The 123,983-nt window shown below is 36.4% G+C and overlaps 17 protein-coding genes across 30 annotated transcripts; 7 read left to right on the top strand and 10 right to left on the bottom strand.

Annotated features, from left to right (window-relative positions):
- The first annotated feature begins 4,083 nt into the window (after positions 1 to 4,083).
- On the top strand, positions 4,084 to 24,510 carry LOC110785767 (ADP-ribosylation factor GTPase-activating protein AGD3). Of its 6 annotated transcripts, XR_008923053.1 has the most exons (23): positions 4,084 to 4,615; positions 5,283 to 5,359; positions 7,359 to 7,459; positions 7,772 to 7,842; positions 7,928 to 7,990; positions 9,786 to 9,830; positions 12,082 to 12,147; positions 12,256 to 12,303; positions 12,408 to 12,503; positions 12,788 to 12,865; positions 13,290 to 13,331; positions 13,602 to 13,817; positions 13,928 to 14,059; positions 14,158 to 14,382; positions 14,510 to 14,596; positions 14,684 to 15,019; positions 16,339 to 16,484; positions 16,567 to 16,660; positions 16,823 to 17,313; positions 17,839 to 17,920; positions 18,782 to 18,827; positions 21,169 to 21,204; positions 24,223 to 24,510. XR_008923053.1 is itself a non-coding variant. In XM_056831045.1 (22 exons), the coding sequence occupies exons 1-21, from the start codon at positions 4,571 to 4,573 to the stop codon at positions 18,809 to 18,811; spliced, it is 2,571 nt and encodes an 856-aa protein (XP_056687023.1). In that variant the 5' UTR covers positions 4,084 to 4,570; the 3' UTR covers positions 18,812 to 18,827; positions 24,223 to 24,510. The 6 variants fall into 6 exon arrangements, 5 of the variants coding, with proteins under 5 accessions (XP_056687023.1, XP_056687026.1, XP_056687021.1 ...); XM_056831045.1 differs by lacking the exon at positions 21,169 to 21,204; XM_056831048.1 differs by lacking the exons at positions 18,782 to 18,827; positions 21,169 to 21,204; positions 24,223 to 24,510 and adding an exon at positions 18,466 to 18,775.
- Positions 19,962 to 22,566, bottom strand: LOC110785768 (cysteine-rich receptor-like protein kinase 8). Its single transcript, XM_021990282.2, has 7 exons — positions 21,627 to 22,566; positions 21,424 to 21,516; positions 21,121 to 21,186; positions 20,810 to 21,033; positions 20,581 to 20,707; positions 20,371 to 20,430; positions 19,962 to 20,244 (listed from the first exon to the last, which is right to left on the bottom strand). The coding sequence occupies exons 1-7, from the start codon at positions 22,426 to 22,428 to the stop codon at positions 20,051 to 20,053; spliced, it is 1,566 nt and encodes a 521-aa protein (XP_021845974.2). The 5' UTR covers positions 22,429 to 22,566; the 3' UTR covers positions 19,962 to 20,050.
- On the bottom strand, positions 23,496 to 25,694 carry LOC110785769 (glutamate receptor 2.5). Its single transcript, XM_021990283.2, has 4 exons — positions 25,131 to 25,694; positions 24,751 to 25,057; positions 24,239 to 24,642; positions 23,496 to 24,118 (listed from the first exon to the last, which is right to left on the bottom strand). The coding sequence occupies exons 1-4, from the start codon at positions 25,566 to 25,568 to the stop codon at positions 23,798 to 23,800; spliced, it is 1,470 nt and encodes a 489-aa protein (XP_021845975.2). The 5' UTR covers positions 25,569 to 25,694; the 3' UTR covers positions 23,496 to 23,797.
- A 7,626-nt stretch (positions 25,695 to 33,320) lies between these two features.
- On the bottom strand, positions 33,321 to 35,526 carry LOC110785766 (inactive leucine-rich repeat receptor-like protein kinase CORYNE). 2 transcript variants are annotated; one of them, XM_021990278.2, is made up of 3 exons: positions 35,288 to 35,526; positions 34,359 to 35,125; positions 33,321 to 33,742 (listed from the first exon to the last, which is right to left on the bottom strand). In XM_021990278.2, exons 2-3 carry the CDS (start codon positions 35,114 to 35,116, stop codon positions 33,433 to 33,435), a joined length of 1,068 nt encoding a protein of 355 aa, XP_021845970.1. In that variant the 5' UTR covers positions 35,117 to 35,125; positions 35,288 to 35,526; the 3' UTR covers positions 33,321 to 33,432. The 2 variants fall into 2 exon arrangements, with proteins under 2 accessions (XP_021845970.1, XP_021845969.1); XM_021990277.2 differs by having other exon boundaries at positions 34,359 to 35,526.
- An 879-nt stretch (positions 35,527 to 36,405) lies between these two features.
- LOC110785762 (aspartokinase 1, chloroplastic) lies at positions 36,406 to 40,522 on the bottom strand. 2 transcript variants are annotated; one of them, XM_021990272.2, is made up of 12 exons: positions 39,897 to 40,522; positions 39,688 to 39,811; positions 39,437 to 39,591; positions 38,679 to 38,828; positions 38,487 to 38,582; positions 38,236 to 38,352; positions 37,831 to 37,950; positions 37,654 to 37,746; positions 37,430 to 37,552; positions 37,155 to 37,271; positions 36,997 to 37,059; positions 36,406 to 36,918 (listed from the first exon to the last, which is right to left on the bottom strand). In XM_021990272.2, the coding sequence occupies exons 1-12, from the start codon at positions 40,284 to 40,286 to the stop codon at positions 36,763 to 36,765; spliced, it is 1,704 nt and encodes a 567-aa protein (XP_021845964.1). In that variant the 5' UTR covers positions 40,287 to 40,522; the 3' UTR covers positions 36,406 to 36,762. The 2 variants fall into 2 exon arrangements, with proteins under 2 accessions (XP_021845964.1, XP_021845965.1); XM_021990273.2 differs by having other exon boundaries at positions 37,436 to 37,552.
- Positions 40,523 to 42,242: 1,720 nt separating this feature from the next.
- Positions 42,243 to 45,109, top strand: LOC110785765 (protein NEOXANTHIN-DEFICIENT 1). 4 transcript variants are annotated; one of them, XM_021990276.2, is made up of 11 exons: positions 42,272 to 42,432; positions 42,683 to 42,764; positions 42,884 to 42,967; positions 43,063 to 43,126; positions 43,300 to 43,346; positions 43,611 to 43,665; positions 43,760 to 43,798; positions 43,980 to 44,139; positions 44,516 to 44,579; positions 44,663 to 44,719; positions 44,859 to 45,109. In XM_021990276.2, exons 2-11 carry the CDS (start codon positions 42,697 to 42,699, stop codon positions 45,067 to 45,069), a joined length of 849 nt encoding a protein of 282 aa, XP_021845968.1. In that variant the 5' UTR covers positions 42,272 to 42,432; positions 42,683 to 42,696; the 3' UTR covers positions 45,070 to 45,109. The 4 variants fall into 4 exon arrangements, with proteins under 4 accessions (XP_056687008.1, XP_056687006.1, XP_021845968.1 ...); XM_021990275.2 differs by having other exon boundaries at positions 42,273 to 42,432; positions 42,569 to 42,764; XM_056831030.1 differs by lacking the exon at positions 44,663 to 44,719 and having other exon boundaries at positions 42,243 to 42,432; positions 42,569 to 42,764.
- Positions 45,110 to 45,213: 104 nt separating this feature from the next.
- Positions 45,214 to 49,385, bottom strand: LOC110785763 (serine carboxypeptidase-like 45). 2 transcript variants are annotated; one of them, XM_021990274.2, is made up of 9 exons: positions 47,784 to 49,385; positions 47,603 to 47,698; positions 46,986 to 47,078; positions 46,604 to 46,686; positions 46,195 to 46,476; positions 45,953 to 46,077; positions 45,778 to 45,870; positions 45,579 to 45,696; positions 45,214 to 45,465 (listed from the first exon to the last, which is right to left on the bottom strand). In XM_021990274.2, exons 1-9 carry the CDS (start codon positions 48,163 to 48,165, stop codon positions 45,316 to 45,318), a joined length of 1,422 nt encoding a protein of 473 aa, XP_021845966.2. In that variant the 5' UTR covers positions 48,166 to 49,385; the 3' UTR covers positions 45,214 to 45,315. The 2 variants fall into 2 exon arrangements, with proteins under 2 accessions (XP_021845966.2, XP_056687001.1); XM_056831023.1 differs by lacking the exon at positions 47,603 to 47,698.
- A 154-nt stretch (positions 49,386 to 49,539) lies between these two features.
- On the bottom strand, positions 49,540 to 60,329 carry LOC110785761 (coiled-coil domain-containing protein SCD2). The gene is made up of 17 exons (XM_021990271.2): positions 59,629 to 60,329; positions 59,292 to 59,506; positions 58,435 to 58,510; positions 58,298 to 58,339; positions 58,147 to 58,209; positions 55,981 to 56,030; positions 55,853 to 55,880; positions 55,293 to 55,367; positions 55,069 to 55,179; positions 54,931 to 54,991; positions 53,785 to 53,901; positions 53,522 to 53,643; positions 53,341 to 53,410; positions 52,139 to 52,180; positions 51,412 to 51,452; positions 50,551 to 50,677; positions 49,540 to 50,066 (listed from the first exon to the last, which is right to left on the bottom strand). The coding sequence occupies exons 1-17, from the start codon at positions 60,037 to 60,039 to the stop codon at positions 49,984 to 49,986; spliced, it is 1,734 nt and encodes a 577-aa protein (XP_021845963.1). The 5' UTR covers positions 60,040 to 60,329; the 3' UTR covers positions 49,540 to 49,983.
- A 9,269-nt stretch (positions 60,330 to 69,598) lies between these two features.
- On the bottom strand, positions 69,599 to 76,235 carry LOC110785760 (RNA polymerase II C-terminal domain phosphatase-like 3). Its single transcript, XM_021990270.2, has 12 exons — positions 75,169 to 76,235; positions 74,938 to 75,070; positions 74,759 to 74,814; positions 74,576 to 74,636; positions 73,130 to 74,482; positions 72,086 to 72,721; positions 71,834 to 71,980; positions 71,470 to 71,738; positions 71,251 to 71,362; positions 70,697 to 70,954; positions 70,481 to 70,527; positions 69,599 to 70,361 (listed from the first exon to the last, which is right to left on the bottom strand). Exons 1-12 carry the CDS (start codon positions 75,810 to 75,812, stop codon positions 70,298 to 70,300), a joined length of 3,780 nt encoding a protein of 1,259 aa, XP_021845962.2. The 5' UTR covers positions 75,813 to 76,235; the 3' UTR covers positions 69,599 to 70,297.
- Positions 76,236 to 79,151: 2,916 nt separating this feature from the next.
- LOC110785759 (uncharacterized) lies at positions 79,152 to 83,765 on the bottom strand. The gene is made up of 14 exons (XM_021990269.2): positions 83,539 to 83,765; positions 83,381 to 83,450; positions 83,181 to 83,309; positions 82,888 to 82,985; positions 82,675 to 82,758; positions 82,411 to 82,544; positions 82,152 to 82,224; positions 82,015 to 82,060; positions 81,745 to 81,854; positions 81,563 to 81,670; positions 81,393 to 81,452; positions 80,719 to 80,780; positions 79,618 to 79,939; positions 79,152 to 79,481 (listed from the first exon to the last, which is right to left on the bottom strand). Exons 1-14 carry the CDS (start codon positions 83,641 to 83,643, stop codon positions 79,251 to 79,253), a joined length of 1,632 nt encoding a protein of 543 aa, XP_021845961.1. The 5' UTR covers positions 83,644 to 83,765; the 3' UTR covers positions 79,152 to 79,250.
- A 2,608-nt stretch (positions 83,766 to 86,373) lies between these two features.
- LOC130462546 (uncharacterized) lies at positions 86,374 to 90,675 on the top strand. Its single transcript, XM_056831001.1, has 5 exons — positions 86,374 to 86,572; positions 86,648 to 89,991; positions 90,091 to 90,364; positions 90,462 to 90,558; positions 90,637 to 90,675. The coding sequence occupies exon 2, from the start codon at positions 86,818 to 86,820 to the stop codon at positions 89,563 to 89,565; it is 2,748 nt and encodes a 915-aa protein (XP_056686979.1). The 5' UTR covers positions 86,374 to 86,572; positions 86,648 to 86,817; the 3' UTR covers positions 89,566 to 89,991; positions 90,091 to 90,364; positions 90,462 to 90,558; positions 90,637 to 90,675.
- LOC130465686 (uncharacterized) lies at positions 90,085 to 90,709 on the top strand. The gene is made up of 3 exons (XM_056834553.1): positions 90,085 to 90,364; positions 90,462 to 90,558; positions 90,637 to 90,709. Exons 1-3 carry the CDS (start codon positions 90,085 to 90,087, stop codon positions 90,707 to 90,709), a joined length of 450 nt encoding a protein of 149 aa, XP_056690531.1.
- LOC130462547 (uncharacterized) lies at positions 90,375 to 93,083 on the top strand. The gene is made up of 8 exons (XM_056831006.1): positions 90,375 to 90,761; positions 90,918 to 90,999; positions 91,082 to 91,202; positions 91,733 to 91,878; positions 91,950 to 92,070; positions 92,157 to 92,330; positions 92,416 to 92,705; positions 92,801 to 93,083. Exons 1-8 carry the CDS (start codon positions 90,752 to 90,754, stop codon positions 92,844 to 92,846), a joined length of 990 nt encoding a protein of 329 aa, XP_056686984.1. The 5' UTR covers positions 90,375 to 90,751; the 3' UTR covers positions 92,847 to 93,083.
- A 281-nt stretch (positions 93,084 to 93,364) lies between these two features.
- Positions 93,365 to 96,513, top strand: LOC110785688 (transcription factor bHLH75-like). 2 transcript variants are annotated; one of them, XM_056830995.1, is made up of 6 exons: positions 93,368 to 94,837; positions 94,958 to 95,176; positions 95,305 to 95,370; positions 95,454 to 95,522; positions 95,656 to 95,739; positions 95,838 to 96,513. In XM_056830995.1, the coding sequence occupies exons 1-6, from the start codon at positions 94,553 to 94,555 to the stop codon at positions 95,976 to 95,978; spliced, it is 864 nt and encodes a 287-aa protein (XP_056686973.1). In that variant the 5' UTR covers positions 93,368 to 94,552; the 3' UTR covers positions 95,979 to 96,513. The 2 variants fall into 2 exon arrangements, with proteins under 2 accessions (XP_056686976.1, XP_056686973.1); XM_056830998.1 differs by lacking the exon at positions 95,305 to 95,370 and having other exon boundaries at positions 93,365 to 94,837.
- Positions 96,514 to 96,593: 80 nt separating this feature from the next.
- On the bottom strand, positions 96,594 to 97,585 carry LOC110785687 (uncharacterized). Its single transcript, XM_021990171.2, has 4 exons — positions 97,374 to 97,585; positions 97,161 to 97,207; positions 96,996 to 97,072; positions 96,594 to 96,896 (listed from the first exon to the last, which is right to left on the bottom strand). The coding sequence occupies exons 1-4, from the start codon at positions 97,508 to 97,510 to the stop codon at positions 96,594 to 96,596; spliced, it is 564 nt and encodes a 187-aa protein (XP_021845863.1). The 5' UTR covers positions 97,511 to 97,585.
- Positions 97,586 to 100,066: 2,481 nt separating this feature from the next.
- Positions 100,067 to 103,631, top strand: LOC110785758 (uncharacterized). Of its 2 annotated transcripts, none has more exons than XM_021990266.2 (2): positions 100,067 to 101,240; positions 102,939 to 103,631. In XM_021990266.2, the coding sequence occupies exon 1, from the start codon at positions 100,168 to 100,170 to the stop codon at positions 101,158 to 101,160; it is 993 nt and encodes a 330-aa protein (XP_021845958.1). In that variant the 5' UTR covers positions 100,067 to 100,167; the 3' UTR covers positions 101,161 to 101,240; positions 102,939 to 103,631. The 2 variants fall into 2 exon arrangements, with proteins under 2 accessions (XP_021845958.1, XP_021845960.1); XM_021990268.2 differs by having other exon boundaries at positions 102,935 to 103,631.
- A 1,525-nt stretch (positions 103,632 to 105,156) lies between these two features.
- On the bottom strand, positions 105,157 to 117,389 carry LOC110785757 (protein LAX PANICLE 2). Its single transcript, XM_021990265.2, has 4 exons — positions 115,630 to 117,389; positions 115,449 to 115,499; positions 115,178 to 115,250; positions 105,157 to 105,695 (listed from the first exon to the last, which is right to left on the bottom strand). The coding sequence occupies exons 1-4, from the start codon at positions 116,790 to 116,792 to the stop codon at positions 105,450 to 105,452; spliced, it is 1,533 nt and encodes a 510-aa protein (XP_021845957.2). The 5' UTR covers positions 116,793 to 117,389; the 3' UTR covers positions 105,157 to 105,449.
- Positions 117,390 to 123,983: the final 6,594 nt, after the last annotated feature.

Raw genomic sequence — 123,983 nt, 5'->3', positions numbered from 1 at the left:
GTCTCCGTCACCATCCCAAAACCCTAACAAAATTCATCTTTCTCCTCTGGTCTATCTGGAAAGAAATAAATAATGTTATTTTCTCCCAAAATGAATTCTCATTCTTGAGATGCTACTTCAACGCCAAACATCTCTTCAAAGAATGGGATTATAGACTCCATCTGGACTTTATTCAATCCTCCTCTTATCCCACCAATCAACATTCGTCACCCTCCGTTCTTCCAACCATCTCCCCAACCATCATGGTGAGGTGATTTCCTCCTTCATTCTCCAGGAACCTTCAAACTCAACTTCGACGGTTCATGCAAAGGAGCTTCAGCAGCAACAAGAATAATCATTCGAGATTCTTTTGGGCAAATTAGGAGCGCGACAGCTTTTAACCTTGTCTCAACTCAAATTTTTATGGCGGAGGCTTTGGCATTGCACAAAGGAACCGAAGAAGCTAGCTATCAGACTCAACATCAACAACATTCAAATCGAAGGAGACAACCTTCTTGTTATCAATACTGTTAAAGGTGTTTGGAAAACACCATGGAAACTTCAGAACATTATAGAAGACATCAAAAATCTCATGTTGAATTTTTCCTCTGTCAATATCAATCACATCTACAGAGAAGCAAACAGATCGAGCAACAGACTAGATTGCTAACGTCGGCCACCTTGTTCATGATTGTATGTATATTCAGAATAATAATAGTCGGGCTCTAAATACGATTGTATCTGATGATTACTTAGGCGTAACCCTCGAGCGGAGGGGATCCTAAGTTTCCTCTTTTCTTACCTTGTAAAAAAAAAATATTGTTGTGTACGTTCAACTGCTAGCTACTTCTACTGTAGCATTTAAGTACTCGGTCTGTTTTGTGTCTTGGTATTTTGATTATTCTTGAGTGGCATGTCCACAATAATATTTGTGCAGACCCAAAGTTAATGATTTTCTTTAACCCTTTTTACATGCATATGGACCTTTATTGTTCATATAGTGACTGTAATAAATTAAACGGATTTTTCATGAAATACCCTCGAGTTTTTAAGAAATTCACCAAATGCCCCTCGACTTTCGAAAATTCATAAAATACCCCTATTTCAATACTTAATGTACCAAATACCAGTATGACGTCATTAACCCAATTAATCCACCCATTTACCCATTTACCCATTTTTCCCAATTAAACTCTTAATTAGCCCTTTTTTTCTTTTTCTTTTTCTTTTTCTTTTTCTTTTTCTCTCCCCCCCATTTCTTTTTCCAGTTTCTTCTATGGTTATCTTGGTGGTTGAAGGGGGAAGGGGGCAGGAGAGAGAAAACATGGGTTCAACAAGAACGAAGAAGAGAAAGAAGGTGGTTAGGGTCGCCGACGACTGATTTTCTTTGGTACCAGTATGCATAATAATACTTTGTACTTCGTATGAATGAGGGAATGATGATTTCAATTGTTCAAATTTAGTCGAACAATTTGGTCTATGGCAGCAATCGGTTGCGATGAAGCTTTGTTTGTGTTGTTAATTTAAGTTGTTCTTTGATGCTATTAATGAGAGATGGGGATATAATCTTTATTCGGTTGTTACGGTGGTTCTGGTGAAGAGAAATATCCATGAAGCTCAATTGCTCAAGTTACTTACAAATTGGGGATTTTCAAATCGATTAAATATCTGATCTAATTTGTTTATTCAACTCTCACCAAAACCAAATTAGATAAAGATCCTTAGTCGGTTGAGATGTTGTCGACTTCAAATCATTGTCTTCAAATCCTTTAAACAAACTAGGGAAATTCCTTCCCAAATGCTTTCAACTCGAGGAGAGAGAGAAAAACAGGTGAAGAGGACGGGGCAGCGAGAAACATGGAGCAGCGACGTCAGGTGAAGGAAATAAGTTGTTTTCTAAACAGGTGAAGAGGACGGGGTGGTGGAGGGCGGCGTTGGCAGGGGGCTCGCAGCGGTGGTGGTGGTAACTGGTAAGGAAGGGAGAGGAAGGAGTTAATAGAAGAAGGAAGGGGAGAGAGAAAAGAAAAAGAAATTGGTTGATTATAGGGTTTAGTGGCCGGGTTAATGGATGGGTTAATTAGGTTTGTTAATAGGTGGGATAATTAGACGTTAATTGGTTGATTATAGGGTTTATGACGTCCTTATGGATATTTGGTGTATTAAGTTTGACATAAGGGTATTTGGTACATTAAGTATCGAAATAGGGGTATTTTATGAATTTCTGAAAGTCGAGGGGCATTTGGTAAATTTCTTAAAAATTCGGGGGTATTTTATGAAAAGTCCGTAAATTAAATACCAAAATTCTTTGATATAGTAACCATTTTTTGTATCATATAACCCTATGTTTTTTAAAGTGAATTCTTAATTGAAATAACATTATTCTAACACAACATGAACCAACGACACAATTTTTTTTATTTTTTATTTCATAGTAATCCTAATAAACATGCCAAAATAAAATAGGAACAAGTTGTTGACCTTCTTTTAGACATGGTCCACAATAAATTTAGTGTGAATCAAGTCCATTTAAGAATTGTTAGTGCCACTCCTCTCTCTCTCTCCTTTTTCTCTCTTCCCTCTCATCTTTTAGGGTTTCCGTTTTTTTGGCCGTTTAGGCCGGAAGTAGTCTAATTTCTTCGGAAATTAGACTATTTCCGACCCTTCTTCTTGCTTTCATTGTTTTTTCTTCATGTTTTGTCTTGTTTTGGTTTCTTTTCCGTTGATTTGTTCCAAATTTATTTTTTGGTTGTTCCCAATTTATTTGTGTTTTTCCTAGAGTGTGTTAGGTTCTTGATTCTCATCCATGGATGAGAATTTTTTTTAGGGCATTAATAATTGGGAAGGAGATTTGGGTTCATGAAGGTTTAGGGTTTATCATCAACTCGTCGATCAGAACAATTAGTGCATAGATTACGAAGGGCTTTGGAAAGATGCGAAATCATCGAAAATCACTGCTTGCGTCAAGTTAGAAGCGGTGGAGTACGAGATGTGTTATAGGATGCAGAACAATAATTGTTTTGATTGTAACAGTTATATATTTTCTTTGAATCGGTGGTATGCAGGTCTATTTTATCATTTTAAATGTTGTATGACTGATTATTAATAATGTTGTTTTCCCCGTCGTCAAAAAAGAAAAAGAATTATTTTGATATTTTATATGTTTAACTTGATCGATCTTATGGTGGAGAATTGAATGATGTTCTGTTGTCGATCTTGATTTCACGTGTTTTGTAGATACATTTTTGGAGGATGGATTTATATGGTTACCGTACAACCGATTTGATGAACCGGTTGTATCTTTGCTCACAACTTCACAAATACAAACATCTAGAAGTAAGCAATTGAGACTTTGTTTGGCAACATTAACTGACATTGAGCTGAAACTGATAAGGTAATTGAAATTGACAAGTTAACACCTGAAATTAATAAGGGCCTGAAAATGATAAGACACTGATTTACCTCAACTCTTTGGTAAAACTAGTTTTATAAGTACCTGGAATTTCAAGTAATTGTTTAATTGATTTTCTATATAATAACGACATACCACATCTAAATATTTATTTGTAATGAATTCCGTCACAGCCCGTCGTGAAAGGGGGTTGGGTCTTCATAATTGACTACCACATCATATATATCGATCATAACTGATTACCTCATCACATATATCGATCACGTCAGTAATTAGATACCCTGCCGTAGAATAGTTTTATATAAATGCGATGCGTACGAAAGTAAATAATAAAACAAAATTATATACGTTTTTATGTTTAACAAACTCAACAACTATGCAAGAAAAAACAATAGACTAATTTCACATGCATACGAAAGTAAATAATAAAGCAAAATAATGTACGAGTACGTTATTATATTTAACAAACTCAACAAATATGCAAGAAAAATGATTTAATGTCATCCTAAAGGCAATTAAAAGGAAAATAATATATAAATCCCGTGTGTGTTAAAACGGATACATAATTACATACTCGTAACTCGTAAGTGGTAACAGAAAAATGGGGTAGTATTATAAATTATATGGGGTTAAAATAAAACAAAAATATGAATGTCTCTTTCAATCTGTCTCCCTCTTTTTCTTTATAGACTTCCTTCCTTCCTGGCCAGGCTTGGCTTTCTCTTTATAATTTTTCTAAAATTTCTTTTTCCCTCTCTCACAACAATTTACAGCTTCAAATGCCACCAGTCTTCCCCCTTTCTACTTAAAAGCGTAATCATTTCCCAGCACTAGCAAATTGCAATTAACGACTATATTAAACAAAAAAGAAAAACAGCGAGTCTAGAAATTGTAGAAATTGTACTTCGGAATTGTAGTAGCAGTAGATGATATCACTGTCGCACGGCACTCCCCTGCATCTGTTGTTTTTCAGACATACTCTTTCTCTTTCTCTTTCTCTTTCTCTTTCTAGGGTTTTCTAGGGTTTCTTCATTTTTCTACATAATTGCTTTTTCAATTGTTTCATTTTGCGGATACCTTGATTTAGGGGGTTTCAGCTAATGTAAGATCTGCTTCATAATTTACGGGAGAAACTTTCATGATTCAGTGAACCGATTATCATTTCATTATTTCTCTTCAAACATGCATTTCGGAAAGCTTGATGACTCTCCTATGTTCCGCCAGCAGGTTCGTCTCTCTCTCTCTCTTTCTCTCTCAATATAATGCTATAATATTTATGTATTACGTACCCGAGCTTGATTTTCAATTCAATTTGTTCCTCAAAACGTTTTTAATTTTGTCCTGTATTTTCGTTGCAAGTTGTATGGAATGTTGATAGATAGTGAATGGAAACATATTACAGAAAGAGCTAATTTTATTTGATGTGAAGTTGTGAACATATCTTGGGTTGCAATTGTATCCTAACCTATCATATTTGGTTCCATTCACTACTACCGTCTCTGAGGCTTGTGCAGGCCTCATCACATTTTAACACGTTGAGGTTCTTCAGGTCTGTTTTCTCTTGTTGCAATTTGTGAATGGGAGGTGCCGGAGAAGGGCTGCAATTGCCTGGAGAAGGGGAAGGGGTGAATAATTGTTTTAGCAACCAATTAGAATGTGAAATGTTGTCCATTTTACCTGCAAGGCCAACCACTTTGGACTTAAACACTACTCCTTATAGCTTTAATTTTTTCAGAAAAAAATTCTGGACATTGGATTATTATGGGAAGACAAGTATATCTTGTTAAATTATCTTAATTTTTTCCCAACACTTGAACACGTACCCGTGTCCAACACAATTATCCAAGTTCGAGTGACATAGTGACTCCTGTGTTTTCTTCTGTTGGTGATGCAGCTGCAATGCTTGGAGGAGAGTGCTGAATCATTAAGAGAAAGATGCCAAAAGTTCTACAAAGGATCTCGAAAATACACGTATGAATAGTCTTATTATTTCAGTGATTGTAATTGCTCTTTTTGATGAATCATTGGTCTTTTCCCCTCCTGTTTTCTCCCCCTCTACTGTTGGTAATAAGCTTGAATTATATCTCTGAGATAATCTGTTAGGCAAAATTGCCATTTTCAGATTATATTTCTTTGTTAACCATTCCTAATTGGTAAATGGTATCTCATTGTAAATTGAGGAATATCTGTAGGATTCAGTAATCAGTACAACCAAAGTAGTTCATCTTGATCGAATCGATGATGATTTATTAGAGGAAGTACTTAGCCTCTTCCTTGGGAAAAGCATATTGACCACGTACATTGTGATTTTTACGAGTTTATTCCCTTGTTATGGTTTTCATTTATGTATATTGTAAATATAAAGTACCTATGATTTTCTACTTTGTAATCCTAATTTAATCTGAATGTTTTAATTCTCTTGTCCATTGTCACTGCTATGCTAACTATGTACATGTGTACTAAGATTTTCTGTTACGAGTATTCATAATATTGAATCCAGAGAAGAAATATTATACATTACATAATGTTTAGGTTGTCTCATCTCTCCTTTGACTATTTCTATAATCGGGTGTTTAAAACTATATTTTTAAGTATCATTTGATTTCTTTTCACAAAATAATAGAATCGCAGAGATGAAGTAGAACCTTTCAAAATTTCCACTTAATGTCGTGATGGCTGCAATAAGCCATGTAACATCTACAGATCTACCATATCCGCAATAGCCAGATGGGTTAGTAATGCAAGAAGGATGGAAATCTATATTACAGTCCCTTTGCTTGGGGGCTGAAGTATTAAACTTTTCCCCTCAGCATGTTGTTCCTTCTAAGCATTGAGAGTTTAGAAATGTTATAATCAAATCCCCGACATTGCCTTAGATATTTCATACTTCTTATTGAAGGACTGTTAGTTAATTTTTCCTTAGGGAGTTTCGAAAAGTTTACATCAAATACAAGTACTGAGCTTCTCAACAATGCCGAGTGGATTTCAAAATGCTTCATGCTTTTGATATGTCTGAAACAGATGTGTTGTAGAGCATTTCAAAAGCACCCATGAAAATGCTTGGAAAGCATGAAAATGGAGAATCACTTAACTGAAACTGTTTCCTCTTCTCTCTAACTTCCCATCAAACTCATATCTCCTTCGTCCATTGATAGCCAAGGTTGTTGTATCTTGGCAACCTCTCTCACAGAAGCTCTTCTCCCAAGCTGCTGTAATTTACTGACTTTTTGAGATCTGATTTGTATAAACAAACTCTAGAAATTGAGGGATCAAATCTTTAAGAGATAATGAAACCATAGGATTTTTGCCTGACTGACGTGGCTTCATTGCTGTCTAGTAATAGTTGGTCATACTGGGCAGTGAAGAATACAACGGGTCATAGGGGGTGTTGTAGTTTGAAGATGGTAAAACGGTCCCAATAGCAGGGGTTATTGGACTACAAAATTTTGTTCTTATTTTATCAGATTCTCTTGTTTTGTAGTATTGCCGTTTATGAGACCCCAAACTCATAGGTATATTTACTTGAACTTGTTTCCCTTCAAGCATGCAATTCTATTTAGTGCAGGTAAATGACTCCTGTATGTGTCTTAGAGGTTTTTTTTTGTGTGAAAAATATGCATTCCTGTGGTGTTTAAGAGCCAAATCCATCTTCTAGTGTTCATGGTTTTGCATTTATCTTTTAATTGAATTGAATAGATAAAGAAGATGTAAATCAGTCCAATCATTGTTTATCATTTATCCAACATCCTTGAATAATGTGAGTAAAAGTTTATAGGGTAAGGAACTAAGGACTGTGAATTGGTTGTCTAAATTCCTATTAATGCTTAATTGCTCTCCTGTAGACTATTGAATGAAAAATTGGAGTCTCACTTTCTGTTATTTGCTGGGTGTAAGTGGTGTTCTGCTCTTGTTTCTTTGCAATTGCAAAGTTACTTAAGTAAAGCTTATGTTTGTTATCTATATTTTACAGTGAAGGGCTTGGTGAGGCGTATGATGGTGACATTGCTTTTGCTAGTGCTTTAGAAACATTTGGAGGAGGTCACAATGATCCGATCAGTGTTGCTTTCGGTGGTATGTCAAAACTTTATGCTGCAGCTACATTGTTATTTCAAGTACTTTCTACAAATTATAGTTTCCATTCACTTATACATTGGCACATTCTTTTATAGTGTAACTATGTGCACTTTAACTATTTACATCTATGTCGCCCCAATTAGGTGGATTACATTACAATCACTTTTTTATCTCACTTTTTCTCATGAAAAGAACCCATGAGTTAGATTCTTAGTCATGTTTCCTTGTTTATCATGCTGTCTTGTGTCTCTGTGCCAGTGATAATGTGTGTTTCACAAATTGTTAACTGGGAACAACAATTGTATTCAGGTCCTGTAATGACAAAATTTACTATTGCATTAAGAGAGATTGGGACTTATAAGGAAGTACTCCGTTCTCAGGTAAATGTTGCAGCTTTCAAACGTGTCTCTCAACTTTTTGCTGTTTAAGGTCGTTTTGTTAATATGTTTGATCCTGCTTTTTCAGGCTGAGCACATGCTTAATGACCGGCTGTTACAATTTGTCAATATTGATTTGCATGATGTGAAGGTATGATGTCATTCCTTTTTAAATATTAATATATTATTCAGATTATTAGCTGTATATACCGTTGTGCTACTGCTGAGTTGATGCTCGGATGAAAGTATGGTGTCATCAACTAATGTATAAACTTGAAATTCGATAATATGTACATATTTTTTCGTAATATTGTTTTTATATATGTAATGTCTTGTGACTGGTCATGCCTTGGCGCGATGGTCAAGTGTCTACTTGCTATACGCTAGGTCACGGATTTGATCCCTGAAAACAACCTCATTATGTAACTAAGGGTAAGGCAACATACTTTTGGACCTTTTCCAAGACCTGTGCTAAATAGCAGGAGCCTTTGCACTAGGTACAACCGTCAGTGTGATCTTGTGACTGGTACCACATACGTTTATGTTTCCCAAAATAGTCAAAATAAATGGCTGTTATGAATTAAGATTTATGTTTGTGAGACCCTTGGAGTTAAGTGAATAGCTTGGTGGAAAGTCGGAAATTAGAATTCCCTTATGGGTAGCGGGACTGTAGACCACCTGATTTAATTTCCTTGAAAAAGATGCGAGTTTTCTTGGGAGCCTCTTTTAGGAAATCAACAGAGAATCTGAAAGGGAGCGTCCCCAATGGCCATTGGCCAAGCAATAGCTGGCTCAAAATTACCTTTGAGAGGGATTTTCTTGAAGGTTATAGCTCATGCTTGTTATGAACGTTTTTGGGGATTGGTGGAAAATCTCGATGAAGATTGGCGGTAAATATCATCTGGTGACCTAATGGTAGTGTCTACTGTCTACCGATGATGCCCAATCAAGTCTGATATGTCTTATCTGTCTACATAAATGCTACAAGTAATGTCTTGGAACTGCCTTTTAGTACCATAGGAAATTCTTGGACAATATTGTAGGGGAGCTTCGCTAATTCTGGACTACAATGAGCCATACTTCCCATTAGTTATGAGTCACATTTCTGAACCCTTGGTTGAAGTGTAAAATCTTGTTGGAAGGTAACGGGGATCTTATGGTTTAATCAACGGCCAAGTGAACCGTACGCGAGTTGTCTTTAGTGAAGATCATAAGTGATGGCTAGGAAAAATCTTTGAACATATGGGAGATCTTGGATAGAAGAAAGATTCCAAGACTTCTAAGTTCTAACTCACCATAAAAGTTTCCCTTATCTTGGGTTGTTTCAAGGGTTATTCAGGTTCCAAATCGTTTATCGAACCATAGATGATTCCAGAGTCAAGTTTTTTTTGGAGAAGCTTGTTTCAAGTCTACAGATCAAGCCTGTTAAACCTATATTTTGCACTGTCAGAAGTTCTTCTAAACAATTAGGGGGAAATCTCTTTGTAGTCTTGGACACAGTCAACAGCCAGTGACTTCTGTAATTCAGGTTCTCGTTGTGTTTACTGTTTAGAAATGCGGATTTGTACAAGTAGATGCTAGGTTTAGGGAAGCCTGAAGCTTAACGCAGGCTTAATGCTCAAGATTTTGGGGTGCTTTGTCACCGGTTAATTTAATAACTGTGGCAATTCTTGGAGAGTGGTTAAGCTTCTTGTTTTATATTCCTTATGCTATCCGTCACAGATTCTGCGGTTCAGAAATTAACGTGATTTTGATGAGAATTAGTTTTGGAAGTAAATGTATGGTTCAGGAGAAACTCAAAATAATTTTCCCATCTGAGATTATCCACTATGATCATTGTTCTACCACTTGGCTCGCTGAAATAAATTGGGTATTTGTTTAGGGCCTTTAGACAGTACTTAGGTTCCGCCTTCTGTTTCTAATTTTGTTTCTTTTTATTATTGTAGGAAGCGCGCAGACGTTTTGACAAGGCGTGTCTTGTGTATGATCAGGTTGTATTCTGAGCTTCAAATGTTAGCTGCATGGATTTTAATTCTGTACTTGTTCTTATTTTTTTCACATGCTTTTTGTGAGATGACTGAGAGTCTGAAATCACCCAGGTCTCCAGGCCTAATTTTTTTTCTGGAATAGTGATACAATAAGAAAGTAAGTAGATGAAATTTGACAATGGTGTTTTTAGAAAAGCCGAAAATTACATCCTATGCCGCGGTAACTCGTCATTCTGCACTGCAGTAAAATCAACAATTTCTCGAGGTTAATTGTTGATGTACTAACTATTAACATAAAATTAAAGTAAAAATCCATTTTAAATGTTCTTTTATAAGATTGAGCTTTGATCCATTTGGTAACCTGGACATGAGTTTCTTGAAATTCTCCCTCTACCTCTTCTCTGTTGTTGAGGGTTGGCATTGTCTACACTCTACACCCACTCAATTCTCAAGTTACAAACAAATCATTTCTCGTCTAAATTTCTTGAATCAGTTTTCCTCACCGGATACATGATGATAATGATAAATCATGGATGTAGTTTCATTGATTTGAGTCATGCTTTCGTTAACATTGATGATACGATTTTTTCAACTTGAATATTTTAGTTTTAATGATAAAACAAACTTCAAAAGATGATTACCAATGGGCCATTAAATGAAGCTTATTAAAGTAAATCAAACTGGTTCCTATTTTTAAGTTCTAATAAATTGAACTTTTATGTGAGAAGATGATTAACATGGTTTTTTTTATAATTTTTTTATCATTTAAAGTTAAAAGGCTGAGTCTTCATCATTGTTTACTTTTGAATCAATATAATTATGTTTAGTTTTTTTTGTTTCTTTCCTTTTAACCAGACTTGTATTACATTAATCTGACCTGAAACCCGACTTTATCCTTGGTAGAACAATTGAAAAATATGTATAAAACCCAACCGACCCGTTTTGACCCAAAATTTCATCGTATTTATAAGGCAAATTTGCCAAATACAACCTAATAAAGTTCTCTATTTGCCAATTACAACCTTAAATTTCTATTTTTGTCAATTACAACCTTAAACTTATACATCCATTTTAAATTACAACCCAAAATTATTTTCCGGCAAAAACCACCGGAAGATGATGTCATAATGTTTTTTTAAAAAATAGTTACATATTTTCTGTAAAAAAATTAAATCAATAAAAAAGAATTAAAACAAAATAAAATAAAATAATCAAAAAAATAATTTTTTATACAGATATTATGTACTTCATAATTTTTTAAATAACGTTATGACATCATTTTCCGGTGATTTTTGCCGGAAAATGGTTTCGGGTTGTAATTTAAAATAGATATACAAGTTTAAGGTTGTAATTGGCAAAATTAGAAATTTGAGGTTGTAATTGACAAATAGAGAACTTTATTAGGTTGTATTTGGCAAATTTGCCTATTTATAATGTACTACCTTTGGGAAATTTACTATTGATCGATTGTGGTGTTGGTCAGACTTACACCATTTTATGGTTTGGATTTTTCTATAAATAAGTATGTTTATTATGGTTTGTTATTTTGCACCTATATGTCATACTCCCTCTTTCAGGATGGCTTATCCATATCTTTTGGGTACTTGATTTGGGAGAAATTCTATGGTGGGGTTTTGTTGAGAAACATATGAACATTAAATTAATGTAGTCGCTAATTTTAATTTCTCTTTTGATGCGTACAGAGAATGAAATTAGTTTTAGGAGAGAATAAATTACGATTAGAAAGGTAAGAGAAACATCATAATAATAAACCTACCATTACCAATCAGTTTGACAGGTGTACTTTTGACGGATGTAATTGGTTCACAGTTTTCAATTTCTTAGTATAAACTTGGTTCTCATTAGAACTTGATGATGGGGCAAATGTCTTACTTGCTGTTATTTGCCTGAGCAGAATGAGCACTAAATTTCTATTTTTCCCACACATTTGGTAGGTTGTATTTGTTAAGCATGTACAGTTCTTTTAATTGGTAGTTTCTATTTGGCAGTGGTCATGTAGGGGGTGGTATGGTCTTTGCTTCAGACAAGCCATTCTAACTTGGTTAATAATTTGTTAATGCAATAGACATTATGGATATTTATTTCATCTAGTTGCAGTTTGCATTATGAGATGTTACATTTGGGGACTAGACTATTTTCAGCACTTATGGATGGTTGAAGCTGAAAGGGACAGTTGTTATGTAATCAGTTAACCCGGAACAATAATAATTTGACCAAGATATGATTGACACAGGCTCGTGAGAAGTTCTTGTCACTTAGGAAGGGAACAAAAGGTGATGTTGCTACGATCTTAGAGGAGGTATGGTTTTTATCTAAAGTTAGCCGACAATATTTTCTAGTACTATGCATTATGGTCATTTTGTTGTAGTCATCTTACACTGTAGAATTTGATGTTTCCTGAAAGTAGGAGCTGCATCAGGCAAGATCTACGTTTGAGCAAGCTCGCTTTAATCTGGTACAGATCTCCTGTAGTCCATTTTTGTCCATGATTGGTTGATGTTTCTTATTACTTTATGTGTACAAGTTCAGTTTCTATAATCTGGATTTTACTGGACCCAGGTGACTACTCTTTCTAACATTGAAGCAAAAAAGAGATTTGAGTTCCTTGAAGCCGTCAGTGGGACCATGGATGCACATCTGCGTTACTTCAAGCAGGTGTTTAATATAATACCATTTTTTTCAGATTCACGAACACTTGTTTGGTTTTTCTTGGTATATACATGTTGTGACTTGTGAACCTTCTTTGACTACTTCTACATATATGTGGTGGAAACTGGGACGTTTTATGAAGTTGCACTTTAGGTTAGTTGGGAGAAATCTGTCCATTTCTAAGGGAATCAAAGTTTCACTATAATTTGGTTTTTCGAATATAGTAGACTAAATAAAAATGTGTCATATTACTTATTAATGATAAAGTAGCTGTTGGTCTTTGGGTACAGATAAAGGCTGGGGATACGAAGGACTATAGAGAAGAAACTGCTCTGGATAAATGCAATGTTGGCAATCCTTTGGAGCATGTGGGTAGAGAGGAATGGCTGTATATTTAAGGGTGTTGTTATTTCCTGTGTCTGGTATTAAGTCACTTTTCTTACGTCCCTGTGGACGAAATCGTGGCTGGGGATTTTATTAATCATTCTATATGGAGATGTAATGGAAATGGGCAAACTTTTAAATAGTTTTTTTTTTTTTGGCGGTTCCTTGTTAGTTGTGACTTGTGAGGGCACCTTATCCTCGAGCTGTAAAGTTCTGTTTCCTATTCTGCTATTTTAATAAAATAATATTTTATATATAAAAAAGCTTTTAAAAGGTGGGATTGATTTAAAAAGTATTGGAATGAGATTTGAAGAATGCAAAATGGAAAGATATACGGGCAAGGTAGTAAAAGTGTAAATAATAGGCTATGAATTGTTTTTTACTTACTGTCAAATGTGTCTTTTATAGGGCTATGAGCTGTTGCATCAGATGGAGCCGTATATAAACCAGGTTTGTTTAATTTTATATCCCTCTAAGGTTATGTGGAAATATATAGCTATTACCCCTCCCCTTATCTGCATTCTGTTTATTGTCTTTATAATAGTCTCACGACATCAGTGAAACCAAAACATCTTCTGTAGTGGTCATTCTGTTCTCTGAATAATGTCAAAGCTTGCCTAGTATCAAAATATTATAATCGCACTTTGTGTTTAGTTGGTATCTTATGGTTGGTTATGCGTGCTATTCTTATCTTATTTATTGTGTAAGCCTCTGTTATAGGTCCTGACATATGCTCAGCAATCCAGAGAAAGGTCCAATTATGAGCAGGCAGCTCTTAATGAAAGAATGCAAGAGTACAAGAGACAAATTGATCGAGAGACTAGATGGTGTTCTAACGGATCTAATGGATCTCCAAATGGCGATGGTATACAAGCTATTGGTAGAAGTTCACATAAAACAATAGATGCAGTTATGCAATCTGCCGCAAAAGGAAAGGTATAAAGGATATATCTTACATTTTATATGGACTTTGTTCTCTTTAAGGTCTTGACTATCTCTTAACACTTGTTTTTCTTTGCTCCATTGAACATTTTCCACCTTTTCAGGTTCAAACCATAAGGCAGGGTTATCTCTCGAAACGTTCATCTAACTTGAGAGGGGATTGGAAGAGAAGGTTTTTTGTCCTTGATAGCCGAGGAATGCTTTACTACTACAGGAAAGAGTGCAGTAAACCATCTGTAAGTAATCTGGATGGACTATGTTTCAGCAAAAAGGACATAAAATTCTTTTAATGCACCTCCCCTCTACTGACAGTTTTCGTGGAACTTGTAAACAGAGCTCCGGGCCCCGTAGTTCTGGTCAGAGGAATAGTTCTGAACTTGGTTCTGGATTGCTTAGTCGCTGGCTTTCTTCACATTATCATGGTGGGGTGCATGATGAGAAATCTGTTGCCCATCATACTGTAAATCTGCTAACTGCAACAATAAAAGTTGATGCTGATCAGTCAGATCTACGGTTTTGCTTCAGGATTATCTCACCAACCAAAAACTACACATTACAGGTCCATAGTGTTTAGTGAACATCTGTTTAGATGTCTTATGCTCAGATCAAGATCATTTGTTAGGGAAAACTGATGTAGGTGAGTTTTTATAATGCTAATTCCCATCGTTAACTGCTTCCAAATGCAGGCAGAAAGTGCATCGGATCAAATGGATTGGATTGAGAAAATAACAGGGGTCATTGCTTCGTTGTTAAGCTCTCAAACCCCTGAAAGGGTGAGCCTGATTTGAAATGTCTGCACCAACTTGTTTCTTTTTTCAGTGTCTGTCTACCTGCTAATGGTTCATTCATTCATGTTTCAGTGTCTGTCTGCTAATCCAATGGGAGGTCTTCATCGATCTGCCAGTGAGAGTAGCTCCGTCGAAAGTTCTGATTTTGATCACGCTACAAATGAAGAAAACATATCTGAGAGATGCCTCACTGCTATGCATCATGACCGCCCATTGAGAAGTTCACTACAACAGCGATCATTCATGAGGTCTGAAAAGCCAATTGATCTGCTGAGGAAGGTTGGTGGTAATGACAAATGTGCAGATTGTGGAGCCCCAGAACCTGATTGGGCTTCCTTAAATCTGGGATTACTTGTTTGCATCGAATGTTCAGGTGTTCATCGCAATCTTGGTGTTCACATTTCAAAGGTGAAATTTAGTTTAGTACCAAATATATTGATTCATTTTTGTGAGTTATTTAAGCTACCCTTCATTCTCCTTATTTTCTTGATTTTCACTTATCACTTTGAAATAAATTTGCGTGTTTCAGTGATGATACTTAGCTGCATAAGCTGGTTTAGAACACTCCCTTTTATTTCTGTTCTTTCCCCCATCCCTTGTGAGTTTTAGAAAACCACCATGTCCACCAGTTAACTTCTTTTTGCTGGTTAGAGGTAGGACTTTGTATCTAGAGCTTCACAGACTCTGTCAATGGCAGGGCCCAATGGCCCATAGTGGCAAATTGTTGTTTACTGGTCTAGAACCAAACTTCTATGTGTTTTCAAGTTCACCATCATTTCTGCAGGAAGGTTAAGTTTTGGAGTGTAATCTATGGTCTCTAATTGATAGTTGTAGTTCTTGTTTACTGTGGGCATGTATGATTACAGAATTGTATTAACAACATGAATTAGTTGTTAGGCCCTCTTCAGCTCACCATTATTTTGAACTGATTAGTCATTAAACTGATATACTGATTAAAACTTATTTCTACTGCTACCTTCGTTTCTGAAAGTTGTTTACACTTTAGAGCTTGTGTCCAAAGTATAATATACATCAAAACATTATCATGTGAGATGTTGATATCCTCGCCTCAATATGTATATTCAAAACATCAACTTTTAATAATTTTATCTCATACGTAATTGGCATATTAAAGGTCAAATAGTGCATTGGAGTCCGTGCAAATAGTGTGTAAAGAACTTTTAGGAAAGGAGGTAGTAAATAAGTAACAATTGAACTGATTTTTTCTTATTGAAACCGATTTTAAATGATTGACTAGTGTTTTTTGTTATAGGATGGTACTGATTTCAGCTAATATCTGGTTGAAAAATTCTTGTATGCTTTTAAGTCATTTGGTCCAGACTCCAACACGAGCATGATTACGTTGGGCTGGGTTTCGTTTCTTATTGTGTTTGGAAATGAAAACTGATCCTTGTGATTGTTCTTGGGTTGACTTATGCACAGTACAATGATACAGTTGCTACAAATGAACTAATCCGATACTTGATGAAGGCATTGACACTATTGCAAGTTTTGGTGGCAGCCAAATGAATAACCTTATTTCTGTTCCCGTATTCTTGCTCTGAAAAGAGGGTGGAGGTGTTAGGTAGATGGTAGTTGTTTGCTTATTTTTTCTATAGAAGGGATTGCAGTTATTCTAAAATAGTGATTGCTCATGACCATTCAACCAACTTTGTCATATTTTTGCTTCCTTCACCTGCTTCTACGGATCCTTTTTTTTTTTATAGGTTAGATCACTTACACTCGACGTTAAAGTGTGGGAGCCCTCGGTCATATCATTATTTCAGTCTCTGGGAAATTCATTTTCTAATTCATTGTGGGAAGAACTTTTGCGGTCAAAAGGTGCTTTTCATGTTGATCTTTCGGCTTCAAGGTAAGATCTCCCTGCTTTCTGCTAAACTATGTGTCATATAGTCATCATATACTCATTGACTTTAACTGCTTTGGTTCCGAAGCTCGCTGAAGGCTGATAAGTCGCAGCAGCTTTTCATCAGCAAACCTAGTGCTGCTGATTCAATCGCAATAAAGGAAAAGTTCATTCATGCAAAGGTCTCTATATCTTCCCTTATTTTCATTTCTTAAAATTTTGTTACTATACTGGATATGGAGACAGTATCATGTGATTATGCATAAAAAGGAGCACATGTACTATATATTTCTGTTACGCGAATTCAAGTAAAGAAGTAACTATCTTTGTTACTGATCAAACAGTATGCAGATAAGCTGTTTGTTCGGAAGCCAAAGGACACGCAACATCTTCGGTTATTAGCACAACAAATTTGGGAAGGTGTGCGTAACAATGACAAGAAAGCAGTATATCGGTATATTGTGAACTTTGAAGCAGATGTTAACGCTGTGTATGAGTTAACATCCACAAGCTCTTCTTTAACCCTTGCAAAAGTAATGCGGTTACCAGAGCAGACAAATCATGGACCAAACTCTAGTCAATGGACTGGGGAATTGTCATGCAAATCCTCTGAGAGCTCATCTAGTGTATCTGCCGAAAATGAATTGCTGAGCATGGAGGATCTAGACGGATGTTCCTTGCTTCACCTTGCTTGTGAATATGCTGACATAGGCATGTTGGAGCTCCTTCTGCAGTACGGCGCAAATGTAAATGCATCAGACTCTAGAGGTCAGACACCACTTCATCGATGTGTTCTGAAAAGGAAGGCTGTAGCTGCAAGATTGCTTCTGACAAGGTGATCTTTGAAAAGCAAATCTGCATTAGTTGTTAACTTGTTATCCTGTCTTGTATCCAGTGACAAAAATAAAGTTGTCGTGGTTTCCAGCTTAAGCAAGTTATTTTCCCCTACCTTATGGGGGTTCAATGAAATTCATTTTTGAAACCAGTGTCTAGAATATCTTCCCGGCCGTGAACATTTATAAATTCAGATTCACCTTGTAGGCTTCCTGAACTTTCTTTACTATCTTTCCAGCTAGCAAAATCTCATAATTGCCAAGATAAACAACATGGGTGTAGTTTCTAGGTTTCACGTAGGCATGTTACTGCACTTTTTCTTCATGCAGCTCGGATGCTGAAAAAGGTTCATTTGCATTTCCTAAATATCTCTTTCTGACTTTCTGTTGTAATTTTTGAGGACATCTGGTAAATGTTGCCTTTTGTTTAATTCATGCAGTCTATCAGAGATAATTTTTCTTCATGATATTAACATTCCTAGTTCCTACTGATGCATGCTTAATTGTTGAATACTTTTGTATATCAGGGGTGCAGATCCGCAGGCTGTGGATGGAGAAAGTAGAACCCCTCTTGATATTGCCAGGGAAACTAAATTCGATGATCCTGAGGTACTTTCCTTGTTGTCTTACTCCAGAGGATAAAAGTCAAATGAAGCGTTTTGGTTTTTTTTTTTTTAGAGGGGGGGGGGGGGGGGGGGGGGGGTGTACTATATTTTGGAGCTGGTGTTTCTGTATTTAAGAGTAGGCTGTGTAGAGTTGTATTTTCTTTTCCTTTTGTATATTTTCATGTTGTTCCTGATTGGAGAATGTCGGAAGCAGTTTGAATGCGGAACAAATGCCGGGGATCTTTAAATATGTTGTGCTAGTCCTAGATCATTTGAAGCACTTGGATTTAGGTGGTTGTGTGTGTGTACATTTGTTGTCCTCCTTTATTTCTTGTATTGAGGATACCAATTCTTTTCTAGAGTTATAGCTTAACTGGCTGTTGTGCTTCTGTGTATCTAGTAAAAAGAACAAAAAAAATTAAAAATAAATAAATTGAAACCAGTAATGAAAATTGAGCATTTTGCAGTACTAATGTATTGATTCGTTGCCAATAATTTCCGGCATGTGCCAACAACTTTGATTTGCTAATGACCATTTGTACTATGCAGGGTGAGTAGTCTTCAGCCTTTTGGTGGCTGACTGGCTGCACTCACATTGTTAATTGTTACTCCTTATGTTATAATTCAATGTTCTGTTCTGGGAGTTGCGATATTTACCAGAACAATGCCAAGATATTGTTAGAGAAAAATACTTCAGCTTAGAACAATGCCAAGATATTGTTAGAGAAAAATACTTCAGCTTTGATATCTTGAGAAGCGTTGTGCTATTAGTATCTCAAAATTCATTTGCCATTTCCTGATACCTAATTGTTAGGCAGAATTACGGGAAGAATCAAGAATTGATGTTAACTTGATGAAATTGCAGTTTTTTCATGTTGAATTCAAGGCAGATTAGAGGCTATTGTTGTCAGGTAATACTTCATCCATTATTTTATTTAAGTGTTGCAACCATTTGACTTGCATTATAAATACTTCACTTTAACCACTTTTGGTGATGTAATTAATGGAAAACACAATCTTGTGGGATTTTAGATTTATCTCAATTTATTGTTACTGAATACCAAATAAAGAAAGAAAGAAAAAGAATCATAAATGATTAACGATATTAATGATCAAAATTATGCTTAAAAGTAAAAGTCAAATTGTTGTCACAAAAATAATAGAGGGGATACATCTAAGTACAGTAGTATGGAGTATAACTTAGTGTTTGTTTGGTTGGCATGAAACTAATTCCATCTTGGTCAAAACTTTGGATAGTATAGCCTGCCTACTTGATTAGTTGTCAACTTGTCACATTTAGCCCAACCCTTTACACACATCTGACATCTGTGACTTAATAACAAAAAAAAATTGTTGGTCAATGCATTTTCGTTGATTACTAAAACAAATATTTATCAAACTGATTCCTCAAAATTAAGCTTACCTGAAATCCTTTTCAAAATTTAAGATGGCGTAAAACAATAGGTTGTTTCATTTTTTTTGTTTTTGTTTTATTTCACTTGGAGTAGAAACTATTCAAAACAAAATAAGAATCAAGAATACAAAAGATACAGGCTTGATTAATTTTGAATTATGGAATAGGATAAGAAAATAAGAAAAGTATGAGCCGGCTAGCGTGGTGTGGGAGACATTGTACTAGTCGAAATAGCCGCGCTCATCAATTCCAGGGAGTCTTTAGCTGAACTAGAACTCTCAGTGTTCATCATAATCAAACACTCTTTGAGTCCTGTGACAATTTGAGTCATTGTTGGCCTATCTGCAATTTCTAACTGAATACATCTCACAGCGAGCTCTACTGTTTTCCAAACAGTTAGATAGTTGTCATCTACACCTTGTCTTAAGCTTTGGTCTAGTATGCTGGCTATATCCCCTCTTTCAAGTACACTCCTAACCCATTGACCCAAGTTCATCACTCTGTTTACTATTGCTGTTTTACCTGTGATTAGTTCCAACAGAACAACCCCAAAGCTGTAAACATCGCCTTTTTCATTCACGTTTCCTGTTAAATTATACCTGTAATCATTGTGGATCAGCCTACTTAATTACAAGTGTGATGTATTATTACTATTATTGTGGTTGAAGAGTGTTAGAACAATTTAGGGTAGTACTATAAGAAATGACTGCAACGATTCACTTACTGAGGATCAAGATATCCTAGTGTTCCGACAACCCTTGTTTGTAAATTTGAAACATACTCGGCTGGAAAGATTTTGGAAAACCCGAAATCTGCTACCTTTGCTCGAAAATCTTTGTTTAGCAGTATATTAGCGGGTTTCACATCTCTATGGACTATAGGCGGGCTGCAACCATTATGCAAGTAATCCAGTCCTACAATATGGAGTTATGCACCAAATTTTAAGAAATTGAGCTATCAAGTATTCCCTCAAAAAGAAAAGAAAAGAACATTTATTATTAATGACCACTACTAAATACTAATAGTATCACATCTCTGACCTTGAGCCGTGTCGATTGCGATCTCAACTCTCTTTTTCCAGCTTATAGCATCTGAATGTTCTGCTCACCATAACCCCCCAAAACTGAATTGGATTAATGTTATGTTGAAAGGAAAAGAACATTTGGTATCCTACCTTCCAGTCAAGTGCAACAGCTAGAAGGAAAAAAAAAAATAGAAAGAAAAAAGTGCAACAGTATGCAAGTTGTCACCTGACAGAAGAGCTTTCAAGTCTCCCATGGCCATGAACTCGTAAATAAGTGCCAAGTTGGTTTCTTCTTCACAATATCCAACTAGAGAAACCAAGTTCTTATGAGAAATTCGACCAAGCACTTCAATCTGTGCCAAAAACATTTCTCGTGGCTTTAGCTCATCTTATAGATAATCATAAGATATACTCCAGTATAGTATAGTACTCTGTATGATATTAAAATTACAAACCTCGGTGCTAAACTGCTTAGGGGCTTCATTCTTTGAGAACACCTTGACTGCAACTTCCTTGCTGCCGTCTATCAAGCATCCATGATAGACGACTGCGAAGCCACCTTCTCCTATTTTTTTCTCAAATCCACCTGTCATGTCCTCCACCTCTGAATAGGTAAACTGTGCCAATCCATGCTGCCTCCCTCTTTCATTTGCTTCTAGATCTTCTTCTATTGATGGATCTGTAATCATTTGTTTTCTGTTACGACTTGGAGCTTTAATTACATTGGTGCTTAAGTTTAGATGAGTTAAATATAATGAAACTTAACCATATTCATTATACTTGCGGATGAGAAGATGGTCTTGCACTTTTTCAGGTGGTGGACGTGGATCCCCTAAACAGAGAGAAAAAGGTAACAAGTAGATATTAGTAGTATATAATACTTCGTATATAGATAGATTACGCTTTGAAGATAATATATGGGTAGTCATTCTTAGGCGTATTGATGTTAATTAGTGTGTGAGAACTGAGAAGCCAAAGGTTGGGGACTTGGTCTTGGGAGAAGTATTAGCAAAATGAAAGAAAAATACAGGCAATTAAGAAAATGATGGATTTGAACTTTGAAGTATACCTTTTGAAGGCCGACACTTCCAAAACCAAAAGCCACCGAGGAGTGATAAAATAAAAACCACAGATAGGACAGCAATAAGGACCTTATAGCGCACTGCATGTCTCAGAATATTAAGAGAAACGACATTAATTGCTATTTGCTATTTGCTATTTGCTATTTGCTATTGATAGAGATATATGTATATAATGGTTGTTTGCACTTACCTGGTAGTGGTAGGGTTGATGAAGAGGGTGGAGGGGTTGAAGGAGGTAAACCATACAACTCAAACCCAACAAAACAAGTTGGAAGAAATTCCATAGTAGTGGTCCAAAGATCCATTTGCCTTAGAGCCGCCGTAAGACATCTCTGACAAGATGCACCAGTAATAACAGGAGCACACTGAGCAATCCCTCTTAAAGACTGAAATGGTGAGAGAGTAACTCGTTCTGTGGAAAAACCTCTAGGTCTAAGGCTAGCGTTATTAGCAACCCGATCTATGAGATTTCTCATGCTACTGTCAAACGTTGTCCTATACTGATTGAGATAGTCACCCAGAACAAGAGTGTTGTTAAATCTTGGAAAACTAAGTCTAAGATCCTGATCATCAAGGGAGAAGATGGTGTGATTGGCATAACGTAAGGTGCATTCATCGTACCAAACTATCCCTTGTTTCATCAATTTACAAACATCTTGTATTCTGGTTGTAGCACTTTCCACACAATCATGACAGGCTTCTAGACCAACATCAGCCCTGCAGTAGTACAGAGCATAGACTTGGTCAATACCTTCTCCCATGTTGAAGTTTGAGAAGGACATACGCGAGGCATTGGCACCCAGGTGGGTGATAAGAGTGGAATTCAGATTATCTTCAAACGTGCTTCCCGTACTGTAAGAGTAGCCATTCACAGGACAGTTGTGGCCTACAAAGTATGGCTCAGCACCTGGTAAATCATCTAACACTAGCAGTAGCAAGCTCAGGATCACCATCATCTTCTCTAGGAAAATTCCCAGATAATAACACTCCATCCTTCACAGATAACTATCACATTAAACTTCACTTTTAATGTCTACTCTCACAAAGAGCAAGCTCTCAATACCCAACTTCAAAGTTGACTTACTAATAAACTTGCTGTTGAACCACTTATTACTTTATAAGTCAAGCTTATTTCAAAGAATTGGACATTATCGTGATCCCCTATACTTATGTTTAACAGGTTTACCGTTCAATTAGATTAGACGGTTGACATAACACAATTATGGGTATTGGCTAACTTGAGAAGATAAAGACTTTTTTTCTTTATTTGGTCCATTAACCAATCCTATGTTACTCCTAATCATGTAATTTACATGACAGAATTAATATTTTAGTCAGAAAGGAAGGAATCTTTTTATAATTAATACGTGCTAATCCCTATCATTTGATTTAGTCAGAAGAGAACAACTCAGGATTACTGGTGTTGCATTCAACAAGAATTAACATCAATTATATTTTAGACAATGGTGTTCTCAATACAGCTATATATGAAGCTATTACTTTAAACACAATTATGTAAACGCTGATTTGTACTAGTTAAGGCATATTTTCTTGTATTCATTTTTGTTTAATTTCTGACTAGTTTAGCTGCTTGATGACGGGGTTTGGGGTTGGTGGAACTCCTAGGAGATATTGGACAGTGGGGAACTTTTTTTTTGAAGGAAACATTAGGCGGACAGCAGGAACAAGGTTGTCCAAACATCTTCTTATACATAGTATATATTAGATAAACTAATTGTTGATTTTGTGAATTAGCTTGAAGGTAATTAAGTTTATAAATAAATAAAATTGTTAGAAAGTACCTGATTGTTGAGCGAATTTGTGAACTAGATATAGCTAATGTTAGTTTAGGGGGATAAAGGAGGGGGGGGGGGGGGGGGGGGGGGGTCAAGGTAATGTGTGATCAAGATGGGGGAAGAGGAAGAAAGGACTAGGAAGTAGGAAGTCCATCATAGACTTGAAAGATTATCTGTATTAGTCATTTATCCTTAGCTGAAGTTTGAAAAGGTTCATAACTCATACTTGTATGGGATAGCAGAAGCTTAAGAAATGACATATATTGTTGCACAACTCGAACAGTTTTCAGTTTTACATTTGTTGTAATATATTGATACTTCCTTTGAGTACTGATACAATTGTTAAATGAGTACTGGACACCATACGTACACATCATAGTATTATTGTAACATACAACCGTACCTCTTTAGGCTATCACAATAGAATCACTCTCCCATCACACAAAATGCACACACTTATGCATGAACACAAAACACAAATCTAAGGACACTCTACATATAGTCTATATATATAGAAATCTTTTTAGTAAGGATTCCAACACAATCGATGTGCTCATATTCAGATCTAGTTCTTCCTTTCTTGGTAATTTGGCAGTAGGTAACATGGAAAGGCAACTCTCCTTCTAGTAGTGTCACATGTGGTTCCTAAGTAGACCATATACAATATGATCACCAAAATTACAACACCTATTGCCCCAGCAAACAAAATCCACAGAGTATCGAAGTCCAATAGATTTGTATCAAGGTTACTATTATCTGGTTCATTTTCACATGCGTCTAGACCACCGATTGTTCTCTGTTGAATTGTTGACAATTGACCGTTGTCCAACAATTTCAATATCCCACTTGAAATTTCCTGTACCAAGCTAGATCCTTTCTGGAAAGCCTATATCATTACAACATGTTCAAATTATTAGCATAAAGAATTTATATTTGATTTTTGATTTTTGATTTTTGATTTTTGATTTTTGATTTTATATTGAGAAATAGTTATTAGTGTACATACAAAGCCAAATCCCTCTGCATGGAGATCGAAGGAAGGGACAAGATTATAGCCCTTATTGCAGTTCTTAGAGAGGAAAACTTTGAGATATGGGGTTTCATCAATAACAGCAGCAACGGTTCCCTTAGACAACATGTCAACCATATCCTGTTCTGTATCATAAGTATGTATTTGACTTTCTGAAAACCCTCTTTGAATGAGCAAACGAGGGACAAAGGATCCTTTTTGATTCCCCACATTTTCTTTTCTTCTAATGAGTTCATCTATTGTTCTGATTGGGCCTCTTTTCCGTTGCGCTGTCAGTAATGAAGTCAAGCTTGCAGCATAACAGGATGTCAAGAACAACAATACTAGAAAGCACATTACAATCACAAGCCTTGTATGTGTTATTGCTCTCAGTGTTTCCCCTGCAATAAATTAAAATTAATTGGAAAGAGTATCAGAACTCAGAAGGTAAATAATAGTCCAGTATGAAAAAGAAAGAGATGATAATATGATATGAGAGTACTACTTACTCCGCCAGAAATCATCGTTATTTGCACGTTGTCCTGGTAGGTTACCTAATGGTGTCTGTGATTGTCTAGTTTTATCATTTCTAAATTCCACAAACCAAAAGATGAGGGCACTAATAAAACAAAAGGCAAGAGCAGCAGAAACCAAACCCTTGATCAGAGGCATCAATTTGATCCCGGTGTTTTTGTTGGACTTGGGGTTTGTAGAAACCATCATTGTTATTCCAGTGTCTGAATAAGGAAGTGTAAAATCAACCCACTGTGACCTATCATATCTGATTGTCGTATCTCCCACTGCCCCATCATATTCCTGCTTATTGCAAACGACATCACATTACATGACATTAACTTGTTGAATTTTGGTTTAAAGTTAACGTACGAACCTGATTAGAGACTGCTTTAAGCATGTCATCAAAGCTTCCGTTAAAGGTTCCATCGGCCTTAGCAAAAGGATAAAGTTTATATTCAAAGCGGTCGCTTAAAGCTGTATTCACGACAGCCTGAAAGACTTCAACTGAAAAACCACCAATGCGCTGTTCCTGAGTGATAGGATCATTGGTGATGCTCACTAACTCTGTATAGGTACTCACTGGAACTGCAATCCTTAGTGTCCTGCCTCGGGTGGTGGTTGTTGTTGTTGTTGTTGTTGTTGTTGTTGCTGTTTGGTTTGCTGGTGGCGGTGCCTCAGACTCAGTTGTAGTCGTTTGATTTGCCGGTGGCGGTGTATTCTGACCCTTTGACACGGAAGCATTCCAATTAACTAGGATTAGTATCAGTATCAGTATCAGGGATGATATATTATTAATGGAGGAAGCTCTCATCTTTGCAGAATTTATTTTTGAATTCAACTTTTTTGATTACTACTTCTCACTACTCAGTTTGCATATATAGACGTATAAATTGGATTTGTCATTTTTTAATTTCTTTCCAGCAAAGACGACTTCTTCTTCTGAAACATAACATTGTTGCCTATGATAATAACATGGGACTGTACATTGTGAAAAATGAAGCTTCAAGAATATAATAATTTGATTATTCTCCCACGACTTTGCATCACCTGTTTTCCTTTTCATTGACTTTCAAGTGATCCTAACTGTATAACTAGAATACTCAGTTATCCAACCCGTTAATCAATTATCATTATAATACGCACTTTTCTAAGTTGATCACCTATTAATAATCAAGTTGGTTTCATCTCTTCATCTTAATTATTCTTTTTCAATTCCCTTAATCGCGTACACGTTATCATCATTCCATCCCTTCATAATTAAGCAGATAATACCAAGTCTTGCCCTCCAATAAACAGTATAGAATTTTAAATTAGTGAATGACATAATAATAAAGTAATAAACTCATCATCCGATAACAACTTCTGTTCTTCGCAGTGAATAATTTGTTACTAGAAAGAATACAAGATATTATTTGAAGTTACATTGTGAGAGTGAGACATCTCTACTAGCTACAAGTATTAGCTAACAACATAGGAATAAATAGCCACCACTTTCTTTTTCTTATAAAAATGTAACCCCCTCCATTTTTTTCACCCATTTCTCACCTCTCACCCTGATATATGCATTATTTATAGTGTTTTTATCCCCGTCCCTTAATACTATTTTGCGTTAAATGAGTTCTTAGAAGCCATTCGCACGGTGCCCATCGGGCGCTGGGCTCGTCAGGTTCTTCAAGGGGGAACAACTGCCCGTGGGGCATGAATTATGATTTTGGCACGCGCCCGATCGGGCGTCTGCACTGCTGCACACAAGGAACAATTTAATTTCGCCCGACGGCCGGACGCCTGCCCGTCGGGCAGGTTTCGAGCTGGATGTCCGATCGGGCGACGACAACCCCTGGTCGGGTTTTTAGATTTATGTCTCCAGTTTTCTTTTAATTTGGGGCAAGACAATAAATATAAGCCCTTAGTTATTTGTAAATCTTATTTCCTAGTATTAGAACTTTTACTTAGTTTTTATTCTCTCAAACTTTGTTAAACACTTATTTCAATTTTAATTCAAGTTTCAATATTTTGATTATTTCCTCGTTCTTCAATTAGGTATTAATTCATTTCGAATCTTTATTATTCAATTTTAATTCATTCTTTATTTTATTGCTTGCTTTAATCATGGTTTCATTAATCATGTTTATTTTGTTTAATTCAAATATGTGTGAGTAGTTTATTTTATAGGGTTTAGCGGATCCATGAATGCATGATTGGGATCGCATTTGGACACTTGATTATTGATTCATTGATTGTGATTTCTATAGCTTATTTTAATTGTCGTCAATTATGTCCGGCCGGACTATTTTGATTGAATTTGATTAATCTTGGATTATGCGCCGAGAGGAATAAATCTGATATTTTTTATCTCTGGCTATTAGATTGGGATTATTTCTGGTACATTGCGAGAGCTTGCTAGTTATATTCTCCTAAGGCATTCGTAAGATTCGAGAGATGCATGTTTTCCTAGTTATGGTTATCGATTGATTGTTATTGTCCGTTGTCCAATACTAGTCTGCATGTGTGGTGAATCGTTGCCCTAAATTCTTTTATTATTGATATTTTTCCTAGTTCATTATTGTCGTAGTTATAGTCTCATAAACCAACCTTTTTATACCAATAGTCTAGATCTGTCGTTTAATAGTCAAAGAACATTTTTTCCCTGTGGATACGATCCCTACATCCGTTGCTATGTTTTTAGTTGGTGAACGTTAGGTTTATCTTTGATAGGAGTGCGATTTAGCCTGTCACCCCCTCCTCTTCCCCTTCAACAGGTTGTTCCCTCTCTCCTCCGGCAGCCATAAATTCCGGCTAATTTGTTTTACAATCCCGTTGGCAAACCCCTTCACTCCTTTGGCTACTACCATTTCTCGCTGGAAAACGTAAGGAAAGAGAGACATAGATGGGCGTTGTCGGAGAAGAAGTCGCATTGTCAGAGGAAAGCTATAATACCCATATTTTTATTATTTTATAAATATAGTATAAATATATTTATAACTTAATTAAGCATGTTAAAAACATTTATATGATTATTAAATCCTATAAATTATAGAAGAGATTTTAAATGCATTTAATGGTTACAATTTTTTTTAAAATGTATTTTAGAAAAGAAAATGTTTAAATATTTCCTTCCGTGGAAATAATTTTATAAATGGACTGATGGAGAGTCCATAAAGGGAAAAAGATGGCAATTATCATTAAGGGGGCGTTGGTTCGCAAACTGGTATGGGACTAAAATCATGAATAATATCAAGGTGGTATGAGTTTGAAAAATGATTCTTAATACCATGTGTTTGGTTCAATTAGGAGATGGGTTATTTTTCCTTTTGTTTGATACCTGAAGTAAAGGTATGAGTTATACCCACCTCCCTCTAAGTTTCTAAACCCCATACCCCGATGGTTTGAGGTATGAGTTTAAACCTCTTAAAACTTCCAACCAAACACATGGTATGTACAGTGGCGGAGCCAGATTTTTTTTTTTTGGGTGTCGGCAGTGACGTTCCTAAGATTTTTAGAGTATTGTGTCGGGTGATCCTCCACAACACACAATATATTAATAAAAAAACTGTATCGTCCTTAAATTAATCAATATTCATATTATAATCGTACAAAATTATTACAATTATTCTCTACGGTTTTCTTATGTGTGGTGAAAACTGAAAAGAATAACTTAATTAATTAAAGAGTATTTAAATTCAAAACTCTAAGAGACCAGTTATTTCTAAAGACTGCTCTCTTAAGATAATCCACTGCAGTTATTCAAACTTCTAAGAGAACGATTGTTTCTAAAGACGGTTCTCTTACTGATCTCTTACGTATGGGGCGGGTGTTTTTAAGTATAACCTAAGAGATCGGTTATCTATAAAACCTGGTCTCTTAGATCTCAGCTATAAGTTTTTTTTCCCAGTTTTATTTGGGGGGTCGGTGGACCCCATGCACCTATCTAGCTCCGCTCCGCCACTGGGTATGTGCGTGGTTAAGAGTAGAATAAAACACAATGTTACTAAAATACTCTTATGACCTGTTTGGAAACAATGATTTCATTTCAAATGATGGAATTGGGCTAAATAATCTGTTTGGGAAACTAAAGTATTTGGATTTGGATTTGTATTTGTGCCAAATCCAAGGCTTTACAAAATAAGGCCATTGTAAAGAATTTGAAATACAAACTAAATGGCTGTCATTTGAAATTCTTTTTTTACTCTTCTTCTCCTTCCTATTGACCTAATTATTCCAACAGAAGAAAAAAAAATTCGTTCATTTTTTCTTTTCCCTTTCTCTCTCCTCAGCCACCATTGATGACTATCTTCCATCATCTCTCCCCAAGAGGTTTAATTAAGGTGGATCAAATAAAGGTCTATGAATCCCTTTAATGGCCTTTTTTACGGGTGATGATGAATGAGATGGGATTTTCCTGATAAATTTGTTGGTTGAGTTATCAGTTATGCAATGTGTTTCTACTGCTTCATATTCTATTCTTGTAAATGGGTACCCCCACTCCCCTATTCTTGCGAAGTAGGGATTGAGACAAGGTGATCCTATGTCTTCTTTCTCCTTTGCTTTGGGAATGGAGTATTTATCAAGGTGCCTGCAAAACTCATCCTAATTTCAACTTCCACCCAAGATGTGAGAAGCTAGGGATCACCCATTTGATGTTTGGAGATGATCTCCTCATTTTTACTAGAGCAGATAATAGATGGCTTATGATGCTTTTACCAAATTTTCTGAAGCTTCTAGTTTGGTTGCTAATCTCGATAAAAATAGTGCACAGATGGCTGGAGCCATTGATGAGGAAAAAACATGCATTAGAAGCAGTCTGAAAATGGCAAAGGGATCCTTCCCTTTCAAGTATCTAGGTGCCCCTCTAACAACTAGGAAGTTATCTTATTCTGATTGCAAGCCTTTTGTTGATAAAACTGTTGATAGGGTGAGAAGTTGGTTTGCTAAACACTTGTCTTACGCAGGTAGGATACAACTTGTAAAGTCAGTTTGTTTGGCATCCAACTATATTGGTGTCAAATTTTTGTGATGCCGAAAAAGGTAAAAGGAGATTCAAAAGGTCTGTAGGGTTTTCTTATGGACCGGTAAGGATGCAGCTTCTAGGAGAGCTCCCGTTTCTTGGGCAATTATGCATCCCTAGAAGTTGTGGTGGGTGGAATTTGAACGACTTTACCTCTGGAACAAAGCAGTTATAGTCAGGCATTATTGGCTTTGTCTATGAAGCAAGATAGCTTGTGGGTAAGGTGGGTGCATGCTTACTATGTGAAGAAATAGCAGACGGGGCGTCTCAGTTTGTCAGTAATAGCAGGTTCATTATAGCAATGGGCCGAGACTGTGCAACACTTATTCTTATGATTTTTCACATCAAGTCTGAGAAAATATTTTACAGAAGATGGGTGCCAGTAGGCGAATTCTGGGTTTTGATGGGGAAGTTGAATAGGCAGCCAAGAGATGTAGAGGCAAAAAAGTTACAGCTTATGGCTTCAGAGAAACCAACATGTTCCTCTGATAAACTAGCTAGATACCATTAGCTGTGTAACTCAAAGGATTTTGTTTAACATTGCATGTAGGTGTACGAAGATATGCATGAAAATGTTGCTAGTTAGTTGTTTACCGGTGGGGGCCTTTTCTCAACCTTCCTAGAAGGTGGGGAAAGTTCCTTTTTCTTCCAGATATGGCTTTGCTGTTTTGTAGTCTTGTTGTACTATTTTACTTTGGTAAGAAATAAATCTGGGTTTAAGTTAATATACAAAACCAATTTAAAAGCAGAATAATGTACCTTTATAACCTTAAACTCTACCTTACATGCATCACCTCCAACTATATCAAAATCATTCTCTCTCTAAAAACAAAACTCTCTGCCTTCTCTCTTCAAAAAACCACAAACCCTAGCCTCCTTGGGTTGTTAATTGCTTCTTTATGTCATTGTCGGTCATTTTAGCTTTGGAAATAATTTCATAATTATTACAAAAAAAACCTTTTACCCTTCATTATCCAACATCAACATTACAAAAGTATTTTATAATGTCATTTCCAAACTAATCTGATAACATTGGCATGGAGGACCAACTAGTCTTTCCTTGATCAGGCGTAATTACGTGATGAAAATTTTTACTGGATAAATTTACCCTCTGGTAAAGTTTCTGAGTGCTGAGCATCTTGATATAAGTAGAAACATATGGTTCTATATGGTTCTAGAAATAAATTTCATGTTGTGCTTCTTAATACAATACATTTTTCAACAATTTAGGTTATTAATACTTGGTTAAGATTGTAAAAAAAAGTCTTGCACGCACTAGGTATACATCAAATCTATTATATATATCCTCTGAATAAGATTTTGTGTAATCCCAAATTATTGCAAATTAAACAAGTTTTGGTGGTTTCACAATTAATTATTGGATCTTTCTACCAAAACTTTTGTTTTATGAATGGTTAATCTGAAAAATGAATAATAAATTTTAAGAATAGAATGAAAAAAGGAGATTATAAGCTCGTTGTGCAAATACAGTGGAAATTACGCGTGTCTTTTTAAAGGTTATTTCTTACAAAATTAGTATTTAATACAGAGTAGGTAGTTTTAACATATTTTCCATAAGAAAGGTAACATTAAAATTGATCATGAATAAGACAGTTTTTTTCTCGTAGTAGTAATGTACCGTGACATACTTCGAATCTAATACTTCCTCTGTTCTTTTTTAAATGACACAATTATTTAGGCACGTTTGCCAATGCATGATTTCAAACGTTAATATCTCCAATTATATATACGAAAAATTATAAAAATTTGATATTTAAAACATATTTACTGAGACGAATCCAACAAAACCCTACACGACTATATTTTTTCTTAAATACAAACCACAAAAGGAAGTCAAAGGAACTTATGTGAATAGTGACCAAAATCCAATGTGTTATGTAAATAAGAACGGAGGAAGTAGTACAGAGGCATGTAACATTTAATCCGTGGAATCGTTGGTACTCTAAAACCGCGGGGTGTTTTATGGAAAATGCAGTTGACATTCCACGTCTATTGCTTCCGAAATTAGGCATCTTCATTCCCAAGTAAAATCTCAAACATCTACACGTTTTTTTTTTGGTATTTTGCACGCATTTTAACGACTAATTAATGTGCATTGAGATTCTTCTATATTTTTTTTAATTAAATAAGACAAATTACGTTTATTTATAATGTTTTCCCTTTACAAAATTCTGATATTGGAAAAATGAGAAAAAATTAATGTCCCAATGAAAAAGTGTGAGAGATTAAATGACTGAATGAATTTAATTGGTTAAAATAATATTCGGACAAAAAATTTAATAGAATATTAAAGCATTTATGTGATAATATAAAAGGAAATGTAAACAATATTTTGGGACATCCAAAAAGGAAAACGTAAAAAATAAAAAGAGACGGAGGGAGTAGTATTTAAAAACTAAAATCATAAACCAATAAGTGACCCATGTCCTTCTTTTTACTCATCTCCTCTCCTCCCTGTGTCCTACGTGTCCCAATAAGTGACACTTTCCTAATGTCTAGCATTACAGTTTTTTTTTTTGGACATTGTGTCTAGCATTACAATGACAATCCGTGGACTATGGACCATGGTGCACATAGAACATGGTGCACCATGTGCACCAAAAGAACACATGTGCATAAACAAAAGAACATGACACTACGACAAAAGAACATGCAATATAATGTTTTACTTTTTTGTTATAAAAAATCACAATTTATTAAAAATATAAAAAAATATATGTCGATGTTCTTTTTACGTAACTAGATGTTTTTTTAATTATATACTAATGTTCTTAAGGTGCATCATGCTCTATGTGCACCATGGTCCACCTTCTAAATTGTGTTACAATGAAGACCCTTTCACCTTCGTATTCTCCCTTCTTCCTTTAAGGAATTTGGTTTCATGATATCAAGTACTTAATTAAACCTCTAGATAAAAATCAAATTTATTTCAACCTATAATTAACATCAACCGTCTTTTTCCCTTTAATTCAATTCCATAATCTTCTCCTATTCTTTTGTAACCCCCGTGTACAAATTTAATCCCCTCCCAAAGTAATAAGTTCTTTAATCATATTAATATAAATCAAAAGCTAACAAAGTCAAACATTTTACAAATAATTAGTGGGAAATCAAGATTTTTCTTCCATAATCACTCGTTGACATCTACCCTTAGCTCTTAATGCAATTCTAACTCTATTTAATAGTTTCATCATAGTTTAATGGTCTTCTCTAAAAACAAATTATTTCTTTTACTATATTCCTTGGTAACAAACTCGAAAATCCTTATGGGCTATTTAGTTGATATAACCGGTGAGTAATCTTAAAATGCATGTTTTGTTTCGATTTCGTTATCTATTTTCCTAATCTTAATGTGCATGGTCATTTGCAATAGCAGCAATTCAATGGGTCAAATATTTTTTTTGCTAATATTTTGAATTCTCAATTCTCAATTATTGATTGTGTTTTTTGCGCTTTTTTCACATATATACACGATTATCGATTGAATTTTGTTTTTTTATACTTATTTTTAGCTAATTTATTCGAAAGAAGTTTAGGTGGGATTCCAACAAAATTGGACTTTCATAAACAACAAAGGATGTACTACATATATCTTACTTTTGGTTCCAACACGATACAAACACGTTCCAATAGACTATTCACATCACTTTCAAAAACTGTGAAGACGAGAAAGCATTGGGACAAGTTCATCACTGGAAGGACGATCTTCAGGGAGATCTGACATGCAAACAACTGCAATTCTAACTGCCATAAGCATCTCTTCTTCCTCAACCTCTTGCCCAAGTATACTTTTATCCAAGGCCTGCTGAGCTTCTCCTGCTTGCTGCAAATGCTGCAGCCACCTGCCTAAACTTCCCCCACTAGACGCTTCGCCCAAAAGAGGATCTAAAGGGTCTAGACCAGTCAAAAGTACCCCAAGTATGACTCCAAAGCTGAAGACATCACTCTTATCTGTATATCTGTACCAACAGAAAGCAATCCTCAGGAAAAGAAAACTAATTTGTATCAACTTTTTCAGCACCTTTGTTCACAGTCTAACCAAAGAGATTATTTCCAGTAAAATGATAAACAACAGGTGAAGGAATAAGCCAGCTCTTTTGTTTCAGGGGTCTTACATTTCCTTAGCCCACCCAGACACACCCTTCTCTACAAACCCATATTGAGCTAACAGGGATTGATCAAGGACAAACCAATCACGAACAACTATTTAACAATAGTTCGTGTGAATTTCACTATTAATAAGGCCTAACTAAGTCAAGAAGAATATACTTTAACCCTTAATCAGTCAAGACAAAATAAAATATGAGCTTTGTGCATATAATGTACGTTGTCAACATCTGAATGAGCAGATGGAACAACGTGTATTTCAACCAAGGAAAGGCATTATAGGAAAGGTAGAGTCAATGAATTAAAAATGTTCCTGGAGCATTAATCTGATAATGACACAACTCTAGATATCTTTCTCGGAGTCTATCATGATAAATGGTTGATCCATGCTACCTTGCATTTCAATACAAGTGCCATAAAGGATATCACAAATAATATGAAATAGAGTGAAAGAGATATCAGTTTCACCTGCCGTTTTGAGAGGACTCAGGAGCTCTATAGCCATTTGGTGAACTATACAATTTAGGCATAAGATTGGCTAGCCCACAATCTGCAAGCTTGGGTTCGAACTCCACATCTAACATCACATTAGTAGGCTTAAGATTGTAATGCAATATGTATGGATTGCATTCAAAATGAAGGAACTTGAGTGCCTTAATAATCCCCACAGCAATCCGAAGCCTAACATCCCAACCCATTTGCAAATGATTGAGACGGACTTTATTCATAGCATCTTCAAGACTCCCAGTGGGCATATAATCGTAAACTAAGCTGAAACGATCAGATTCGCGGACGTAAGCCCTCAAGCTCATCAAATGCCTATGTCTTACTCCAGCAAGAACCTGAAGCTCTTGCTGTAATTTCCTCTTTAAGCCCTTGTTGTGAGTTTCTGGGGAGCCAATTTCAAAGGGCTCAAGACTCTTTACAGCGATATTTAGGCCATTGTCAAGCGCAGTTCTATAGTAAGCTCCATTAGGGCTAGAACCTAAGAGGTGATTTTCATTATCAAGAGCTAAACGAAGTGTTTTGGGGTCGATTTTAGGGGAGAAAACAACAGGGCCTTTGAGGATTGGAGCTCTGTTGATAAATACGACAAATCCTCTAATGATAGCAGTAACAAGAATAGCAGCAAAAAACCCAGAAATTAGACCAGAGAAAATGCTAAGCGCAACCCTTTTCACTTCAATTTTCAAATCAGGGGCAGGCGGTGAGGATTCCGACTCCATTAACGTGTGCTTAGTCATAAATCCATGGCAGGGTACAACAATTAGTGAAATCAAGAGCAGCAAATTAAGATAATTCAATTTATCCATTGACAAAATTGAAAACCCTAGAATATAACTCAATCTCAAAATTACTCAGAATAAACAAACGGAAAGAGCTCAGGATGGGCAAACCTGTGAGACGATTGTGAAGAGAGAAGTGAAACTCGGAAATTGGAAGAGCAAAACCAGAAAAAGGGAAGTGCAGAGCTTTCAATTATGAATGTCGTGGCTTTTGAGCTTTCTGGGTAGAACACTAGAACCTACACGCAGGAAATCGGGAATGGAGAGAGAATACTACAATTTGATACTCCCACACCACACTACCACAGGTCCACAGTCCCTCATCAAAAAGTATCTAGTGTCTTAGTGTGTCAGTGTGTGTACACGCTTTTGTTCGAGTTCTCGGACTCGCTCTCTAGGACGGTAGGAGTTAAGGTGGTGTCCCTTAATATTCGCACCGCTTTTTTTTTTGGGCCGTCTCTTAATACTTGCACCGCTTCTAATAGAAATTTATATCAATATTATATTATTTCTCACACTTACCTACTAACTCCACCTACACCCTTATTTCCTAGAAAAAATCATTTAAAAATTCACACCCCTACTCACCACTCCCCACCTCTTACACATTTTCCACTAACTATATTAAAAAAAAATACCCCACTATCAACTAACACCCATTAAATTAATAAGTCAATTCAAATGTCTTAAACTCCGCACCGATCAAACCGGTGCGAGTATTAAGGGACGGAGGGAGTATGTTGCATTCGTGTTTTGCTTCGCTTTGATTTTAGACAGTTGATTGAGTATGTCAAAAATTATGCAAAGATTAAGCCTGATTTTTTAGCCGAATTGAATAAAGTTGAACTGAACAAATGAAATTGAAAATTAAGTACAAAAGAAGCGAGCCTAAATGAAAAATTTATACAGAATACGAAGTATAATTAAGTCAGGTTCGGGTTTCCTTGTTTTGGGTCATGACTCGTGTCTGATTTCTCTTAGAGCAATATCAGCAATTCTCGATATTTGAAAATTTGAATCTCAATTTGTAGCTCCACAAATGACAAAGCCACATGGTTATGCACTTATGCTGCTGTTTATTGCATTAGATGGACTCCACATACGCCGCGCGCTCAGTCAACCAATAGACAACCACAAATAAACTTGTGGAAATTCTAACTAGACGGTTGTGGATAGTCGTCAAATGAGCTAACCACGGTGAAATTGTTAGGAAATTTTGATCCTTGATCTGGCATAGTAAAATATAACTAAAATTCAATATTACTTCCTTAATCCTTAGTGTTACAATTTGCCGGTATATGCAAAAATATTTAATACTCCAGAGTCCAGACCTAAACCAACAAGAATAACAGTATACCAAGTATGGGAGTAGAATCGTAGATGGCCACAAAAGAATACGGAGTACTCCGTACTTCCTTTGGGCTGTAACAGCAATCGAGCACAGCTCAAGTTAGTATTACATGTTTCCCCTGAGATCATAAACAACAGGTCCGGTCCTACAACTGCAGCTCAAGGACTCCATAAATTCTCATGGAACCACGGCTGTGTAAGCCAAAGAAAATATATTAAGCCCACCATACTCTATCTCAGTTATCTAAGCGAACTGCTGACCCATTTCCAGTTGTTGCACTTGCAGCACTGAGATGCATTTGAGGAACATCTTCACTCTCGAAAAATGCATAATGTAGTGCCTTTACACATTTTTCTGCTTCATCATCATTTACTATCAAAGATATGTTCACCTGAAAAGCACCAGATTAAGTGCCAACCAGAAAGAAAGCAATAAGGATTTAATGTTGAAAGACAAGACACTAACTAACCTTCGAAGCCCCTTGTGAGATCATCTGGACATTGACGTTGTTAGTTCGAAGTACATGAAAAGCCTGCAAACAACCATAACCACATAATTAAGATTTAGGATAAGGAGAGGGCGGTTACAAAATACAAATTGATGTTACAAGTGTAAAGGACCACACACCTTCTCCAGAATCAAAGAAGAATATTGCACATTCCCAATCAGAGATATAATTGATCTGTTCTGCAGCAAATTCACAACTGCAATATTTTCCAGCTCCTCTACTACACGGTCTAGTTCCTGTCATATCAGATTATAGAGTTAGCTCCATCACCCTTTCTACCATAACCCTATTAACTTCTAAAAGACAACCACAAACAAAGCAAAATAAAAATTGCATACTCATACTTTCAAATTTTCAATGAGAAACAAATCAAACAATGTGTATAACTCCATACTCTTGCCTGCTGAATAAGTTCTCTGCTCCAAAGCTTTGATGGGTCCAATGTCAGTGATATACTCACTTCACTAGTGGCAACAACATCCACAGAAATACCCAAATCCTCAAATATTGAAAACACCTGCATGTACACGAACAAATTACCCACATTGAAAAGGAATCCCCAAGGAGACAGATAACACAAGTGAAGAAGTCAGTAGTACAAAAGATATGTAGCCTGACCTTTGCAAGGAATCCAAACTGACCGAGCATGCGAGTACTAACTATATCCAACATGGTAACATTCCTTTTTAACACTATGCTAGTCAGTAAAACCTGTATTTGATCGAGGAGGAAGTTGTCAGTCAGTGTAAAACATGCAAGAATTGCAGCCATCAAATAACCTTGTTTAATACTCACCTCACTCATGTCACGTGTCCTGTTGATTAGTGTCCCAGGAGCTTTAGGGTTGTACGAATTTTTCACTCTAACAGGAACATCACCCTCCCTAGCAGGTCTCATTGATTGTGGATGCAAAACCTACACATAAACAAATAATATCCAACTAAAATTCTACCAGCAGTAGCCTTGCATCAAAGCTTCTTAGGTTGTAATCTACGAAGCCACGTCATTACCAAAATGTTGACACACGGGCACGAGGGATAGTGCAACTTAACTACTAGGAAAAAAGAAGCGGGGACTATATTCATATGATTTCTTGCTTAACTTCCTAAGTTTGTGTACTTATGTCTCATGTCTTTAGCAATTCACTATCCCTAAGCAACCGGGGATCATTTACAGTACATGAAACTAGTTAGTGCATACCTGTGCCCCAAAATAAGCAAGCTCAGCTGCCTCGTCAAATGTCAAGTATGGTACAGGTTGAGCTCGAGGATATATCGTTGGGTCACAGGTTAAAACACCATCAACATCTTTCCACACCTGAGAAAATTCAAACAAAAGAAGAAAACTTTAATATGGAATGAAACAGCATTTCACAGCACTTATTGTGCTTCATGATATGTATATGACTTGTACATATCAATTATTAATCAATGAATCTAAGACAATTCAACCTGTATTTCTCTTAAGCCCAGTGCTTTGCCAATCGTTGTAGCGGTTAAATCGCTGCCACCCCTGCCCAGTGTAGTAATAGCACAAGACTTGCAACCCTTTAAACAGAAATACGCACTAACATAAGAAAACCACACAGAAGATCCAATTTCTAAGAAAAGAGTCCCAAACATCATCAGTAAAAAAGTAAAAACCTTTCCAAGGAAACCCGTGACAATGGGAATCGCAGGATCAGCAGCCCAATCATCATAAAATCTCTTGGATAAAGCTGGATAGGTTGCTTCCAATATATCCGCATTGGTGAAGTCATCCGTTGTAATAAACCCAATATCAAATGCATCATACTGCAAAATTCTAATCAGTAACCCAGTTAGCAAAAATTACGGCCAAGCAACACAGTAAACAGTTCTGTACCCAAAAGGAATCACAGTGCATAAGTGATTCCACGAGTCCCCAATTTTTTCTCCTTTTTTCTGATGATAACCTAGATACACCATACATGGGCTATCAATCGAAAGGAACAGGTGTCAAGTCAACAGTTGCGATTTACAAATTCTAATGTAGAAATTCATTTTCTTGCAGGTTGGTATGTAAGAGGCAAATTATGTTCAATGTGAAATCTTGTACTACAAAAATAGCAAGGCCTGCACTAGCAGACTTGGTCTTAGGCATGAAAACAGACAACAATATACTAAAAGATAGCAACTTGAAAACTTAATTGTCATGCTCACTAATTGAGGTGACGATTTCGTCCAACTGCAGTATAAGGTTGTCTAAACTAATGACATAAGCAGATGCAATTATCTACAACCTTTTACTACCAACAAGCAGCTACTAGTCTATTACCATGCACCAAAAGTCTGATTAAAAGCTTTTTCATTAGAAATGGTGGACCAACAAACATACAAAATGCAAGTAAAAAGACAATGTTGATTAAGAAAGTGAAACATACTTGGCGTGCTTTAGCACCGATTTTGTTCATATAAGCGGCGAAGATTCGGGTAGACATAGACTCTCCGAAGGAAACAAGGTAATCCTTGGTACGTAGGGTGAGCTCCTTCATCATTGCAATACCTTTAAGAAGCTGCTCTAATTCATCTAAATGCGCTATTGAAATAACAAAAACAAAAATTACAGATTGTCTTACATTGCCATTTTTGAATATACAGAGAAATTCAATGGGAAATCAGTAATTAAACTTACAAGATATAACAGAAATGTCAATGCCAAGCTCGGCCACTGTCCTGAAATGAAGATCCTTGATAACACTGAGCTCCGGGATGTCGCTGGCCTTAGAAGCCCCACAACTAACAGCCTTTTCTCCGGCCTATGGAAAATCAAATTACAGTAATTCGTTAATTATTTAATTTATCAAAGGGAAAAGAAATAGGTAAAAGAAAAAGAGAGAATACATTGAGGAGATTATTGGTGGTTTTCCCCATGGCAGACAGGACAATAACGGGATTTTCTTCAGGGAAGCTGAGAATAAGATCAGCAACTTCCCTCATCCTCTCCGCTGAGGCTACCGATGATCCACCGAACTTCATCACCACCGTGAATTTCTGTTCATCGATATTAGCGATTGCTTCTGCATTTTGTTGATGTCTCTCCTCCACCTTCAAACAATTAACAGTAAATGATCTCTTCTTGTTCGCAATCGCCATTGAAGAGTCCTTGAATCGAGTCTCCTGAGAACAACAAAAGGAGGTTCCCAATTTGAAGTTCCCTAAGAAAGGTAAAGATGGGAGTAATCTGGGATTCACACCCGCCTTAACGCCATGGAAATGCATCGAAGACGCCATTTTGAATACAAGTCGGCGAATAAAATGGAGCAGAGTTGAGAGATGAGGGAGAAGAGTAGGAAGCCTCAAACTCAAAATCACTCAGTCTCTCTCTCTGTATGTTTAAGCTCTCTCTGGTTTTCTGGGTAAGTATTAAAAATGGCGTTGGGACCAGAGAGAGCAGTCAAAACAACTGCGGAAGACAAGGGCCAAGTATGAGGAGAAACGAAATGAGATACTACGGTACTAGTGTACTACTCCCCTCCCCGTAGTAGGGTTTTGTGTTTTTCCGTATCTCCCCGCCTCTTTCGGGTCACACCCGGACTTTTCCCTCCCTTGTTTTCACCGTATCATTTTTATTAATTTCTATAATTCCCCCATTTATAAAATACACATTTAATTTCATATTTTTGCACTGTTTACGTATACTTTGCTTTTAAATTTCGAGAGAGCAAACTTAATTTATTTATCCTTTTACATGACAAGAGAAAAAATAATTTAAATAAAAAAATCATAACTGAAAAATTAGGATATGAGCTATCTTTCACCGCCAACAAATGTGTCGTTTGATTGCCTTTCTGACAAATCGGTAACAATGAATGCCGCAAATTAATCAAATTTTGATAAATTTGTACTTGAGTCCTTAATGAGCACACTTATCTTCCATCATCATCGCACTTTTGATCTTTCTCAAAGTGTTGAATCTCCAACCAATAAGATGGAACCCCTTGGATGAAGCGTCTTATTACAAGATCCAATACACATAGTGATGTTAATTAGATGACCAACATTTGCTATCCAATTTGCTGCTCAATTAGCTACTTGGTAGACTTGCTTGATATTCCAATTGTCGAAATAGTTGAGAATAACCCGTATATCTTGAATGATAAAATGGAGCTTCCACGGGATTTTCCAAGTTTCTTTTATTGCGTAGATGACCATCAAGTTGTCTCCTCAGTGTTTAGATGTTTGATATTGAGGAATCAAGCCGAAAGCTTCGATTGAAGAGATTCGACCTTGCACCATTTTCCCCTTTTTTTTTGGCTTCTTGAAGTCCTTTGTGAAGAGCACAGGCTTCTGCCATGAAAGCTTGGGTAATGTCTAGATTGTAAGGGCACTATGGTTGTCGCGAATAATGACCCAACTGTTACTGATGAAATTTTGCAAGATATGTCAAAGTTGAGCTTGAAGGCACCCTAAGGAGGGGTACCAACAAACTAAAATAGGAGTGTGGGTAGCAGTTGTGTGAGGGTGTGAAGTGAAATTAGGTAGTATACGGAGTACTTGTATTTGGTAAAATTAGGTATTGGATGTTTTGAGCTACTTTTATAACCTGAAACTTAAAGCCACTTTTCATTTTGTTTTAAAAAGGCGTTTAACAACAAACATAAATTTCGTTTATTTAACTAAATAGAAAAGGCAATAGTAGACGGAGTATATAAAAAGGATTATTTACCAAGTAAGGTCATTATACGTTTCAACATTATGCGTGATGCATGACAAATCCTTAGACCTACCTAAGTAAGAGTACTCGTAACTTGTAAAAAAGATATTGGATTGAATTACAAAAAATAAATACGTGCTTGACATCAGTTAAACTAACTCGCTTAAAACCATGATACTCCGTATAAATTGAGTATTAGTCCCTACTTCTTGTGATATTGTAAGTATCTTCCACCCTTTCAGTTGGGTAATTAGTACTGGAAGAGGTAATTAGTACCGAACTAATTGTATAGTAACAATAATATTAAGAAGTGGTTTTTGTTTTGGTTTTTTTTTTTTTTTTTGAATAAAAGAAAGATAAAGCTAAAAGGGTGAAAAAGAAAAATGGTTAAAAAAAAGGCGGCAAATAAAAAAGCTGGGGTGGATCTGGCATTATTTCTGGAGTAGAAATAAAATGAGCTTAACATGAGATTTGAAGATATAAACCAAAACAAAGAAAAGCAAAGTCTATCCACATTAAAGTTTAAAACTTTAAACAAGAAGCAGCGAACCAATGAGTTGTCCAGTAATATTACGGGATATCAATAATTTATTTAATAATTCAATTAAACTAAAACCCAATCTCCATCCACCACCTCATGTGACATGTCAATTGGCTTCTTCTTCGCTCTCTTTCTCTCTCTAATCTCCATCCTCATTTTCTCACTCACTCATCAAATGCAAGGTAACCATTTCATTCATTCCTTCCTTCCTTTCTCTGTTTCTGTTTTTCCGAAATTAAATTCAATTGTTAATTCCTGTAGCATTCCATTTGACCATTTACTCTTTAATAATTTAAATCCCTACTTTAAATTTCTCAGATTCAGCACCGCAATATCCCTACTGTAGTTTCTGGTTGAGTTTGCATAAGTTTCTGTTGATAATACATACTGTGGACTAATACTACTACTACTGCTCACTGAAATCTGAATAAGGTGGACCAAGTTAAATGGAAGCTGCTGTTGAAACTAAAACTTGTAGTGGTTATGGCAAACCCCCTTGGAGTTTCAAAGGCAGGCCAGTTTCCAATTCTAACTACGGACTAATACTTTCTTTATTTTCTCAGTTCTCACTCAAAAATCAAAATCCCTACTTTCTTCAACTTAATTTCATCACTCTTATCTTCGCTTTTGCAGGGCCCTATATCAATTCCATCTTGTCAAGTCTGATCTCGCTCGATCTCTCATTCCCAAAGAGTTCACTTTAGTTGAAGCTTTTGGGTACTCCTATCTATTTCCTTTTTCCTTTTCTTTCTCTGCTAATCTTTCTTGCACAACCTTTACTAATCATCTTATGTATGCTTTGGAATGTTCAGATACACACTTGGTGGCTTCTTTCTTGCTAACTATGATCACACCCCTGCTGGAGTCTTCGACGAGGTGTCTACATTTCTACTCCCTTTTTTCTTTTTCTTTTTCCTTTCCCTCCATTATATATTGTCTTAGTTTAAGAAATTCACTGCTCTAAATGTAACAGATTAATACCCCTGTACTGTATCAAAGTGCACTCTTTGATTTATTCATCTTTTTTTTCTACTTGTGGTTTGTTCCAGTTAGTGGTGATTGCGGGAATTGTTTGGAATCCACCGACATCTTGCGCGTATGTTCCTTTTTATACCTATCTTTTCTTAATTAATACTCCGTACTTAACTAACTACACAACTGATGTTTTAGTTAGTTAGTTAACTGTTGCAAACCAAAAGAAAGATGTGAGGGGCTCCTTTAATTAACTAGTGTCTTAATCACCTCTTTCAGAATTTAGAACTTGAGTCTGAATCAGAATAGTTGGCAGCCATGAATACTTACAATGAAATGCTACATGGGACAGATCTTTATGTATATTTTTTGGATATTGAACAAACAGATGGGCGTCCAAGGTTCTTGTGAACAGCAACGAGGCATGCATTCATGGAAGAAGGGTAAGCATAATTTCTTGCTCATGTCATGCCTAGTTTATTTGAGTTTTCTGTTTTGGTGACTGTTGGTACTACAATGTAATGTTCCACCTTGTAGGAAGTGGGGCTTCCAAGCGATGTTGCTAGGTTTACAAAGGTGGGTTCAGCTATAACTTTAGTATGTTAAATGTTTCTTCTTTTTGGATGGCAGTAGTTAAATGTTAAATGTTAAATGTTAAATGTTAAATGTGTATTTCTGATGATTATGGTATCTGGGTTTGTGTACTGGTATTATAAATGAATGCCATCTTATATAGCTTCCTTGCTGTCCAGAGCAGAGACTCGCAGCAAATGCAAGGGCAGAGGAAAGCAGAGGTAATCGGTTCCTGAACATGATTGGTTTAGGTCCTGCAAAGCCTAGTTCAAGGTTTCATTTGGATACTCAAGTGACTCAAATAACTAGCCCGGTGAATTTCAGTATCAATCTCCTGAGTTCCGGTGAGTTTGTTAAATCCATTATTCATGTTGTCAGTAGAGTTTCTATTGACAAAGTTCCTGATCGATGATTTGTCATGCACCAATTGGACATTTCTTTGATACTAATCTTGCAAGCTATCTGGAGTTAACTAGGCTATTTGTATTTAGGCCTAAATTTTCAGTTAAACATAGTTATGTGCCAAGCATTGTCCATGGATGCAACTATATCATGTTCATTATGACTTTGCTGCAACAATTAATATCTGTGTTTGGGGGTATGACATTTCAAAGGCTAAAACACCTAGATTATTAATTTTCTGATTATTAATTTTCTGATTACTGTGAGAATATTATTGTTTTGATTGTTCACCTTGTGTTGGTGTTTTGGTCTGTTTAGTGCCTGAGAAGAATTCCAAAGGATGGCTGGGTCCGGTCATCAATATGTCACTTCCAAGCTTTAGGTATATCATCTAGATTTCCTTTTCATGTCCGCCTTTCTATTTACGAGTTCTATGTCTAAAGGTTTCATCTACTGATTCTGTAGTGGAAGAACTGAATATAATCCCAACCTTCTGAAATACTCTTGCCAAATTGAGTGCAGGTTTGTATCTTTCTATTTTAGATTTTGAGTATTGTACATTTTACTATATTGTTATGTATTTATTAACCATAGAGCTGAGGGTGCATGTTTATTTGTTTATATATTTTCTGGTTTCCTAAGACTGACTCTTTATGTACAGGGTGCGCGTAGTACAACCACTTGAGATATCTAGGCTATCTCCTACAGATGCAGAAGACCAGAGTTCAGATTCTACACAGCAAGATATGGAAGACACCACAGAAAAAAGAAGACGTTTGAGTCTTTCTGTGATGTTATCAAAGCCGATACTGGCTTTGGAATTCAATTGTTTGAACATGAATGTTGAACATCCCCTTATCATTTCTCAATGAAATTATTCATTTGTTTTAAAAAAAATTATTTTAAAGGTCAGCCGTCACCATATCTTGTAACTATGCCTTTTCTTGGTTTATCAGGTAGGTTTAGCAATAGAATTCTCAAAAGAAGCTGGCAAACACAACTTTGATTCGAGAGAATGAAGATAAAATTGGCCTTTTGCCTTTAACTTGAAATATTCTACTTACAGTTACATTTACTCATTTAGGGTTTTCCTATCCTTACTGATTCGATCAAGTAGATCAGAATATTTCAGGGAGAGGCTTACCCTCCAAAAAGGATTTAAACAAAACAAGGGATCTTTGAGGCTGAGAAAATGGAGCTTCATGAGATGCTCCCCTTATTGTGGCAAATGATAGGACATCTCCGTGCACTTCCGTCCAACCCCCAACCTGTAAAATTAAGACAGTTTGCCTAAATTTAGTAGTTAGCCTCTTCTTGTACAGTACGTAGTATAATTGAAGATTCCCAGTTAATAATTTGTTCATTCTAAAGATAAGCTGACCTGCATCCCCACAAACCAGACTCTGTAAGGTACGCTTGTGTTTAGTTTTAGCTCATTAGCCAGCCTTTTAACTAGTGTTCTACTTCCAGTCAGAGGAACCACTGAATCTTGATCCCCACTGTCATTGCAAAGATAAAGGTACCATTTTTATCACGGTAACTGAAATAACAGACATATTAATATCACAATATAAATATACCTGTATACCAGTACAGGAATTCCTGCTTTTATGAGATTTCCAATAATATGTATTGTTGGTTTCTCCAGGTCAAGCATTTCGTAATCCAGGGTTCTGTTGTGGAGCATATATCAATATTACACACCAAGACACAAAAATTAAGTTTAGCAAACTAAAGGTGATGAGAAAGTAGTACTTGCTACAAACAGTCCATGAATTCACTCCTACAAGAGAAGCATGTAGGGCTTTTTGCACATCTCGCCTATTTAAATATCTCAACATTTCATCCTCCACGCAAACGTCTATTGTCTCACCAACTTGCTGTAAAGAAGAGTAACATTGAAAAGATTGGGATAAAAACAAGAATATAGATGATATAGAACCTTGGTAAAAACTAAAAAGTATATAAAAACAAGCAAAAATGATAATAAGACTCACATGGGGAGTAAGGAGCTTGGATTGAGAGAATATAGAAGGCAAGCAAACATCCAAGGTAACATCATATTTATCAACAAATCTGCTGGTTTCTCTGCTTACTAAACTCATCACCTTTGAACACATTGGTGACACAAATCCTCTGTAATATTCCCCCACATAACGTGAATAGTTACAAGCCCAAGTAAACACATTGTAAGTGGAATCAGATATCAATCCATGAGACCAGAAAAACTCTGCCCGCGAATTGAAATCAGTTGCGAACTCCAGAACTGGATTACCCAACTGCATTCGAGAATGGAGATTAAACTTATGCTCAGATGTTTTTTTTTTATCATTTTATACTACAGGCAGTATACTTGATAATTACATCACAAAAATGATACTGTGTATAATGTGGTGTGTTACTCACTGCAATTCCTTTCAAGTTGAACATGTTTTCCTTGTTGTTGTTGTGTTGAAGCATGAGTTCAGCAAGTTGGGGAACATAATGACCTGTTTGTTTAATGGATGGGCATCAAGAGTTACGTTCAAAGAAATAATTGCATGTGTCTGAATCTCACTAATGGAAAGATAAAAGACCGAAAAAGTTAATTTAAGCTTATTAGTAATCACACTCGTTGAGTTTGATAAAAAAAAATAAAAAAAATACAAGTACTATATAACTATTTGTATAATTCAGCTTATAACTTGTAGCAATATTATATTGCAGCTTGGAAGAGGATGATTACAATTAATTCCGGAAAGATAGAGTGTCGATAAATGCTATTTCTGCGAAAGGAAAAGAGAATTACCAGCATAGCTTTCCCCAGTAATGAACAAGCTCCTGTTCTGATAATGTGGGAACTTGAGAAACCATTTTTGCAGAAACGCGAGATTGTCCCTGGCTGAAACACTCCCAAAAAAAAAGCAAAACTCTGAATCATTTCCAATTACTCGTAGAAAAAAATAGAAAGAAAAAGAAAAAGGAAAGCAGAAAGTATTGAAGTGGACATAACTTGTAAAAGGCAAAAAATAACATATGGTCCTTGCAGATAAGATTCTTCATGCACCACTGTGTTTAAAAGTTCAATAGTGCTTTGTGGGCCGAGGCTCCAAGAACACTCCAATTTAGGTATTATTATTCTTCTTTCTGGAAATATATACTTGAATATTCACTTTTCAACAATCAATCTACAATCTACATGCTTTGTTTTTCATTCCTTTTTTCTTTCATTAAATTTGATGACATGAACTTTATACAACAAGAAGCTAAGAAACCATTTGTTCAAAGTTTGTGTACGGGTCACAAACTCACAACTTCGAATCCCCCTTCCCATCTATCTGTAATTTACAATGCACTTATGACTCATTGCGAACCAAAAAAAAGTCAAAAGAAAGAACATAAAATTTGAAGAAGATATGTAAAAACCTGTGCTATGATCATTTGCAGTTAGATAAAAGGAAAGATTAGTCGAATAAGAAAATCCAACTCCTGCTGGGGTTTCTAAGTAGAGCATATTTGCTTCTGCAATAAAAAAAGTTCAGAAATTGAAACAAGAATGAAAACAAGAAAGAAATTGAGAAAGGAAGAAGAAAAGAAAGGGGAAGACCTTTGTTCCAACTGTAGTGATTGGTAACGAGGCGATTAGCGGTAGGGCGAAAAGGACCATTTTCAGAGAAAGCACCAACACCAAGTGATGAACAACCAGGTCCTCCATTAAGCCAGAGAACAAGAGGTTTAGTAAGAGGATCAATTTGAGCTTCAGCAAAGTAGTAAAAAAGAGCTTTTTGGTTGGTTTGATGTTGTTGATTATGAGCAGCAGCAGCAGCAGAAATGGTTATATAACCAGAGTAATGCTGGAAATCGACAGGAGGCTGCCCTGGTAATCTTGTTATTTTGTCAGTCTCCATCATCATTACACCACTTGTTAATGTTATTCCGATTAAAACAAGGACCAACATTAACATTGCTTTCTTTGCTAGCCAACTCATTCTTAAGAACACTGATTTTGGTTAATTGGTTGTGTATGAGAGAGAATCAGTGTGAAATCTGAATGAATGACTGAATGGAAATAGAAAGAGAGACGTTGAGTTGAATGAATTACAAGTGAGACTAGGCTACTACACTACTACTACTACTACTACTCTACTAGTAGGCTGGTTGCAGGTAGCATTGCACCTATTAATAGAGTGTGACTGGGACTGTGACTGTGTATGTACAATGCTAAGACTTTTCAATTTCAAAACACTAACCTTCTGAATATTACCCCGGACCCATATAGGTTAATCATTAAATTTTTTATTAGGAAAGAAAACAACCTGAAATCTCGGATCATCTAGATTCCAATTGATACAGAAAATAAGCACGAACAATTAATCTGTTGCAGTAGTTTTCTTTATCGAACAAGTACGTTGCCGTTACAGAAATATATCTGAGATATTAATTTTCTTCTATTTAACTAAGACCATGAATGGTTGAGTCATAATGAACAACCGAAAAGAGAAAGGAGGGGCAATCAATTTTCAAGAAAAGAGCTTGCTCTAAATTTCTGCTAATTGTACAAACTTTTAACATACTGTATAAATTACAGACTACAGTCTACAGAGAGAGGACAGCAGTGATGCAATTGTCAAAAACTAAAATGTTGTACTACAGACATAAGTACAGTACTTGTTTCTACAAACACAAGTATCTTTCTTAATTTTAGACAAAGTTACAGGAAAGTGAGCACAATCATTAATCATTAATCATTAATCATTAATCATTAATCATGGATCATTATTATTAATTATTAATAATAACTTTAAACACCATTTGGTGAATTATAGATTCATAATAGTCCATGTTCTTCAAATATTATCTCCTAATAACAGTGCATAGGGGAAAATACCTACATCAAACAGTCTAGACTAGTGAACTAATTCCCAAATCACGTTGGTTTATAAACTAATTCTCATGATATCGGTCCATTTAGGATCGGGTACGAGATCCATTTTCTTTATTTTTTAATTAAAATAAAACCGCTAACGGCAATAATGTGAGCGGTTCTAAATTCTACAAGTATTAAAAAATTTGCTGGTTACATTTGGGCAGACTTGAACTGCTGTCTAAACATAAAAGGCCAACACCAGGACTGCATACCACACGGTAGAGGCTATCCATAATATTTAGGTTTAGTAGATACCCAAAAAGCGCATTAGAAACGTAAAATTTGTCTTTCCTCCTCACTTATTCTAACAAAAAGTTTCATCAAGTAATATTAATCGGTTAATCGAATGATGATATATACACCCTCCCATCATATCAGGGAACCAAAGTTCCCTTTTTGTTAACTTTTGCTGCTTCTAAGACTAAGAGGCTTATAAGGCTACAACTACAGAGTACTTCATACTTCATAGCAGCAAAAGTCAGTGTAATACAATATCATACAGTACATGGCTTAATGGCTCCTATTACTGCTCTTTCTTCCACTTTTTACTAAGGCTAGGCATTTCTTTCTGATGTCCTCGCCTGCTTCCTAAGCTTCATGACATCATCTTAATTATGAGGAATTTAGCCATGTACAGTGTTGGTCAAAAGATTTACTCCGTAAGTATTACAAATACGCTCGAAACATCAGGTTTAGGATGGTATAATAGGATGCTGAAATCCCCAATTAACAGAACAAGGATGGCCCAGCAAATAGGACAAAACTAAACTATGTACACATAAAGAAGAAATACATTCTATACAGCAGTAACAACAAAAGCTGAGGTATTAAGTATTAACTAAACTAGTAGCAGAATATACGTGTAATTTCAGCAGTGTCTTCAGAAATCATTTTCTCTGCGGGATGCTTCCCAGAGTCGACGTTCAATCCCTAATTTTCTCAGCTCCATCAAACCTTGATCAACTGAGCAACAGGCAACAACAAATGAAGGAAATTAGAAGCCGTAGTTTGCTGTTATACTCAACCTATATATATCACTTATGTATTACTAATTAACCTTTTTGTATCTAGGCAAACAATCCGAAACAAATCCTCAGAAACAAATTGTCAAGATTTACAACCTTTTTATCCAGATATGAGAGCTCAAATATATATATATATATATATATATATATATATATATATATATATATATATATATATATATATATATATATATATATATATATAGGTGAACATCAGTGTCTGTGTTTCTATGGGACACCCTCCATATCTAGAAACACACACACTGACACACATGGAGCAGGTTTACCATCATGATCAGTTTCCCTAAGAGAAGTTCCTCAATGCACGACTGGCCCATAACTCCATTGTGTGGTTACTCGTATTTATGTTATAATTTTCATAAGGTACTTATAAGAATTAGAAACCAGAAGAAAATTATTACCGTCAACTGCATCATGTGAATTTGGTGAATGTCTGCTTCGGCCGATCCAAAATTGAAGCCTTTCTTTGGCAATTACCTTCTCTATACCAAGGTTCAGAGCTCTTCTCCAAAAGTAAGTCAGCCATGCCTATTCATCCAACATTCAAATGGGTAAAACCTTAAATTGACATCGGAATAAACTGAATAGCCTAACACCTAAAGCTTACCACACAGGATTAGATCCCAATTTAATAAAATCGTTACTAAATTTAGATCCATTGAGCACTGTTTGCAAACTTATCTATCCTTCACATTATATATCATTGTCAATTCATATCAGATAAGCCAAAGATAAATTGTATCGTACGGAGTATACTCTTTAAATGTCTAAGGTTGCTAGCTTGCTGTCAATAATGTAGTAGCCACAAACAGGGAAAAGCTGAATCCATGTCAAGGAATGAGGAGAGGATGCATGACAAAAACAAAAGTATTTTGGCTGCAGGACTGACACTGAGGCATTTCCATTTAGCAGACAGAATACGAAATAGCAAGATTAATGAACATCAAAATAAACAGTTCCAACTTTGAAGAGCACTTGGGTTCACAACAGTTGATTTATATTTGATATCATCACCATGTACACTGTCCACTTCAACAAAAATTAATATGAACATGGAGTAATTTCTGAAAAGCAGTTTTCTGTTGAAAGCAATTGAATATAAATGATACGGAGTAGCTAACAGGGATCATTGAGAACATGAGATGGCACTAGACGGTCTGGGAGATCTTCCAAACACAAAGTTATCTTCCCTCTAAACTTGTCATGAACGAAAAATAGAAAGAACCTAGAAATAGACAATAACGAAGGGAAAATAGACAAACCTCTTTAAAAAGAACATCTTCCGACTCCTCTGGACTTAGCTCTGTCAACAAAAAAAGGAATATCAGAACCTGTTTATGAAGGCACACATATTTAAACATGACATGTATGAGGTTTGTAAGTCAGGTCCTCATTTAAAGAAAGAAAATCTCCGTCCTTTCCACATTAATGAGAAAACACTTCAGTAAAGTATTGGCACAGCAGGATCACCAAAAATTCTGGCAGCGCAACAATATATAAAGAACATAAACACCATAGTTTTTATTGCTATTTTCTTAACTCAATTACTTTAGCATCATAATGTAAAAAAATGTCAAGTGTTAACTAACTAAAGAATAGCCCACAAAAAATCAAGAGCTTACAACTACTTTTACAGTGTTTTATATTAGCAATTGCAAACGGGAGGGGAGGGGGAAGAGGGAAGGGAGGGAAAGAGTGGCCTTAAACTTTCCTTCCAAATATCTCCTTGGAAAGGAGACGGAAAATGGATCCTGCAATTGCATTCCATTCTTCTCCACATTCCATATCCAAAGAAACGAAATGGATCCCTCACTCTCCCTTTCTCTCTTTCAATTTAAATCCTTTCATCCAAACATCTTGGTTAACCTTAAAATTTCTTCAATCTTCAAAAAACAACAGTCAAACCTAATGAAGGTTGGTTTCCTCCAACAATCCTCTATCTGGCACTCTATAATCAGACCAATCAAATTGCAAAGCAGAGAATTATACCAAAGGCTTCCATATACTTCGCATCTCCTGGTGATTTGAAATCTGCATGCAAATGAAAAAGATACACGAGTGATGAGTATAATAGCAAACCCTCAAAAGTCAACAGCCAAACATATAGAGAAGAATTCTCCAAGTGCCAAAACCATACATGCAGTACACGCATACAAACAAGGATTTTCCTAGAGACAACTACCACAGTACCACCACAGCCACAACAACCGTTCTACTGGCACTAGGGATCCAGCTAATGGCATGGTGTAAGGAGGTCCATACTTGCCCCTAACAAGGAATTTCCTTGGGGATAAGCAAAAACATTGTCGTCTTGCAGGTATGATCAATGGTTATTAATAGGTTGATACTATCTGTTCCAAGTAAGTTTTTTGAATTGAACTGCATTCATCTGGTGTAAGCCTAAAGCCTCTACGCTTCAGTTAATAAGGTCATTCCAATGAACACAAAAGCTGTAATCTACCACCAAAACTGGCTCAGTTTGCATGATAAGTTGTCAGGGACCCAAAACATGTTACTAACAAAACTGGCCAACATAAAGAACCATCATAAAACTTCAGCACAAAAATAAATCTCCAAAAGACTTACCCCTTCCATACACTCAACATCCACCCCAGAAAAGCCAAGCCAAAATAAAAATAAAAATAAAGGCACTAAATCCCAATGTCAAGCTGAACTCCCTTCTTAGTTTAGTCTATGACTATCTTACTTGCCTGGAAGCTACCCACTTAAGTCACCACCACCAGCATTTCAGAGTAAAATATAAGTATATAACACACATTCAAAAATGCCTATTTACATGATAAGCCTACATTTCCGTCTATCCATACAAAGTTCATACAATATAAGAGAATTTCAAAGATCATTCCTCATCAACTTCCTGAACACATAACATGCCTGAGAGGCCGAGAGACTAGTCTATTTTCTGAGAAAGGTTTCCTTTTTGGATTTTCGAGACAAAGACAAGAGGTTACATATTTTTTCAAATTCCTAATGAAATGAAGAAAAACCTCTTTTACATGCAAAATTGACCCTAGTGCTGCTATTTTACTGTTGTTAAGAGCATTATCATGGTTTAAACTTTAAATAGAAGTTATAGAACACATTCTGTAACATAGATGACCATCCATTCAAACCATGATAAGCTCATCGCAGTAGAAATGAGCAAGTGCCAGCAGGAAAATTATGTAAACCTGAAATAGACAATCTAGAAGAATTTGGCCGGCGTTGCTGGGCAAAAGCATATGCAACAGATTCCTCTATCTGCAAAGAGTTCAAAGTTGAAAAGAAAGAAAAAGTTAACAGCATATGGGAGAAAGCAAAGTAAAATGAGAAATGATTGTTGAACATATCTTCAGGGAAACTGAAAAGAACCTTTAATGACACAAGCTCCTTTAAGCCCATTTCAACTGAAAGCATACTCTCTATGTTTCCATCTGCAGTGAGATCGTTGAAGTCTTGGTTAAGCCTGCCTTTACTCTCAGAGTCTTCACCACCTGCTTAAGCATAAAAAGTTGCATAAACAAGTATTGAGTACAGAGTTCATGAACAACTTTTTGTTAAATATAAAGAAGTAAAAGACAATTCCACAGCTTCACAAAGCTAGTAGATAAACAGATTACTAGATTAGTTACAACCTTTTTCCCAGCTTTCTTCTTTAGCCTTCTGGCCAGCAGAAATAACTACTTCAAAAGGAAGAGGAGCTAATGAAGACCAGTGTTCATACTTGGATGAAGCAATATCTGCACATATTCCTGCCAAAAAGTATAAAACCACAGTCAGAATTAACAACTTCTAAATTGTGCGATTGTGCCATGTACGAAAGAGCTACCAGGCTGCAAACAGTAAAGGCAACTTCCTTTGCCACTTGTGCAGGCCTTATTACACTCTTCGACCACATGGTGTCTTACGGTGCTTATCAAAGTATTGTACAAATAGAATTTTTTGTAAAATAATATGATGGCACAATTCACCAAGCTACTGGAGCTGTAATAAGGCAACAGCGAAAGGTGACCACATTCAGCAAGACAGAAATAGGCTCCTTTAACTGCTTAAGAAACTACCTAAAATAATTCTTCAAATCTCAAAAGACTGCCAGAAACAGATGAAACAGTTCGTAAATAGTTTAAATACATATACATGAAAACTTTGAGTAACTTCTACTAAAATGAAGGAATCCATTGATGTCCAAAATTTGTCCATAGAAAAACTAGTTTTTCTAGCGAGCCTGCAGTTTTTATCCAATTTTCATTTAAATTATTCTTGTAAACCCCACCTTTTGTAGCTTCACTAAATTGGTAAAAGATCAAATAACATTGGACATTCAAAAGGTAAGTGCTGTTACTGCTAGGTTGACCAGTGAACTTATGTGGATATGTGACTAGATCTGAAGGTGATGGAGTCTACATGATAGCCTTTTAGTAGCAGGAATTTGTGCATTGAGCCGATGATATCTGAATCCATAACAAGGTAAACTGCCTAAGCTCTTTCTTATTCTAACTAAGCTGAGCCATCTCATAGAGTTATGATGCAAGGCATGGCAGACAAAGGAGTGGAGATCAATAATCAAGGGTAGATTCTAATTTGGCGCATGTATAATATTAACATTTATTTGCTTTTCTTCCTGTTTGAAATAAATTATTGACATGCTTTCGGAGAAATTGAGGAATTGCATCCACTTCTTGGGGCTTGGCCATCTTGAAAGCTTAGTGTCTTTGCATGGAAATACTAGAACTGTTGTTAACATATTACAGAAAGACCAAGAATATAGAAGGCTATATTACCAATCTGTGCAGCTAATCCCCAGTAACGAGCGAGCCAACATCTCTTGAGAACTACTTCTTCCTGTCATGATAACTTGATCAGTAAGATAAATTCCAAATAATCAACGAGAGAATCTGCAGTACATAGCTGGAACGGACCATCTCTTCCTGGGTTAAAATCATTCTTTCTGTCATTGAATGAAGAGCTTTAACTTCAGATTCGGTACCCTGAAGCCGTGCTGCAGCAGCTTCAACTTCATGTTTAGCATTCTTGAAAGCAAGGAACCAAAAAATAAGCTCACATGTAGTAGAAGTAAGTGCACCAGCAGGCAATTAATTAGCCATCAGTTGCTAAAACAAACTAAGCCACAAACACACTTTACCTTGGCTTCAGAGCGAAGGTTTGTGATTTCTTTGTTTATCACATCTTTTGATTGCTTGTCGTCTTTTAGCGCAGCCTGTAGTGTTTGACCTTTTCATAAATATCCATATGAGCAAAGAAACCACAAGTACAGAACAAAATTCATACAGAGTGGGGTTGGGTCTGCTTGATGCATATAGAATCCGGGATAAACCCAACTAAAAACCCTGCAATAGATCATGACACATGTCCACCATGCTCATTATACACCCACAAAGAACACAAATGTATACACGAAAGAACACGACATTCTAATAAATGAAGATGAGATATGTTCTTTGGGTGAGAAATAGTTAAAAATATAAGTAACATATCATATGTTCTTTTATCATAATGTCACGTTCTTTTGCATATGCACTTGTCTTCTTTTGGTGAACATGTGTAGTCCAAGCTTTACCCATACTCAACATATGGATATCAATTTAGAGAAACTGAAATATTCCAGAGTAAGGACTAGCAAATTATCAGGCAACCTCATGGAAGAAAAATCAAAGGAGAAACAAACACTATGCTGTTAACAACCTCTCTTTGACGTAATGCAGCTTCTTTTCTGCAAAGAATAAATAAGCAAGATTACGAGAGTGCAGAAATCAGAACAGAAAGTCTTAAAACAAAACAGGTTACAACATAAAATTGAAGTGGCATGATACCTGCTCAAAAATTTAGCTTCTAATGAAACTCCCTCTCCAAGCGAAGCAACCTGTACAGAAAAACCAAGATTACATATCAGCTGCAACTGGGTAAACAAATACGAAGTATAAGTTAGCATAGCTGAATGGAAGAAAGCATTACTCCCCTTTTAAATATACCAAAATGTTCGCAAACTTTCTAAGTCAATACTAAAAAAACTTATGTCATTCTTAAATGCGATATGCCCTCAATTATTGTGGACAATGAACGTCTATTCATATCAAAGAAAGTTGTGATTTACTGCATACTTCAGTTTACTTTTCCCGAATAAGTACTTCTACATAAGAGGCTTTTACTATAATTCGGCTTTCATCCAAAAAGCCAAGCCTTTTTCAAGGAATCTACGAGAATATGACTATCTGTCACATTTTTGTACAGACTATCAAGTTTAATAACTGTTAGGTACTAGTTATTTGATCGATAGACATTCAAACACCACAATCTGCAACAGTGAATACTGGAGAAGCAATTGCTCCAAGATCTGAACCCGATTGTCCTGTTGCCCAACTCTTCGAGTCATTTAAGGTTCATAATTTCATATCAGGAGGGGAAATGAAAAGCTTCACTAAATGTTGACTTGGATTCAGTTGTAAAACAAGACTTTGATCTGAATGTCAAACTGATGATGAAGGAGAGCCTCTCCTAAAGATGAGTCATGGAGCTTTTTTTTGCAGGAGATAATAAGATGAGCCGCTCCTTTTTTATCTGTTCATGAAGCCAAAACTTCTTAAGTGGAGTAGTATTTTTTTTCATTCGCATTGCAATGTAACAGTAGTCCGCAACTCTGAAGTAATTTTAATTTTAACTTTGAAGGAATTTAGTGATACTGATATTTACATTCTTCTATTGAATCCGGATAGAGATGATGTCTACTCAAGTCTACGTCCTAACTCTACTACTCCTTCCATTCTCAAATATTAGTCCTATTTGAAATCTTTAAACTATTCACAATTGAAGAGAATCTAATTTCTTTCCGATACGTATTTCAAAATATATTCATGTGAGATATTGTTTTATTCGTCTCAATGTATAGTTCACAATATCAATTTTTTATAACTTTTTACATACGCATTTGGAGATATTTACGTTTAAATATTGAGTTGAAACGGGTGAAAAAGTCAAAATAGGACTACTATTTAAGAACAAAGGGACTATAGTCTCTATTTAGAACGATCAAGGAAAAGTGTTTTTAGAATTAAAAGCCACTTTTCTCCTTTTCCCGCTTATGTATCAAATTTTTTTTGTATAAGTGGCTAAAGTTGCCCTTTTCTATTTGAGTTCTTAAAGTGAAAATGATTTTTCTATAATTTCTGTAAGTAAACCTTCAAGTAAATTGGAAAGCAATTTGTTTATTCCCACACAAATAAGTAACTCCCTCAATCCCTTTTTATCTTTACATTCGGTATCATTCACGCGATTTAACAAAAAATTAATGTGGATATAGAATTTTTTTACTAAAACATTACAAATTGCGTATAATAATAATATTTTCACATTTATCCAAAATCTGACATTGAGAAAGTGAGAGAGATTTAATGTCCCAATGAGAAAGTGTGAAAGATTTAATGTCCCAATGGAAAGTGTGAGAGATTTAATGGCCCAATAAATTTGATTGGTTAAAATAATCACTTAACACCATTTTTGACCGAATATTATGAGCATTTATGTTGCAATACAAAAGGAAATATTCCAAATGCAAATATAAAAATGGGACACCCAAAACAGAATAAGTAAAGAATAAAAAGGAACGGAGGGAGTAGTTCTTAAATCTTAATCCGATAATACGCCAAAGACAATTTTTTATGTCAAATTGTCAAACTCTATAAGCTTGACATGGAAGTTCAAACAATAATTGGAATCATAACATTCTTTTGTAGAACTCCAAAAAATAAAATTAAGAATTAGGAGACGCAAAAACAAAAGTGTTCAATTCAAATTTGAAAAAATAAAGTATGAGCAATATGGCAAAGCAAAAACAAATGAAGAAGGTCTTTGGATTTGGCAATCCAGCAAGTGCTAGGTGGACAAGAGATGCATGCTTGATGGAGGATAAACAAAGCTAGAAATTTTTTGTTACAAATAAACAAGGATTTTGATTTCTCAGGAAAAGGATAATGAAGCAAAACCTGTTTTTCAAGTTCTTTAACTCTAGCCTCCACTTGTTTGCATCTCTCTTCTTCTGCTCTAAGCTACATAAGATATGAAATGAAATTTTAAAACCAAACTAAAACATAAATAAATATGCTGAATCCAATCGAAAAAGCAGAAAGCATGAACCTTCGCAAATACAGTGTTGTTCTCCTCTTGTAGCATATCAAGCTGCAAAAAGATGAGTCGATCATACCAGTTACAAAGATTACGGGACCTAACCTCTGCATTGTTAACAAAATTTAGCACATAAGTTCAAAACATACTTCATCACGTAGACCAGAAGGGTCTTGCTGATGTTCTGCATCTTTTGTATTCCTTTGTCCTATATCTGCAAAGAATCTGCAAGTGACAACAACTATTAAAACTCAACATTTCACAATGATTCATTCACCAAAATTTCGCAGTAGACATGGTTCTGCACAAGTAAGATATTAGTACAAAGTGGTAATAGGCAAGGAGCCACAGACCACCATGTGGCAACAAAGTAGAAGGTAAGAGAAAAAACAGGATGCTGTGGGCAGACAGGGCAGCACTTATCCATGAAGCAATAATTTATAAGAAAGCATTTGATATAAAATTGGGTAATGTTGCCCAAAATTCTGGACAAGTTCAATTATGATAACAAAAAACTTCCTTTTGACACAAGTTACAATGTTTAGGATGCATTTATTTACGTTCCATACGTGGCATATGTATGATAGAAACGGTAGGTGCAATTTTAGTCAAGTAGGATAACTAAAATTTCAGAGCTATGAGCAATAATTTTCATTGGAGCATGATTATAGAACATCCTAGTGTGTAAGAGCAATTGAGCAAGAACATCATCAACAACAATGTCCTAGTGTAAATCCCATCCAGATAGGGTCTAGGAAATTCCAAATGTACGCAATCTTACACCTGCATACCTTTGCTGTTTTGCGGAGAGGGGGGGTTTTAAAGGCAATTTATCCAAGTATATAGTCAAAGCCAAGCACAATCATTCACAAATGAACGTTTCAGATTCTATCCCTAATGTAATTGTAGCACATTCATTAATCTTAACTATCAACTAAAATTAGCAGCAGTTGAAGAATCCTAACAATAATTAGCAACCAAAGTTACCCAAATTGACGAAACTTACCTTTTACTATTATCTTTCTGAGCCCTAAAAGAAGGTGAATCCAACGGCGGTAGAGATGTTTGGCTCTTCAATGCTGTAATATTTGGCAAGGGAACAGGTGCCGGTGCCGGTACTGGTACCGGTACCGATGCAGCAGCAGTTCGAATAGATGCTACTGATCTTCCATTAGATTTTGCCCGAAATGACGGGATTTCGTCCACTGAATTCCTCGCTGACTATAACATCCAAATATACAAATTCAATCAATCGTCAATTGCAAAGTAAATTCGGCAATGCCGGCGCAGCTACAGCAGATCAACATTTATAAGAGATAGAGAGAGAGAGAGGAGAGGCTCACAGCAGGAGAAGAAGATCTAGTGGTGCTGATTTTAGGAGCAGAAGGAAGGACGGGTTTCCCATTCCCAACACCATTAATGATATTTCTAGACAATGCCGGCGCAGGGAAACGCAGATCGGCGTCATCATCATCTTCGTCAGTAATCTGAGAAGCCATGACCTGAGCTAAGCGCTGAGCGGCAGCCCTGGCGGCGAAGTTCTGAGTGCGCTTAACACTTGACATTCCGGTAGTAGAAGCAGTGCGAGAATGGTGAGCCCGGGTGGGTGATGCGGTGGGTGAATCGACGGAGGTGGCAGAGGAAGTACGAACGTGGTGGGGGCGGGAAGAAAGGAGAGACGTGGCGGTGACATTTCCGGGCTCGGAGGTCCAACGGCGAGCATAGATCGGACTTTCTGTTCGTTTAGTATCCATATCAGGGTGGGTAGGCAACTTGTACTAGTACTATTACTATATCTAGAAAGTTGAAAATTGTTAGGGCGGGTGGCGGGGTGGGTAATCAGAATCTTGGGAAGTGTATGTACTATGTTAATGTAGAGGTAGCTAGATTTTCGTGGAAGTTAAACACCAATGTCGTCAAAATCAGGAGAGAGAAAGAGTAAGGACTATTGGACTAAGGAGAAGGAGAAGGAGAAGGAGAAGGAGAAGAGAGAAAATGTCTTTTGGTGTTGTTGCCCTGCACTTCTGCCTGACCCGGCGAACATTTGTTACTTTTTTCTTTTCCCGTGGATAATTTTAACCGGCCAGCCAACTGACATGTGAATATCAGAATATATGATGCTTGTGCTTCAATTAGGGACGAATTATTTCACATACTCCCTCTGTTTCATTAAATTTGTTACCCCTTTGAAAAATGTGTTTAATTATCAAAAAATGTCTTGTTAGATTCGTCTCAAGATGTATTTTATAAATGTCAACTTTTTAATTTTTTGCAATACAAAATTAGATATATTAACAGTCAAACATTGCATATTTACACCAGAATCCGTGCAAATAATAAGTGTAAATATTTTTTTTAAACGGAGGTAGTAACTATTTATTAATTAATTAATTAATTTTACCTTTAAAAAATCATGGGAGATGTGAATGATTGTATTGTGATTTTCTTTCCAAATTGTAATTTTCTTATTAAAAAACCAATTTCTACATACTCCTTACCCTTTCGTTTGCCGCATTTTTTTCTTTTGATGTCGCTTGTAATTTTACACATATTTGAAGTCATTATATAGGTTTATGTGCATATCAGCTGTATTGGGACATACAGAACCTACCAGATCATCACGATTATAGCAAAGCAAGTCAGCATTAAGACAAATTCACCTACAAAACAGCTGAAAGGTAGTTAGCAAAAGTAATATGATGCATAAAGAACCACGCAGGACAAGAGGTCTACGGGGAAGGTCCTGCTAGACGACAACGGGAATACGTCGTTAGGCAAAAGGACAAGCATCAAATACATCGCCAACGTACACGCGGCAGCATCCGAATAGGCCAAAGTACTGAATAGTACGCCTATAAATACTTCACTCCCCATTCATTTGGGGACACGTTGAATACAAGTACAATTCTTAACCCTCTCTAATTTCTCTCTCTAAGAATATAAATTCACTTGTTGACTTAGGCATCGGAGGGGGTTTCCTCGATTAAACCACCGAGGTTAGCTTACGTTTGTTCTGCCTGACATGACAAGATCCACCCAGGACATCTCCCCCAGTTCCGGACCCGGAACATCAACTTAAATTAATTGCATATAAGTTGGAAAAAGTTGGTATAGCAATTCTCTTTTTTTTTTTGGTGTAAGAGGGGGGCAAAGCCCCAAAAGAAACAGCCACAAAACAAACGAAAACAAACAGAAAGTCAAGCAACTAAACTAACAGCAATAAACTACAGCAACTCCAGCAGCTCCTATAGCTCGCTCAGACCCTTCCCCGAGCTAGCTCCGGGACTAATCTTGGCCGAGCTACTCCACTAATGTCCTCCAATAAAACGGCATGAAGATCCTTCGGGACCGCCTCTATCATAACCATCTTTTGCTCCGCTCGAACTCCTAGGTTAGCTAGCCAATCTGCGGCCCTATTCGCTTCCCTATAGCAATGCCCAACTGTGATTTCCCACTCAGGCCGGGCAATAAGAGCTTTGCACTTTCGAACGATGTGAATATATGGAGAGTTGGCTGGACTTTCTTCCACCAACATACGAACAACAACTTCGGAGTCAACTGTGAGTTGAACCTTTCTATGACCACCATCCCAAGCTACCAAGAGACCTCTCATTACAGCTAACAGTTCAGCTCTTGTACAGGTACAGATTCCACAATTCATTGCAAAAGCTTCATGAAGTTCCCCCCGAGAGCCTCTAATGATACCCCCCGCACCTGCTTGACCCGGGTTTCCCTTAGCAGCACCATCTGTATTTAATCTCACCCATCCCTCTCTTGGACCAACCCAACCTACATAAATATCCTGCTTTCTGCCTGTAAGTGGTATAGATCCCCATATAGGTCTTTCCATAGCCCTCTTTATTGTCCCTACTCTAGCAAAAATAAAACTGACTTGGTCAATTGGGATACTAGGGGAAGCACTGAAGCATCTCTCGTTACGCCACCTCCAAAGCCACCAACAAGTCACTACAAACACTCTTGGCCACGCATCTCCCCTGCCAGCCCTTCTTTCCTCCATATTATGCAAAATCCATTCCTCAAAACTCATGTCATTGGTGTTATTTCTAGCATCAAAACCCAATTTTTGCCATACGACAATAGCTGCTGGACATCCCCTTGCAATATGTTCAGAAGTTTCCTCAACTGCATCACATATCTTGCATCTTGGATCATCTGTCAAAGTCCTAATAAACCTGTTACCATTTGTCATTAATCGGTCTTGGATGAGCAACCACATGAATAGACGCACCCGTTGTGGAACAGGAGCTTTCCAAATTAAAGCCCACTTTTTACTTTGATCATCTTCTGTTTCCTCTACATTTCTAATAATATTGAGTGCAGAACTGATAGTGAACCCCCCGGACGGAGAGCCATTCCAATATATTTCATCAATAGCTTCCTCATCCTCAACCAATTCATGTGAGACTATTTCCTGGAGCACAGAATCAGGTAGATACTCCGCGAAAAGTTCAGTTCGCCAACCAATATTTGGGTCCCATAATTCTTTTACTGTCATATCTTGGATATTTAGAGGAGGCTCTCGACTAGTAAGAGTCAGAAGAGGCTCCTTTGTTGCCCACCTATGATGCCAAAAGAATGTCTTTGACCCATTGCCTACTGCCATGTTCAGACCTTTTCGAATAACATCCACACTACTGAGAATCCCACGCCACGCATTCGAAGCATTGGTTTTATCTTTAAACATATCAATGTCACATCTGTTATCACAGTACTTAGCTCGAAGGACTCTCGACCATAGTGATTGAGGCTCAGATAAAACTCTCCACCCAAGCTTAGCCATAAAAGCCGAGTTTGACTGTCTCATTGAACGAATTCCTAGACCTCCCTCTTTCTTAGGTTTGGTAACATTTTCCCAAGCTACCAAATGCACCCGCCTTTTGCCTTCATGTTCACCCCACAAGAAACTACGAGCTCTACGGTCAATATCATCGCATGTAGTGCGAGGCAGTTTTGCTGATTGCATAGTGTAGAAAGGAATTGTACTCAATGCCGATTGTATCAAGGTGGCCCGACCAGCTAGAGACATAGTCTTTGTTTTCCAACCAGCAAGTTTCACGTTGATTTTGTCTACAAGGTATTGATAGTCCCTAGTCGATGTTCTACCATTTATTGTTGGTACCCCAAGATATTTTCCAAAGTCATCAGTTGCTTCCATTCCTAGCACACCACATATTGCATCTCTAACCTCATAATTCGTATTATTAGAAAAATAAATACGAGATTTCTCAATACTTACTTTACTCCCAGAGGCTTCACAAAATAAATTGAGACACCGTTGCATTATATTCGCTTGATCAACAGATGCTTCACAAAATAAAATAAGGTCATCGGCAAAGGCTAAATTCGAGATTGACGGCTCATATCTACTAGCTCGAGCCGGCTTCCAAGCACCCAAGTTCACTTCACGCTCAATTAAATGAGCTAATCTCTCCATACAGATTACATATAAATATGGAGAAAGGGGGTCTCCTTGTCGTATACCCCGAGAGGGACTAAACTCACTCATTGGTTCCCCATTCCATAATATTTGCAGTTTTGCTGAAGTAATACACTGCATAACAATGTCTACTAGATGCTGAGGCAGCCTTAGCTCCATAAGAGACTCACGAATAAAACTCCACCGTAACCGATCATAAGCCTTCTCAAAATCAATTTTAACCGCCATAAAGCCTACTTTTCCTTTTTTTTCCCCCTCATAGTATGAAGCATCTCTTGGACAATAATAATATTATCCGTAATTTGTCTTTTGGGCACAAAACTACATTGAGTTGGAGAAATTAAGGTAGGTAAGATGGGCTTAAGACGATTAACAATCACCTTTGTAATCAACTTGTAGATTATATTGCAAAGACCAATTGGTCTGAATTGGTTGGCTTTTTGAGGGACTGCCACCTTCGGTATTAGAACGAGATGAGCATTGTTGAGCCCAACTGGAAAGTCACGCCCTTCAAGAACATCCTTGACTAATCGAATGACGTTGGGCTTGACTAGGTCCCAAAACCGCTGGTAGAACAAAGGTTGAAAGCCATCTGGGCCCGGGGCCTTGAAAGGTTCCATACTCTGGAGGGCCGCATACACTTCACAATCTCCAAAGGGTCTTGTAATTTTAGCATAGCTCGCATCATCAATAGTAGGGAAGTAATCCCATAGCATCAGGTTGTTTTGGGCATTGGGATTTTCTTCCTGGAATAACTTTTCCCAGTAAGATCTCACTAGATCTTTGACTTGGTTAGGATTAGTAACCCAATTACCCGCCTCGTCCTGAAGTGTCTCAATCTTGTTTCGTCTTCTACGAATCACAGTCGACAAGTGAAAGTATCTAGTATTACGGTCTCCATCACATATGGCATCCATTCTAGATTTTTGAAACCAAAGCATCTCCTCATCATTGAGTACCTCATCCATCTCTCTTCTCAACTTAGCTTCTAATTTTACTAAGTGCCCTTGTCGCCCCTTTGATAACTCGGATTGTATGCCCTCTAGACGAGCCCATAACTCAGACTTCCTTCGAAATATATTATAGAACTCAACCTTATTCCAATTGTTAAGTTTATCTGCAAACTCCTTTTGAAAAGGAATAATTGGAGCACTGATTTTCCAATTTGAATAAACAAACTCATGGAATTTTAGGTGATTCAACCAAGCTGCTTGAAATCTGAACGGTTTAATGGCCATTGGAACCGGAGCAAAACCTGTGGTACTAATCAAAATCGGACAATGGTCTGATTGAGACTTTGGTAGATTTCTCACAGCCCCTTCCTCGAATCTCATCCTCCACGCATCATTTATCAACCCTCTGTCGAGTCTAGCAGATTTGAAAGTAGTTGGAGACACCCCTCGAAACCATGTATGTTCTGGTCCAGAACATCCAAGGTCAATAAGAGCATTATTTGCCACCCAATTTGCAAAGTCTTTGCATCGTTTTTGCATCTCCGAACCACCATGTCCATTCCTCTCACTCATAGTCATTGTCTCATTAAAATCTCCAGCTAGCAACCAGGGACCATTATAAGTTTCTTTGATTTTCTCTAGTTCAACCCATAATTCCTTCCGAATAGTGCTATTAGGTGATGCGTAAATAGCAGAAAAAAGCCAAGGCTCTTCTCCCAACTTCTTCACTTCCACAGTGAGGTGTTGAGTATGACTATCATATGGGGTGACAGTCACTAATTCAGCTCTCCAAAACAACCAAATTCCTCCACTAAAACCTTGTGCCTCTACACGTAGTTGGCCCGAGAAGCCAATCCGATCACAAACTTTTTGAGCTTGCTCACCACTGAGATGGGTCTCGACTAAAGCCAAGACTGTTGGATCATTAATTCGAATTAACTCACGAATTAAAGCCATCTTGTTGCCTGCACCTTGAACATTCCATACCATTACTTTTAAAGACATATTAAACATTGGAAAAAGGGGGTACCTATCATACACGTTCAAAGGAACGTTAGGTAACATGCTTAGATACGCCTCCCGGAGCGCTCTCATTGGCCCTTCCGTCTCGATTGGAATCTCGAACGTTGCCATCATATCGGGTGGGTTGTGCTCCGGAGGTAAGTAAGATGCCACTCTGACTAACATCTTGCTCACTAGCGGGTGTACTTTCACCATTAATGGTCCCTCCATTGGGTAATCGATGAATGCGTCGAACGACGGTGGAATCCTGGTTTCCAATGTTATTGGCACCTGGGATGGATTCATGTTGTTGGATGATCACTTGTTGATTACTCGTATCTCGAATCCCTTTAGAGGAGCTGGGATTCGAGACCACTTGAATTGAGGAGGCAATCTCGGCCAGGTTCTCTTTGCCACTACTGCTTATGGCTCTCGATAAAACTGTTGACCTACCTTCTCCTTTCTTGAATTTGGGAGCAATTACACTACTATTCCTATTCTGATTGGACAAAGGAGTCCTGCCTTCTCCTTTCCAAGATCTTTGCGACAATTTAGGAATAGAAAAGGTAATAGGGATATCCTCAATATTCTCCTCAGTAACCATACCTTTACCCATATCTTTTTCCATATAATCCAAGATATTGTTACCTAAACTATTATCCCTCTTATTATTCTCCACTAATTTAGCACTACCCAAATCAATCACTGACATATCCTCTTCCTGAGATCTTTCCTCACCAAGATTTATATCTTGATTCTCTTTGACTCCTTCAATCTCTCCGTCAATCACTCCCAGATTTTCAGCTGCACCCCTGGGCTCACCCAACTTGCTCCCCTGACTTTCCCTGGTTTGAACCAAAGTAGCATTCCTCTCTAACTGGGGTTCATCCATCTCCATCACCTCATCTTGGACCAAAGTCACGAACCTTGAGCCACTTGGACTTTTTTCTACGTTAGTTCGATCCTGGTGATTTGTCACTTCCTTACTAGGCCTAGCTGGTTGAGCCCCTTGTTTCGATTGGCCACTCGGTGGATGCTTCTTGCCTGTCTCATTTTTGTTCTTAGGAACATACTTCCTCGTTGATCTTTGGACGATCATCCATGAGCCGTATTTATCTTTTACCTCCGGTCTAACTCTGGTCGTTTCCGATGGTACCATAATTACCTTAGTGCTCTCGACCTCTCCTTCCCCTGCAACATGTTCCCTGACCTGTTTGTTGAATACAGGGCAGTTTTCTTCTTTGTGTCCAAGATGGCCACATTTGAAGCAAATTAACCGCAGACCTTCATACTGGATTTTCCATACTCTCCCATTAAGTCTAAACTTTGACAGGAGTGGCTTGGTTAGATCAACCTCAATGCAAAAACTGACGTATTGTCCCCTATCCATAGACTCTGTATTCCGGTTAATCTTGATGACTTTTCCAATTTGCGATCCAATTTTATGCAAAAATTGTTTATCAAAGTATTCTACTGATAGTTGTGGAATCCTCACCCATGCAGTAAGTTTCTTGATTGGTTCTTCATCCGATATGAAATTCGGTACCCATTTTCGAATCGTTAGATAGCTTTCTCCAATCATCCAAGGACCTTGTGTCAATACAAATTCGTAGTCCTCCATGTTATTAAACCGCACTACGTAATAGGCATGTCCAACATCTGTCAGAGCTATATCGCCCTTCAGGCTCCACTTTGCTCGTAATTTTTTCATCAAGATATCATAGCTTAGCCTTCTATCAAAGAGTTTAATAATCAATGTATTTTTCCATGGACTGCGGAGCCTTTTCTTCTCTTCTTTTGTTAAGAGAATGGTGGGGCAGCCTTCATCATCACTGTCACAGTCCAGAGTCACATCATCATCCGAAATCGCTTCATCATCTAGAGTGCCTTCCTCATAGAGCGGGTTAGCTGCTGCACCAAAGCCCTTCGCCGCTTGAATATACGATAACGATGGAGGTTTATACCCTACCCTCGGGGTTTCTTCCGCAAATGGTTCCATCTCCATATCTTCATGGCTATTTCCAGTCTCATCAACCCCTGCAGGAGGGATTGTTTCTCTAATATTTCTTTTAAATTTTTTATTCGATCTCTGTAGGAGATCATTTTCCTCACTGGATAGGTTTTTTGCCCTTTCTTTTTCGCTCTCCATAAGGGTTTGTTATAATACTAACGGTATAGCAATTCTCTAACTTATATAAAACTTATTTTAGTTTTTTTTTCTTTCAGAATAAACTTATTTTTAGTTATAACTTGTTTTTGATTTTATTTTGCTGAAATAATTGAAAATAAGGAGAAAGCCTTATTTTATCTCCAAAATTTAATTGATTTATTATAATTACGTTGTTTACGTGATGCTCATTGTACCTATGACTTATGGCAGTGTCTTCAGACATAACCACTAAGCAGGGGCGTGGCAAAGATTTGTGGGGCCTTGTGCGAAATTATAAAATTGGGCCCTTTTTACGATTCAACATACATTAAAAATATTTAGTTTAAATTATTATGGAATAAATTTCGACTTCAATTGGCTATTTCTTTAGTTAAAAATATTTAGGAGCACTAGAAAAAATAATCAATTATTAAACAATTAGTCAATCACATGGGGAATATTATTTTTTTTAATAAAAACTTCAAATAAATAAATTTATATTGTTTACCAAGAGACAATGAATTTATATAAAAGTATATTGTTATGAAGTAATGAATTTTAGAATTTAAGATGAATTTTATGAAATACGATAAATAAAGTAAAGTAGGAGAAAAGATAAAAGTAAAACAGGAGGAAAGATAAAAAGAAAAGAAAAGACAAGCCCAAAAATAAAGAGGAGAGAGGGGCCTAAAGTATGGGCCGAATAAATAATAATGGGTGTCGTCATTTTGTAAAAATAAAATGCTCAATCAGAAAATCGATCCCAGACGCTTTGTGTGCAATCAAGCAACACCTACCGCTGGGCCAATTTAAGTTTCATATGACTAAATATGACTTTAATTCTATATATACGAAAATATCGGTGGCCCTTTTTGTTTGGAGGCCCTGTGCGGTCGCCCCGCTCGCACCCCCTCTCCGCCGCCCCTGCCACTAGGGTAAGACTTTATTAACTTGGTAAAAGCTACGATACGATTTATGTTATTGTCCAATTTTATTTTAGAGAATATAAGTCTATCTTAAAATAAAAACAGTACATGATGTGAATTAGGGCGTATAGTTTTGGAAAATCTAGTTGATGTTATTGTGCAGTTATGTTACAATAATCTCACAAAGTGTGGTCCAAATGTTTGATTCCTTGATGGAGAACAATGAGCAAAGCAAGTACGCCACACATTCAATGTGGTATAATCCCAAGCTTTAAGGTGTGGAAATACGGAGTAATTTTGGTACACCAAGTATAAAAGTATGTAGTTTTTTGTGTTCGCAAGAAACTACTCCGTACAATACTACTACAAGAGTACAAGGTATGCTAAATTCAATTTCGGCCTCCAGATTCAGTCACATATTATGTAAAGAGAATTTGTTATTCTTTGCTTAATACGCAAGAAAGGGACAATTTCCTGACACTGATTTGTTTCACAGATTCGTCCAGTTGGCATGTCAAAGTAAGTACTCCGTATATGAGAATTGAATTTATAGTAAAAGATTCATATAAAGTTAAAGCGATCGAAAGATGCATTTCAAGTACATGCTCATAAATTCCAGGTTTCTTCGATTACCATGAAATGTCAAAATTGTCAATAGCCCAACGGCACGCATAATTCCTTTTTTAGGTAGCCAGTCAATATGTTAACATTATGTTCTTTCCGATAATATATTCTGGGTGAAATTAAGGCTCAACTTTGAAAGGAACAATAATAAGATCAAAACAAACAAAATATTAACTCGTTAGTTTCCCTAAGAGGATGAGGTTACTTGAAATGGAAATTTAAACAAAATTGAATATTGCAATCGTATGACAAACAACCCACCACCAGTACTCAGATTAACCTCTTTCATCAGTTTTGGTGCAAATTATCATTTATACTGTCCCTCTTTCCTTCCCCAAAAAATGTTATTTTTAATTTTAGTCAGTTACTCGAATTAATATTTTGGCCAACTTACAACTTTGCCTTGTGGGTTTTCCCCTGGCAAAGTTGGAAAAAATCATGCTTTTTTTCCTGTACAACGCAGCAAACTAATACGCCCCAGATATGACCACGTACCCGCAATACTCAACGTTAGCCTCTGAGATCATTGATTTCCCCGACAAGAAAATGGGTTAACCCCCTCTATTGTCAAACTGTAAGAGCATCAACCAACTCCCTCCGTCCCTTTGTCATCGAGCAACACCAAATAATACCCCAAGTTGCAGTTACTACATCTTCTACCTTGGCTGTGAAACCCATCCCCCACCTTAATAACACAGCCAGCCAATCTACACTGTGCGCACCCAACTAAACATCTCTACGGATAAACCCATCCTAAATGTCAAGTGATAGGTTAAGGGTGAAAACTAAGGCTGGTCCTCATCACACTTGGCAATATCACTGCCAAAACCAAGGTCTCAACCCCCTTTTATCAACACTTAATGGTTTCTCTTTCACTAAAGCTGGGCACACTGTAATCGTTCAAGATTTAATAGCAAAATCTTGCTCATTCGCCCTTCTGTAAAGTAACGCAGAGGCTTCCACCCTGTTGTGCAGATAAAAGCCATCAGAAGTCTATGTAATAATAGTATTAATCATTTTCCAGTTGACATTGCCCAATTACTAGTAATAGTAACACTAATCACAAGAGGCAGAAATTCTCACCAGCCAGGATGCACAACAAATTTTCCAGTTGACATAGCCCAATTAACCTGTTCCAGATTTAACACAATCTCAGGGACTACTAATTGAAATAATAATAGTAATAATAATATAACAGGTAATTCTTCTGAATGAATCAACTATGCAGACCCGATTCCTCAGTAGCAGTCTAACAATCAAGGACTCAGTCGTCAATAATTACAAAAGCAAAAACAATACCTTGTCAGTTCCTAAAGAATTGGCAACTACATGGGTAACTTGTTCATCTAACTGGTTGGTGCACACAGCACCAAACTGTTCTGCCGTCTGCCAAAGAGGGTGTAAATGGGGGTTTGCTTCCCCAACAGGAAAAACCCTGCTAAACACAATGCGGCAGCCACCCAAAATCTTCCGCTGCTCAGCAGCCAAGACATTTCTCACATCCACATCATCCAGGGATTTGTGAGCGAAAAAGTTTTGGTGTATTCTCTCTATCACCTGTTTCACAAAAGATTACATAAGATCCTTTGTAAACCATTCTCATCTCTGATATATATTTATGTGTTTGGATGACAAATTTGGAGGGAAAGGGAGAGTGAAAGATCTAATTTCCTTTGTTTAAATATCGAATGAGGAATATGAGGGATTCATTTTCTTTCTCTTTTAATAAGAAGCCACAAACTCTGCCAATGTTGGACACATTTGGAAGGAAAATGGAATCACTATCTCTTTCTCTCAATAAATGCCAACTAACTTCACTCTAAAATCTCAACGAACTTCTGCAATAGACTTACTGCCAAAGACGATGCCAAAGTTCCTTCTTCTGTTCTCTCATCATGGTCGATCTCAAGAAGTGATGGTCCTGGGAGCCCAAACTGTCTCCTACTACAAGGAAAATAAGTATACCTGTGGGACAAAAGTTTATGTGAGGTGGATACATAAAAATAATTACCACGAGAGCCAAAAGCTTGATAAAAAATGTGGGACATTTCACACTACTTGTACGCACTCACCTTTCCACAACTATCAGGTTTAGCTTGTTATGTGGCCAAACTCTAGCTGAATCATCTATTATTACCACAGAAGATTCCATACCCAAAACACCTTCTAAATCCTTACTCTTGGGTACCCTCTCATCACCATCAACAGGATCCCCATCATCGCCTCGTGAGAGAACTCTCCCAGAAAACAAACTTCCCTTTGGATCAAGCACTTTTGCCATCTCAGTGGCATACAACTTATTCCCCATAGTATAAAGATGAAGTTCATAAAGCTTACTAGCCTGGAAAATACACAAAGGGTACTGAAGTTAATGAAGCTGCACTCAAAGTCCAGCCAATACAAGGTAGAAACTATTACTGTCGCAGATATGCATACCTTCTCCAAGAAATTCCAAATACCAGGTCGTAATTTTGTCCACATAGCCATATGTGGAAAACGGAAGAGATGTCGCCGAGGCTTTTCACGATCTTGTTCTTCTTTCTTTCTCAAGATCTCATCATGTACTGGATCTACCTCCGAGAACTGTGAAGAACCGGATCAGATGATTATCTATATAATGTCAAGAGAGTGCCAATAATATTATACTAGGAGAGGCATATAGTTTATTGCCTTAAGCATGACACTCACCTTTGCTGAATTGAGAAGCGTATGATCCAGATCCAGCACAAGGCACAACTTGTTGGAAGCAAACATTTTATTCTGCTCATCAAGCCTTCTAGCTCTCTCTTGCTGTATAGCTTCCTTTTGCTGATCATCATATCCTTCAAAGAGATGTTCAACATCTCCCCAATTGTTCTGTGATTGTGGACGACCAGTAACAAGTTCTTCAGGCTTCAACGCAGACCCACTACGCTGGTCACCAGCATTTACTGCCCCATTAGAAATACCACTTGCTGGTCCACCAGAACTAACATTTGCTCTATCCAAATTAACTAGCACGGATGGGGAGGAACTTATTGCAAGTGGAGACTGTACACTGGATGTCTGTGGGGCAGAAATAATGTCAGCAATATTTCTCAAATTCTTAGTAAATTGCCTGGTAATATCAGGTAGAACTGAGGTCTGAGAAGATGCAGCACTTAGACTTGTCCCATTAACATGTCTTTGAAAATTGAGACTATCTTGCAGTCCTTGTGTGGTCGAATTTTGTACTCCATTTGCCTTAGGCTGCTCTGATACGGAACTGCCAGTCCTTTTGGCATGGAGAGCACGACGAGGGTCGCGAGATTTCATACGAAGTTTTGCGGATTCATCCTGTGGGATCTGCAAGTACGTCATGTTTACAACATGTTAGCAATTAGCCTCAGTTGCTGAGACGTCATTCCAACGGCCTAAAAAAGGGTTCAAGGAAAGAAGGAAAAACAAGCAATAGTTACGCATTGTAGCCTAGTAGGTACTCCGTACATTGGATGAACTCTGATTTCCAAACCAAGAGCAACAGAGAGAAAACCAACTATTAAACCATTGTTTGGAATATATACTCTCCTAACACTTACTAATGGCCATGCAACTCCAAGCAGGCAAGACCACTAGTAGCAGCTCAAATGAGACCAGAACTTAAATGGCAGATAGCAAAGAAAGCAATAAATACCTCAAGACAATATAAGTGCATATACTGTTTTGTTTTGTTTTTTTTGAGAAAACCCATATTCGAATGGAATATAATCTCACCGTGACCGCTAAATGAGTAGGGACCTGAAGCAATGGAGCACTTGTCTGCCCCACCCCAGATGAAGTTGCACTAGGTGAGGGTGCTGCTCCTAAGATCGAATTTGAGTTTGCTGAGTGTGACATGCTCTGTAAAGGCTCACCGGAACTTTTCTGCTCCTTAATAATATTCATCCATGCTGCTGGATTTCCTGAAATGCCTTTCAACAGAGACTGCAAGGACGGGGTACCATTGGCATTCTTTGCAGACTGAGAAGTTGTATTCCCTATCACGCTGGGATTCCCAGAGGAAACAATACCAAATCTTGGTTTCCGGGGATCAATAGCTGGACCCAAGAGCCCTCTGCCTGAAAATTGTGGCCCTAGAATACTTGTCTCCATTCCAGACAAAGTTGTTACTTGATTTGCATTTGTGGAGATCTCTTCGGTTTCCATGACATTCCTTGGACGCTTGGCAGTAGGACTATCTGAGAGAGGGCCCTCAAGTGCTTTGGTCTTCTTAGGGTTCATTATCTCTCCCAATGACTCCAGTTTAGCAGCTGAGCTGGACACCAGAGGCGAGGGACAAAAACTAAGGTCTAACGAGCCAAAACTAGGATTAAGCTGCCGAAGTCTAGGATCTCGGCTCTTTGCAACGCCCCGTAATGAAGAAGAAGACCCAGCTCCATTACCACTAACCACCGCTTGTACAGTTGAACTACTTGTATAAACAGCAGAAGAAACAACTGGTTGTGGTTGTGGCATTACAGAGGAATTTGAATTCCTACTAACAATATTATTATAGGCAGTAGAACTGGAAACCTCCTCGTTAGAATCATCAGCTCCTCCATCATTTCCATCTTCAGAAGGAGTTGGACTAGGAAGTGTGTCCGTTGCTTGGAATGTACTCCGACCAAACCTTTGTTGGTAGCTTGAGACAGCTTTCAAAGCATCAGTTTCATAAGGGTGCACCCCAGATTTCTGCAAACCATGCACTACACGAGGGACACTTGCTTCAAAGAAAGGCGAACAAGGCATTGATTTGCTGGTGGGTGATGGAAGACTGTCTTCATCATGAACCTTATGGAGATCAAGCAGAGGACCAAAACCGCTTCTTGTGTTTATATTACAAGGAAGTTGTCTCAATGCATCTGACAGAATGTCAGTGTTCTTTTTCTCCGACTGATAAGCAGAAGATTCAAATCCCGCTTTCTTCAAATAGTGTGAGCTGTTGTCACCAGTGTTCACAGTTAATATATTGGAATCAGTGAGGATAGCCTTGTCTGTAACTGGCAATTCTTCCTGCCTGTCCCTAGGCTTAGGCTTCACTGAAACTATTGGAGGAGGAGGGTTAACAGTGGCAATCATACCCTCCACCTAATCGAAACACAACACAATCAAATTTCAGACTTGGCGAAAAAGTAGTAAGTTCAAATGATCAATGGTAGTAAACAATGCAATTGAACCAACCTCTTTCCTCTGTTCGGGTGTAAAAAGAGCAGAACTAAGGCCCGTAACAAAATTAAGCAGCCTGCATTAAACATTTGAGGGTGAAAAGTACTTTGTTAAGAGAGGGCGGAAACAAAACAACAGGCTCATTTATTGAGCAGTTGTATGTATGTAACTGAAGCAATAAAGGGAACAAGACAAGACCTTGACATCCTATCCTTATTCTGATCTCTTAAAGTAGAGCTCATTGAAGTGTAAACCTGAAAATTAGTTACGAACATTCATATTAATGCTACCGCATTTGAACTAGAAACTCAAAAACAAACATTTGTAATATACTCAATTGAATTCTCATGGTTCAAAATGACGAGCAATTTGCTTACAGAATAAACACACTGGATAGCAGCAAAAGCTTGTTGAATAAGCGCATCCTTGGATGGAAACCATGTATGCAACACCAACTCTCTCAAACTCTCCAAGGAGCTCGTCAACCGGGCACACACAATATCAAATGATCTAACCAATTTAACACACACAACACAAATATCAACTCATTTCTCTTTGCACAAGATTGTCTCACCAAAATATATAATGATAAAGGCAGGCAGACTTACTTATTGGCTTCAGCAACAGTGACATTGTGAAGAACTTTACGAATGGAAGAAACCTGATTCTCCAATTCTTGATCTTCCACCTCCAAACCCGCCATCATACTAAAATCATCTTCAAGTTTATTACTACCTTTATTATTACTGTTATTATGTTTATTATCGGTGTCATCCTCGGAGTCAAAATCAATTTCACCTTCTTCCAATTCACCTTCTTCTTTCTCACTGTCAACCATTTCAACAACTTCGTTATTATTATTAACAGACTGTTGTTGTTGTTCCTTAGAAGCAGCAGCAGCAGTAACATCAGTGGCTTTATCAGTACTAGTTTTGTTATTCTTATCATCGAGCTCAACCAATGCCTCGTTTAAGGGCTTATTCTGTACAGCTTGCGCCCATGCTAAATTGTGCAAGCCTGAAGCTCCATAGCTTCTTGGATAATACTTGTACAGATCACTCATCCAATACCTGTCTTTGTTTTTGTTTTTCGACGAATCCGATGTTGCTGTTGTTGTTGTTGTCTTGCTCAATGATTGACGTTGTTGTTTCCATGGCTTAAATTCATCCTTACTAATCTCAACAATTGTATTCGCTTCTGAGATTTCACCTTCTTCACCAACATCAACTTTCATCTTCACATCGCTTCCCATTTCCTCTCTAATTCACTAACCAAATCAAATCTAGGGTTTTTGTTCTTGACTTCCTCAATCACTCACCCGATCTGTACTTTAGAAATACAAATTGTTTTCAAAATCGAAGAATAGCGATGTAGATTTTAGTTAGATCTAGAAATTGTCGTCAAATTTAGGGTTTCAAATTTGAGAAAGTCTTTAATCCGGCCGACAATTACTGAATGATGATACAAATAAATAAAAAGTCGGTGCTTCAGGGATCTGAAATCCGCGACCTGTAAATCCGCCAAAAATTGAAGATGTGTTCACTTTGTTGATTGAAGGGAGATAATGAATTGGAGATCCAGAAACAAGAACACGAACAGAAAGGGGAGAGAGAAAGGGGAGATGACGTTGTTGATGATGATGTTAATACACAATTTGACGATGGAAAGCAGACCAAATTACGGGCGGTTTAAATAAACAAAACCAAGTCCGAATTACCCAAGGACTGTCAGATGTTTGATTTCGGATCTCAACCGTACACGTCACCGATCCGAACCAAAAGTTACTAACCAAAACATTTACTCTCTGTTCCTATTTAAGTGTCCATTTTCTAAAAATAGCGTTCTCTTATAAGTGTTCACTTTCCATTTTTTAATTACAATTTTCCATACACTTTTCTCACTTTTTCAAAAATACAAATTCTTATTTATAATGGTTGTACAATAAATATTGTACACCGGAGTAAAAGTTACTCAAAATGCTTAAAAATTACATTTATATGTGTAAAAGTTATCTATTTTTTAATGATAAATTTTTTCATTTGAATAAAAAAAAATCTTCATAATCACTAATAATGTATAAATGAATCATTTAACCCTTTAAAATATTTATCTGTCAACTTTTTAATTTTATGATATAAAAGTTACAGAAAAACAAATTAAAGTTACAAAAATGCATAAAAGTTATCTTGATGTACAATAAATTTATTGTACACCTTGTGCGCGCAAGACCTTTTGTTTCATAAATATATATTGTTTTTTCTTACACATTCTACACTTTCCCACGTTTTCATACCCACGTCCACTTTTATTTGTACTTTATCAATAAACAATTATATACTTTATCCTTTTCCCAAAAAAACAATCTCAATCATTGTTTTTCTTACACACTTTTCATTTTCCTTAATCACCGTGAATTCTCTCAAAGCGGACACTTAAATAGAAACGAGGGAGTATAAGATTTTGATTTTGATTCAATATTTCAATGATTCAGTAAGGCGTTCTCCCTCTGGTTTTTTTTTTTTTTTACTAAATTATTATAATAAATTCTGAGTAGATTATACTTTCACTAATAATTTGATGTAGTCCATTGATTCTTTATCTAGAACTAGCACTTCTGCAACATCATCAATGCCGGTGGAGGAGGTGTTCTCGTATGTGACAAGGCCTTTGGCACATTAGTTTCTCTATTCATTTCAGCAGTCTTGACCCTGCATCTGTTGAACTCACTGCTATCAAAGGGTCGCTAATTGCTTGGGAAATGAAGATTACCCACCTTGAACTGGAAATTGATGTTGAAGCTTTGAAGTGCATGCTCGAGAAGGATCATCAACTTTCCACCATCATCACTAATATTGTTTATCTTCTTACGAGGAATTGGGTTGTGACCAATTGGCCATTCTGCATGTCAAGAGAAACGCTAACAAGGTGGCCCATGAATTAGCTGACATTGAAAGGCAGATGACCGTCCCCAAAGTTTATCACTTTCAACCCCCTCCTAATGTTCGTGAAGATTATATGAAGGAAATGGTTCCCCATGCTGATGCCTAACTACATCAATTGTATATTTGACAGGATAAAGTATATAGTCTATCAAGCTAATTGCCCTAACTTCACCTCTTTTGGTTTTGTATAATCTAAAATTATTTAGGTTAAGCTTATCTCTCAACTTTGGCTTGCTTACTTGTTCTTTTGCTGGGCCAATTGCTGCTTTTGTCTCTATTGTAAGATGCTCTATATTTTGAGGTTGTGATAACCCATGGACCATGGTAATATAAGTTTTAAAAAATGGAGGGAGTACCACTTTTTGGGTACTCCATATTTGGGAGATTAAGATTCTCTTCACATAATCTTGTTGTTTGCTTCGCCTAGTTTTACCAAAGTTGGGTGATACGGAGTACTTTGTAATTATCTCATCTAACCTTATGATGAGGGAGGCTAGATCGTTGGTACCCAACGACCCATTTTATTCATACCGACTCTAAAAAAAATAAAATTAGTAGGAAAAGATGGTGTACCATTAAATGAATGTGTAAAGTGTTGCTAACTTGTTATATACTGTTAACGGTAATATAAGTATTGTCATTGTTATATATACTGTTATTGTTGTATTAAAATACGGTCACAATCACCAAAAAAAAAATAGAAAAAGTAAAGGGACCACTTAAATGAATGAGTACAAATATGTATACGAAGTGTTATATAAGTATTGTCATCGTTTGCATAAACACTGTCATTGTTGTATTGAAATATTGTCATTGTTGTATTAATCACTGTCATTATTGTCGATACGGAGTACTTTGTTTGACTTTTCAACGCATGAAGTGAAAATACAATTTTACCCCGGGTATGGACAAAATGGGTCGCTGGTGACCAGCGGCGTAGCACACCTCCCTTATGATTACTCTTATAGTCTTATGGAATAAAAATTATCAAAATTTATTTTAATTGTAAAATACATTCCAGAACCCTTATTTTCATGAAACTTATCTTATCAAAACTAGTTACGTAATACTCCCTCCGTATTTATTTAAGGGATACACTTGCCTTTTCCGACCGTATTTATTTAAGAGATACACTTGCCATTTTTAGTAACTTATCAACCACACTATCTAATTAAATAATCTATCTAATACATCATATGTCTCACCACCCCATTAAACAAATAATTTCAGAACTACACCCCACCCTCCACCCCCTAAAATGACATGGTCCCCACTTGTTTTACCTATTAAAATATCTACCCAACCCCACTTGTTTTATTACTTTATTCCATTCAATTCTTGTTCTTAATACCCGTGCCCGGTCAAATATATCCCTTAAATAAATATGAAGGGAGTAGTAATCCTATCAATTATATTTATTTTCACAAAGTGAGTAAGTGATACAAAATTTTGCTAGCCAGGATTGATTTTTAAAGAATAAAAGTGACTTTCACTTATTAACCTAAAGAAGTAAAGATACCCTTAGTAGCCGTTATATCAGGAGTCTAAGAATGCACAGAGTTATTCCAGTTTAAATAAAGTATCAAGTTCGATTCCTGAATGCGCAACAAAACTTGTTGGGGAATGGGGACTGACCCAACTCAAATCCGTATTAAACAAAGTCTAGTAGGCTTTGAAGTAGAGAGTAAGATACCTTAGAAAAAAATATATTCCTCTGAAGAAAGAATTTCCTACCATCTAAAAATCTATTATTCATGTAAAAATGAATTTCCATTGACATGTTTGTTCAAGTGTGGTGGATAAATTGTATCGAAAATAATTCTTGACAACATAAATCGCACTTCATGCAAGTTACCAATAGCCAAAGACTCGTAGTTAATCCTAGTCCCATGCTTTGGCACAAATCCCTTTTCCCTTCCCTTTGTAACACAGCTTATTATCCTGTCTGTCCTCAATTGTAATGCCAATGAAATGAAAACCTGTAGAGATTAGAGAAGGAAGCCAGATTAATAACAAATTAGCCTCTCATTAGTGTAGATAAAACCAACAAACAACTATTACTATAGCGATGATTTTACCAAATAAAGTCAAGCTGCAATCGAAAGAAAACCTTACCATGTCTGAAAAAGGTGCCTTTGGATACTTTGCCATTGCTTGGGAAACGATAGTCTCATCAGTCATCTGACACAATGCTGTTTTAACAGCAGCAGCAAGATCTTTGACATCATTTACCAAATTCACATTCACATCCACATTTTGTGTCTGATGTTCAAGTAATTCATGGAAACTTGACTCATGTGGTCGATTGATGCTCTTTGCAATGTTTACAGCTTCATATAAAGAACCACCATTGTGGACAGCTAGACAGAATGCAGCAACAACCAAAGGATCCTGTGGTTGGTCAGCCACTGCTTTGTGAAATGCTAATAAGCATACCCTGAAATAGTGAAATGTCATGTTTTCATTCAGATACAATACGATACAATACGCTCCAAGTCTGATGGATATATACAAAACAAAGTACAGAATGCATATTCAAACATATTCAAACAAGTAAGCAACCACCCTTGATCGGTCCAAACTACAACATCATCAGAATTCAGAAGTGAGGTGTGGACCTTGCTGAAACTGCAGTTCAAATATGGCCCTAACAAGTGCTAACTAGTAGAAAGACTTTTTGGAAGACCTAACCAGTTTTTAATAGCATAAACGCGGAGAAGCAGGCAGACTATATATTAAGCTAAATCATTCTGGTGGAATAATTATCCGAATTATTATTTGAGCTAGTGTAAACTAGAAAGGCAATCCATTTGAAGTAGATTTCATTCATATGACCAAAGATGACTGACAAATTAAAAATAGGATTAAATTGTCAGCATAATATAATAGACCCTCTCACCTCTGTTCCGCATTCACCACCTTGTTTACAAATAAACCAGGTAAATGGAAGCTCAAATTACAGCTTTACGGGTTTTACTATCAATACTCTCATTAAATCTCATAGTAACCATTCTAATCATTATACAGAAATAAAATCAATAGCATAAACGTATGTCCAGAAGTTTATCGACAGAAACCGAAATGACTCAGATCTAAGTCACATGATACTTTAACCTGCCGGCAAAAGTTTCAGCTAAAATAACAACACCAGATAGTAAGTGGTCCATGCAATAGCAATCAACCAAAGCAGCTATTTAAGCAGGTGAGATTCCTTACCACAAGCTGCTATGGCATGGTCGATCTGGTGCTAGGAGTTTGTCCAGATTTGAAAACAAAGACTGCACAAGTCAAAGTGTCAAACACAATTTATACGATAGGTCATGTAGCACACTGTAGGCTAGAATGGAAGGACTCTGAGAGTAATATACAAGTATTATCTAGTTATCCATCTCATCATAGATTCAGTGTTATCCATCTCATTATAGATTCAACTTCTCCATGCATCCATTGATATAATATATAGTGAACAATCATTCAATATGTGCCCACGACCCTGAATGACAAATTGCAGACAGCGTAGAAATGTTCTACTAAGTAAGCCAAACAAGGAGGAATATTCTGGATACCTTTCTCTTTGCCCACCCTCCCTTATTACGATTCCCATTTCCCTCTACTAACCGACTAAATTATGCTACCCTTTCCTATCGGGCTAGTTTATTCCAGAGAAGCTGATACATTATGATTACCGAGTAAGTATATATGGAGTCTATAGAGCGGCTGCTACGTGGGTCCTCCTATTTACCTCATATAACCTGTGACCATCTGCATAATTTAAGGCTCTTTAGCAGACCATGTCACATATTCATCTGCTTAACTTAAAACACAAAACAGAAACATGGGAAATAAAGAAACGATTTTAATTGTCGAACATGACAAAGTATTGCATTTACCAGAAGCAAGTTAGACCTTTTGTCTCTCCTTCGAAAACCCTGGGAAACAAAATATGCTGCCTGCAGGCAAGAAGTAACAATCATGAAGAAAAAAGAGGATGTGGACCACAACGACAAGAGAATTGTCCTAACATGAACAAAAGATAATAATAAAAAAAAGGATCCCGTACTTGTAAGGGTAATAGTATCTCTAAAAGGCCATACTTCCACAGTAACCTTATAGAAGCTTCAGCAGATCCATAAGCCAGCATATAATTCATCTCCATATGGATCCTTCCCTACAGCATTCCATGAGACTGTATGTGTGAAAAGAAAGAGACACAATCCATAAAAGAAACATAAGTATGGATACCTTGTCAAGTCTTAGCACCGAGAGAGATAATTCTTTCAAAGATAGTGCAAGTTCTTTTGTAAATTTAAACTCTAAGCGTGCAGCAATTCTAAAAGCACGTAAAATGCGAGCTGCAAATTCAGAATTGGTCTCAGTTAGACAAAAATGTTATGATATCCATGAAAATATGGAGATAAAGTTCCAAATCTATACAAGTTTGACTTGAAATTTTCCCACATGAGAGGTAAATCACAGAAAGAACAATGAGAGAGAAAAAATTATAATGCTCACCACAATCTTCTGTAAAAGATGAAAATGCAGGGATTACTGTATGCACCTATATGAGCACAAGAAGCTAGATAAGCACATAGTAACTAGTCTAACTACAACAGGACAATAGGTGAAAAGAGCAAGTGAGAGAAACAAACCCTAGATCTTTTAATATCTTCAACACCACCAATATAGTCATATACTAACTTTAAGTAAGGATCAAACATCAGCCTGCAAGAATCACCGAGGGAAAATAGAACAACGTACATCTGACTTCAGAAACTGAATGAATTATTGATGAAGGAAAATGACAGACCGCTAGATTAAGATTTACAATGGATCATTCAAAATTTAACAAGTTTATTATCACCAACTTGCAAACAAATCTATTTGGCTTGCAGAAGTAAAGTATTTTACCCGTTAATTGTGAAGTCTCGTTGAACACAATTTCTCCAGCGAATGTAATCGTGCTCATCACAGCCTCGAGGCCTTTTTGAAAGACTATTGAAATTCTTCCTTGACTTCCTTGCAACAGTACTAAAACTTGACACCTGTCCTGACAACAAAATTGGAACATCAGAAAAACAACATAGAAATAATTCAATCTCTCACTCACTCTCTTTCTTTCCCCTTCCCTTTTTGAACAGTCAGACTAAATGCATGCAAATTAGGATTGCAAACCTCTATAATAGAATCTGATACATGGACATGACAAATAGGAAATCGCTTTCCAACAATTTCACAGTGAGAAAAGCTACGAACAACCTGCAAGTAAGTGATACATAAAGAGTGAATCAGAAGCCTCAACATCTCTCATTCAATCCCGTAACAGTTTAAAATGGAGTCATCAGAAACTCATATTGGTGATCGAAACAGTGAAAGACATGTAAGTACCTCTCTGAGCTCAGCAGAAGTGATAACGTCAAAATCCTTGGGAATTCTCTTCAAGATGAGATCGCGCACGCATCCTCCAACAAGGTATACCTCATATCCTGGAATAAGATTATCAACATAGAAAACCCTCTCTAGTCATAAATTCCATACATACAGGACAAACTACACAATTTTATTAGATGAAATTGAAAAGTAAAACTAGTGCATATATAAACATTGATTAATTCTACTAAGTCACAAGCAAGTATACAAAGGAATTGAATGCTTAAACAAAGAAAAAATGATGGAAGAACCTTTCTTTTTGAGGGTTTTGAGAACAAATTGAGTAGGTTTGTCAATCATGGAATTAGTGATGCCCAATTCTTTAGAGCTCCACGTCTTCCATTCTTGTGCTTTGCAATTAATACCTCCATTAACAGAAGCTTCAAAAGCACAGACTCCATCAACAAGAAAGCAAGCAACAAAACAAACAAAATTGAGGAAGAAGAGAAACCTGCAGGAAGGGCTGGATATGCATCGGCTTTGGGTGATTCAACAGCAGAAAGTGAGCTAATGCGAGGAAGCTACAAACCATAAGAAGAAGGAGAAATGAGGAGATTTACACAGAGAAAACAAAACTTGAAAATGAAAGTGGGAAAATGAAGAAAGAACCTTGGCAAAACAATAGATAAGAGGGGGACGAATTGCAGCAAAGGGGCGTTTACAGGAAGTGAAACCAATATTAATTCCAATACCAATTGCAGCTGCCATTGCCATTTTCACATCATCAACCTCATCTCATCGTCAAGCTTCTCTCTTTTAGGCGGCCTATACGAAAGCTTTCAGGTTTCTGTATTTTCTTTCTCATCCTTCTTTCCAAGATTTTTTTTTTTTCAGTTTTGGGCCTTGTCAAGTTAGCCAATTATGCCCGCGCCTTAGTTAATTCAACTACGCACCTTTCAGCCTTTCACTAATTTATTTTACCACAGTAACAAAATAAAAAAATTGAGTATTTACGAGACTCTTCCCGCGACAGGAACACCTAATGCGGTATCAATATATGCTGTATAAATTTATTGTAAATTGGATTATCTATACTAATATATTAAAAGGCGTTTTGACAAACGTCTATGTGCCACGTATTCCCCTCTTTCTTTGCACTTGCATTCCGCCACGTCAACATCTACAAGTGTCGCCGCGACAACGAAGCATCTGTGCCACGTATTCCATCTAACAAAATTGTGGTATACTTACAACCAAAAAGGATGTTCTAAGGCTCGAACATCAAACCTCCGTAGTTAAGGAGCACAACTTTTACCACCTCAACCAACTTTTACTTGTGTTTCATTTACGATCTTTAATTCCTAAATCTGCTGTAAAGGGAGAATTATAATAAATGAGAGTACATTAATTTCACTGCTCACATCACCGACCCATCTTCTTCCTTGAAACTTTGAAAGCTTCTCCAAAATTTCATTTTCCTCAGATTTTCCAATCTCTCATCTTCATGATAATTGATTGCTCCATCTTCATGATAATTGATTGCTCTTAATTAAGTGACACATTAATTATGAGTTATCAATTACATCAGGAAGAAGAAGATTCGTCTTTGTGGGTCGCATCCCGCCTTTGTAGCTCCGAATTGGGCTACCTCCGAATTCCTCTTCATGATTAATTGATTATTCTTAATTAAGAGAAACATTGATTATGAGTACTCAATTAAATCACGAGGAAGAAGATTCGTCTTTGTGGGTTGATTTCTGCCTATGTGTTTTCACAATAAATTATAATTCAAGTCATGAGTTTAATTTTATCTTTTGAACCAAATCAATTTCTCAATTGATTGCCTAAATCTGTAACTGAAGCTGCGTAATTGAGCCCCTCTAAGAGGTTCCCATTATATATATTCCTATAGTCTTGCTGAATTCATCAGCCCCTATTTTGCTACCCCTTTGAAAAAGGTTTATGAGAAGTAATTAGGTGACTCACGCATCTAAACTATTACAATGATTTAATTCTTGTGTTTGTATATGTATTCATGGCATTAGGCTCTTCATTTACAAAGTACCATTTGTTTTTGTTTTGGGTTTTGTTTGCTGTAGGCTTGAGTAAGACAGGGGCTGCAGTCGATTGTTGAGTATCATATTGTCCTGCAACAAAAACTCTGGTTAGTTGTTCAATTTAGATTGTATTGGAAATGCCTCTATATATTGTGTAATTTAATATGGGAATTTTAGGAAATGTGACAATTTTGTCACAGAGAAACAAAATAGTATGTGAATATTATTTCTGGGAGGAGGGAGTAACTATTAAGAGATAGATAAAAGTCGGAAATTGTCATTACTTCTTGAATATTCTGCGAAGGTTGCTTGCTAATGCTTTGTCATAAGTATTATTAAAGCCCTTGTGGAAGTCCTCATCTCCAATTGGCATATTGAAATGGTTACACAGGCTCACAGTCCTCTGTATTTTCCAAAAGCTTTGTATAAGATAATCTCATCACTTACTCAGTATCATACGAATGTTCTATGATTAGGAGTGTCTTTTATGAGATCTCTCTTATGAGTTACTTTTATGTGGATGGGTGAGTTTCAAATGGATATGAGGTGACTTTAGGATTTATACTAGAGCATTGCTGAACTTGAATAATAACATAAAGAAAAGACCAATATGCAGATATGTTCAGTATAGCGAACCCAAGTGCTTACCTTTCTAAATATGTGGGTGGTCTAGCTTTATTTCTCCACAAAACAACATTTATTACCCTAAAAAAAAGGTAAGCACTGGTTGTGGGAAATGTAGAGAGTTTTCTGACTATAGCCAAGTTATTCAATTTCGTAAACAGTAACAGAAGTAAATGTCTAATGTATTTGATAGCACCGCATTAAGGTTGAATGTGATCATCTAGAGTTGTTCACTGTCAAGTACATCTCATTGGAGTCATATGGACACTTAAAAGTAGAAAATGTGAGTTTCAGGGTTGAGCACGAACTGCAATATGGGGCTGGCAATTTTTGGGAGTCTATAGAATTGTTATGCAATAACTGATGGGAAAATTGCCAAACAGTCATGGAAAATTGCCAAAATTGTGTAACAGTCTTACAAATAAATTGTGGCAACCCTAATTATTATGTTTAACCAACATTGGTGTGAGCTGACTCTTTTGAATCAGAATACTAGAATCAGAATACTAAGTTTTTGCCCTTTGTTAATCTCAATCAGGGAATTTCAATTCCATTGTATATAATGGTGACAGGACCAAAAATTCAAGCTTCATTCTCATTTATACAGAACCTTTTCCAAATAACTTAATGGTTCTGTTTTACTTTGTGGGCTACAGGTACTTTGTGAACCTTCTGAAGTTGTACTGTCATTTGGATAGCTGGCTCTTGAAAACTAAGGTAGTTCCTTTACTTTAAAATTTTATATAGTCAAATACCATTGAGCTACACTTAATAGAATAAGACTGACCATGCATCTCATTACCAAGATGCGATGGCCATTTGTCGATGGGCAGGACCACCTGATCTGTTCATAACATTCACATGTAACCCAAAGTGGCCTGAAATTACAGAATTCTTAGCAAACATACCTGGACAACGACCCGAAGACAGGCCAGATGTCGTGGTCCGCGTCTTCAAAATAAAGCTTGATGAGTTGATATGTGATCTAACAACAAAAGAACATTTTGGGAGAACAATAGCAGGTACATATTATTTCCTCCAAAGAAGTTAAATAACAACATGCATTAATCACTAACAAATCCTCTTTCTCTTTGCAGTAATATATACCATTGAATTTCAGAAACGAGGCTTGCCGCACGCTCATATTCTGCTGTTTTTACATCCAGATGACAAGCCACTAACTCCAGAAGACATAGACAGAATCATTTGTGCAGAGTTACCAGACAAAGAGGTAGACTTAATTGGATATGAAATAGTAGTCCAATCAATGATGCATGGGCCTTGTGGGTCAATGAACGAACGCTCACCTTGCATGGAAGATGGAAAATGCTCAAAACACTACCCAAGAAGTTTCCAGGAAACAACAACTGTGAATGATGAGGGGTATGCACTGTATACAAGACGTAATAATGGGCATACAGCAACAAAGAATGGTCAAGTTCTGGATAACAGGTTTGTAATCCCATACAATATTGATCTGGTGGTGAAATTTCAGGCCCACATAAATGTGGAATGGTGCAACAAAGATAGGTCACTGAAATACTTATTCAAGTATATGAACAAAGGCCCTGACATGGCACTTGCAAGAATTGAACAGGCTCGGGAAGGAAATAATGGCAACGAAGCACAAAACCACCAGGAGCAAGTTATAGATGAGATTCAAAATTATCTAAAATGTAGATATGTGTCAGCCTCTGAAGCATGTTGGAGAATATTCTCATTCATCATCCAATACAAAAACCCCCCTGTACAGAGGCTAACGTTTCATTTGGAGGGTCATCAAGAAGTCATTTTTGAAGACCATGAGCACTTGGACGATGTCCTGGAAAGAGTTGGGGCAAAGAAAACAACATTGACAGAGTGGATGACAGCTAACAGGATGTATCCAGAAGCGCGCGAACTCACATATGCAGACTTCCCAACAGAATGGGTATGGTTAAGCGACGAGAAAAGATGGAAGCCTAGAGAAAACGGGAGCAGCATTGGAAGGATATACTTTGCACACCCTGCCTCCGGGGAGAAGTACTACTTAAGATTGCTTCTGAATATTGTCAAAGGTGCCACATGCTTCGCAGACATCCGGACGGTGAATGGAATCATACATCCTACATACAAGGCAGCATGTCATGCCCTTGGGCCTCTTGATGGGGACAATGAATGGCACGAGGGATTAGTTGAAGCAGCCACATGGTCTAACGGCCCACAATTGCGGGAACTCTTTGTTACAATGCTCTTATTCTGTGAAGTGTCAGACCCAAAAGAGTTGTGGGAAAAGCATTGGACAGACTTATCGGATGACATTGTTTACCGACAACGTCAAAGACTGGGAATTGCAGACCTAAGTCTAGCAGAAGATCAGATTCAGAACTACACCCTCTATGAGATTGAACAACTACTAAACAGAGACAATAGAAGCCTCAAAGACTACCACGGCATCCCATTACCAGATGCAGCCCTACTTCAAGAAGCAGGAAATAGGATGCTACTGGAAGAGCATGACTACGACACAGAATCATTGGCTAGCGATGCTCGCGATTTAGAACAGGACCTTAATGATGACCAAAGACATGTTTATGACAACATCCTTCAAGCAGTGTACGAGAGTAGAGGTCAACTATTCTTTGTCTATGGTAGTGGTGGCACAGGGAAGACATATCTTTGGAGAGCATTAATATCCAAGCTTCGCTCCGAAGAACAAATAGTACTTGCAGTGGCATCATCAGGAATAGCAGCTTTACTACTCCCTTCTGGCCGTACTGCCCATTCCAGGTTCAAAATCCCACTGGTGTTAAGTGAAAATTCGTGCTGCAACATTGACCAAGGCTCTGACCTCGCAGAACTAATCCGACGAACAAAGCTCATAATATGGGATGAAGCTCCCATGGTACATAGGCATGGCTTTGAAGCACTTGACCGAACTTTTCGAGATGTAATGCAGCTTCATGACCAATCGTCAAAGGACAAAGTTTTTGGAGGCAAGGTAGTAGTCTTAGGAGGGGATTTTCGGCAAATACTACCTGTTGTTCCAAAAGGAGGACGAGTAGAAATTGTAGATGCATCTGTGAGCAAATCCAAGACCATATGGCCAGAGTGCATTGTCCACACACTAAGGACAAATATGCGAATAAAGCGGTCAAACCTAGACCAAGTCGATATAGAGCGATCAGAATTCAGCAAATGGGTTCTAGATATGGGAAACGGGCATATTCCAGCAACAACAAAAGAAGGCGAGGATGAACCGACATGGATAGAAATACCCGAGGACTTACTTATACATGGAGATGATCCTATTGCTGCATTGGTGGAAGAGGTGTACCCAGAAATTTTACACAGGCACATGGACCCAAAGTACCTCCAACAACGGGCCATACTTGCTCCAAAAAATGAAACAGTTGACAAGATCAATGGATACATACTCCAAATGATCCCAGGAGAGGAAATAACCTACAAGAGCGCAGACAGAATCTGCCCAGCAACAACAGGTGGGAGAAATGTGCAATCACTGTACCCTACTGAATTCCTCAACAGCCTACAATTTCCAGGTGTGCCCAATCATGAAATACAACTCAAAGTAGGGTGTCCTGTAATATTGTTGAGGAACATCAACCAAAGAGAGGGACTATGTAATGGGACACGCCTTATTGTCACCAGATTGAACCATAGAATCATTGAAGCACAAGTTGTCACTGGAATAAATGCGGGGGACATGGTCAGCATTCCACGAGTAGAAATGTCACAATCAGATTCAAAATGGCCATTCATCTTAAAGCGCCGGCAGTTCCCAATCAAAGTTTGCTTCGCAATGACAATCAATAAGAGTCAAGGACAAACATTCGACCATGTGGGAATATACTTGCCAGAACCAGTATTCAGCCATGGCCAACTATATGTTGCTGTATCCAGAGTCACTACACGGAGTGGACTCAAAATCTGCATCCCAAGAACAAGCACCGATGATCAGCAAACTGGAAAAACAAAAAATGTGGTCTACAAAGAAATATTCAATGATCTATAATCTGTTCAAGACATTGAAACTTCATTAAAAACAAGGCTCTGTTCAGAATGTTTGTTTTTACCTGTTTCTTAGTTTAGAAAAACTCCCTGATTTAGCATAAAAAAATAAGACTGCCAACTTACTAAATCATCACAGAAATGCATCATTGTCTACATTGCATCATTTGAATCATTGTCTCATTAACAGCTTCATTCCTTACATTATTGATAGAACTTTGGTTGTGAACTTCCGTGCATAACTAACTGATTATGAAATTTGTTCCAGGATCTAAGACTTTGAAAAATGGCAACAAATCAAAACATTGCTGACCTCAGGCCCACTTTGAGGGGAGGACCCTTGCTGGCACGAGTTATAAGAACATGGGATGTGGTATACAACTCGAGCGAACAACCAACCGCTTTTGATTTCCTTCTGTTAGACAAACAAGTAAGCTAAACTAACATCTATATCCTTTACACCTCTGCTTAACAAACTGCCTAATAATAAATTTGGAAAGTAACACCAAAATTAAAATACCAAATGCAGGGAGGGCTCATTCAAGCCACTATGAGGAAGGATTTGATGAAAACTTACAAGGATCAAATTGTGGAAGGAAATATACACACAATTAACAACTTTGAAGTGGCTAGAAACAACAAGCTTCATTGCCCGGTAAAAAATGACATGCTTATCAGATTCACCCCTTTTACAACTGTTTTTCAAGAACAAGAAAATGCAGCAACAATCCCGATGAACAACTTCCAGATACATCCATTAGATCGTTTGCAAGAGAGGAACAACAAAAGTGACTACGCCATAGGTACGTAAACAACAACTACTGCCAAATCATTAATATACCTCCTCAAATATATTACACTAATACATGTTCTATTTACGAACATGGCCATAAATTGTAGATGTAGTTGGCTTGCTAATTGGAGTTGAGGAGAAAACCTGGGTCAATGTTGGATTACAAAGAACCCCAATACGAAGGATTCAAATTGAAGATCAATGGTAAAATAGAAATTTAATGTCAACACACACAATACATATACAGATCCTGACAAAAACTTATTACCACTATATATGCAGCAACACCAAGGTTGTGGTTACTTTGTGGGGAGCAAAAGCTGACTTGATAGACACTCACATAACACAGGATTAAGACAACTTCAAAGTACTACTCATCACCTCAACAAAAGTGAGTATGTATCAAGGTAAGACCAACACCTAATACATAACTCCATAAAAATACACAAACTAAACAAAATGACCAATTGTTGGGCCAAGTACTTCTGCCGTGTATATAAAATACTGGTGTGTCACTCTCCTCTATGAGATGCTAACATTATTCTAAACATTGCAACTTGCAGGAAACTATCAGTTGAACTCTACAAATGCAACGCAGATACACATCAACCTGCCAATTCCAGAAATAGAAGGTTTCAAGCAAGGGTAACAAATTCATATAAACCCATATTCATAACCCAAGTTTATAACTGAAACATAATCACAAACTAACACATTCTACCAACAGGCCTGAACCGAGAACACCTATTAAACAACTGGAGGCTAAACCACACGAGACACTAGAACAAGCCATGTTCAAGAACAGAAAAAAGATACAAGATATTCTGCAAATGGATCCACAAACAAAGGTAAGATCCTAACTTCCCCCATACATCTGCACCTAGCGGAAATATTTAACCTTGAATCCAATTGCAAAAAAAAAAAAAAAAAACGATACCAACAGTTAATTAAAACCTAAGTTATCAATTTAACTGAAGGGCTCAATGCTAAATCCACTAATCCAAGTATGAGGGTACCCTAATAGAACCTAATTTATTGTAAATATTGAAATTTTTAACAAAAATCTTAGAACCTCTTTTCTTCTTGGACCCTAGCTAATGTCTATTAAAATTTGAAAAGGATCAATTATTTATTTTAACATCTATTCCAGCAAATGATTAGAAGTTATTTTAATTCTCCAACAGAAAATATCACATGAGTACTGCTTTTCTTATGTATGAATCACAAACAATGATAAAAGGCAAATGTGTAAAAATCTAAATTGTGCATTATTTAGAAAACATAAGAAGTATATGTGATTGTTATTAACCTGAAACATAGACTAATGCAGAAAGTGAATCTCAATGCTCATTGGATAACATATATAAATACTATACAGGACATGTTCACCATCAGTGCCACAATCATGAGCATCCACCTTGACAAAAAGTGGCATTACAACTCTTGTGACGCATGTAAGAAAAAGATAGATGAAACATTCTACTGTACCAATTGCGAGGTGGTGGTCAAATACCCAAAAACAAGGTAAATAACTTTCTCACGCTATATCACAAGACAATGAAAAACTACTAGATTTATAACCCAGTAAGTTGCAGGTATCTTTTGACGGTTGATATAGATGATGGAACTGCATGTATCCCAATGGCATTGTTCGATAAGGAGGCTGAAATAGTCGTCGGAAGTCCGATACACAAACTTCTTGAACTACAGAAAAATGTATGACAATTGCAAAAACACAAGTATAAATAAGCTCTTACGAAAAAATACAAAGACTAACAAATACAAACAACAATACATTGTAGGACAATGGCAAAGATAACGTGTTAGATCGCCTACAACATTGTGTTGGGAAACAATTTGCATTTAAGGTGAAGCAGAGTACAAGAAGTGAAACAACAGAGCTCATCTGCCAAAAGACGTTCCACATAGATTACCAATTAGAAAAGTCTTACAAAGAACTACAAGGTGCAGAAGTGGTGGGTATACATAAACACAATACAACTTAGACTTTCTTAACTAATTACATAATCAAACCTATATAACAAAATGTCCTAATTGCAGGAACAAAATGTAGCAAAAAAGCAACTCATGGATAAAGCCTCAGACACTATTCAAGTAGAAACATCACTCTTGGATAATGCCACAGGATCGAAGCCTGAAGTGGAAAGTGACCTGCTAGAAAAAAGGCTACTCCTGGATAAAGCCTCAGACACAACTACTGGAGTAGAAACACCACTCTTGGATAACGCCACAGGAACGAACACTGAAGTGGCAAGGCACCTGCTGGATAACGCCTCAAAAAAGGACACTAGAGTGGAAAGGACTGCAAGGAAGAGAAACAGAAATGAAATGTAAGTACAATGTTCAACAACAAAATAAACAGAATATAAACAACAAAAACACAAAATGAAACAACTGTACGTACTAATCGATATCTTTATTGCAGGGAGACAGACAAAGAAACAACTACAACCGTCAACCGTGAAAACTAAAACAAGCATGGGTAAACGAAGACACAACCATGCCAAGTGGAGACACGGCCACATTAAGTTATGCACCAAATAAGAGGAATACCCTCAATAATTCCAACAAATACAATAATAGTTTACTTTATCATGTTTAAGATACAATTTAGAATTCGAGTAAAGATTCGACCAAAATTCAAAAGACAATTGTACGTCTCCAGGGAATTTCACTTTATAGACAAGTTTTACATTTTCGTTTATTAACCATCGTCCAATATATAACTCATTGTACATAATAAGAGTTATTGAGTACATTATAATTTTTAGTCAACTCATCACACCAACAACATTAGAAATATTCAATGAAAACACCATTTGAAACCTACTAACAGTAGAAACCCGGGGCATCGCCCGGGCTACACACTAGTTCCTTATTAAAAAGTCAGAGAGAATAAGGCTTGAAATCGAGTTTTATCGAATACGACCTTACTCAGTGTATGTTAGTTTGAAATCCGGCTTAAAACAGTTTTTACGGAGCGAAAACGACTCGAAGAAGGTGTTTTTTTTTTTTTTTTTTGTAAGGAAACTTGAAAAAGGTGTTTAAAACGTTAATATCCTCTAGAGATAAAGTTAGAACTGGGTATGAACTCGAGATAAAATGGATTTGACACATTCATTATGACTTGCGGTAACAAAGTGTTATGTACTTTACTCACATAGAGGTGAGTTAATTATTAAGATGAATAAAATGAAACGACAATAGTTACCTTGGTAAAATTGGGGACATTATAATGATGTGATGATGAGTGTTGTAGAGAATTCCAATATATCATATATGACATTAGTTCCAACTTCCAAGTTGCAAAACAGTATAGAGTCAAAGAAAGAGTCGTTGGTTGATTGAAATGAAAGAAGAATACAACAAAAAAGGCGTTTGATGTCGGCCTGAGTTGATGAATATTTGATAACAAAGGCACGTGGTACAAACATGGGCGCCGACTACTAAAGCAACCCATATACTGTAGGAATTAGGAAGAGTATGTAGATAGATACTTGATCTGTTGACTAAACCCTGCTTGCTAGCTTTAATTTAGTGGTGTAGTATTGTATTGTATTGTATATTTATTCATTCATATCCTGGTCCCTAACCTTAACTAACTCTTCCTTGGAATTCCTACTACGTAGCTTCTAGTCAAGTCCTCCCCATCCCATGATCCCCATGCATCCCCTTTCTGCCTTTATCCTCTTATATTTCTGACCTCATTTCCCTTTCATGTAAGCCGTCCATATCTATGATATGTTACTCCAACTCTTCCATTTACCTCAAACACTATACATAATACATGTGAGAGGAATTGAATGCAGATGCAGGGAATGGAGGTTAATTGTGTTCATTCTCCTAGGAATATGTACTAACATTACTGCCCCAAAAGCGACCACTCAATTTGCATTATTTATTGTTTGACAATGACACCCTTAAATACACCACTAGGAACTAGGAACTAGGATCTAGGATTCTTGGATTCAATTCTTAGTTCATTTGGTAACTTTTATGTATTTGTTTTGTCACACTATGCTATTTACAGCTCTGTTACTTTCATTCCTGGTATATTAATTATGCACTATATATATCATATATGCCTAGGCCCTAACTGATCAAGCAGCAAGCAGCAAGCAGCAAGCAAGTTAATAGTAGTATATCAAATTACTCACAATCATATTCAAATTTCAAAATGTCTGCTTCTCCATTTTTATGTGTGGTGGATGATGATGGACACCATCCTCATCTCCAGACTACTCTTCATCCTGCAGACAACCACTATGCCTCCTCGTCGTCTATTAATAACTTGAATTCTAATTTCCATTCCGATTTCTCATGTATTACTAATAATTTCACTACTTTTGAGGAATTTTCTCAGTGTTATAATGATATTCATCAGCAATATCATGAAGCCACCAATGTTGCTAATATGCTCACTGCTGTATCTGAAAACACCAACACTACTTTCAGTCCTAAGGTAATTAACATAAAAACATTACAATACATTACATAGTTTTTCTTACCTATAATTTCAGACATTACTATATAGTATATTATATTATATTACTGAATGCATGCTCAATATATGCTTGTATAGGGTATAAGACAGAATGCGAAAGGGAGACAAAGAAATCGGAGGAATGAGAAGAAGGAAGACAATAATTATGTCGTAGAAAGGACGAGTTTAAATATGAGTAAGAAAGCGGAGGAAAGAAGAATTTATGATGATGAGGATGCAGCTGGTTGCAGAGATGGGTGTGTGTATGTGAGGGCCAAGAGGGGTCAAGCCATAGACAGTCACAGTCTTGCTGAAAGGGTATAGTATTGTCTAAGAGTTCCAATTCTAGTAGATTAATTAACATTTCTTGAACAAATTAATAATTAAACCAACCAGTGCATATATATATATATATATATATATATATATATATATATATATTTCAGGTAAGAAGACAAAAAATAAGTGACAAGATGAAGCTCTTGCAATCTCTTGTTCCTGGTTGTGACAAGGTGCATTATATATATAATTTTATCATTGTTTCTTACGGAGTACTCCGTAGTTTTTATAAATTTACGTTAAGCAATGTTTGCAGGCAGGAGGCAAGATCCCTGTACTAGACAACATAATAGACTATATACACTCCTTACAAGATCAGGTCGAGGTAAATGACAATTCCTTAAACTAATGTCTTTTAGTACGTACTCCTTATATTTTCATTCAGCTTCATAAAAGTATAAGCCAACTGACAGTATTGAGTATTCACACTCTTAGTACGTTTCTGTTTGTGGGTGTAGTCCCTAGCGACAGAGGTTGCTTTAGTTGATCCCACATTTGATGTAAATTATCTTGCAGTAGAATCAGCTGTGACACAGACAGAGGTACTCGTATCAACTTTTGATCATAGGTAGTTTGCTGTTATATGATTGTTAAAATAATTAACTGTGTGTATGTGTATGTGTATGTGTATGTGTCCTAGATATCATATGGTAGTGGTGGTGGTTCAGAATGTTCAAGGATAACGAGTCAATATCAATCCATCCCTTTGAATGGAACTAGTACTCGGCCACTTCCCTCACCTTGGCTTGCTCTGCTGGAAGACCGGGAATATACAATTTAGTTTGATGAATTTAATTTATAATTTTAAGGAGTAATCAACCCGCCCCCCCTCATTCACTTGGAAATTGGAAATTGGAAATTGGAAATTGGAAATTGGAATGGGGGCAGAGGTGGTGCATGTATATGTTGCTCTTTCACTGTATTCATCACTTGAGACTTGAGACTTGAGACTTGAGACTTGAGACTTGAGACTTGAGACTTGAGACTTGAGACTTGAGACTTGAGACTTGAGACTTGAGACTTGAGACTTGAGTTGTATAAATCATATATAGGATCCCCGGCCTCTTTTCTATTCCTCTGTGTATAATTAAGTTTCTCTATGTCTATCATATTCATCCACTTTCTTAATTCTGAAGAAAAGACTTATTCTTTAATTTCAAGCTCCCCTACCTCAGACCTCCAATGTATGCTTTAGTTTTCACATTATCCCAATAAGCAAAAGCATTTTGTTATGGTTGTGTAAATTATAATCGATCATAAACAATATAATTAGAGGAAGCTGATTTTCTAAAGCAACAGGAATAAAACACATAAGGACCAGACATGAAAGTCTAGCATTCAATTCAGTTACAATTAATATAGGATCCTAGAAGATGGATGGAGTTGGTGGATGGTATCATGTCCAGGACATGTTATCTATGGGAAAATCAAACAAGTTGAAGGTCTGCAATGGGGGAAGGTCAAATGAAACAATGGTAGCAGTCCAAGTTGCATTGCCATAGGGATAAGGTGTGCGTGGTGTAGCTACCTCCTCCATTTCATCTACTACACAAAAGTCTGAAAGCTGGTTCAGGTACACATAGTTACAAGCTGAAGGGCTATAGCTGCTTGTCATCAAACCCATGCCCAAGTCCCCATTATTAGGAACTGAACACTCTCCATTCAAAACTTCATTTCTTTCCTTTGATGCTACGATCACCTGCCACTCCATTTTAAATCATACTTAGCTTCTAATTAAGTATTTTAAAGTATGATTATATTTGTTATAATTAAGAAACAATTAATATATGGAACTTACATATCGATTTCTGTCATCATCTTTGTATATGACAATGTAGTCCCCTTCTTTCAAACCATGGACTTGAAGAAAGTGTCCTGCGAGATGCAGATCATCAAATGGATTTGTACGTTTATGCGCGCATTAGAAACTACAAAGTGTCATAATTAATTGAAATGTCCTTACTAGTTCCTTCAAGGGAATGAACTTTAGAGTTGTTTGTAATACGGTATCTGCTACATCAGATCAGGAAATTAAAAACAAAACAATTAAGTGAAAACAGGACTGACTTTGTAACTAACATTTTATTCATTATCATATTCATGGTGCATGTACAGTCCTACACTCCTACATATATATAATATATATACCTGAATCTTAATATAGTATACTGTATACCTGAATTTAAAGCACCAAGTTTCTTTGGTATCCTTATCTTCCATATATACCCGAACACCTTGTCTCGAGTCTATACGAGGCAAATGCATTTCAGCATCTCTCTGTTTGGAATCATAGCCATAACACATTAACACCATATTTTAATTAGAGTGAAATTAGTGCTTGTTGATGAAATAAATTATACTCTAGGGAAGTCTTGGACCAACAATAAAAATAATAATAATAATAATAATAATAATAATAATAATAATAATAATAATAATATAATAAGAAGGCTTGTGGCTGACCCTAGGAAGAATGATTTTGTTTCTCTTCTTGACGTCACTGTATGTTAGCTCCTTACAGAACAGGAACCTCAATGGCCTTGGATTGTTTCCCTGCTGTATCTATATTAATTTATCAAATGTACTCTTTTAGAGTGCTGAATTAAATTTCATTATCCGCAAGTGCAACAACAAATATGCGATCGATCATTCTCATATATCATATGAGTTTAATATAATGTAAAGAGATGATCTGAATTGAAGGGGGGAAAAAACAAAGAGTTATATACGCGCGCTTACAGATACAGGTGGGGCAGAAACATTATGGTATACAGAATAGGAAATGGATGAAGGCATAGTCAAAGAGATAGTCTGTTGCTGTTGCTGCTGTTGCTGTTGTTGGCGCGGAATCTGTGAGGCACACGAGCACGTGCCCTGATTATTGAAATGCAGCACTGAATTCTTAATCCTTGGACGAGGAGGCCACACCCACCCATCGCTACGCCTTCCTCTTCCTCCTCCTGCACCTGCACCACCACCACCACCACCACCACCATCACCATGACCTTGCCGCCCAAAACCAATGCTCTTGCTTCTAGAGCCACCAGGAGTCATGATAAACAAGATTAGGCTGCCAATGCTGTATAGCTAAAATGATGTAGTAACTTATAAACAAATAAAAAAGTTGACCAAATTTAAATAAAACGGAAGCAAGGATGGTTGTACATTAGTTTTGGCAAGTGAAAGAGCATACGTGTAAGAGTTACTGCATGCTTCTTTAAACTAATCAAACAAGGAAACAGAAAAAGAAACACATCACCATTCAGGTGAAGCAATCTGCAAATTCGGGGGTTATACATCAACCAACACCCATCTAGCTAGGGATTAATTCATGTAGCTTACGTTTTACTATTCATCTCTATCTTTAGATGCATGTCAACTAGCTTAGTTTGTTAAAGTCTTTACCCAACACTAGGATAAAATCATTATTGCGGCTCTCTCTACGCCCAAAAAAAAAGAAAAAGAACAAGAAAAACATTAAACAAATTTGTTGATAATTACTTCCGATCCCCTATTTAGTATTTACTACACTTACCCTTTATTAGGCCGGATTTTACTACATTGAATTTGAATACTAATCTGTGTGCTCAAATGTTTTGGATTCACTTAGTTTCCTGGTTTTTATTCCTGTTTTCTCAAGGATTACTAGTTGTCTTAAGGGTATGCACTTCTCGTGAGAAACAAATCAGTTACAAACTTTCAATTCGGACTTTGCTTAGCTTGTTGTAACTCTCTATGATCCAATAGGATGCGCAAAGGTCAACAACATTAAGTAGCAAAGAATGTTGTGTTGAATCAACTACTATCTATGAGATTGTTCAAAATTCAAATGCAGGGAACTAAAGCAATCAACTCATGTTTACAAACTATAGTTTCCATATGAATTAGAAATATTTCTCTCTTAAGATAGAAATATGTACGTACTACGAGAATATTATATACAAAGTAGATTTTATTAATGGCTAAAAAAGGCCCAAGAAAGGTCAAAAGAGATCGGTAAAATAAGTTAAAGATTGTATCTAATGTTTTATGTCGGCCAGTAAAAGAGCTTGTTCGTGAATTGAAATTCAAACCGTTAAGTGGTCGCGACAACTATACCCCTTATCAGGCCTTGCAATTACATAAATAACAATATTAAGAGAGTTTAGAACACCATAGCACGCCAAGACAATCAAAATATAAAGATTTATGGAAGTAAAATCTTATACAACTCCGTCATCAATATAATTGAAATAATATCGTCCTTTAACACGATTATTAGTGTAAGTTAGAAAGAACATAGGAGTTGAAAAATATGAGAATTTTAGCTTTTCGGCGAGGAGAGACACGAAGAGGATCATGTGCCAAAAAAGAAGGAAAATTTTACTTATCGCACAAAGGTTTGGGAGCTTGAGTATGAGTAAATTTTCATTTACAATAATCATTTTGGGTTTTGCAAATCCGTGTAACTAAACATAACTTATAAACGACAAACATAACATAGACGACAAAATGAAGGCCTTCATTCGTTGTATGCTAGATTTTCACCAATAATCGATAAAAGAGAATTCACCAATCAATAAGTCGATCAAGTCCGAACAAAGATTGTCGTTAAGTTAACAACAAATTGACTTATGTTCCTTGAATTTGGCCACTCATATAGATAACACAATTTAATAATGTAATAATTTTTATATCAATTAATTAATCTTCATCAGTCATTAATAACAAGAATAACTAAATTCATAAAAGCAAATGACATACTAATTATGAATACCTATTTGGGCCTTTTAGGTTAAGGAGAAAGGATGCCCTGTGCCCTCTTTTGAATCGGGCCTGACCAATATTAGCCACCGGGTACGGGTAAAATCGCGCAATCCAAGTCCCCCTCATCCCCGTTGTACGCTCCACAGTTCACTCACAGTCACATCCCCACACAGTCTCTCTCTCTCTTTCTCTCTCCTCCTTTCCCTCGAATCAAACATCCATTAATGGCAGCTGAATTACAGCCGCCTGGATTGGGTTTGGGAACCCCAATCACAAACTTTCTCCCCGGAGCAGCACTAGCACCACCGCCAGCACTAGCCCAGAATATTCCACCTTCTTCGGTTACCGAAAACCCAGTTGGTTCAACTCTGGCTCCGAAACGGCAGCGGCGGCCCAGTGTCCGATTAGGCGACATCGGAGACCAACCCGCAACTCTTCGGACCTCCAAACCCTGGAGGCTGAACCCACACCCGCACTCTCACCGAGAACACAACTCTAATAAATCCTCCAAGATACGCCCTTTAACTAATCTCGTCACTCCCACCAACGGCAACTTTGATTACTCCTCTGCTGAAACCACCGCCACCACCACCAATAACGGAGTTCATTCTCACCGGAAGTTTCCCAAGGAGTTCAAGTCTAAGAGAGCTACCAGTACCACCACCAGCTCCAAGAGGGTTCGAACCAATTTCAGGATTGACCTAGGGGAAGAAGATGACCCGGTCGATGACGTAGAGGAGAGAGAAAACGGCGGGAATAATCATGATTTCAACGAATTTGATTATGATATTGATGATGACAACAACAACATCAACAATGGTGAGGAAGGTTTTAGAGATTTCGACCCAGAAATTGATGGGCCTGATCAGGAACAAAGCCCAATTAACTCAACAGATGATGTTGGAGCACATCTAGATATGTGGCATGCTCATAATAGAAGGTCAATTAGGGCTACTAGGGTTTCCAATTCCCAGCAAGATTTGGGAATGGAAACAAATTCTCGGAACAGAGGAATTGGATTGGAAGAAGGGGTCAGGAAATGGCTGGTTGAATTAGGGTTAGGACGATACGCCCCAGTATTTGAAATCCATGAAGTGGATGAGGAGGTATTGCCATATTTAACACTTGAAGATCTAAAAGATATGGGGATAAATGCAGTTGGTTCTAGAAGGAAATTGTATGCCGCCATTCTAAAGCTCCGAAAAGGATTATCGTGACCGAGTTAGAATTCGAGTTTCTGAATCATATCAATCAAGTTGTTTGGTCAGTTTTGCAGAGATGCATCTTGTAACATTATGTAAGCCTTTTTTTTTTCTTTTCTTTATAGCAATCAGTTGATATCCTACTACTATATAATAATAACAATGGTAATAGTAATAATGGTTCAATGCAATAAACTCTTTTTTGGCTCAATCCATATTTGTTTGCTCTAGTATTTGTGTTCCACACTTGACACTTCCACTTGCTTTGCTGGTTTGATGATGTCTTGCATCGATTGGTGAAATTGAAACAGAATTGAGTTGATTCTTATTTATGGAACTGGAAGTATGCCTTTCCGTTTTGACTTATCTTTTTTTCTTTATCTTTTGTTGTAGACAAGATTGTCCACTTGAAATATCTGAAATAATGTATCCCTGTTATGTGTTCAAAAAAGACAACACGTTTCATTCAATAGAATTCAATTCAATTTAGTTCGATTGTATGAATGATCATTATAAATGATTTACCTGTTTCTTACACTCGTGGCGAGCAAAGAAGCAGGTTATAAGAGCTTATTGCTATACGTAGAACCCTGTCTTAATAAAGGAATTAATTATGCTGCTTGATGTGGCCATAGTTGCTGCAGCCTTTGTATTACAGCCCTCATCAACTGACAGATAAGGTACCTTATGGGAAGTTTGGTATGAGATGTGAATAGGGAATTCTTCATGGGGAATTCATTAATTTTATCCTTGTTCTTTGTTTGGTGTAATACTACAACTGTGTTTGAAACGTGGTTCTTGAGCCTGTGCCTGTCCTCAAAATCAAATGCATCATTAGTGCAGTTCTCCAGATATGAGTTTGCATGGTCTAGCAATTTTGTGTGTGTGTTTTTCTGTTCTCTAACAGGGGATTCAAGGAGCTATAGCATTTGGCTTTCTGGTCTCTATGATTAATTGATTTTTCCGTGATCTATGGTTATGACTCAGAAAATTTCTCCTCTTTAGGTAATGAAATACTCCTATGTTTAAGCTCTTATTCAAACTTCTCTTTGATGCCTGGTTTTAGATCACTGAGGTTAGCAAGTAGACAACTACCACCCATAGACCTAATGTAATATCTTTAGAAGAAAGACAGGTATCAGTAAGGAAACATTTCCCCAGTAGTACTTACATTCATCTTTCTCTGTTATCATACAACAATAACATGTAAATCCATTTGTGTGGGTCTGTGCTGTTACCCCGGAACCAGCTTGGAATAATGGACAACAAAATCTTCTTTTCTTTAATATTTTTATGGAGGCATAAAACCCTGCAGTGAAGATAATCAGTGACACCAAAAGTTCCTTTCTCTGATAGAAGGAATCAATTTCCTCATGAATGGCTTCTGGGAGAGAATACATTGGCAGCATATACCTTAATACCATATTTTATTTAGATGAAACTTGAAAGAAAAAGTTGCAAATATTAAATTCCCTCTTTACAACATTTACACTCAGGGACTCGGGGTTTAATGCTGAGTGGTCATCTGTGAATGTATTGTGAGCTATCCATACTGGAGGTATATGTTCCAATTCCATTTACTTTGTTACTCATCTTTTTTCTTCCGACTTCCAATATCTACTGTGTATAGAGTAGGAGAAGTTCACCTATATGCTGATATAAAATTTCTAATATCTACACTTTCTCAGTGCTTGCAAATTGTTTGTTTTATGGCTAAAAAATCTTGTTAGCAGTGTAATTATACCTATTATGCTGTTTTTTTGTTCATATTTTTTGTATGTTGTCGAAGATAGGTGCATGTTGTTCTCCTCCTAAAAGGTCATTGATTCAACTTTCAAGACCAAGCACAAGCAAACTCTGTAGGAGGCATTGCATCAGTGATCCAAGGTGGTTGTTATAGCAAGTTACTTAGTCCCATACCTGCATCAAAGTCATGGCATATGATTCTTTCAGAGCTTCAAATTGGTTGTTGGTTGTTAAGAACATGGAGTTGCGTGCAGCAACTATTTCAACATGGTTCCTTGCAATCTATTTGCATGTGTAAGTTTGTAACCATACAAGTTACAACCATTCCTCCCGTAGTCTCCAAGTTACAATATGGAAATTTGCAGCTTCCATATCCATGCAGTGCTTCCACATGGAATCTAAATGCTACTTAGAAGCTCTCACATTTTCTACTAGTGTCTTCCCAAGACGCGAGACTCTATCTTAGATCTGGCAGTAGTCAGATACTGACGAGGAAATCTGAAGTGTACATAAGCTAGCCAGCTAGGCAATGGCATCTTAGACCTTGCATTATCTATGAAAAAATAATTGAGGTAATTGCTTTGAGCATTATGTTATTCTCTTTATTTTAATGTTTGTTACTATATGTTAATATTGGTACTTCCTTTGTATGTAACTCACTTCATGATGTGGGTATTTAGGCTAATGTGAATTTCTACTCATTAACATTTTGGGACTAAGGCTTTGTTGTTGTTGTTGTTGTTGTTGTTGTTGTTGTTGTTGTTGTTGTTGTTGTCTTCTGGTATGGTTTGAAATAGTATATAGGCTTGTTTATGGTTTTTAGGGATTCATAATAATGTCCTGCCTTATGGCAGAATGGGGAGTCTGAACTCCGAAGCAGTTTTCTACTGAGCTGTTTGTATTAGATGGTTTTTTAATCTTCATTAGTTGAAAACATTCATGTTTTTTCAGTAAGTCATTAATGTGAGACCGTTTAGCTAATGACTAAAAGGGCCTGAAGAAGTTGAAGTTGAAGTTGAAGTTGAAGTTGAACCTATGGGTATGATTTTAAGTAGTAGGCCATTCGATAGGGTTTTTAATGGCCTTATTAAATGCAGGGGTAAAGTCGCGTAATATGAACTGTTTACCTCAGTCTATGTGGTATCAGTATAAAATAATTGTCATGGAATGATATATGCTCTCGGCCTCGCTATTGGTCATGACTCATGAGGTTTGATTCACACAGTCGCAGTTGAACCATGGACCATGGTAGATGGCATGCTACATACCGATACCAAGTACGAAGTACAAGGGATGCCTTAAACTTTCGTGGGGGCCGGGCCTATAAGTGGACAAAGTAGTCACAGACTCACTCACAGTTGCCAATTATTATTGTGAATATAGACAGGTTTAGGAATGTTGTTGTTAGGAGCCATACATTGGGCTTTGACTTACCAGGCCCATTACGAGTTATATTAATATGGGCCAATGCTAGATAAATTATTGATTTGGACTTGAAAAACAAAAGAGGAGCTGATTAATTGACTTTTGTTTCCGCTACATTCAATACAAGGTCAAATATTTATTAGAAATATATAAAAAAAAAAGAGCATTTTTATTTTTGATTGTTGTCAAGGTATTTAAATATACGATAAAATAATATAATACTCCGTTGATTGTTTATTCTATGATATCAGACTCAGTGATTAATTCTCCTGAAGTAGGAGTAATTAAAGAAAATAAGTCAAAGTATGGGAATGAAGTTGTAATTCCGGAAAGGAGATACGATGAAATCTAGCTGGAAAGTGACCCTTCCATGAAGTCATATTCATGCACTTCACCACCTCTGACTTTACCTTACTTACTTAGTTCCTTAATTAGTCAATTAATATCATATTTCATTTCATTTCATTTCATTTCATTGTTTGGAGATTTCATATCTTTGATGACGCTGAAACTTTAAGCTTATTGCATTATTAATTTGTTGTATTACTACTTAATTACTTATAATACTATAGTCTCCGCCCTTTCTCTTGCATGGCTAGCTTTCATGCATGTTAAATTGTTAACCCACTACATCCATGTAACATATATTCGGAATATATACGTTATATTATTACTTGTTCAAAATCACTTTTTAATGTTTAACAAGTCAATCTAAATATTATTGTTAGTCGGATGCTCAAACGTTATCGGCTCATTTACTGTTGTATTTGCAGGAGTTACATATCTATCATTGACATTTTTTCCTAACATAGATTAATTAAACTCGATCAAAAGAAGGCATTATCTTAAAAGAAAATATATAAATTAATAAAATATATTTTTTACAATTACAAGTTAAGGGACCCCAATAGACAAAAACACATACCATTAACCATTTTGGGGTATTTGGGAACTATTCATCCTACAATCAAAGCTAATTCATTCTAATTATGAGGATAATTTAATTGATCAACAATAATAGTATTGATACAAGAAGTTGGGGGCCGGGTTAATTAATCATAAATAAATGATCGAGGAGAGATTTGAAAAAAATATAGATTCTCGATCCATAATTAATTAATTAATTAATTGTATTAGGTAGATGTAGCAGCTAGGAACATGGAAGAAGAAGGTGGAGGTGTTACGACGTTGTTGGTGGTGGTTCTACCATAATTAAAAATCATAAGATGGTCAGTTGTTGAGGATTCTTGAACCAATGTCACCGTCGTCGTCGTCGTCGTCGTCGTCAATCCCGCGTCTCTTGGACTCCATATGTTGTCTCTTACATGCTGCAACGTCAAGAATGGTAGTAGTTGTTGCCCTCTACATCTTATTTCTACCTGCGCGCGTACATAGTATACATATTAATAAATATATCATATTATACATACATTTTTATAAATACATGAACCAGTCAGACTATCATCTTAATTTTACAAGAATTGACAATCAACTTATTATTATATTATCAATATATAACAGATGGTACGTGGTTTTCATAGATATTCCTTGCATATGCCACTAATGCAAGAAATTGAAAGTTTAAACATAAAGAAAAGACGTGAAAGAATATTCAAAACAATACGTACTACTTCCTACTTCCTATATCATAATCTCCATCAAATCCGCTTCAAAGTGACAGTTAGTTTTAAGAATTAAGATAAGTAGTGGTGCGAATTAGCACTAATTTAATTGTCAACTTTTAACAAATTAAGTCATACGTACATGATATTGAAAATTAACAAGTTCATGGAAGTCATACAGAATATGTGAGCATCTTCTACAAATCAACTATTCCCTTGTCAACAATAAGAGGTTTATTTTATTCGATAATTTTTACCAACAAAACAGAATACAAGAGAATTATTCTTTTTTAGTTTTATCCCAAGATTAAATTTCTCAAATTCTTGTTGGCTTAACTAGCTAGGTGTCATCAATAATTTTAAGAGAGAAATGGAGAAGATTGTAACACACGACAAAACCGTGTTCATAAAATTGGGGTTGCTTAGGGTAAAAGCACTAATTTAAACTAGCTTCTATTAATAAAGAATCCAAGGACACAATGTCCTTGAAGATGTGTTTATGGTATGGGTAAACAATTATGAGTAGCTATGACCATTACGTTCTACCAAACTTTCTTATTCAAATATAATTAATTGTCCTTAAAGATTAAAATTTCCCATTTACCAATTATTGAAATTGTCTTATTTTGGAAAATTCACGATCGAGTTTGTGGTTTATTGTAGAGTACTCTGTTTGATTTCTATATATAGTTGGAATTAAGTTCGCATCGAAGATGATATAGTACATAATCGTACAATATAAGCCAAACAAGGAAATATTTATTCTATGAGGCAAAATTAGGAGGCAAGGCAAGTACCACCTCACCTACAACTACAACTACAAGTCTACAACTGATAGGGGGACACGGGAAACCACTATTTCTAGTTTTCTTCTACTACTACTTCTCTTGCGCCCTTTCTTCGACGTTATCAATATATCAATACTATAAAATGGAAAACGTGGATAATTACTCCTATATAGGAAAAAAAATACAGTATACATTAAAGTGATGATTGATGAGGTCATCATTGTCACAAGCTTATGTCATTCATGCAAACAGTATTTTTCTTAATTATATGGAGAAGTCTACATCAGCAATATAATATGATCCATTATTCATAAACTAAAATTAAAGTGATGTTCTAAACTTTATGTTGATGGATCATGCATCTTCCATTCTTCCCTAAAAGTCTATTTTCCTCCCCGACAAGACGAGGCATAGCACTACGGTCAGCGGTCAGCGGTCAGCCGCTTGCTTAACTAAAAGATACGATTCAATTTTTCCATAATCAATTATCACAAACTATTTAGTAATATTGTATATGATTATGTATATCCTTTTTTGAATAACTATTAATTCTGCCCGCCATCCCACCCATCAAAAGTTTGCCCGACTTTAAATCATTATACTTTGCTCTTAAGCCTAATCATCATCTCATTGACCCTTTTCATTTCCCTAACACATGCACCTATTAATCTATTATACATACACTATTGCTTCTTCTATCTCTTTCTACGACCTACTTCGTGTAACTTTTGTTACTCGTAATACTCCTTGCATATCGTTCTTAGAAATTGCACGCTTTATGTGTTCATGATATTAGTTACTTATGCATGGTTAAAATTATGCTTTTTACCTGTATCAATCAAAATGTTGTAAATATTTAAAAATATAGAAACTAATTGTTAAATTAGTTGATAATAATAAATAAAATAAAATATTATCCTAAACAAGTGTTAATAAAAAAAAAGAGAATCTTTAATCGTATAAAAGTAGATAGGATGCACGAAGCACGGCGGGGAATCGGCAAAAGATTTTGTGGAGCCTTTATTCTCACTCTCACATCAAACAATACGATTACGATTTACGAGTATGGATGTATGATAGAGTACATAAACATAAAACCTAAAGTTTGATGGGTATACAATACATACGTAGTACATACATCTTTCATTATCATTGGAATTTTATATTCAAAAAATTCCATGCACGTCGTATTCACGTTGCTCTTTACTATTGCGTCCATGACAAACCCTATAACTTTGCCAAGGGTCAATCGATCTAATTCCACATATCAACTTTATTTGTCTTTTCATATCCCATCTCACAACTCACATCTTTATGGAGTAATCCATCTTTTTTATTTCTATACATTAAGCAACGTCACCAACGTACAATTAATATGTCATCTTACGCAATTCCATTAATTACATATTTGTAATGTAATGTACGAGTTACTTAAGAGCAACATTAAGGGGGTCTTATCTTAAAACTTTTTTCATATGCCATGTCAGTTTTTCACTAATATTTAATTAATTAAATTTTGTTAAGACTTATTCAGACTCATCCAAATTTAGCTCTTCACCCCTCAAACTCATTTAAAACATCTCAAATAATATAACATCTTTAATTTTTTATTTTATTTAACTAATACATTGAGTCTTAAGTTGAGTCTTAGTTTTTCAACACTCCGTTTAAGACTTTGTTAATACTACCTCACTTCAATGCTGCAAATTGATATATGTAATCTTAAGACTAGCTGAGTCATATGACATGTCACCAAAATTCAAATCTTAAGACTTACTGTTGATGTTGCTCTAATTTTTTTTTTTTTTTTTATGTATATAGCTTAATTAATTACGTAAATAGAGAAGTTAAGTATCATAATGAAAGCCATGTAAACTTCCTCATCAATTAACTAATTAATAGTGTAATCTATTTCATCTAGATTTAGTAAAGCACTTTAATTTGACATTCTATATACTTTAATTCGAAGTATATTTTTTTAAGAAATAATCTTTCATCAATTATATTGCACTCTTCCAAGTTACAACCACTACAAGAATTTGTACTCCCTCCGTTTCTAATTAAGTGTCCAATTTCTATAAATAACGTTTCTTTATAAGTGTCAGTTTCCATTTTTGGACATACACCTTTCCCACTTTTCTATACATTTTTCCCACTGTTCCACACACTTTTCCCACTTTTCTATAAATCATTATTATTTTTTCTTACACATTCTACACTTTTTCCACTTTTCAATATCCACATCCCTTTTTATTTGTACTTTAAACATTAAACAATTATCTACTTTTTCCTTTCCCTAAAAAAACACTCTCAATCATTACCTCTTACATACAATTCAATTTTATCTAAATGTCCAAAGTGGACACATAAATAGGAATGGAGAGAGTATCTTTTGTGACAACCTAATAACGACGGATCAAAAATCCCGTTGTAAAAGCCTTTAACAAAGACGGGAACGACCGTCGTAAATGTCTTTTATGACGGGTTAATGACGAGATTTTCCATTAACGACGACCCCCTTTTAAGACGAGTTCGCGACAGAAAATCTCGTCGTAAATCAAATATTATTGACCTTTAGCGACGGAATTTTCCGTCGTTAATGATACAATTTCTTGTAGTGAACATACTCCCTATGTCCCTTTTTGTTTTAAAAGATTATCTTATTAACATAAAAAGCTCATAAAACCAAAATTTACTCTCACATAAGATAGATTTGGGTCTATCACTTTTGTGTTTACTCAATTCTACACAACCAATTTTAATAAAATAGTACTACTATTTATACACGGAACAAATGATTAGGGTGGAGAAAGTAACCGGAAATCAACGGCACAATAAAAAGTAAGTGATTCAAACAAATCTAAGTGAACCCGCAAATTGGTGGTGAGGTCGAAATCGAGATCCTAGCTAGGCTGCTAGAAGGGCCAATTACACACGTACGTAGGAAGTGCGTATGATACAGAAAGGTTTGTAGGATGATTATGATTTATAGATGATCGAGATGATTGTAAATAAGCGAAAGCATGACGATAGTGGGAGAGATTGATGGTAAGGCATGCAAATGGGCTGCTTTACGTGAAAGCATCCACGTGTAACATGTCTAGGTGATATGCATATGTTATTTATAATACATAATAATTAATATTAATATTAATATTAATATTGATGATGATATATGAATATATGATGGATGTAATAGTACGTTCCACAACTATTACAACTCATTATTAGCATCATCAATAATAATAATTTCTTTTCTTTTCCTACATGTTTTGCTAATTTAAATTGAGTGTCAACTACGACCCCAAAAGATTAAAGACGATGCCGTAAATTGATTGCTATATTCACACATCTCATTAAAAAGTCAATGCACCCCATAATATACATTTTTGACAAAAGACAAATTTACTCATTAGCTACCCTTTTACATACAATAACTTATTTAATGAAAAATGAAAAATGAAAAATGAAAAATGAAAATGATTTCCTATAAAACCTTTGATATTGCATATTATAAGCTAAACTTACATGCAGTAATAATAGATGCATGATTTGATAAATTTATTTGTAATTAATTCCAATTAAAATAATGTATTGGCCGCTGGATCATATCATTTACATCCCTAATAGTAATAGTTGTACTCCTACATGGAGTATCATAAATTCATAACCCTTAAAAAATAAATTAGTGATATTTAGGGTAAGGCTAGGGATTCCAAACATGCCCACTTAATATATATACACTTAAAAATAGTATCCCCTTTAAAACTTTCCCACGGCATCTACAATTATACGGAGTATGCGTTGATGATGATCAATCGAGATATTCAGATAGATATATCAGTGCTTTCTCATTTCTCTATTTTAATCTTTGAATCATCCTCATGCATATGATTGATATGATATATGCATATGATTAATTACTACATACGTTTGCGTGCGGATTTTGAACAAAACCCCATTACTGTGTCTGTTACCATAATGAAATTTATTGAAAATAAGTCTAGCTAGTCTTCTACTCCTTATCATATTGTTTGTCCAACACTTATAGATCAATTACGGAGTACTACTTTATACATATGAATTGAAGAATGAGGTTGATGACGTAGTATTTCGTCTATATATGTCAGTCAGTCAGTCAGCCTATCTTTCATAAGGGTATATGTATAACATACATTTAACTTGGAGATCAATCTACAATGAATTACGGAGTAGGTTGGAAATTGGAATGGATATGAAAAACAGCGTGAATTGCGATAAAATCACGTAAGAGTAGTTTGTGTATAAAAGTAATGATTGCTAATAATAAGTTGCATGTCATGTGATGTGGGATTAATATTGTGGGATTGTGGGAATAGGCCTAGGGTCATTATATCATATATATATATATATATATATATGTGAGAGGTTACTTTAATTTGGACTCGTGTTGATATTTCCAATCTTTTTACTCTCTTTTACGCTAAACCTGAATTCTTACTTGATCGACCTGCAAGAACTTCAATTCATTGATAGGATTTTGATTGATAGCCTTTAATTTTTAAATCAACAATTATGACGTATCACTCACCAACATCCAAGGATAACCGTAACTAGCTAGTTTGTGCTAACTCTATTGTTGCATCTTATCAACGATGCAACACTCTTGGTCACCAACTCTAATCCTAAATTATTCCCTAGCTACTTATTAGGCGGCTTTATTCAAAAATATCAGATTATATCCGAGTTAAGGTAGATTTTTATATTAGTAGGGAGATGATGGTCAATTTAACACTTTTATACCCTTGTCAACAATAGGGCATCATATGATCTACGGATTTTTGTGGCATGTAATGATAGGGCATCTACGAGAGTAACTAAGAGATCGTTACGTTCACCTGATTCAAAGCCTAAGACGAAACAAATGTATTGGCTTGACAGTTTGGTATATGTGATTATGTGTAGGTTAAGAGATTAAAAATTGATTTCCTATAAAATAATCTAAAGAAGTGCGTTGAGAATGTTAAGGTTGACTTAAGGAAGATGAGTATTAGTAACTAAGCTAGATCAATAAAAAAAAAAAAAGGGAATTATAATGAGATAAATTATGAAAATGAAAGGAGAATATTGATAATACCGTCACAAAATTCCATTGGATTAAAAATAAATAAAAGTAAAATGAATTTACGTGCGATGAGTTGATTACATCCTTGATGAAGACGACAAGACAACTAAATGAGAAGTTAAATATAATTAATAGAGTTTACGGGAGATAGATTTCCAGATTCTTGATTGGTACGTTTAATTATTATTTTTCTTATAACATAAATGAATGATTGGTGCAATATTATCCTTTGCATTATACGTATATATTGTGTTCATATAAATATATAATTAATAAGGGGTTGACCATGAAGAATAAAAGGGAATGTTTTACGGAGTAGTAATTAATCCTAAGCTAAGCTAAGTCAAGACAACAAAACAACGCTAGCTTTTATTAATTATATAATTAAAATTGTTAGGTGAATAAATAGAATATTAATTAGTATATGGACGGAGTAGCTTAGTGTATATAATATGCTTTTGACGGCTTTCATAATAATCTCGTTCGTACCAATACATGACATCAACAATATTCGTGAAAATATTAACGCACCAATAACACGTACTATAATAATCCATTTATATTAAACGTCGGACAACTTCTTTTTAAAATAAAAATCAAACGAAGTATATCTTTTGAAATTCGTTCAGCAAAAGAAAAGTTAATTACTCCTACTTATCTTTTTGTAATTATCTTTTTTGGGTCTCTTTGCATCCTTTTTATGCTCTCAATTTGGAGATCTGTTTTTTTTTTTTTTTTTCTTGTAAAATGTTTCTTTTATTGTTCTATTTTTGGAGAAATTAAGGAGTTCTAGCTAACTTAAGCATGACTTGTTTTTGCCGGCCAGCTAGTGATTAATTAATTAAGGAGCACGTAATTAATGACATGGAAAAATAGTTGGAGACATGGATAATTTCCTGGCCTCATCGATATATCATTTGATAGTAGTAGTTGGTTAATCAATAACTATTATTAACATTAAAAGGTTGGTAATACGTACAAATCATTAATTGGATGCATGGTTGATGGTTGGATCATACAAGTAGAATATTCTATGAATTTTAACATTCTTCCCTGGGCTGCAATTAGTTTTTGTTTATGTGATGCACCGGTTTCTCGTCGGTTCCTAACAAAATTTACATGAATGTTTTTCCAAAACAAAAATAAAAAACTTGTGCGTAATACTTGATACTCCCTCCGTTCCATAATGATGTTTCAATTCTACTTTTCACATTGGTCAATTCACATTTTGTATCATCTATTTATCTAATTATACATTAGCAAAAATTATGATTTGTTATATTATTAAAGTTCTCATTTAGACGAATCAAGCAACGCATCACATTAATATGTAATTTCTTATGTATTGGAAATAATTTAATTTTTTTTTTTCAATTGTGAATAGTGTTAGAATTTTAAATTGGAATATTATTATAGAACCGAGGGAGTATTAGCAAAGAGCTAGGTATGATTAGCTCCCCCGTGTCTCCAAAAACTTTTTATACTAAGTAAATTTTTTGTTGCCCGTTAAATGTCAAACAATACAGGAATTTGTATTTTTAACGACAACCTAATTACGATGGATCAAAAATTCCGCCGTAAAGGTTTTTTGCGACGGGGTTAACAACCAAACAAAGACGGGAACAACCGTCGCAAATGTCTTTTACGACGGGTTAATGACGAGATTTTCCATTAATGACGACCCCTTTTATGACGGGTTCGTGATGCAAAATCCCGTCATTAATCAACGATTATTAACCTTTAGCGACGGGATTTCCCATAGTTAATGGTCATTAATCAACGATTATTGCTAAAGGTTAATAATCGTTGATTAATGACGGAATTTTATGTCGTGAACCCGTCATTAAAGGGGGGCGTTGTTAATGTAAAATTCCGTTATTAACCCGTCGTAAAAGACTTTTGTGACGGTTGTTCCCGTCTTTGTTTGGTTGTTAGCCCCGTCGCAAAAGGTTTTTACGACGGAATGTTTAACCTGTCGTAATTAGGTTGTCGTTAGAGATATAAATTCTTGTAGTGGTAGTGCCAAAACACAAAAGTAAGTACTATATTGTACGTATTTCTGGCCGTGCCTTTTGGGGATGAGGCTTCATTTATATCCTTGTGTTTCAATAGATTTACATGTAATAGTACTAGGGGTTAGTTTTATACGAGTTTGAATCTTCAATTCCATAATTTATCCCGCATCTCATGTCTTTCAGAAATAATAATTATCATTATTGTAATATAATTGAGCTAATTCCTACGGACTATATGATTAAATTGTGCAATAATATTGAAGTAGCTCAGAATATACAGGATGGGGTTTTTTTTTTTTTTTTTGTAGTATCATACTCCGTAACATATGCAACTACGCGTTGAGGGAGTATGCATTAATGCATTATATAATTGAGTTACATTTCTTTTTTGCCTAGTTAATAAAGATATTAATTAATTTGTATATTTACCTACATTTGTTAACTGTAAACATTCTTTACCAACTCCTCTCAAGTATTTTTAGTTGATTATTATGGGAAAAAAATTGTAAAATAATCCATATTGATAGGCACTTGATCGGTATGTGGCGTTGTAGTGAAAGAAATAAGTGTAAGCTAAAGGACATGGACATATATATTGTATGAAAAATTGAGTCTCCAATAAAATCAAGTAATTTTTGTTTTGAGGTAGGATCCAAATTATGTTAAGATGGCGGTAGGTATTTCTCTAAATAATTAACCTCTACCTCTAGTCCTCTAGATGTAATATTCCACTCTTTAACTACAATTAAGGACTACTTAATTAATCAACATAAACTTAGATTAGACAAGTAATCTAATTAAGCAATCAATCCTCAAATAAAAAATACTAGTAAACAATTAATAATTTCACAAATTAAGCATGAAAGCTTAGAAGCAATACAAAGTTGAGGAGCGCACTTGGTAGATTAGATTGATAAACACTCACTAATCACTATATATATAGTTGCGTAGCTTAACTTAGGCTCCCCATTAGCCTAAGTAAAAAGAAAATTGAGATTGCAACCTACAAATATACTCACCACCTAAACTAAAACCAATATTACACTACCTATATACTACGTATTATATATATACTCCGTATGTATTAATTTTATAAATCCACGGAATCTAATTGGTTCTTGTTTTTGCCTCTCTAATAATTTTGACGCGGCCTTAACATATAGGGATTCATAGTGGGCGGTGGTGTTTAATTAAGTAGATTTTAACACCATTTATAATGTGTCTTTATGTTGATGAAAATGATCGAGTACTAATCGATTCACATGATCGAGAAGTAACTAGGTATAATTATATAAGTAGAGAAATGGGAATAGGTTGATTGAAGAGTAGTACCTCTGATTCGCTATCCAATCCAAGCTTGTTAGCCACATACTTCATTACTAATCGGACTGTCATCCTCCCATCTCTGATCAAACATTTCCAAACCCAAACAAATACTTTAATTATTGATTAATAAGCCTTTTTTACTTTCACTTTCATTGTCTTTTACATTCATATAGTTGCCATTTATGTACCGTCATGTTATTTGTTTGGGTGCAAATTGAACGTGATTAATTAACACACATAAATTAATTATAAAATAAAGAAAAAGGAAAATAATTACTTGATGCGAAGAAAGCTCTTGGATAGTTGAGGCAAATATGGTTGTTTTGATCTACATTAAACCAAATAAAATGAGCAAGCAAATTCAATGAATTAGTATAAAATAAAAAGTACTACGTATATTATTAGCGGTTAATGATAAAATAATGTAAATAAAATAAAAAGAGAGCTAATAAACTTACTGATGAGGAGAAGCTTGAAGGGCAAACCAAATGCCGGAATGAGGTCTCTTAGGAGGAGGGTGTATAACTCTAAAATCAGAATCTATGGATGACCTGTTTGGTGTAAACGGGCGGGTTAAAAAGGAACCCGGTCCACCTTGAACAGGCAGTGACGGTGGCATAGAGGAGGAGGAAGAAGGAGATATAGAAGACGAACATCCAGCTGCTGCGGCTGATAAACTTGTTCTCTGATTAACAAATCCCCACCCTATCTGATGTTGTTGTTGTTGTTGTTGTTGAAGATGATGATGATGATTACTTAAGAATAATAATTGGTGTTGAGGATGAGGATGAGGATGAGGATGAGGATGAGGATGAGGATGAGGATGAGATTGGGATTGAGGTTGGTGTGGATGAGAGGTCGTCATTAGAAAATGAGTGGCTCCATTATTTGGTGATTCTGATCCAATCCCACCACCAGCAAACATATTACTAGTTGTAAAATCAAAGGGTCGTTGTTGGATTCTAGAGTCTAACACCGCCGGCAATGGATGTATCATTCCGCTGTTTCCACCACCACCTCCTCCTCCGCCGCCTCCTAGGTTGAGCTCTAGCATCAATCCACCTTGGTCGCCTCCCATGTGCATCATCTGAGCTGTTTGATGAGACGAAGGAGTATTGACAACTTGGGGCCTACCTAAACCTAATTGCAGCCAGGTTGTGGTATTGTCCAAGTGGTGATATTGTTGAGGATCGGAAGGCGGCGGAGGTGTAGGGGTATCATCATCCCGGCCTTTAAAAGAGGCGGCGGCAGCAGGGTGATGATCATTAACACTAGTGTTAGATGTCCTGGAGTGTTCTTCCTCATCAGCCATAAAAGTAAAACTCGTATTATGGTAAGAATAATTGGTAGTAGCAATCGATCCTACAACAGCGTTACTAATGTTAGTAGTAGCAGCTATAATGTTGTTGTTGTTGTTGTTGTTGTTGTTGTTGCTGCTGCTGCTAATAGTAGTAGTGATGTTAGTGTTGGCGTCGATGTTATTGTAATAGTCATCCGGAGCAGCGCATCCGTCAGAGAATCGGGTCATGACATCAGCACCACAAGCACCATAAAAAAAGAGATGATTTGCATTTGCATTAGCATGTGGTTTGGATAGTTTAGGAGCAGGAACCATAGTCATATCTTATAGTTAAACTCTAATAATAAATAAAACTCGGAAAAGCTTGAAAGATCTGTGGTGTTGTTGGTGAGATGTTTTTCCATGAGCTAGCTTAGCACGCCCAGTTGGATATCTGTCTCACAATTAACTCACAACTACTTGTCTCCATTTTTTTTAATTAGGAACACACTCGACTACAACTTAATTAATGAAAACTATAAGGGCTTTTTTATGTAAATTTAAATTAAAATTAAAATGAGGGGGATTGCAGTTGCAGGTTTGCAGGTTGCTTCTCTGTTAATATAATTTAGGGGAGAGAGAGAGAGAGAGAGAGAGAGAGAGAGAGAGACAGAGACAGAGAAAGAGAAGCAAAACTCGGTGAGGATCGGAGTAGTCCGTATAAAGAGAGATTAATTATAAACAAGAAGAATTGAATGAAGCTAAGGTGGTCGATCTGTGTTTAATTCTCTTTGTTTGGAAGTTTGTGAGTTGTGATTTTCAGCTTTTTAAGGACATCCATATTGCTGACCTCTTTCTTTTTTATTTAAAAAATGTACAACTTGTTTTATTAAGATTATAATAATATTTGGGGTGAACAGTACGTATATATGTAGCAGTTTGTTTGTTTGACTTTATAAAGACCCATTTTTATTAGAGACATGCCCATGGATGCCTTTCAACTTTCAAGCTACAGCTCAAATTCACCATCAAAACTTTCTTTCTTTTTTAAGGATATATATCCCAATTTACTTCTTTCAGTTTCCTCTTTTGTGCATGCTAACTCAATATTCTCAAACTTCCAACTTACAAAACATTAGTCCAATTTTTAAAATTTATTTTTAAAAATAATAATTATGTAGAGTTCTACTCATGCCGTGGAAGAGAGTATGTTAGGTAATGCCTTGAATAGGTCAAGCCCCTTACTGCAACACCTCAGCACGGGGATACTTTACGGTATCTGTTATTCTGGACTAGGGTTATCTGTTTTGGGCCTATTTTCTGGGTTTTTCCGCATCTGTCTAGATAGTACTATATAAACTTTCTAGGTCATAACCTAGTTGTATTCTGTAATATATACTCCTCAAGATCAATAAAAAATTTCCTCCCCTCTGCCCTTGGTCGTAGCTAACACATTGTTAGTGAACCACGTTAAATCTCTGCGTTCTTTAATTACGTTATTTAATCTTTCTTTACATCCGTTATAACAGAGTATAGCAGTAGTGTATTAATGACAAGGGTGAGTATATCCCTATTTTGTAAGGGAGTTCGTAGCCAGATTATTGGGAGATAATAAATATGATAAAGCACTACCGCTAGTCTAGAAGTGGGTTTGAAAATGTGGGACTCACTCAAGTGGGAAGTAGCAAAAAAAGTAAAAAAGAAGTATGATCACTTAACATAGACGGCCGGCAAGCAGTGGGGATGTGGACAGAACGACTCATGTAATCTGGGCCAATCAAATTGGAAATCATCAGAATTCACAACCCCATTCCTTTTCTTGTGCATGGACTATTTAATTTTTATTACAAAGCAATTGATCAATTTAATGCCATCAACATATACGTAGTATCTGTTCCGGGGTTGAAACGATGGAAGGAGCGTCCTTGATGTCTTGAGTTCCGATCACGTACGGTGCCTGCAAGATGAACTCCGGGCCAAAGGGGGGGTCCCCGAGGCGGAGCCTCCGACGCTCAAGTCAGTACAATTGATGTATAAAATGAGGTGTTTAGGGGAGAGAGAGAGTAGGGTGGCTTCTCTAGGGTTAGAGAATCTCCCCTTTACCTTGCCCTTTGAGGGGTATATATAGTGCCTTTGTTGGGCCTTTGAGGCCTTGTAAGGGATATTGGGCTTGAGTGGATTTTATTGGCTTTTAGGTTAAAATGGTGGGCCCATTTTAACACCCCAACAAATGCCCCCCAGACCCAATTCTATTTGGAAAATGGGTTGGGTTTTGATTTTGATCACTTCCAAGTGAAAGTCGATTTCAGCTCAGAATTTTAACCTCGGCTCGGATTGTAACATCGGTTCGAGTTGTAATCTCGGCTCGGGTTTTACCTTCGGATTTTTGTCCTTCGGATTTTTACCTTCGGCTCGGTTTTATCCTTCGGTTTTTTACCTTCGGCTCGGTTTTATCCTTCGGATTTTTACCTTCGGCTCGGTTTTGTCCTTCGGATTTTTACCTTCGGCTCGGTTTTATCCTTCGGATTTTTACCTTCGGCTCGGTTTTATCCTTCGGATTTTTACCTTCGGCTCGGTTTTATCCTTCGGATTTTTACCTTCGGCTCGGTTTTGTCCTTCGGATTTTTACCTTCGGCTCGGTTTTATCCTTCGGATTTTTACCTTCGGATTTTACCTTCAGCTCGGACTGTAACATCGATTCGAGTTGTAATCTCGGAGCGATTTTTCACCTCGCTCTTCAAATCCGGAGATCTGTTTAAGAACGTGCTTCTAAAATCGGCTCGGATTGTAACATCGGTTCGAGTTGTAATCTCGGAGCGGTTTTTTTTACCTTCGGCTCGGATTGTAACATCGATTCGAGTTGTAATCTTTGAGCGATTTTTAACCTCGTTCTTCAAATCCGGAGATCTGTTTAAGAACGTGCTTCTAAAATCGGCTCGGATTGTAACATCGTTCGAGTTGTAATCTCGGAGCGGCTTTTTTCCTTCGGCTCGGATTGTAACATCGATTCGAGTTGTAATCTTTGAGCGATTTTTAACCTCGTTCTTCAAATCCGGAGATCTGTTTAAGAACGTGCTTCTAAAATCGGCTCGGATTGTAACATCTGTTCGAGTTGTAATCTCGGAGCGGTTTTTTTACTTCGGCTCGGATTGTAACATCGATTCGAGTTGTAATCTCGGAGCGATTTTTAACCTCGCTCTTCAAATCCGAAGATCTATTTAAGAACGTGCTTCTAAAATCGGCTCGGATTGTAACATCGGTTCGAGTTGTAATCTCGGAGCGGTTTCTTTACCTCGGCTCGGATTGTAACGTCGATTCGAGTTGTAATCTCGGAGCGATTTTTAACCTCGTTCTTCAAATCCGGAGATCTGTTCAAGAACGTGCTTCTAAAATCGGCTCGGATTGTAACATCGGTTCGAGTTGTAATCTCGGAGCGATTTCTTTACTTCGGCTCGGATTGTAACGTCGATTCGAGTTGTAATCTCGGAGCGATTTTTAACCTCGCTCTTCAAATCCGAAGATCTGTTCAAGAACGTGCTTCTAAAATCGGCTCGGATTGTAACATCGGTTCGAGTTGTAATCTCGGAGCGATTTCTTTACTTCGGCTCGGATTGTAACGTCGATTCGAGTTGTAATCTCGGAGCGATTTTTAACCTCGCTCTTCAAATCCGAAGATCTGTTCAAGAACGTGCTTCTAAAATCGGCTCGGATTGTAACATCGGTTCGAGTTGTAATCTCGGAGCGGCTTTTTACCTTCGGATCGGTTTTATCCTTCGGATTTTTACCTTCGGCTCGGTTTTATCCTTCGGATTTTTACCTTCGGTTTTTTACCTTCGGCTCGGATTTATCCTTCGGATTTTTACCTTCGGCTCGGTTTTATCCTTCGGATTTTTACCTTCGGATCGGTTTTATCCTTCGGATTTTTACCTTCGGCTATGTTTTATCCTTCGGATTTTTACCTTCGGAAGTGATGTAGTGCCATCATGCCAATGTATGCTGTTGTTACCAATCGTGCAAGGTGATTGTGGGCTCAGTTGAGTCTGAGTTGTGGAAACTTGCTTTATTTCCAAATTCATAACTTTCACGCGTGAGCTGTTACTGGCTCCAAAAATCTGTACTCAAGCAAAATGAATCCTCTTTATTCTGAAAATGAGTTTGCAGATCTGGGAGAGTGGGAAAGCATCTTTACTTGGCCTTGTTCCGGGGGTTGAAACGATGGAAGGAGCGTCCTTGATGTCTTGAGTTCCGATCACGTACGGTGCCTGCAAGATGAACTCCGGGCCAAAGGGGGGGTCCCCGAGGCGGAGCCTCCGACGCTCAAGTCAGTACAATTGATGTATAAAATGAGGTGTTTAGGGGAGAGAGAGAGTAGGGTGGCTTCTCTAGGGTTAGAGAATCTCCCCTTTACCTTGCCCTTTGAGGGGTATATATAGTGCCTTTGTTGGGCCTTTGAGGCCTTGTAAGGGATATTGGGCTTGAGTGGATTTTATTGGCTTTTAGGTTAAAATGGTGATTTTATTGCTCTTACTCCTACTTGGTAATTTATGTGAAAAAATGATAAAGTACGGGGCAAGCTAGTAGGTCGTATGCAGGTCGAAATGCAAGAAAGTGGTATATTTGGAAATGAAAAGAGGAGCGCCTGCACTCATGCGAATGTAAGTGTATAAGGCAGTGGGCCTATTATAGAAGTATTATGAGTATATAGCTGCCAAATTAACAAATGATATGATGGCACTTGCTGTACTGTGCATGTTTTGTATTACTCCGTACTAGACTACTCCACTAGCTAGTAGCACTAAACAAGTTACGTAGTACTACGTACGTGTTAAAGCTACCTAGGTTGTGTGATCAATCATATCATATGGAGTACATTCATACATTTGCCTAATTTTAACTAGTTCTGCTAACTTAATTTACACTTTCAATATTTATGTTTCGAATATCAAATCTCATCTTATGTATGGACTACGAGTATATACAATATAATAGTTCTACAAGGATACAATAGATATTTGTAACCAACTTCATCCAGATTTATATCAACTTTAATACAAGGATCCCAGTACCATCTACAACAATTTAGGAGTATGGAGATCCAAATAATTTTGGACTAAATTGGTTAGTGTTTACTTGGGAGTTGGGAGTGCGTCATTTAAGAGTATAATCATGGCCGGGGCTACCTATTTGGTTGTGCGGTCATTTTATCCCATTTAATTTAGATTATTGCTAAATATTATATTTATAAGATCAGAAAATTTGTACTCCATCTGTTCTTTTCTTTTCAAAAGGAGGTTTTTTTTTTAAATGTATCTACTTATACTTTATTCTATTTTTGGCAATCATCTTTACCATCTTTCCCATTTTCTATATAAGTAACAATTACACATTTTAATCATTTTTCTCTTGCCACTACAAGATTTTGTATCTTTATTCTTTAATGACAACCAAATTACGACGGTTCAAAAATACCGTTGTAAAAGCCTTTTGCGACGGGACTAACAACCAAATAAAGACGAGAACAACCGTCACAAATTTCTTTTTCGACGGTTTAACGACGAGATTTTTCATCAATGACGGCCCCCTTTTATGACGAGTTCGCGACAGGAAATCTCCATTAATCAAACGATTTTTGGCATTTAGCGACGGGATTTCCCGTTGTTAATAATACAATTTAATTTCTTGTATTGTACTTTACCCACTATTATCAATTAATTTATTTTTACTAACATTAATTAAGAAGTTTTTTGTAGTTATTTAGTTATTTAGAATATTCTTAATAATATTTTTTACAAAGGGAGTATACAGTATGTAATTTAATTAACAAGTTCTTTTTAGTTACTCCCTCTGTTCTTAAACGTTTTTCCCATTTTACTTTGTCACAATTATCAATGCCCGTTTTACATCGTTAATATTTCTAATTACATGTTATTAAAAATTACAAAATTCACATATTGTCGAAGTACTCATTGAGACGAATCAAACAAGATCCCACAAGATTATATTTTTATTTATATATTATAAAATGTTTTTCCCATTTAGAATTTTGACACTATTCACAATGAAAGAGAATCTTATGAATTACGTTCAATACGTAAGAAAAAACTTAGTCATGTGGGGTCTTGTTGATTCGTATCATTAAGTACTTTAACAATATGAAAATTTAATAATTTTTAATAACACGTAATTAGAGATATTAACAATATAAAATGTGCATTGACATGTGTGCTAAGGAGAAATGGAAAAAACGTTGGAATCGGAGGGAGTATCATGGCAGAGACGTGATTATTTTGTATGCACGAAACTCATACATCTAAGGTTGATCGATCAGATCGATGAGCTAAACAGTAAACATAGATTGGTGACGAATTGGGTTGTTTCCACTATTATTTTTGTTATTTTATTTGACGATCTGGAAAAGCTGATGACTTCCTTTCCAGCCCATAATCTCTATCTTCTCTCATGCATGATGCATTTACCATTCTCTCTAATCTCTATTTTTGTTGCAGACACACCATGAATTGTTGCAGGACTCAACGACACATTTATTCTTTCTTTTTTGGAAATGTCAATCAACCAATCTTCTCACTCTCATTTCTAAACCCCGCATTACAATTTACAGATATGATTAATATATTCAACTACTCTCCTCTCTCTATTCTGTACGACACACGGCCACGCCCACCACGATAAAAGCACGAAAATTAAAAAGCATGGTACAACACGAGCATGAAATCGTGGGTGTGGGTCGAGTTTGGATGCATTTTTTTTAGAAATCACGACAAGGCACGACACGATACGACACATTTTCATGTTACAGTGGGCGTCACAAAGATCGGGTATGTTCAAGCCTGCCACGTCTCGTGGGCTTGGCCAGAAGCACAACCCGACCCAACCCACATCCTTCTTTATATGTGAGTCCAAAAATACAGTGTAAGTCACATCAACTCATCAAAAACATTTTACATTATGTTCTTTTCTCTTTTCAACTCCTAGATTTATTTAAACTCATTAGATCTGGATCAATATAATTAGTTGTTAGTGGACCTAATTGGAACTTATGCAAATTTATTGAGCTTAAAATTTACAGAGTATATTTTAAGGTTGAAAAGAATCACCCTAGATGTAAATTATCGAAAACTCTATTAATTACAAACCTTAATTTTTGAGATACTATACAACCGTACTTTTGGAGAGAGTATACTGTACACGAGTGTATCAAAGAAAATTTATACGGAGTACTCAGTAAGTTTAATACGGAGTACTCTATCCGTTTGAGAACCACCAAAGAATAACAGTGAAAATGTATACAAAGGTCTGTTTGGATCCTATGGAAGTTAAAAATGTTATTATGAAAATGATTAGAGACAATTATTCCCCCTTTGAAGAGGAGGTGTCAGATAAAGTATATTTAATTATTTATGTAACCAACGCATGCCCCATGTAGCAGTTTACTATGTACTCCGTTTTACGGAATGCAAATCAATGACGTCCATGTTATTTTTCTGCATCTGCCCCCCACTAACATTACAGGGT

Source organism: Spinacia oleracea, chromosome 1, assembly GCF_020520425.1.
Source record: "Spinacia oleracea cultivar Varoflay chromosome 1, BTI_SOV_V1, whole genome shotgun sequence".
Taxonomy (NCBI): domain Eukaryota; kingdom Viridiplantae; phylum Streptophyta; class Magnoliopsida; order Caryophyllales; family Amaranthaceae; genus Spinacia; species Spinacia oleracea.
The sequence above is the reverse complement of the archived record's forward strand: the minus strand, read 5'-3'. Positions and strand labels throughout refer to the sequence as shown.

Coding starts and splice junctions, on each gene's coding strand:
- LOC110785687 (XM_021990171.2), bottom strand. CDS start 97,510: ATGGTGTTAATGTGTTATGGCTATGATTCCAAACAGAGAGATGCTGAA. Junction 97,073..97,160: donor TCATTCCCTTGAAGGAACTA/GTAAGGACATTT, acceptor TGCATCTCGCAG/GACACTTTCTTCAAGTCCAT. Junction 96,897..96,995: donor ATGATGACAGAAATCGATAT/GTAAGTTCCATA, acceptor ATGGAGTGGCAG/GTGATCGTAGCATCAAAGGA.
- LOC110785759 (XM_021990269.2), bottom strand. CDS start 83,643: ATGGCAATGGCAGCTGCAATTGGTATTGGAATTAATATTGGTTTCACT. Junction 82,986..83,180: donor CAAAACCCTCAAAAAGAAAG/GTTCTTCCATCA, acceptor ATCTTATTCCAG/GATATGAGGTATACCTTGTT. Junction 79,940..80,718: donor CCATGCCATAGCAGCTTGTG/GTAAGGAATCTC, acceptor TCACTATTTCAG/GGTATGCTTATTAGCATTTC.
- LOC110785769 (XM_021990283.2), bottom strand. CDS start 25,568: ATGAGAGCTTCCTCCATTAATAATATATCATCCCTGATACTGATACTG. Junction 24,643..24,750: donor TAACGATGATTTCTGGCGGA/GTAAGTAGTACT, acceptor AATTTATTGCAG/GGGAAACACTGAGAGCAATA. Junction 24,119..24,238: donor ATGCAGAGGGATTTGGCTTT/GTATGTACACTA, acceptor GTAATGATATAG/GCTTTCCAGAAAGGATCTAG.
- LOC110785765 (XM_021990276.2), top strand. CDS start 42,697: ATGGAAGCTGCTGTTGAAACTAAAACTTGTAGTGGTTATGGCAAACCC. Junction 42,765..42,883: donor CCTTGGAGTTTCAAAGGCAG/GCCAGTTTCCAA, acceptor TCGCTTTTGCAG/GGCCCTATATCAATTCCATC. Junction 43,799..43,979: donor ATGTTGCTAGGTTTACAAAG/GTGGGTTCAGCT, acceptor TGTCCAGAGCAG/AGACTCGCAGCAAATGCAAG.
- LOC110785763 (XM_021990274.2), bottom strand. CDS start 48,165: ATGAGTTGGCTAGCAAAGAAAGCAATGTTAATGTTGGTCCTTGTTTTA. Junction 47,699..47,783: donor TCACTACAGTTGGAACAAAG/GTCTTCCCCTTT, acceptor TTTTTATTGCAG/AAGCAAATATGCTCTACTTA. Junction 46,477..46,603: donor TCAACTTGAAAGGAATTGCA/GTGAGTAACACA, acceptor TCTCGAATGCAG/TTGGGTAATCCAGTTCTGGA.
- LOC130462546 (XM_056831001.1), top strand. CDS start 86,818: ATGATGCATGGGCCTTGTGGGTCAATGAACGAACGCTCACCTTGCATG.
- LOC110785688 (XM_056830995.1), top strand. CDS start 94,553: ATGTCTGCTTCTCCATTTTTATGTGTGGTGGATGATGATGGACACCAT. Junction 95,177..95,304: donor GTCACAGTCTTGCTGAAAGG/GTATAGTATTGT, acceptor TATATATTTCAG/GTAAGAAGACAAAAAATAAG. Junction 95,740..95,837: donor CAGCTGTGACACAGACAGAG/GTACTCGTATCA, acceptor TATGTGTCCTAG/ATATCATATGGTAGTGGTGG.
- LOC110785762 (XM_021990272.2), bottom strand. CDS start 40,286: ATGGCGTCTTCGATGCATTTCCATGGCGTTAAGGCGGGTGTGAATCCC. Junction 38,829..39,436: donor TCGGTGCTAAAGCACGCCAA/GTATGTTTCACT, acceptor AGAATTTTGCAG/TATGATGCATTTGATATTGG. Junction 37,951..38,235: donor TTGCTTATTTTGGGGCACAG/GTATGCACTAAC, acceptor GTTTATGTGTAG/GTTTTGCATCCACAATCAAT.
- LOC130462547 (XM_056831006.1), top strand. Junction 92,071..92,156: donor TTCTTGAACTACAGAAAAAT/GTATGACAATTG, acceptor AATACATTGTAG/GACAATGGCAAAGATAACGT. Junction 92,706..92,800: donor AAGAGAAACAGAAATGAAAT/GTAAGTACAATG, acceptor TCTTTATTGCAG/GGAGACAGACAAAGAAACAA.
- LOC110785766 (XM_021990277.2), bottom strand. CDS start 35,203: ATGGATAAATTGAATTATCTTAATTTGCTGCTCTTGATTTCACTAATT. Junction 33,743..34,358: donor GAGTCCTCTCAAAACGGCAG/GTGAAACTGATA, acceptor CTGTTGGTACAG/ATATACAGATAAGAGTGATG.
- LOC110785767 (XM_056831043.1), top strand. CDS start 4,571: ATGCATTTCGGAAAGCTTGATGACTCTCCTATGTTCCGCCAGCAG. Junction 7,460..7,771: donor GATCAGTGTTGCTTTCGGTG/GTATGTCAAAAC, acceptor AATTGTATTCAG/GTCCTGTAATGACAAAATTT. Junction 16,485..16,566: donor GTTGATCTTTCGGCTTCAAG/GTAAGATCTCCC, acceptor TTGGTTCCGAAG/CTCGCTGAAGGCTGATAAGT.
- LOC110785758 (XM_021990266.2), top strand. CDS start 100,168: ATGGCAGCTGAATTACAGCCGCCTGGATTGGGTTTGGGAACCCCAATC.
- LOC110785761 (XM_021990271.2), bottom strand. CDS start 60,039: ATGGATACTAAACGAACAGAAAGTCCGATCTATGCTCGCCGTTGGACC. Junction 58,511..59,291: donor CAGAAAGATAATAGTAAAAG/GTAAGTTTCGTC, acceptor TGTCACTTGCAG/ATTCTTTGCAGATATAGGAC. Junction 51,453..52,138: donor GAAGTATATGGAAGCCTTTG/GTATAATTCTCT, acceptor TTTTGTTGACAG/AGCTAAGTCCAGAGGAGTCG.
- LOC110785757 (XM_021990265.2), bottom strand. CDS start 116,792: ATGACTATGGTTCCTGCTCCTAAACTATCCAAACCACATGCTAATGCA. Junction 115,500..115,629: donor CTTCAAGCTTCTCCTCATCA/GTAAGTTTATTA, acceptor GGTTTAATGTAG/ATCAAAACAACCATATTTGC. Junction 105,696..115,177: donor GATTGGATAGCGAATCAGAG/GTACTACTCTTC, acceptor GTACGCGCGCAG/GTAGAAATAAGATGTAGAGG.
- LOC110785760 (XM_021990270.2), bottom strand. CDS start 75,812: ATGGGAAGCGATGTGAAGATGAAAGTTGATGTTGGTGAAGAAGGTGAA. Junction 74,637..74,758: donor AATAAGGATAGGATGTCAAG/GTCTTGTCTTGT, acceptor TGTTTAATGCAG/GCTGCTTAATTTTGTTACGG. Junction 74,483..74,575: donor CACCCGAACAGAGGAAAGAG/GTTGGTTCAATT, acceptor TGTTTCGATTAG/GTGGAGGGTATGATTGCCAC.
- LOC110785768 (XM_021990282.2), bottom strand. CDS start 22,428: ATGGAGTGTTATTATCTGGGAATTTTCCTAGAGAAGATGATGGTGATC. Junction 21,517..21,626: donor ATCAACCCTACCACTACCAG/GTAAGTGCAAAC, acceptor TGAGACATGCAG/TGCGCTATAAGGTCCTTATT. Junction 20,245..20,370: donor CGCAATCGACACGGCTCAAG/GTCAGAGATGTG, acceptor TCCATATTGTAG/GACTGGATTACTTGCATAAT.
- LOC130465686 (XM_056834553.1), top strand. CDS start 90,085: ATGCAGGGAGGGCTCATTCAAGCCACTATGAGGAAGGATTTGATGAAA. Junction 90,365..90,461: donor CAAAAGTGACTACGCCATAG/GTACGTAAACAA, acceptor CATAAATTGTAG/ATGTAGTTGGCTTGCTAATT. Junction 90,559..90,636: donor ATTCAAATTGAAGATCAATG/GTAAAATAGAAA, acceptor CTATATATGCAG/CAACACCAAGGTTGTGGTTA.